Source organism: Phodopus roborovskii, unplaced genomic scaffold (assembly GCF_943737965.1).
Source record: "Phodopus roborovskii unplaced genomic scaffold, PHOROB, whole genome shotgun sequence".
NCBI classification, from domain to species: domain Eukaryota; kingdom Metazoa; phylum Chordata; class Mammalia; order Rodentia; family Cricetidae; genus Phodopus; species Phodopus roborovskii.
In genome coordinates, this window is record NW_026126480.1 from 53,902,597 (window position 1) to 54,010,690 (window position 108,094).

At 46.6% G+C, this 108,094-nt stretch overlaps 7 protein-coding genes across 9 annotated transcripts; 3 read left to right on the top strand and 4 right to left on the bottom strand.

Annotated features, from left to right (window-relative positions):
- Positions 1-13,032: 13,032 nt before the first annotated feature.
- Ccs (copper chaperone for superoxide dismutase) lies at positions 13,033-25,418 on the bottom strand. Its single transcript, XM_051193598.1, has 8 exons — positions 25,295-25,418; positions 24,928-25,000; positions 20,317-20,454; positions 19,607-19,784; positions 19,113-19,173; positions 13,620-13,697; positions 13,445-13,548; positions 13,033-13,342 (listed from the first exon to the last, which is right to left on the bottom strand). The coding sequence occupies exons 1-8, from the start codon at positions 25,331-25,333 to the stop codon at positions 13,189-13,191; spliced, it is 825 nt and encodes a 274-aa protein (XP_051049555.1). The 5' UTR covers positions 25,334-25,418; the 3' UTR covers positions 13,033-13,188.
- A 79-nt stretch (positions 25,419-25,497) lies between these two features.
- On the top strand, positions 25,498-28,214 carry Ccdc87 (coiled-coil domain containing 87). The gene has a single exon (XM_051192147.1). The coding sequence runs from the start codon at positions 25,521-25,523 to the stop codon at positions 28,212-28,214; it is 2,694 nt and encodes an 897-aa protein (XP_051048104.1). The 5' UTR covers positions 25,498-25,520.
- A 5,706-nt stretch (positions 28,215-33,920) lies between these two features.
- Positions 33,921-38,981, top strand: Ctsf (cathepsin F). The gene is made up of 14 exons (XM_051193600.1): positions 33,921-34,250; positions 34,455-34,553; positions 34,839-34,923; positions 35,016-35,077; positions 35,199-35,274; positions 36,086-36,199; positions 36,322-36,467; positions 36,556-36,652; positions 36,732-36,812; positions 37,456-37,575; positions 37,659-37,723; positions 37,818-37,908; positions 38,297-38,355; positions 38,458-38,981. Exons 1-14 carry the CDS (start codon positions 34,032-34,034, stop codon positions 38,530-38,532), a joined length of 1,389 nt encoding a protein of 462 aa, XP_051049557.1. The 5' UTR covers positions 33,921-34,031; the 3' UTR covers positions 38,533-38,981.
- A 177-nt stretch (positions 38,982-39,158) lies between these two features.
- On the bottom strand, positions 39,159-55,263 carry Actn3 (actinin alpha 3). The gene is made up of 21 exons (XM_051193599.1): positions 55,076-55,263; positions 49,320-49,434; positions 48,951-49,070; positions 48,527-48,613; positions 48,358-48,445; positions 47,827-47,905; positions 47,668-47,749; positions 45,866-45,951; positions 45,464-45,556; positions 44,664-44,894; positions 44,399-44,546; positions 43,189-43,339; positions 42,552-42,660; positions 42,324-42,464; positions 41,865-42,047; positions 41,335-41,469; positions 41,071-41,250; positions 40,222-40,368; positions 40,062-40,127; positions 39,483-39,641; positions 39,159-39,398 (listed from the first exon to the last, which is right to left on the bottom strand). Exons 1-21 carry the CDS (start codon positions 55,217-55,219, stop codon positions 39,240-39,242), a joined length of 2,703 nt encoding a protein of 900 aa, XP_051049556.1. The 5' UTR covers positions 55,220-55,263; the 3' UTR covers positions 39,159-39,239.
- Positions 55,264-56,056: 793 nt separating this feature from the next.
- Zdhhc24 (zinc finger DHHC-type containing 24) lies at positions 56,057-60,791 on the top strand. The gene is made up of 3 exons (XM_051193601.1): positions 56,057-56,385; positions 57,494-57,771; positions 59,784-60,791. The coding sequence occupies exons 1-3, from the start codon at positions 56,105-56,107 to the stop codon at positions 60,077-60,079; spliced, it is 855 nt and encodes a 284-aa protein (XP_051049558.1). The 5' UTR covers positions 56,057-56,104; the 3' UTR covers positions 60,080-60,791.
- Positions 60,792-63,878: 3,087 nt separating this feature from the next.
- Bbs1 (Bardet-Biedl syndrome 1) lies at positions 63,879-83,166 on the bottom strand. Of its 2 annotated transcripts, XR_007835040.1 has the most exons (18): positions 83,059-83,166; positions 82,680-82,756; positions 82,541-82,575; positions 79,899-80,171; positions 79,330-79,376; positions 79,198-79,236; positions 79,028-79,100; positions 77,533-77,664; positions 76,291-76,397; positions 74,860-74,980; positions 74,571-74,729; positions 72,675-72,744; positions 71,949-72,107; positions 70,138-70,271; positions 67,736-67,870; positions 67,022-67,108; positions 66,397-66,779; positions 63,879-65,683 (listed from the first exon to the last, which is right to left on the bottom strand). XR_007835040.1 is itself a non-coding variant. In XM_051193602.1 (17 exons), exons 1-17 carry the CDS (start codon positions 83,103-83,105, stop codon positions 66,693-66,695), a joined length of 1,782 nt encoding a protein of 593 aa, XP_051049559.1. In that variant the 5' UTR covers positions 83,106-83,166; the 3' UTR covers positions 66,168-66,692. The 2 variants fall into 2 exon arrangements, 1 of the variants encoding a protein (XP_051049559.1); XM_051193602.1 differs by lacking the exon at positions 63,879-65,683 and having other exon boundaries at positions 66,168-66,779.
- A 648-nt stretch (positions 83,167-83,814) lies between these two features.
- On the bottom strand, positions 83,815-104,860 carry Dpp3 (dipeptidyl peptidase 3). 2 transcript variants are annotated; one of them, XM_051193603.1, is made up of 18 exons: positions 104,788-104,860; positions 103,336-103,610; positions 100,351-100,440; positions 99,721-99,858; positions 99,032-99,106; positions 97,830-97,923; positions 94,952-95,082; positions 94,727-94,857; positions 94,596-94,654; positions 93,701-93,895; positions 93,430-93,542; positions 92,978-93,070; positions 91,565-91,627; positions 91,355-91,479; positions 91,128-91,248; positions 89,331-89,510; positions 86,592-86,754; positions 83,815-84,383 (listed from the first exon to the last, which is right to left on the bottom strand). In XM_051193603.1, exons 1-18 carry the CDS (start codon positions 104,843-104,845, stop codon positions 84,208-84,210), a joined length of 2,280 nt encoding a protein of 759 aa, XP_051049560.1. In that variant the 5' UTR covers positions 104,846-104,860; the 3' UTR covers positions 83,815-84,207. The 2 variants fall into 2 exon arrangements, with proteins under 2 accessions (XP_051049560.1, XP_051049561.1); XM_051193604.1 differs by lacking the exon at positions 104,788-104,860 and adding an exon at positions 104,216-104,235.
- Between the last annotated feature and the right edge of the window lie 3,234 nt (positions 104,861-108,094).

Here is a 108,094-nt window from a genome sequence, read left to right on the forward strand (position 1 = left end):
TAAATAATAAACAAATGCATCAAGTTAGATAGTGATAAAGGAATAATGCCAGCCAGAAAGCACAAGCCTGAGAAAACTGGAAGCGGAGCAAGTCTGACTGATTCAAGGAAGAGCCAAAAGCCAATGTACCTGGAGTCAGGCACAGTGACTAATGGAGTTGAAAGGAGAAGGGTTGTGGGTCTGTGGGTCCCTGGGATGATTACCTTTTACTCTGAAATAGACCTTTAAGGAGAGCGACAGGCAGATGCCATGTGATAGCATACATTTCATGGTTTTAAGTGTTCTGGCTGCTCTTGAGGTGAGCAAAAACAAATAGAGAATAACTGTTTGCACAGGAAAATAATCCCTACTGCCAAAATCCAGGAGATAGTGATGTGATAGGTGTTGAAATGGTAGAATAAAACTCAGTCAGAAGCCAGACTGTGGTGGCTCGTGCCCTTCATGCCAGCACTGGGAGGCAGAAACATGAAGATCTCTGAGTTCAAGGCCAACCTGGTCCACAGAGTTCAGTTTAGAGGAAACAGCTCTACAACAAAGTATAAATGAAAGCTGGGCAGTGGTGGCACACGGCTTTAATCCTGTTTCTCAGGAGACAGAATGAGTTCCAGGATGGGCAACCCTGTCTCAAAAAACAAAAAACACAAAGGAAAGAAAAAGAAAAGTATACAGTTCTATGCTATTGAGTACATTTACATTGTTAAGCAAATACTACCACCATCTATCCCCAGGGTATTTTCACCTTCCTCAGCTGAACCTCAGTGCCTATTAACAATAAACCTTGAAACCACCATTTGATTTTCTCTCTGTAAATTTGAGTATTTTGAATACCTCACAGAAGTAAATTATACAAATTATACAAACCTATCCTACTGTGATAGGTTTATTGAACTTAGCATGGTTTATTCAAGCTTCAGAGTGTAGTATGTTAAAATTCCCTTTTTAAGGCTGAATAACGCCCTATTGCATGTATACCACATTTTATTTATTAGTTCATCAATGGACACTTTGGGTGTATTGAAATTTTAGCTATGATAATGTTGCTTTAAGAACATGAGTATGCACATACTTTTGAAGGCCAGTGTCTCAGTTGGTAAGAGTACTTACTACCAATCTGATGAACTGATTTTGCTCATATGAAATAAATCGCTCAGAAAATTTAATTAGAGCCTGTTGTGGTGGCACATGCTTTTAATCCTAGCACTTGGGAGGCAGAGGCAGGTAGATCTCTGTGAGTTCAAGGTCATCCTGGTCTAATTAGAGAGTTCCAGAACAGCCAGGGCTGTTACAGAGAAACCCTGTCTCAAAAACAAAACAAAAAGGTAATTATTATATGTATGCTAAAATTGTTTAAAAATAAATTTCATAATTATTAGTAAATGTTTACCTATTTTATGTACCTGTATACCAGGACCTTCATGGAAAAAAGTAAGCCCTGATTTTAATACCCTTTGAGGGCCAGTGAAATGTCTCAGTTGATAAGCGTTCTTGCAACAAGCATGACCCGAGTTTGTTCCCCAGGACCAACAGAGTGGAAGGAGAAAACTCACTCCCTCATGTTGTTCTCAGACTTCTGCACACACCTCCTATTCCCACACACGAATATAAATAAATGTTAAAAAATATATACAATGTTTAAGCTCCTGCCTCCTGAATGCTGGGATCAAAAGTGTGTCAAAGATTTCACCCAAATTAGACATGGCCATGTGACTCATGCTAGCCAATGAAAAGTTAGAAGTGTTGTGTGTCCTGTCAGGCATATGTTAACCAAGACATATTTGACCAAGGGCTCTTCCTTCTGGTGATAGTGGACATACTGAGCTTCTGTTGTTCTTCTGTGGTTCAGAATTACTTCAATGGGCAGATCCTTGATTCTCATACTTAGCCTATTGGTCTGTACAAATACCCTAACCATTACAAAGCAGGAGAACTAAACTCAAAGATATTTCTAGGCAAGTGCTCTACCACTGAGCATTCCCCTAGTCCTTGGAAAGCATTTCTAATAATACATACTTGATGTGAAGTGTTTTATAAAATATGTTTTCTGGTCAGCCTTAAATGCTAATCGAATGGTTATTATTGCCATTTTACCACTGGTAGTGCTTCCTAAAATGGTGAATAAGATTAAATTCAGTGATAAGATTTGTTGTAGAATATTATTTTAAGGTGTGTTACTTTTATTTATGCTCTAGAACATTTGTTTAATGATGCAAAGATGTGTTTGATTAAATTCACCAGGAGGCTGGGTCAGCAACTAGCAGACAATAAGTTGTAGGGAGGAGCCAGGTGGAGAAGGGTTTATAAGGATGGGCCCAAAAAGCAGGGACTTCTTGGGAGACTCTAAGAGGTGAGCTAGGTGAGCTGCTTGCTATTCAGTCTTTCTAGAAAACAGTATTCTACCTCAACCTTTGAATCCTGAATTCTTTAGCCAGACTGAGATTTTTGTTTGGTTTTGGTTTGGGGGCTTTTTTGGGGGGGAGGGGTATAGCGACCACTCTACGATCTGTTCCATGAATCGGGCGAAGGCCTAAAGATTGAAATAAAGAGACAAGACAGCGGGTCATTCGTTCAATGGCAATGTCAGAAAGCTGAATGCCGTTTATTGAGGGGATGGAACAGGCTTAAATATGTACGGATTTACAGCACAGTGGAAAACAACAGGATTAGGTTTAGCTCCTCTCCACAAGGTGTGTGTTGTCACAAGGTGTGTGTTATCAAAACAGGAAGAGTACCAACAACAGCTTTGGGGAAAGGAGTTCCAGCCAACAGCTTCAGGCTTGCTCAAGGTGCCTCAAGAGATCCATGCAGGGCCCTAAAGGGGGTTGGTGGGGTTTTTTGTTTTGTTTTGTCTTAAAATGGGTTTCTCTGTGTAGCTTTGGAGCCTGTCCTGGAACTCGCTCTGTAGACCTCAAACTCACAGAGATCCACCTGCCTCTGCCTCTGAAGTGCTGGGATTAAAGGCGTGCACCACCACCTTCCAATGAGATTTTTAAAAAACATTTTTATTAATTTATTTTTTACATTCCAATCCTAGTTCTCCCTCTTTCCCCTCCTCCAACAACCCCTACTCACCCCACCACCTCCCATCTGCTCCTCAGAGAGTGTAAGGCCTCTCCTAGGAAGTCTACTAAGTCTGTCCTATCATCTAGTTGAGGCAGGACCAAGGCGCCTCTCCATCCCCCCACCCCCACCCCCATGTCCTGGGTATGGGTTGAGCAAGGTATCTCTCCATATAGAATGGGCTCCACTAAGTCAGTTGGTGCATTACAGTTAGATCTCGGGCCCATTGCCAGGGGCCTCATATATTATCCCAGTCACACCATTGTCACCTATATTAAGGGAGTCTAGTTCGGTCTTATGCAGGTTCCCCATTTGTCAGACCTGAGTCAATGATCTCTCACTAAGTTGGGTCAGCTGATTATGTGGGTTTCCCCATCATGGTCTTGACTCCTTTGTTCATATTATCACTCCTCCCTCACTTCAATTGTATTCCAGGAGCTCGACCCACTGCTTAGTTGTGGATTTCTATATCTGCTTCCATTCGTTTCTAGAAGAGAGTTCTAGCTTCTCTGGGGTTGTGGGTTGTAGGCTGGTTATCTTTTACTATATGTCTGGTATCCACTTATGAGTGAGTACATAGTATATTTTGTCTTTCTGAGTCTGGGTTACCTCACTCAGGATGTTATTTCTAGTTCTGTCCATTTGCCTGCAAATTTAGGATATCATTGTTTCTTACTGCTGAGTAGTATTTCATTGTGTATGTGTACCACATTTTCTTTATCCATTCTTCAGTTGAGGGGCATCTAGACTGTTGCCAAGATCTGGCTATTACAAATATTGTTGTTATGAATATAGTTGAGCAAGTGTCCTTGTGGTGTGAATGTGCCTCCTTTGCCTTTTGAGCAAAGTGGTATTGGAGGGTCTTGAGGTAGGTTGATCCCAATTTTTCTGAAAAATTGCCATACTGATTTCACAGTGGCTGTACAAATTTGCACTCTCACAAGCAATGGAGGAGTATTCCCCTTTCTCTACATCCTCTCTACAATAAGCTGCCATTGGTGTTTTTGATCTTAGCCATTCTGATCAGTGTAAGATAGTATCTCAGAGTTATTTTGATTTTCATTTCCCTGATGATTAAAGATACTGAGCATTTCCTTAAGTGTCTTTCCACCATTTGAGATTTTTCTGTCAAGAATTCTCTGTTTAGATCTGTACCCCATTTTTTAATTGGATTATTTGGTAGCTCAATGTCCAGTTTCTTGAGTTCTTTGTATATTTTGAAGATCAGCCCTCTGTCAGATATGGGGGCTGGTGAATATTTTTTCCCATTCTATAGACAGCCGTTTTGTCTTGTTGACCGTGTTTTTTGCTTTACAGAAGCTTCTTAGTTTCAGGAAGTCCCACTTAATTGGTGTTCTATTTAGTAAGTGGTCTCTTGTGCCTATGTGTTCAAGTGTACTTTCTCTTCTATGAGGTTTAGTGTGGATGGATTTATATTGAGGTCTTTGATACATTTCGACTTGAGTCTTGTGTATGGTGATAGATATGGATCTATTTGCATTCTTCTACATGTTGACAGCCAGTTATACCAATACCACTTGTTGAAGATGCTTTATTTTTTCTATTTTATAATTTTAGCTGCTTTGTCAAAAATCAGGTGTTCATAGGTGTGTGGATTGATATCAGGGTCTTCAATTCAATTCCATTGATCCACCTGTCTGTTTTTATGCCAATAACAAGCGCTTTTCATTACTATAGCTCTACAATAGAGCTTGAGGTCAGGGATGGTGATGCCCCAGATGATCCTTTATTGTACGGGGTTGTCTTAGCTATCCTGGGTGTTTTGTTTTTCCATATGAAGTTGAGGATTGTTCTTTCAAGTTCTGTGAAGAATTGTGCTGGGATTTTTTTTTTTTAAATGGGAATTGCATTGAATCTGTAGATTACTTTTGGTAGGATTGCCATTTTTACTATGTTGATCCTACTTCTCCAAGAGCATGGGAGATCTATTTTCTGATAACTTCTTTAATTTCTTCCTTTAAAGACTTGTTATACACATCTTTTGCTTGTTTGGTTAGAGTTACTCCAAGATATTTTGTTATTTTTGGCCATTTTAAAGGATGGTGTTTCTTTAATTTCTTTCTCAACCCGTTTATCATCTGTATGAGGGCTACTGATTTTTTTTTAAATTAATCTTGTATCTTGCTACAATACTTAAGGTGTTTATCAGTTGTAGGAGTTCTCTGGTAGAATTTTTGGGGTCACTTATGTAAACTATTATATCATCAGCAAACAGTGAGAGTTTGACTTCTTTTCCAATTTGTATGCCCTTCATCTCCTTTTGTTGTCTTATTGCTTTAGCTATAACTTCAAGTACTATATTTATTGCAGTTAAATAAGGATCAGTATAAACAAATAGGCCAAATAGATGTTTATTCAGGGAGAAATAACTTACAACCTAAACAGAAGAACACCAGCAAGTTCCACCGGATGCTCTCCTCTCTGCGTCCCGCCAGCAAGAGAGCGTTCCCAGGCTCCTCATCTTGACTTTTCCTTACTACTTCCTGTTTCCTCCTTGTCTCCTAGTCCCTCCTATCTTTCTTTCCTATTGGCCAACAGTGCTTTATTCATTAACCCGTATGAGAAACATATATACATAATGGCATCTCCCATCATCTCCTCTTTTCTGTCTAAATAAAAAGGGTTTTAACCTTAATATAGCAAAATATATCACACAATAGTTATCAAATAAGAATCACAGTTAACAATATTTAGTTCATTAACATTTAGCAAGATTTGAAGAAAATATTCCATCATCTATCCTATCTTTGTGTGTTTAAAGTCTTAAGTAACTTATCTTTAATATTAAGGAAAACTATAACCATAACAACTATCTGTCTTCAATTCCCTCAAAGACCACAGAAGGATAATATATAAACTCTAGAAATGAGAGACATCTTGCCTTGTCAGTCATATGAAGTTCTTCTGTAATCTTTCATCTTCAGCCCATAGGCCATAGTGTGTTTGGTAGACTATTCAGCAAAGTAGGAAACCTTAAACTGTCTTCTTGTATTGGCAGTTTGTCAGTCACTTTTCTTTGTGTCCTGCAGACTGTCTGGCAGAGTCTTCCATGAAGCAGGAACTCTGTGTAGCAATGTCCATTTTGAATCAGCAGTCACTTTTCTGTGGATCCTGCATGTCCAGTTTATACAGCATAAAGTCAAACAGTCCAGACAAGAGCAGTATCTTGTCCAAATGGCTAGTCTTGTCATACTAGAAGCAAACTCCATGCATGTTCTTTGATGTCCATCTTCCTTTCTGACATAGGTGGTGTTGCCAGGAGCATTTATGTCTCACTGTCAAGAAAAACCCTAAACCATTCTAAATGCCATATTCTGTAGGTCTTTGAAAGTTTTGAAGAATGCCTATCCATCTCAAATACATCTCTATATATCTAGAAAACCTAACTAACATAAGTTTTGACTATTATAGGTAACTATCTAAAATCTGTACTAAATTATGCATTACATTTTAAATGAGCTATATAAACACAATACCTAAACAAAAGGAGAAATATACATATCACAAAATTGACCTTAAATTGTATCAATAAATGGAGAGAGTGAACAGCCATTTCTTATTCCTGATTTCAGTGGGATTTTCTTTGAGTTTCTCTCTATTTAGTTTGATGTTGGCCGTTGGGATACTGTATATTGACCTTATTATGTTTAGGTATGTTCCTTGTATCTCTATTCTCTCCAAGATCTTTATCATGAAGGGGCGTTGAAGGCTTTTTCAGCATCTAGTGAAATGATCATTTTTTTTTTCTCTCAGCTTGTTTATATGGTAGATTACATTGACAGATTTTCATATGTTAAACCATCCATGCATCTTTGGGATGAATCCTAGTTAGTCGTGGTGGGTGATTTTTCTGATGTGTTCTTGGATTTAGTTTGCTAGTATTTTATTGAGTATTTTATGTTCATGAGGGAAATTGGTCTAATTCTCTTTCTTAGTTGTGTCTTTGTGTGGTTTGAGTATCAGGGTAACTATAGCCTTGTAAAAAAGAGTTTGGCAATGTTTATATTGTGTGGAATAATTTAAGTATTAGTATTAGTTCTTGTTTGCACAGTTAGTAGAATTTGGTGCTGAACCTGTCTGAGTCTGGGCCTTTTTTTTTTGCGGGGGGGAGACTATTAGTAACTGTTTCTATTTCATTAGGGGTTATAGGTGTATTTAAGTTGTTTATCTACTCTTGATTTAATTTTGGTATGTAGTACTTATCTAGAAAATTGTCTATCTCTTAAAGTTTTCCAATTTTGTGGACTATGGGTTTTTGAAGGATGACCTGATGATTTTCTGGATTTCCTCAGTGTCTGTTGCTATGTCCCTCTTTTCATTTCTGATTTTGTCAATTTGAATATTCTCTGTCTTTTGGTTAGCTTGGATAAAAGTTTGTCTGTTTTGTTGAATTTCTTAGAGAACCAACTCTTTGTCTCATTGAGTCTTTGTATTGTTTTCCTTGTTTCTATTTTATTGATTTCAGCCTTCAATTTGACTATTTCTTGCCTTCTCCTTCTGGGGGAGTTTGCTTTTTTGTTCTAGCTCTTTCAGTTGATCTGTTAAATTGGATAGTGTGGGCATTTTCCAGCTTCTTTATGCAAGCATTTAGTGCTATGAACCTTCCTCTTAGCACTGTCTTCATTCTGTCCCTTAAGTTTGGGTATGTTGAGTTCATTTTCATTACATTTTAGAAAGTCTTTAATTTCTATTTTCTCCTTGACCCAATGGTGGTTCAGTTGATCACTGTTTAATTTCCATGTGTTTGTGGGCTTTCTAAAATTAATGTTGCTGTTGAATTCTAACTTTAAGCCCTGGTGATCCAATAGGATACAGGGTGTTATTCTTTTTTTTTTTTTTTTTTTTTTTTTTGGTATTTGTTGAGGTTTGCTTTGTTACTGAGTATGTGGTCTATTTTTGAGAAGGTTCCATGGGGTGCTGAGAAGATATATTCTTTTGTGTTTGGGTGGAATGTTCTGTGATGTCTACTAAGTCCATTTGAGTCACAACATCTGTTAGTTCCCTATTTCTCAGTTAAGTTTCTGTCTGGCAGACTTGTCCAGTGGTGAGAGTAGGGTGTTGAAGTCTCCCACTATTAGTGGGCTTGATTTGTGATTTAAGCTTTAATAATGTTTTTGTTTTGTTTACAAGGGAGGGAGATTTAAATAAGTTTCCCAAGTAGCTTTGAAAGAGTTGGTGCCTGAGGGAACAGAATTCTCTCAGGCCTTGGCTCTCATGGCCTGGAGTTGCAGTTGCTGGATAGGACAGCCATTGCTTAAAAGCCAGTTCCAGGACAGCCAGGACTGTTACATAGACAAACCCTGTCTCAAACAAATAAACACAAACCCAAAACCAACCCCCCCCAAAATGGCAGCAACAATTAAAAAAGAAAACCAAGATTTTGTTTGCAAATAAGATAAACTGAGTTTTTCCCACACAGATTCAACCAACCACAGATTGAAAATATTCAAGAAGGATGGGTGGAAACGCAAGTATGAAATTCTCAAAAAACAAAAGAAAATCTTCAGGAAAAAGTGCGTCATATAGCCTTTGTCCTTGACATTGTTCCCTAAATAGTAATTCTAATAATTACTACAAAGCCAACTTTTTTATTGGGTGTGATGATTTAAAGAAAAGCTTCTTAAATGGTGAGTCAAATCTTATATGGGGTCATGCAACTTAATGTGGGGGTGGGTCCCAGAAATTTTGGCAAAAGTGAAAAACACAATGACCAGAAAAGCAACTCAAAATCATGAGTCAGGCTGGTAGTGGCACCTGCCTTTACTCCCATTCCTCAGGAGCAACGGCAAATAGATCTCTTGTGAATCTGAGGACAACCTGGTATCTATAACAAATTTAAAGCTAACTGTACTACACAATGAGACCCAAATTCAAAAAGTGTAAGTGTGTGTGTATTTGTGTTTTGAGGGTGGATGGGAGACAGAACTGGAGAGATGATTCAAAGTTAGGAGCAATCATTGCTCTTCCAGAGGACCCCAGGTCAGTTTCTAGCACTCACAACTATCCTTTACTCTAGTCCTGACAAGGGATCAGATAACTTCATCTGAGCTCTGTAAGGACCAGGCACACATGGTGTATAACATTCATGCATAAAACAATAAAAATGTTAAATTATTTATGTACTAAAATTTTTAAAATAAATATTTATATTTATTTTTAGTAGTGTTTCATTTGAATACCTATTTTATGTACCTTTATACAAGGGGCCTCATAGAAAAAATTAAGACTTAATTTAGAGCATATTGGAGAGGTGCTAGAGAAATAGCTCAGTGGTTAAGAGTACTTGTTGTTGCTCTTGCAGAAGACCCATATTTAGTTCCTAGTACCCATATAGTAGTTCACAACCATCTGTAACTTCAGTTCCAGAGGTCAAATGATCTCTTCTAACCCTACAGACACAAGGTATGCACATGGTACACAAGCAAACACTTTTTTTAATCTTTTAAAGTATATGGGACAGTCAAACATGGTGACACACATCTTTAATCCCAGCACTCAGGAGACAGGGGAAAGTGGGTCTCTGTGAGTCCAGGCTGGTCTACATAGCAAGTTTCTGGTTAGCCAGGGCTACATAGTGAGATCCTGTCTCAAAGTATCTGGGAGGAAGGGCATGCATAGGTTCATTGCAAATAACTTACCATTTCATGTGAGGCACTTGAGCATCCATGAATTTTTATAATCTACCTGGGCCCAGAATCCAAACCAGGTGGGCACTGAGGAATGATTGATTGTAAATTAATCATTAATGTAAATTAAATGTGTTTTTCAGCTACAATTAGTAGGTCTCTTTACCTCCAAGGGTACCATACACAGGAGTACATGCAAATGACCAAGAACTAGGGAAAGAGACCTTGGATCCCAAGCTTTAAAAAGACTGGCTCCCTGGACCCAAGGAGAGATGGAAACCCAGCAGAACCACCAGAAGGGACAGGGTCCAAGGCCTGCCACTGCCAGTAACCTTGAAGCAGGAAAGAGGCAAGGCCTGGGAATTGGGAGTAGAGCCAGGAGGCTGAAAGTCAAGGCCAACTATAAAAGCCAATGCCCAGTTCTAAGCATGTGGCAAAGGGGACAAAGTTTGCAGTCTGACAGCTTATCCAATTATAAAATCAGCTTTGTCAGGATGAGCAAGCCTGATGTGGCCCAGGGAATGCTGTTGGGGACAGAAGAGTTAAATAGGGAGCTATTTCCTAGTTAGCAGCCATCTGCCAAGAAGAGATCTTTGTTGGGATTCCCTCTAGGGCTCCATTTGGCCTCAGGCTCTTATCTTAGCCACAGCTTCCTTGACATGTGCGTCTCAGGCTCTGTGCCATGAAAGCTTCCTTCCTTCCTTCTTTCCTTCCTTTCTTCCTTTCTTTCTCTTCCTTCCTTCCTTTCTTTCTCTTCCTTCCTTCCTTTCTTTCTCTTCCTTCCTTCCTTCCTTTTTATTTTTTCAAGACAGGGTTTCTCTGTGTCCTTTTGGAGCCTGTCCTGGAACTAGCTCTTGTAGATCAGGCTGGTCTTAAACTCACAAAGATCTGCCTGCCTCAGCCTCCCAAGTGCTAGGATTAATGGTGTGCACCACCACTGTCTGGCCATGCAATATTTCTTAATTAGGCATAAAACAGGGCATGGTAATTTTAGCATTTGGGATGTGGAGGCAGGAGGATCAGGAGTTTAAGGTCGTCCTCAGCTATTGAAGGAGTTGGAAGACAAGAGACTCTGTCTTTAAAAAAAAAAAAAAAAATGAAGAAAGGCTAGGAGATGGACCAGTGGTTAAGAGCATATAGTGTTCTTTTCAGAGGACCTGCATTCAGCACCAACATGGCCGTTCACAACTGTCTCGAACTCCAGTTTTCAAGGGATCTGACACTTTCTTCTGGCTTCTAAGGGTACCAGGTATGCATGTAGTACACATACATAAGTGTGATGGAGCCAAAACACTCAGACATATAAAATAAAAACAGTAAATCTTTTAAAAAATGAAATAAATGAATGACTTAACTGGAGAAGATAAGTACAAGATATAATGGTCTATGTGGATGAAATGTCCTAATGAAGCTAATTATGCACTAATTTTTAAAATTCCTTTTAAAAGCCAGATGGTGGTGGCACACACCTTTAATCCCAGCACTTGGGAAGCAAAGGCAGGCGGATCTCTGTGAGTTTGACCACAGTGTGTGTGATCTACCAGGGACAGCAAGACTAGTCTTGAAAAACAAAACAACAAACAAAAAAATCTCGGAGAGCCAGGCATTGTGGCACACTCCTTAATCCTATCACTTGGGAGGCAGAGGTAGGTGAATCCCTATGAGTTCAAGGCCAGCCCAGTCTACATAGGGAGTTCTAGAACAGCCAGGGCTATGTAGAGAGATCTTTTCTCAAAACAAACAGTATATTCTGGGTGAAAGAAATAGAAATATATTTTAGTAATCTGACAAATATGTATAACACAGGTAATGATCTATAAATCAAGATAATATGTAATAAAAGGGTCAATGATATGGCTCAGTGGGAAAAAGCACTTGCCATGAAAGCCTGGCGCCAGGCAGTGGTAGCGCACGCCTTTGATCCCAGCACTCGGGAGGCACAGACAAGTGGATCTCTGTGAGTTTGAGGCCAGTCTGGTCTACAAAGCTACACAGAGAAACCCTGTCTCGGAAAAGAAAAAAAGAAAAAGTGTAAAAGGGTTGGAGAGAAGGCTTAGTGGGTAAAGTGCTTGCCACACAAGCCCAAAGACCTGGGTTTGAATCCCCAGAATCCATATAAATGCTCAGGACATAGAGATAGGAGGTATGTGGAGCAAACTGGCATAGCCAAATAAGCAAACTCTGGGTTCAAATGAGAGACTCTGCTTCAATATTTAAGGTAGAAAATAACTGTGGAAGATACTGGATGATGTAGCAAGAGATGTTGAAGAGCATTGCATCTGGCATGAATTCCAGAATGTTAGCATCTAGGCTTTAAACTGCCTTTTGTAATTGTTGCCTTTTGTGATTGTTACCCTTTGTTTGATTATTATCTGAGTTCTTCCTGGAGGAATCAGAGCCTTTATAAAACTTAGTTATAGAAGGACTTGGAAAACCAAGATGTCTTATAGCAAATGGTTCCTTCAAACAACTCCAGGTAAGAAGTTTTGTTATTTGAAAGTCAACTTGCTAAGAGGTGTTAGTTGTCTAACAATAACAGGTTTTTGTGAAGCAATGAGCAGTCAGTTCATCAGCTCCTCTGCTGCTCTGCTAAGCCAAAATACATCTTGGAGTGACCCTAATTCTTCCATGAACCCATGCAAAACAGAACACCAACAGGATGTCAACTTCTCTCCACATGCATGCACACACACATGCAAGCATGCATAAACATACACCAATACACACACCAATACACATACACCCAAAAAGAGTAAAAGAAAATAACTCAAGACATTAAGTTTTTGAAGGGGAAGAGACATGCATTTCAGGGAGACATAGGAGTACCTCTTGAATCCCTGGACAAGAGGCAGCTGACCACACCATGACCTGATTTGGGGATTGTAGGGTGGCTAGAACTCTCCAGCAGCTCTCAGGTTTTCTCTGGGCATCTACCTCATTCCTCTGTCTTTTGGGCCTGGCTTTTTTTTCTGATACTCAGTTGACAAGGAAAAGAGAAAAAGGCCACAGTAATTTCCCTCTTCCCATATTATGAATCCATCCACAGAGAAAAGAAACCTAATGGTAGATCCCAGATTTCTTGCAGACACAGGCCCAGATTAGGTCAAGAGTTCTTTTAGTTCTATTCAATAACAGTTAGGGACTTAGGATGATCACACACAAACATGTGCCGGCTATGGCCCTTTATCATGACTCCAAAGAGCATAAGGAATTTTCAGGATATATATGGACTTAAAGTTAGTTTGGTGCCAAATCCAATGGGTAGCTCTGGATACAGATAGCAGAGAGACTCTACTTACCAAGCCTATTAAAGGACACAGAGGCACAGTGCCATGTGAAAATAACAATTTAATTTGCTAAGAATACAGCAACCCCTACCTGTCCTGTACTTAGTTCTCTTAGGCCTGAACAAGCAAAGTCCCTTTTTCCCTCTGCAGGTAGATGTTCAGCTAGAGGGACAAAATAACCTGAGATGAGGCCCTGATCAGAGGTGAGCAGGGGGCTGGGCTGAGTCCTTTCGGCCTTCACCAGCAATGGGCCGGCCTCGCTCCTCCCAGATAGTGAGGCCATCACAGGAACAGATCTGCTTGGGGTTCTGGAAAAGGCCAGCAGAGCGTGCAATGATGCCACAGGCCAACCTGTGGAAGAATAGTGGTCAGCATGGGCCTTCTCTAGGTCTCATAGGGTTCCATGTGCCCACTGGCACATCTATGCCTCCTGCTGGGGGTTGCACAACTCACCTCTTCCCAGAGTTCCCTGTGATCTTGGATAAGGGATGGCTTCCCCTGCCCAGGTCATCTTCTCTCTCATCAACAACCAGGCTGCGGCCAATCACGTCCCACACCTTTGAAGGGAAACAACAGCCTCAACTCCACTGCCCTTCAAAAGGGGGTTCCCACATTCTTCCCACCTTACCTTCAGCTGTTTATCCTCTATCCGGAAGGTGGCTCGGCCACCAGCATCAGCCAGGACGTTGCCTAGATCTCCCCGGTGCTGGAATGAGACCCCATGGAGAAAAGGAAGTTACACAGTCATGGCTGGTATCTTTTGCCTTCCCAGGATCTGATTCCTCATCCCAATTCCCCAAGCTGCTGCTGCTTTTTTTTTTTTTTTTTTCTTTTGAGGCAGGGTTTCTCTGTATTGCTTTGGAGCCTGTCCTGGAACTCACTCTGTAGAACAGGCTGGCCTCCAATTCACAGAGATAAACCTGCCTCTGCCTCCCCATGTGCTGGGATTAAAGGCGTGCGCCACCAAGGCCCGCTTTCCCCAAGCTTCTAATTTCCTTCTGCAGGTGTCAACTGGAAGGACTCAAAGATGACTATCACTGGACATTGCCTTCCCTGGGAGTAAAATCCTGGGCAGAGAACCACCATGCTGCAAAGACTCAACTTCTTTCCCGATAAGCCATTTGTCCAGCCTGTTTTCCATCCCCAATTAGCTAAGTTCCTGTTTCTTCCTATGCACTAATGTGCAGTTGCTCTGGAAGCCCTCGGTAAGCCTCCATTTCTCAAGGCTTAACTTGGCTATATTTGGCTTTTCTAACCATTACAGTGGCCAGTATAACTTTTCTGACTCAGCCTCAAGGAACAAGAGGGAAGAAATATGAGGGGACAAAGAGATAGCTTTGGTCACTTTTCTCTTGAAAGTAACAAAAAGGTTGCTGGGTGGTGGTGGCACACGCCTTTAATCCCAGGATTTGGGAAGCAGAGGCAGGTAGATCTCTGTGAGTTCGAGGCCAGCCTGGTCTACAAGAACTAGTTCCTGTCTCAAAAAAAAAAAAAAAAAAAAGTTAATTAAAAAAAAAAAAAAGGTAACAAAAATGTCATAGAGGTTAGGGAGATGGCTCAAGAATTGGGACCAGAGCTCAGATTCCCAGCAGCCATGTGAAACCTTAGCATGGTAGCACATGAGGGGGCTCACTAATCAGACAGTCTAATGAAAACAGCAAGCATCATTTTCAATGATGAGACCGTCTCAAACAAACAAAGTGAAGAGCAATAAAGAAAGATAATCTCTGGGCTCCACATCCATAGGACACACACACACTGTGGGTATGTACTCCCCAGTGCAGAATTCTGCCAGGCATAGAGAGAAGTATACATACCCCCCGACTTTTATGAGCCTCCAATAAAAATGGAACAGAATGAGGACAACATTGAGTTTTGAGGTGACAGGATCCAAGTAGTGAGCCACAGAAACTACGTCTATGCAAAAAAACACTTCCAGCCTGATTCATGAGCAGATACGGATGCCTAGGCTGGAGTGAGCTGCTCCGCTTTGTCTCACTGCTCAGCAATGAAGAATGTCAATGGCTTCTCAGGTCACAGTGGTATACACCTTTAATCCCAGCACTTAGCAGGCAGAAGCAGACAGAGCTCTGTGAGTCGGAGACCAGCCTGGTCTACATAGAGAGTTTCAAGGACAGCCAGGGCTACATAGAGAGACTATATATAAACAAAGAAACAAGCCCCTACCCCTCCAAAAAAAAAAAAAAAAAACCCAGAATTTTGGCTTTTACTTTATCCTGTCTAGAGGAACAGCTGGTACCTGACATTTTTGGTCACATTGCTTTATGCTAAAGACTTTAATGATAAGAGTTCAAGGTGGGCAAGATAACAAAGACCTTGCCAACTGTTTCTGGGACTGAAGAATAAGCCAGGCAGTATGACTAAAGGCATGACCTTGCAAGGGGGGCAGGGAAAACAGCCTTTTCAATCCCTCTTCTAATGACTAGTCAGAGAGGCTGTCAATGTCACGCAAGGATGCTGGGCCCAGCCTGTACTTTCGGATCCTGAGGAACCAAAAAAGGGTTTTCAGATAGTGCACGGCAAGGCTCCTTTATGTGTCAGAAGAATCCCATAGGAAGGTAAAAAAAGACTCGAGAAAGCATGAAGGGAAGGAACCTGACAGACTGTTAGCAGGTATGTGAGAGACAGCCAGGCTTGGACGGAATTTCTCATGCTGATTTTAATTCCATCTGGACAAGCCAGGTGCTGACACCTAGAAGAAGCTTGCTGTCTACCATGCTGTCTTCACTACTCCATTCTTGCTCATTTTTAGTCCATCTTCTGGAGACATGGCTCAAATGGCTTAAAATTCAAATAATTTAGAGTCTTATACATGCTAAGTATATGCTCTACAAATAGGCTACACCCGTAACTTTTTGGTTTTTATTTGTGTGTGTGTGTGTGTGTGTGTGTGTGTGTGTGTGTGTGTGTGTGTGTACACATGAACACATGGAAGTGAGACAACTTACTTATAGAAGACAGTTTTCTCCATCATGTGTTTCTGAGGTCAAACTTGGGTTGTCAGAGCCAGTAACAAATGTCTTTACCCTGTTTTGTTTTTGTTTCCTTTTAGAGACAGGGTCACATGTAACTTTGAGCAGGTTTAAACCTGCTGTGTAGCCAAGACTGGCTTTAAATTCCCAATCTTCCTGTCTCTACCTCCCACATGCTGGGATTACAGGCATGTGTCACTACACCTGGGATAATCCTCGTTGGTTTTGTTTCCTTGGTCCCTTCTGATCCCATCCCAAGTGGGGTCTGAGGGCAAGGACACAAGTCCCAAGGTAATCTTTGCCTTTTAGGAACATTTCTGCTCTGTTGTGACTTAAGAAAGTTTCCTCTGCTGGATCTGGCATCCCCAATCTCACCCTGTCCACATGTAGATCTCCTCATCATCATCCTTCAAATCCAAGGAGGCAGAGACCCTACAGATGTCCCTTCCTGTATTCATACTCTTTATGATTTACTCACTTTTGTGTGGACCATGTCAATTATCATTTCCTAGATTATCATTTCCTGAATTAGATTACAGCATGAATCTGACTTCATGCTGGATGCCCTCTCATCCTCTCACTCATGTCCTGAGGGAGCTACTCTAGGGAGAAGCTCATCTGGCAAAAGACTGATGTCTGGCCAATAGCCACTGCCTGCCTACAGCAACATTCCAAGCTGCCAATAGCCATCAGGGAAGCATATCTTTTCCATGATGAACTCCATGACTGAGGCTACAAGAGACTTTGAGCCAGAGGCACCCAGGTTTCTGCCCCAGAGAAATAAATGTTTGTCACTTTATGCCCCAATATTAGAGGCATTCAGTTCAAGGCAACATCACTTCCATACTGAGCAGAAGCACGGTACTATACAATAGACCGGACAAAAGAACAGGTCTATCCCACTTCAGAGCAGGGAGGAAGAACTTTGAACATTTGACTGTAAGAAAAGTGTGAGCCAAACAGTGGTGGCACTTGTCTTTAATCCAAGCACTTGGGAAGCAAAGACAGGTGCATCTCTGTGCGTTCGAGGCCAGCCTGGCCTACAGAATGAGTTCCATGATAGCCAGGACTGTTACACAGAGAAACCCTGTCTTGAAAACAAAAAACAAAAGGAAGGAAGGAAAGAAGGAAGAAAGAAAGGAAGAAAAGACAGACAGAAAGAGGCTGCGAAATGCTCTAGACAAGCATGTCTTATGCCCATGGATTTTGGTGGTGGTGGTGGTTTGTTTTTACTCTAGAATAGTTTCTTTAAAAAAAGTTTGTTTTTGAGACAAGTGTCTATCCCTGTTTGACCTGGAGCTCACTGTGTAGACCAGGCTAGATTCTAACTTAGAGTGCTCTGCCTTCCTTTGCCTGTCTAATACTAGGATTAAAGGTGTGCACCATGATGCCCAGCTCTAAAGATTTATTTTAATTTTACTCATACATATATATGTCTACATATGTGTGTATAGCACATTGTGTAAGGGTGCCTGTGAAAGCCAGAAAAGGGTGCTGGATTGCATCATGGATGCTGGGAACTGAACTTGATCTTCTGAAAGAACAGAAAGCACCCTTAACCACTGAGCCATCTTTCTAGCCCCACAATTATAGAATATTCTCATACACTTTACTGGTTGAGTACTCCTAATTAAAAAAATAATCTAAACTCTTATCACCATCTTAGAATTTTTAACAACCAAATGGGGAATCTGTAACAGGAATGCTCAGCTTGTCCCACAGTTCCATGGGATGGGGATGCCCAGCTTGTGCCATGGTTCCACTGATTTTATGCCAGGAAGTTGTGGAGTAGCATCAAGACACAAAGCAGGGCATAGTGACTCATGCCTGTCACCTCAACACTTAAGAGGAAGGAAAAACAAAACTTCAAGGTCATCCTTGATTACATCATGAGTTTGAGGCCAGCCTGGACTACTTGAGACCCTATCTCAAACAAAAAAATAAATATAATGACAGAAAATTAAAACAAACTCTGGAGCCCTGAGAGAATCTAAGAAGGAACTGGGGGTTTTCCAGGTCCTGGAACCAGAACTCACCTTAGGCCTTTATCTCCAAATACTGGGAGGGGGCACACTCCCCTGAGAAAGGAGATGCTGAGATGCGCAACAGGGCACTAAGGAACATAGACTCTCTGAGCAAGAAGGCAATGTTCTAGTGTTGCCTAATTTTGATTATAAACTCGATTGGATTAACAAACACCTAAATATGTAAAGCACACTTCTGGGTGTGAAAACCATTAATCCCTTGATGGATTCAAGATATCTTGGTATTACTGGGAGATGGTAAAGGGTGGGGCTTGGTTGGAGGAAACAGATCCCTGGGGACACGTCCTTCAGGGAGGTATCTTGCCGAGCCTCTACCTGTGACCTTTTCTCAGTTTTCTTAATACCATGATGTGAACTGTTCTCCACCCTGACCTTCCTGCTCAATCAAACAATGAAATAATTAGCAGTACAGAAGCAGTCAGTTAAGACAAAGAGCATTTAGGTGGAAGGAAACTGAAGACCAAAAAAGAATTCTATGGTGGGCCAGGCAGTGGTGGTGCTCGCCTTAATCCCAGCAGAGGCCCACAGATCTCTATGACTTTGAGGCCAGCCTGGTTTACCGTACAAGTTCCAGGACAGGCTCCAAAGCTATACAGAGAAATCCTGTCTCAGGAGAGAGAGAGAGAGAGAGAGAGAGAGAGAGAGAGAGAGAGAGAGAAAGAAGAAGAAGAGAAAGAGAGAATTTTATGGTGGGAAATGAAACCCCAGTGTTACTGGGAATGCAGCTAAATGGCAAAGCACTTGAATAGCATGTGTGTGGTCTTAGGTTCCATGCCTAACACTACAAAAGGAAAGGGCTTTCTACAAGAGGGAAGAGGGGATGGGGGGGCAGGGAAGGAAAAGAAGCCCCAAGGGTTCTTGCCAAGACTATCTTTCTACATAACCATAGAATTTCCCCACTAGACTGAATTTCCTTAGGGCGGGCACTGGGCTGTACTATATTATATCCCTAGGACAATGATCACAAGATGAGAGGGAAAGACTGACACACAGAGCAGTTACCATCCAAGACCCAAGAACTGCCTGCCTACCTGAGTCTCTGGATTCTGTCTATGCCCAAACCCAGCCCAAACCTACACTTACCCGATCAGCATCCCGAGGGCCCCCATGAGATGTTCCATCAGGGTTAAAATGGTCCCCACAGCTAAGGATGAAAATTAGCAAATAGGTATCCAAACAATAACGTCTAGGACTTCTCTGACTACCTTTATTCAGTCACTCAGTCATTCATTCAACAAACAGACCTACTCCATGCCAGGATTTGGGCAAAGAACATAGAAACTGGCACATGGATTATGCCTTTCTTGAGATTCTGCTTCAGGAGACACAGAGGAGTAAACAATCACATTACAGAAGACACAGATCAATCATATTACAGAAGACACCATCAGACACAGCGCCTCTTCCTTCCCTGTATCCAGGAGTCACCCTCTATCTCAAACCTTGATTCGAATCCTCTGAGGCCTTTCCTACACCATGTAACCTCTTTAAGCCTCAGTTTCCTCATCTGTGTGTATGTGCCCCCACCAGAGTATTTTGGGGGACAGAAAGTGAAAGTGTGTAGCTACAGGACTTACCTATTGCAATCCCTTGTGAGATCCCCATACTGATGGATGTGGAATCCATGCAATCCAGGCTCCAGGCCATCAATTGTTCCCTCGATCAGGCAGAGTTCAGAGGTCAGCTGTAGGAAGCGGACCACCCCCTGTATGGTATTAGATCCCTCCAGAATGGCTACAGCTGCTCCCAGATTCTCTGCAAGGCATTAAATATCTACTGTCTTTCCACCTCTCCCAGGCCCTGATAGACCAGCCTGACTCCATTTCAGATTAAAAGCCATCTGGTTACAAGGTCAAAATAAGTTCATTTCTGTTAGGGTTTGACTATTTCTTGCCCTGTTTTCTGGAATTTTGACATGTTTTACACCCTCTTCCCTCGTCTCCACCCTGATAAGATAAAATGTTCTGCCAAATAATTTTTATATGTTCTGCTAAGTTACCAAAAGCCTTGTAACCCTCTGCTTTAGGGAGACAGCCCTATCTAACAGAAAATAAAGCTTTCTTAATTTGACTAAAAGAACTTGGGTAATGCTCTTTATTCTCCTTCCACAGACTGACACTCTGTTTTCAGCAGCTCAGGAAGGGCAGGAAAGGAACTAACACGACATGCATAACTCCCAAAGCCAATCCAGCCCAATCCTCAGACTCCTGGAGTTAGATTTACACCAGCTCTTGCTCCAGCCCTCCAACCCCAGAGGCCAAGGCCAATACTATAAGCAGTCACTCACGTAACTGGCCGCTGCCCATGCCCTTGAGTACAGCCTGCCTTCCTGTGGTTTCTAGGAGCGCTTGGACCTCCTGGCTGGGAAGCGTGGTCTGCACCAACACCATTTGATTCTCCAATTGCACTTCCACATTCTGGATACCTGACAGAGACAGAGGGAGAGGTCAGCAGAGGGCTGGCATCACAGTACTTCCCCATCCCCATTTCTACAAAGTTTCATAAGGTCAGAGGGAAACCTGGAAGCTCCCATCTATTATTAAGAGCTTGGGTGTGGTATTTTTGTGAGCCCCCCTCCCCCCGTGTGTGAGTGTGTGTGTGTGTGTGTGTATGTGTGTGTGTGTGTGTGTGTGTGTGTGTGTGTGTGTGTAATGTGAGGAGTGGAACTCAAGGTCTCTCACAACTAGGCAAATGCTCTATCACTGAGCTACACTCCAGCCCTTTCTGTGAGTTCTTATTACATGTAAGTATCTTACTTTTTGGTTTATTGAGGCAGGGTCTTACTCTGTAGCGCAGGTTAATCTGGAATTCAATATTTAGCCCAGCTTGGCTTTAAACTTGAGGTGATTCCTCCGCCTCAACTTTCTAAATTTTAGGATTACAAGCATGTCCCACCACACCTAGCTTACACCTTTTGAAACATAGAAAATTCTTTATAAAACTTTTCTTCATTAAAAGCGGGCTAACCTGGAACCCATACACAGGCGGAAGAGAATTGACTCCACAAGGTTGTCCTCTGCCCTCAATATACATGCTGTGGTGTGGGTGTCCCACACTAAGTAAGCAAAGCAATAAATTTTTAAATTGGACTAACTATATTAGCATTATTAATGACAGTTGAAAGGGGAACACCACCCAAATGTCCATCAACTGCACGACAAGATATCAAAGAAGTACAAACACATGCTGCAGCACAGATGAGGGTATCATTCTGCTACATGCCAACCAGCCACAAATGGCCACTAATAGTATATGACACAGACAGGAAAGAGATGATAGAGGACAGGGTTGGAGAAAAGGAAGGGGAGAGAGGATACAGGATTTCTTTAGAAAGTAACAATTATATAACCAATGGAGGAGATGGCTGCATAGCTCACTGAGTGAACTGAACTGTATATTTCAAATGGGCCAATTTTGTAGCATGTGAATTTTAGCTCAACAAAACTGTTACACACATTAAGAAAGGAAGGACCAGCCAGACAGTGGTGGCACAAGCCTTTAATCCCAGCACTTGGGAGGCAGAGGCAAAGGCAGAGGCAGATGGATCTCTATGAGTTCAAGGTCAGCCTGGCCTACAGATTGAATGCTAGGAGAGGCTCCAAAGTTACACAGATAAACCCTGTCTTGAAAGCCCCGCCCAAAAGGGGGTGAGGAAGCACTGCTCCACCCTGATCCTCTGTAAGAGCAGCCAGGACTTTTGCCCGGAGCCATCCCTCCAGCCCATTAAGCCCTTTTTGATGTGTTTTACCTACATTGTTTCATTTCATATTCACAGTAACCCTAGGAAATTTACCTCTGTTTTACAGATAAGGATATTAAGGCACAGAACACTGAAACAATTTGTTGAAAGTAGGTAAGTTACAGAACTGTAACTTAGTCCAGGCAGCCTAGCTACAGAGCAAAAACAATTACCCCAAACCTTCTATTCACCTAAGAAGAGCCCCTAGCCCAGGCTTCCTAGGCCCCCCACACCCCCAATACACACACACACACACACACACACACACACACACAAACACACATTCCACTGTAAATCCCACTTCTGCTGAGCAATCCACCTGTACCAATTACAACCCTTTTTGTGTTTTGGAATGATAAAGAAAGTCTAAAGGAGGTGGAGTCATTCCACTAAAGCAGCACTTTCGGCTGCCAAGATGTAGTAGGGCCTATACTTCCTATAAAGCATTCTTGCTGGGAAAACAGACAAGCAGGACTTCAGCTGGACACAGAGCAATTCAAGGCTCCAGTGGGTTTTTAAGCACCAAAAAGAGACTTCTGATAACCATGTTTTCTGGTCTGAGAAAGTGAAATCAGCTTGGCTTTCTCAAAGCTGGACAGGAGAGTTTCAGTGAACAAAATATACTGAGCAAGAGAGTTGCCCAAGCCCTTGGGAAAGACTTACTCTACTCCCAGGAGCTCCAACTTCACATCTGCCCTACAGTAACTGTGGCCTCTCTTTTATTCTCACCTGGCAAACAGAACCACTGTTCTGCTGGAAATGCCACCTTTTGGTTCAGACTTAAGGTCAGGAATTGAAGAGGCACAGTTACAAAAGCACTCTGCTCTGTCCCTCCCACATCAGAAGCAGTTCCTGGGCCTGAGAATCTACCCTAGCCCAGGCCAGGCTATCGGGAAACCGTATCTGCAGTGTGTGCAAAACACATTCAGGCCTCAGCCCTTGTCTTAGATGTCTCACTTCACCTTAGCCTGCTCAAGAACCTATCTATGGGCTACCTGTTTTCTTTGTTGACCCTTTAGGGTCCTAATCCTGTGACCCTTTAATACAGTTCCTCATGTGGTGACCCCCGACCATAAAATTATTTTTGTTGCTATTTCATAACAGTAATTTTGCTAGTTATGAATTCTAATGTAAATAACCGATATGCAGGATATCTGATATTCAACCCCTGTGCAAGGGTCATTCAATCCCCAATGGGTCAAAATCCACAGGTTGAGAACCACTACTTTAGTATCTTTCCACATAAAAGCCAATACAATTCTATTTATTTATTTTATGTATATGAGTGCTCTATTGACTTTATGACAGAAGAGGGCATCAGATCCCACTATAAGATGGTTGCGAACCACCATGAGGTTACTGGGAATTGAACTCAGGATCTCTGGAGGAGCAGCCAGTGAATGCTCTTAACCTCTTAGCCATCTCTCCAGCCCCCATGATTTTGTGTGTGTGTGTGTGTGTGTGTGTGTGTGTGTGTAGTATGCACATGTATGTATGCATGTTTCTGAGTATGGGGGCCATGTGTTGCTACCTTTTTTTTTTTTTTTTGGTTTTTTGAGAGAGGGTTTCTCTGTGTAGTTATGGAGCCTGTCCTGGAACTTTGTAGACCACGCTGGCCTCAAACTCACAGAGATCCACCTGTCTCTACCCCCTGAGTGCTGGGATTAAACTTTTAGGTTAAGGCAGGTTCTGTCACTTTAATTCAGAGCTCACCAATTTGGCTAATTTAGCTAGCCAGCTTGCCCTGGGATCCCATCTCTATCTTCTGAGTGTTGTCACTACAGGTGGGCTGCTATGCCTGTCTGGCATTTATACAGGTGCTGGGAATTTCACACTAATGGTGCTATCACTCTAGCCATCTTTCCAGCCCCAGCATACACGTGTCCATATATACATATATATATGCCTTTAAAAAAAATCTGTCCCAGACCAGCCAAGTAGTTCAGCAGATAAACTATTTTTAGCACAAGAGTGACAGCTGGAAGCAAAGAAACAATTCCACAAAGTTGACCTCTGACCTCCACATGCACAACTCATCTCCTACAGACACATTATACACAAATTCACTAGTTATAAACTAAAAAAATCAGTTTTAGGCTGAGTGAGGTGTCACACACCTTTCATCTCAGGACTAGGTAGGCAGAGGCAAGCAGATTTCTGTGAGTTGAAGGCCAACTTGGTCAGGAAAACCAGGTCTATGTATAGACACCTTGTCTCAAAAAAAGAAAGGAAGGAAGGAAGAAAAAAGAAGAAAGGGAGGAAGGAGAGAAAGAAAGAAAGAGGAAAGGAAAAAAATTAGTTCCCAACGTCTCCTCCTAGCTCATCACCTCTGCCTGGAAGCCTTTCCTCTTTACAATCCCCTGAGATTAACTGGGCTCTGACTACATGCTCAAGACTTGCATCAGCTAATTCATTCTTCATGACAATCCTGAGTTATGAATATCATTCAAGCACTGCAGAAACAGAGACACAGAAAGTAAGCATAAAGTCATTGTGTTAGTATGTGGCAAAGAGGGCATTTGAATGCAGGCAGATCTAACTCCAGAGTGCATCTGTCTCGTTACTGTACACACTGCTCCCTACCCCAAGCCCCAGTATCCTGACTTCAGACCCCTCTGATCGCCTTCCTTCCCATTCTCACAATGGCTTCCCAATGCAGTGCTCTGTGAATGCTCTTTTGGCAAAGCTAGTATGGTCTTTACCTGAGCACATGGGTAAAAGCTTTTCCTAAGAAGCCCCCAGTGTCTAATCTATACTTGTTGAAAGTTTAGATGAACATTAAACAGAAGATGACTCTGCCTTTCATCTTTCTAGTTGCACCAGGTGACCTGCAAACCTCCTGGCTTAAGCTTCTAAATTGGGCCAAGACTGCTGTTTGCTTTATCAAGACTGCTGTTTCCCAAACATGACCTCAGGTGACCCCAGAAAGCCCTGAGAGGAGGAGGAAGTAAACACTCAGGTTAGCGCCAGAGGCTCAGCTGGGAACAGTCAGTAGAGAGTCCTGGCAAGGCAAGCTTGAGGCCTGCACACGAGGCTCTGCTTCTGGGTCTGTGTGGCTCTCAATTTCGTTTTCTAGGTATCTTTCTGGATCTGTACAAGGGGAATCCGGTTAAACACAAATCTCTGGGCTGAGCCCAGAAAGGTTTATTCTGCTCCTACCTGCCACCCCTTTCAGGGTCTTGTGCACCGCATCCACACAGCTCTGACAGGTCATCTGTACTGCAAACTCCAGCTGTAAGGGCAGCAGGGCCAGGATAAAATGTCAAGCACTATCCTGATGCACCACCTTCCCTATGATGACTCTGAGCACACATCGCGTATGACTTTTGTCCAAATTCTTCTTCATTATTTCATGGGCATTCCAGTATGGTGGTCTCACCCTCCAACACCCACAATGCAAGAAGCATACCTATCCTAACCCCGGGTTTCATCCCTGCCCAGGAGCTTGCTCTTTCCTGGCTTCTCGAGATAACGATCACCCCAGGGCCCGAAACTATGTGAGACTCCACGCGAAGCTTTCACTCACCGCACACATGGTCCCGCCGTCCTGGGAATCCGAAGCCATCCTGGATGTAGTCAACCGCCTGGGCCGCAAAACAGTTAGGGTCCAGAGAGCAAGCAACACTGCTCAACCTTGTGGGGTGGGCGGAGCCTCGGGAACCACCCTTTGCTCCACCTCCTTGGTGCGTGCGCATGCTATGCCCAGGCCTGCTGTCCACCTAGTAGGGGCCAAGGGCTGCGCAGGCGTATTGATGCCTATCGGCCCTGGTTTCCTTAGTAACCATTTGGCGTCCTCTACCGGCTCAGCGGGAGCTTCCTGCGAAAGGATGGACCCACATAATCAAGAGCCTGACCTTAAGCCTTTTTACCACCGGTTGCTGAGTCCACTGACGCTCTTCCCCCGGAAGGCGACGCCTCCAGAGCCTCCGAAGCGCCCCTCTCAGGAGGTCCGGACTTTGCAATCCATCCCGCTCGCGAAGCTAAAAGTGGGGCCGCTGTGCCGCCAAGTGTCCAAGCGGCTAGCAAGCAGTGGGCGGGCGGCGCGGGTGACTCCCAAAGATCGACTCTGTCTCATCCAGGTTATCCTAGAGGAGCTGAAGTGCAGCTGGCAGGAACCTCCTACAGAACCTATTTTGAACTACGAGAACAATCAGAAGCTGCGGAAGCGGCTGGAGTCCTATGTGCTAATCTGTAGTGAGCAGCTCTTCATACGCTACCTGCACCTTCTGGTGACCCTGCCGGCCACTAGAAAGGTCTTCACCGAATCAGCCACCCTCAGCCGGTTGGCAGCCAACCTTGCCAGGGATTGCACAGTTTTCCTCACCAGTCCCGATGTTTATCGCTTCCTGTTAGCTGATTTTCAGACCTTGCTGAATTTAGAGCAGACCCGGGGAGGCTTATCCAAGCTGCGACCCCCAGCCTGCCCCCCTGGGACTTTCGAACTCTGTCCAATTCCCTGGCCTCACAGCACCGGCTTGGACCAAGTGCCATGCTCTAGCCTCAACCTGAACTACCTTGTCCAACTCAGCCGCCCGTATGATTTCCCCAGTGAACCTGAACCTGATCCAGTAAAGGAGTTGAAATCCATCCCCCAGCTGAAGGGTAGAAAACAGCTCCTCTGGGTGCCCTCCACGAAAAAGGAAAAAGAAGTTGAAGTTAGGCCCTTAGCGATGGTACCTAGCCATTCTCCTCGTAGCAGTGAGATTTCCCCCTTCCCCACTTTACCGATCTACCCCAGGCTCCTCAGGGGCCAGTCCATGCCCTGCCTTCGTGAGGGGTGGAGTCTGGCAGATGAGTTGGGCCTCCCTCCTCCTTCCCCTCATCCCCTCACCCCACTGATCATGGCTCCAGAGAAAAAACCACTGCTTTTTGGGAACTTGGTGGCTCAGGATCTGAAGCAGATGACAAAGAGCATGGCAATGGAATGGGCTCACTACTCACCACTGGAATCGGGCCTGCCCCCCCTTCTCGGGGTGCTTACTAGGCGCTTAACTGCCCAGCACCACCTAGAGAACCTGCACCAAATGCTGAAGAACCTGCAGGAAGAAGAAGCCTCTGGACAGTGGGATCTTCACCCCCCAAGTATCACTCCACTTCACCCACAGCCAGTGACTATTACTTTGAAGTTACAAAATCAGATTGTGGTACAAGTAGCTACTGTGCAACTCTCGGACAGATGTTTTTCTGACACCTTCCATGTTGAGGGGGCTGGAGTTCTATACAACCATCTGACTGGGGAGCTGGATTGCAAAGCCATCGAAGAAATGGATGCTGATCGTCTTGTTGGCAATAGCACCAAAGAGGTATATAAGGAATTGATGAGCCGAGTCTCTACTAGTCACTTATCTTTTGATGAAGGACCCCAGATTGAACCCTCAGCAGATGAAGATTGGTCCACTTACCTATCCTCAGCTTTTATATACCAAGATAAGCATATCCCAGTCATCAACCATGATCTGGTTGGATCTTACTCCAGAAAAACAAGCATGAGTGTGCAGCAGTTATGCCCTGAGAAGATACCTTCTCTCACATTACTCCAAAAGCGCAAAAGCTGGGACAAGCGGCCAAACAGGGGTGCATGGGTGAACTGGTGGAAAACCTCTGTGTCTGCCGAAGACTACTTAAAGTACCTCACCACTCAGGAGACCGATTTCCTCCATGTCATCTTCCAAATGTATGAAGAAGAGGTTCCTGTGGAGCTACCCGCCCCTGTGAAAGAGTCCCTGGAAATTCAGCACCCTCCTCCTCTGCTGGAAGATGAAGAGCGAGACTTTGTTCCAGGAGAGTGGAATTGGAGCTCAGTGATAGAGGACAGTTCAGGACCTGGGAAAGCCAACATCCTAAGCCTGCAGCAGCGGCTAGAACGACTGTGGGTCATGTTGGAAGTCCCTGACCAGAGCCGGCTGGACATGGTTGTTAAGTACAGCTCCAATGCACGCCTCCAGCAGCTACCAGCATTGATCAGGGCCTGGGAGCGAGTCTTGAAGCCCATTCAGAAACGGGAGCTGTTGCTCGGGAGACTGGAGTGGTTTGAACGTCAAGCCTCCGACCCTAATCGCTTCTTCCAAAAGCCTGATTTGGTGCTGAGTCGACTTCTGGAGGAGAATCGGTTCCGTAGCTATATCCAAAAGAAGCTCACTGCAATGGAGTCTTCTTTGACTTCCTTGCTGGAAAAGATAGAGTCAGTTTTTGGGGAGCCAGTGACCTTCAAGGGGCGGCGCTATCTAGAGAAGATGAAGCAGGACAAAGTGGAGATGCTCTATTGGCTCCAGCAGCAGCGGCGGGTTCGAAATCTGATACGGGCCCAAAAAGCCTCCCACCAATCATCCATGTTCACAAGGGGCAGCAGTCAGGCTTTAATAGCCCCTGGGAATACTCCTACCACCCACTTGGCCAAGTGTCCCCAAACCCCTTCCTCATTTCCAAACACCCAGACACTCACATAGACCTCTTAATGGCTTTAGCACAACTATGGATATTTCTACAAGGGACTGAAAGTCTTTGTCTTAGCAGTCTAGATAAAAGAATTCCTCAAACCTGGTATTCCATGTATGTCAACAGTGCTATACAATACAAACAAAATCCCTTATCAAATGATCCCTTGGAGTTCATTATAACAGATCGGAGCAAGCCGTGATCTTTAAAACTATTCAGTTTAGTGTCACTATTTTACTATACTAATTGGCTGATTACAGCTCTAAGTCACTCTTGTGCTCAGTAGAATAATACAGCTCTGAAATTAACAGCTTCCTGCTTAAAACATTCTTTACTAGATTTTCACCTGTTAATAAAAGCATTTGGTATATTGAAATGTGTACTGAAAAGTAAGTTTCTGGGGCTGGAGAGAAGAGATAGCCTAGTGGTTAAGAACATGTACTGCTCTTCCACAGGACTGAAGTTCAACTCCCAGCATCACATCATGCAGCTTGCAACCATCTGTAATTCCAGCATCTGAGACCCCTGGTATCATCTGGCACCTGCACATATGCAGACACACACACACACGCACACAGACACACACACACACACACACACACACACAGACACACACACACAAATTATCTAGGTGGTAATGGCACATGTCTTTGATCCCATCACTCAGGAGGCAGAGGTAGGTGGATCTCTGTGAGTTCAAGGCCAGCCTGGTCTACAAAGTGAGTTTCAGGACAGCCAAGACTGTTACACAGAGAAAACAATGATAATGATAACAATAACAATAAAAGACAAAAAGTAAGTTTCCTTCCTACTTCCAATCTTCAATTTCCTCCATTGTAGATAGCAACTGTTACCATATCCTGTATTTAGCAGGTATTTTTTGAGCATCCACAAGGTATTAAACTCACAATCTGTATGTTGCTTTCCTCTTCGTTCTTTTGTTTTTTTTTTTTTTTTTTTTTTTTTTTTGTTTTTTTTTTTTTTGCTCTCAGTTCCAGGGAATACAGTCATCATGGAGGGGAAGGTATGACGACAGGTACAGGATGTGGTTGGTCACATTACATCTATAGAGAAAGGTGAAGGCTGAATCTGAACAAGTTGCTTCTTCTTCCTCTTCTTCTTCCTCCTCTTTTTCTTTGTAGCTGCTGCATCTTTTGTTTGAGGCAGGATCTCACTATGTAGTTCTGGCTATCCTAGAACTTACTTTATAGACCAGCCTGGACTAATTTCACAAAGATCCACTTGCCCCTGCCTCCTGAGTTCTGGGATTAAAAGTGTGCACCACCATGGCTGACCTATCTTTCTTCTTTTTAATGTAGCCCAGAATCCTTGTCTATGGAATGATATTACCACATTTATCATTGCTCCCCCCCCCACTTCAATCTAATCTAGATAATCCATCACACATATCCAGAGGCTTGTCTTTTTGGTGATCTTAGATCCTGTCAAGTTAACCATATTAATGATGTCATCAGTGAGTTAATTAAACCTCTCTCTCTTTCTCTCTCTCTCTCCCCCACCAAGACAGTGTTTCTCTGTAGTTCTCTGTAATTTTGAAGCCTGTCCTGGAACTAGCTCTTGTAGACCAGTCTGATATTGAACTCACAGAGATCCGCCTTCCTTTGCCTCCTGAGTGCTGGGATTAAAGGTGTGCACCACCACCACCCAGCTTCTGTTTTGTTTGTTTTGTTTTTGATGAATTAAACATCTCTTTGTTCATATTCCACTGCCAATAAACAGACCATAAACACAATACTAAGCATATGGAATAATGCAGTGTTACATGGTGATGAGCACTGTGGGGTTAAAAAAAATAGTAAAGGAAGGGGAATTAAGGATAAGTAATATTTTAATAAAGTTGGTCAGGATAGGTCTCACTGAGAAGACAAAATTTGAGCAAAGGCAGAAGGTGAAAAGTAAATCCTGTAGACACCTTGGAAAACTTTCCTGACAGCAATTGATGAGCTAGCTCCAAATCAACAATGCTCCAGGAACAGTGAGGTATCCTGAATTAGAGGAGGGGAATAAGAAGGGGTGAACAGACCCTTCTTATTGCAAGATTGCCAAAAAGCTGTTGCAAGATGACAAAAAGTAGGGCTAGAGAGATGGCTCATTGTTCTAACATAGGACCCAAGTTCAGGTCCTAACACACACATCAGTGGCCCACAACCACCTGTAACTGCAACTCTTGGGGATCTAATGACCTCTGGCTTTCTCAGGCTCTAGACATACACATGATGCACACAAACTCATGAAACCACACACATACAAAAAATAAGTCTTTTAAAAAACAAAGATGCCAAAAGGCATGCTAGACTATGTGAGACCTGTTAGGCCATTGTAGGCACTGTTTCAAACAGCCCATGTACACAGGAAGCATGTATGCATGCACTATGTGTGCAAGAATCTATAGCTATACTAGTTGGAGAATAGTACACCATTTTCTTCCTGCCCCCCCACTTTCTTTGTATAAAGTGCCTCAAGTTCATTATATATTTCCTATATATATGTATATATATATTGAATGTATCCAATATATAATATAGCTGCTTCATTTTCTTTTTTCTGTGGAGCCCAAGCTTGCCTAGAACTCTCTCCATAGCCCACTGATTCACTCTTTTGACAGTTATGGAGCATTCTGTGTGTGTGTTTTACTTAGTAAGTCCCTTGTTACTGAACATTTTAAGCCAAAAAGAATGCTCTAAACTGGGCAGTGGTGATACACACCTTTAATCCCAGCACTCAGGAGGCAGGTGGATCTTTTTGAGTTTAAGGCTAGTTTGGTCTACAACGTGAGTTCCAGGACAGCCAGGGCTATTACATAGAGAAATCCTTTCTTGAAAAACCATAAGAAAAAGAAAGGAAATAAAAAACTATATGTGAAGTTTCTTTTTTGTGGGCTGATAAAATGGCTGAGCAAGTTAAGGCATTTGCTTTCAAGTCTGATGACCTAAATTTAATCCCCAGACCTACATGGATAGAAGGAGAGTTGGCTCCCACAAATTGTTCTCCGGCTTCCATGAGCACAGTGTGTGTGTGTGTGTGTGTGTGTGTGTGTGTGTGTGTGTGTGTGTATGTGTTGTGGGGTTGTGGGTGTATGTTTAGACTGGAGGTCAGTTTTAGGAGTCCTCCATTTGTTTTTTAAACAGGGTCTCTCATTGGCCTGACACTCAGCTAGTAAGCCAGACTCAGGACCAATGATCCACCTATCTCTGCTTCCCCAGCCCATGCCTAGCTTTTTAGACAAGAACTAGGGATCAAACTTAGGTCTTCAAGTTTATATGGCAACACTTTACCAACTGAGCTATTCCCCAGCCCTGAATTTTCACATTTTATGTGTTTAAAAAGCTTTCTATTTCTGTAAACTATCAATATATTTTTCCTCTCCCACTTTTTTTTTTTTTTGGATAGTGTCGCACAATATAGCCCTGGTTTGCCTAGAACCCACTATATAGACCAGGCTGGCCTCAGACTTACAGAGATCTGCCTGCCTAGACCTCCCGAGTGCTGGGATCAAAAGTGCATGCTCTCATACCTAGCTTCCTGCATTTTTTAAAGGATGTCACAATGAAACCTTTATTGTATTTACATTTTATGTCCTATATTTTTGAGATTTTAATATAATTACATTTCTCCATTCCCTTTCTTTCTTCCAAACCTTCCCATATCCTGTTCCTTGTTTTTTCAAACTCGTAGCATCTTTTATCACTAATTGTTAGCACATTCATTTATGCATATGCACAACTTGCTTAGTCTGTTTTATGTTGTTTTTTGTTTGTTTTGTTGTTTATTTTTGAGATGGGGGTCTCTCTATTATACAGCTCTGGCTGTCTTGGAGCTGGCTATATAGATCAGGCTAGCCTCAAATGTACAGAGAACCACCTGTCTCTATCTCCCAAGTGCTGGGACTAAACATTATGCCTGGTTGAGTAACTTATTTATATTTTTAGGGCTGATAATTTGGTACTAGACAACCAGTTGGTATGCTGTTCCCTGGAAAAGAGTGTTTCTCGTACTATCAATACTCCTTAGTTGCCTGTAGTACTTTGTGTAGGTTTGAGGCCTTGTGGGCTTTCCCCTGTCTATTAGTGTTGTCCTTGTTCAGCTTGTGTTTAGGGAGTCATGTTGGTGTGACTTCATGGGTATAGTTTCTGAAGTTACTAGAAGACACAATCTCACAGAAAACTCCCTGATCTGGCTCTTACAATATTTTCATCCCCTCTTCCAAAATGTTCCCTGGGCCTTCGGTTGGGGAGTGTTTTGTAAATGTAGCCATTTGGGATACATCTCAACACAACTCTACATTTTGATTGGTTATGAGAAGTATAAGGACAAACACTTAGATTGTTGTTAGGGTTTATGCTGGCCTAGTGAAGTAGTAGTTGTAGGTTCTTCTCCAAGATCCACGACTTTCCTAGCCTGGAGTAGCTGGCTAAATTTCCAGCACCAGACATTATTTCCCTGTTGTTCAGTAGGTCTTGTCTTAAACACAGGGCTTTTGGTTACCATAAAGGTATACATGTCACTACTGCACCCTGGGGTTATGCCATGCTTGCTGTTAACGGTGCATAGGTGTCATAGGTGTCCTAGGACTGTTGGTTGCCTCCCTCCTTCCTTCCATGGAAACTTGCATGGATCCTGGTATAACATGAAGGCTGGCCCCCAGGAAGGAGGTAATCGGGTCGTTTCCATCTTAGGAGCATCTGGGCCTTGTGTCTGAAATGCCTGGTGTCTTCAGCAATAGGGTCTTAACCTTCCACCTCTGGGGGCAACCAAGTGCAGTAGCAATAGGATATATATATATATATATATATATATATATATATATTGTGTGTGTGTGTGTGTGTGTGTGTATTTGTTGTTGTTGTTTTTTTTTTTTTTTTACTTTTTTGTCTGGTTTGTTTGGTTGGTTGAGACAGGATTTCTGTGTAGCCCTGGTTGTCCTGGAACTTACCCTGTATACCAGACTGGCCTCGAACTCACAGAGATCCTCCTGCCTCTGCCTCCCAAGTGCTGCAGGTGCTTCTATTTTCAATTGTGATGCTGTGTCCCTGGGCATCCCTGGAATACAGTGCTTAAGGCAGGATCCCACCCTGTGCACAGTCAGTCGTATGCGCCGGTGAAGAAGGGTGGGGACTCAGACCCATGTGTCTAGGCTCAAATTCAGTATGTATCCAAGAATGACCTTTAACTTCAGATCTTCTTGTCTCTTCCTTCAGAAAGCAGGGAATACAGATGTGCCTCACCATGCTAAGTTTACTCTGTGCTGGGGATGGAGCCCAGGGCTTTATGCATGTTAGACAAGCACTCTATCACCTCAGTCATATCCTTGGGTCCCAGAACTAGTATTACTACTGATCATCTCGTGAATGACAAATAGGGGCCTCAAAGAAGAGATCAAGCCAGGAAGCCAGGTTTTGGAACCAATTGCCTGGGTGCAAGTTCTACACTTATCAGAGCCATCTGTAACTTCTCTTTCCTTATTTGTGAAACCAGACAACACCTACTTCACAGGTCTGTTATGATTAAAGGGATCTGGCTTTCATTGCTTAAGATAACGATGGAATAAGTGGTGAATTCTAGTTTTATTTTTTAGCCTAGTGTCCTTTTCCACCACCACCACCACCACCACCATCCCCACGTGCTCCACGTGCCTCGCGTAAATAAGCGAGCGCGCAGGCGCCAGGAATTGGTGGCTATTGGCCGCCTCGGCACCGTCCAGGGCCGTGGGGACACACTCAGTGGCCTCTGACCGCAGGCTCCGCCCTGGGTCGGTTATCTGCGAGTTAGTGGATAGCGGAGTCCAAGCCAGCAGCTTTGCACTCGTCATGGCGCCGCTGCTGCAGATGCTGTGGCTGCTGGCGCTGCTCCGGGCCGTGGCCCTGGTCCCGGTCCCCGCCGAGCCCTGGACTGATGACGAGCAGGCCTGGGATCTGTCGTCCTCGGAGCTGCTAGCGCCCGCCCGCTTCGCGCTGGACATGTACAATTACGGCCGGGCTGCAGGGACGAGGGCCGTGCTGGGGGCCATACGCGGGCGCGTCCGCCGGGTGAGGATGCCTGGGGAACAGGCGCGGGGCCTGGGCCCAGGGATGATGCAAGGTGTAGTTTGACTTAAATGTTGGGTGTTTGTCTGAACGGTGGAGGAAGGGACCTTTGCAGACTAAGACTGGGTAGGGAAGCACAGGTGGGCTACAGGCTCCTAAGAGGAACAAAGGGAGATGGCTGTGTCAGCTCATCTTCTCCTCCCTCAGGTGGGTCGAGGCTCTCTCTTCTCCCTGGAAGCCACAGTGGAGGAGCCACTTTGCAATGATCCACTGGTGTGCCCGCTCCCTATGTCCAATAAAACCATGGTGAGTGATGGGGTCTCAGCTATTGTTGGCCCTAGGCTGGCAAGCAGTTGGAATGATGGGACCTGTGAAGAGGGAGCGGTTATACCATCCTGAGTTACTACTAGTTAGAGATCAAGATGCTCCGAAAGGGTGGGTATTTGGGTGCTGGGTGTCTGCTGCTGGCCAGGGCCTCCTTCCACCAAGTTGTGATTGCTTCCTCTGGTGCCCTCCTTTGAGGAGCTTCTAGCTGCTCTTGCCAGGATCTTGTTCCACTCTGTCCCCAGTCTGTTCCTTCTCTCCCTCCAGCTCTGCAGCTTCCAAGTCCTGGATGAGCTAGGAAAACACATGCTGCTGAGGAGGGACTGTGGCCCAGTGAATACCAAGGTTACAGGTGCTGGCATAGCTCAAAGAAACTGGGATAGCCCAGACCATACTTGACTCAGAATTCAGCCTTGACTGCTTCTTTGTTCCAACCCTATCCAGAGTATGGAAATGAGACTTTCAGCTCATTCCTTCCCCTGCTGAACAAGGACCCTCTGCCCCAGGTGAGAAGACTGGTCCTGGGGGAGCCAGCTGCCTCCTTATTTCTCTTTTCCCTTTACCCCATGTTAGTGTCCTGGGATCCGGCTGAATTCCATGTAAACAAACACCCTTCTGCCTTCCCAGGACTTTTCTGCAGAGATGGCTACAGTCTTCAAGCACTTCATGACTACCTATAACCGGACTTACAAATCAAGGGAAGGTAGGGCCCAGCCTTATCTGTACTTGTACCAATCAGACTTGGTACCCTGATATTGAGGAAGCAAAGGACACAAGGGTCTGTGTCTCTCAAGGACCCCCAACCCCCAAGTTCTTTCCAGCTTTCTAGGCAGCCATCTTGTCAAGGAATAGTGGACTATCTCCTTCCATCTTATCTTCCTGGCCAGAAACCATGGGCGTCCATCCCTCCAGGCAGGGTGGGGTAAGGCGGAGACAAGATGTTCTCTGTTGGATTCCCTTGGTCTCCATGGCCTGTTCCATGACCTGTCACCCTTAGGTCTCATTTTGGTTATTGCTTTTACAGTCAGAAATCATTGCTCTAGTTTGGGCCCCCAAAGTTGACCACACCTCTCAGTTTGTCACTTTGAAGTCTGTTTCCTCCATGTCTCCTTCTGCCTGCCCTAGGACTGTGTCCATACAAACAGCTTCAGGGACTAAGAGTGACATGCCTTGGAAGTGTGAAGATAGGAGTTCAGTCCCCAGATCCAACCAAAGAAGCCCAACGTGGTGGCCTAGACAGCAGTGAAATGGGAAGCAGAAATAGACTTGTGGCCAGCTAGCCAAGCCTACTTGATTAAGTTCTAAGCCTATAAGAGAAGAGACTGTTTGTGAAACAAAAGTGAATGAGGAATGATGCCAGAGGTTGTCCTTTGATCTGCACACACTCACTCACATGCTCAAAAGTCTCAAGCTCAATCCAGAGTCTACCTCTCAATGGGGGAAAACTAGGCCCACTTACCTCTCCTTTTATGATGTGGTCAGGTTCAGCCTCTCTCCTTCTCTTTGGTCCCCAGAAGCCCAGTGGCGTTTCACTGTCTTTACCAGAAACTTGATACGAGCACAAAAGATTCAGGCCCTGGACCAGGGCACAGCTGAGTATGGGATCACCAAGTTCAGTGACCTCACAGGTAGGGATGGTGACTGGAGCCCTAAGAGATTTTGGAAGAGAGTGGGCCCCGATCCTGAAGCTCCTCACTTGGGCTATTGTAAAATATTCACCCTTCTCTGTCCTGCCCACCTCTACCTACAGAGGAGGAATTCTACACCATCTACCTGAATCCCGTCTTACAAAAGGAGCCTGGCAGGAAAATGAGTCTAGCCAAGTCCATAAATGATCTCGCCCCACCTGAATGGGACTGGAGGAAGAAAGGGGCTGTCACTGAAGTGAAGGACCAGGTTGGAGTCCCAGAAGTAGGGGTGAGAAGGCAAACTGCATGGGGTCCCAAAGAGCGGCCGAGCCTTGACCATGTACATTGTCTTGCAGGGCATGTGTGGTTCCTGCTGGGCTTTCTCTGTCACGGGCAATGTGGAGGGCCAGTGGTTCCTAAACCGGGGGACTCTGCTCTCCCTGTCAGAGCAGGGTGAGTGTCCTGCTTCAGCCCCTTGATATTCAGGCCAGCTCTCCAGAGGGCCGCTGGGAACCAGCCTTCTGTCTCCTAGAGCTCTTGGATTGTGACAAGATGGACAAAGCCTGCTTTGGTGGATTGCCCTCCAATGCCTACACAGCCATAAAGGATTTGGGTATGCATTATTTTGGTCAGGAGGGGCAGAAATGGGTTCCGCTCTTTATGTTGACCCTTTCTGGCTGAAGATGTACAGGAAGTCAGTTTTGTGAGAGCTTCAGTTATCTCAACCTTTGGTGATTGTCTCTAGGGCCAATTGAGAAAACAGATGTAAGACTCTGATGCAGGACAAGGGCCCGGGGAATCTTGATGCTTTCACTTCCTGGAAGTCTGTGTTCTTACTCTGTGTTCTTAGTGTGCTGCTAAACTAGACCGCAGCACATCTCTCTCCTAAGGAGAGGTGGGATATTCAGCCATGGACTGCAGCAGTGAGGGAGGGTGAGCTAAGGAACCGAGGTAGCTTAGAAAGAAACTGGTCCAGGAGCCTAACAAGGGTCTGAGCTATATTAGCAGCAGACTGTGAGAGCAGGACAAGCAGCAAAGAGCAAAAGTGTCTCAGTAAGGAGACAGAGATGGGAGTGGAGTCCTGTCCATGCTGCTTAATGGAGCTCCCTTCCCCCACATCCTTTTGTCTGAGGAGATTGCTCAGAGGCCTGGGGCCTTGGGCATTCTAAGTGTGTCTTCATGTCTGTGGGATGCTTGCCACTCTTCTGTCTGGGAGAACATGAGTGAGTAATAACCAGGAGTCTACTCATTCCCAGGAGGGCTGGAGACAGAGGACGACTACAGCTACCAGGGCCATGTTCAGGCCTGCAGCTTTTCAGCACAGAGGGCAAAAGTCTACATCAATGATTCATTGGAGCTGAGCAAGAATGAGAACAGTGAGTTGGGGGGGGCAGGGTGGGGGTATTCAGGTTGATCCTGCTGGGCCCAGGTAACCACTGACACTGCCTTCCTCTCTCAGAGATGGCAGCCTGGCTGGCCCAGAAAGGACCGATCTCAGTTGCCATCAACGCCTTTGGCATGCAGGTGAGGCCCCGGCCTTTATGCTTCTGCCCCATCTCCTGTCTGTGCCTCCCTCACTTCTTCGAGCTGGCCCTCTCTCTACTCCCCGTCTTCTCAGTTCTATCGTCATGGGATCGCTCACCCTCTCCGGCCCCTCTGCAGCCCTTGGCTCATCGACCATGCTGTGTTGCTGGTGGGCTATGGCAACCGTGAGTCCCCTGGCCTCCTGCTTATCCTTCCGTCCACCCCAAGCCATGGTCAGGGGCTACATAGCAGCTTCTTAGGCCCTCTCAGGGGAACCTTGGGGTATTGCCTTGTCCTGAATCCCTCAGAGAAATGCCTTTTATAGACAGGAGAGCTGGGGCTGTGAGAGGTTGACGGGTTATTGTAGAGGCAATTGGACAAGTGCTGCCTTCAAGCCTTATGGGTGCATGAGGTCTCAATGAGGATGGTAGGTGGGCCTCATTGGCCCTTTGCTGTTTTCCTAGTTCATTTTACACTGTAGGCCCACTTCAGATATTTGAAGGGCGCAATGTATATGTCTCTGAGTAGAAAATTGGGGGCCTCTGACTCCTTGTATTTTATGTTGCTACCCAGGCTCCAATACTCCTTATTGGGCCATCAAGAACAGCTGGGGCAGTAACTGGGGTGAGGAGGTGAGTTTTGCCTGGTTGGCCCCTGATCCTGCAGACTTACTCTACCCAAGCACCCCCGCCAAGCCACAACAAGTACCCTCAACCAGTACCACTGCCCCTCAGGGTTACTACTACTTGTATCGCGGGTCTGGAGCCTGTGGTGTGAATACCATGGCCAGCTCAGCAGTGGTGAACTGAGGGAGTTGCTGACCGGACGCTGACCACAGTGGCCCTTTCCTTAGCCTGACTCATGCCCAGGCCCCTCCTCAGGAGATGCAGCTGGCCGAGGGATAGGCTCTTGGTATCTCAGGGTGAGCAGTAGGCCCTGGGCCCCTTCTTCCCTCCCTCACTCCCTCTCATGCCCACCTGAAGTTTCTCAGCTGTGTCTTTGTTGAATTGTAGTAGCTAAGAGGATTCTGAGGTTAAGGAGGCTTTCATGGAAGCCAGCATTGGGGCAAGAACCCCAGACTCGGGTAAGGTGCAGGATGAAAATATTCTCATCAAAACCTTGCTTTGTCCTCAGTGGGCTCTGACTTCCTGCCTTGATTTTCCTCTGTCTGATGCTGTAAATTTCTGGTCCCCTTTCACATTCAGGAAACTTGTAACCAGCCTTCTCTAAGAGCAATAAAGAGGTACCCTGCTCCCCAGTGTGGTGTAAGTGCTTAGTCTCTGAGGGAAAAGATGGGTGTTAGGGATCCCAGATGGGTCAAGGTGAGGGTGGGTAGCTGATCTTGCCTAGGAGCTCCAAGGCCCAGCTTCCCCTTCAGGACCCAAGAGGAGATGGGAGAGGCCACAACCTGGTCTTTATTCGGAAACACAGTGCTTGGATGATCTTGAGGCCCTTGCTCTGAGAGACAGTGGAATCCACCATAGGAAGTGCCCTTTCTCCTTCTCTGCTAAGAACGTCAGAGGTCACTTTCTCCATAGAGGGCACTGGAGAAAGCCACATAGTCCAGGGCCCCAGGGGGAGCCCCAGGTCCTTTGTAGGGTGCCATCCGACGGATGCAGTACTCGGCCTGCTCAGCTGGGAGCTCTCGCCGAAGCTCTTCTGGGATAATATAGTTCTAGGAAAGAGGAGACAGTAAGGGCCCACAGGTCTTGGGTCATGCCCTGGCCTGCCAGCCCTTCCACCACCACACGAGGTTCACCTTGTCTCCTGCCAGGATTTTGAAGGAGGCTACAACTTGTTCAGCTGTGTCTGTCTCGGCAGTCTCTCGAGTCATGAAGTCAATGAAGGCTTGGAAAGTCACAACCCCAGCTGCGTTAGGGTCCACCATAGTCATGATGCGAGCAAACTCCACTTCCCCCTGCAGAGACAGAGGGCAGGCACTGAGTCCATACGTGCTAAAGCCAAGAAAGCTCCTCGTGTCCTCTCCCAGGGATTTTCCATACTTGGTTTGTATCGCTCCAGTGACAACGTACCCTCTTCTTCCCAAGACATTAATCAGCTTGGCTTTAGGGAGTCCTTCATGCTAGGCAGAAATCTGTCTTTTGCCTATGGCAACTCCCCCTCATTTGCTTGATAGTTCCAATGTTTTATGATTTTGCAGTTTTCTTAGGCGGGGGAGGTCCAAGCTAAGACCTTGAGGTCACATACAACCAGTTGATTGACCTCTGCTTTAGATAGCCTTTGTGTGGGTGCGATGAGCAGAGATGATTTGTATGAAGAGGGAGCCAGTAGAAGGAGGGGAACTGATGGTACTTGTAGAAGTGGTTAGGGGACTCACCAGGTCATAACCCATGGAGATGAGGCAAGCTCTGAAGTCATCAGGCTCCATCATCCCATTTCGCTTCTGTGGAGGGCAAATGGGTATCAGGCTTGGTCTCCAAATTCCACCAGTCCTCCCTCCCCCATCTCTTAGCCCATAGGACTTGGGCCCTGCTGACCCGGTCAAAGTGATTGAAGGATGCCCGGAACTCGTTGAGCTGCTCCTGGCTCAGGCCTTTGGCATCTCGGGTCAGTACCTGGTTCTCTACCTCATTGATGGTGCGAGCAATAGAGGTGAGCAGCTGCTCCCAGCCCACACGAATGTGCTAGAGAGCAAGAGACAAGGCAGTCAGTGGGTGCCAACTCTTTGTCCTTACTCCAGTTTTTTGTTTGTTTGTTTGGAGACTGGGTCACTCTATGTAGCCCTGGCTGTCCTGGAACTCTGTGTAGATCAGGCTGGCCTCAAACTCACAGAGTTCCTCCTGCTTCTGCCTCTCAAGTGCTAGGATTAAAGACAGACATCAACACCCTGGCTGTCTAGTTAGTTGTATTCTTAATCCATTATGTGGCATTGAACAAGTCCTCCTCCTTACTGCGCTTCTGTACCCATCCTGAAGTTTCCCTAAGTGACTCTAAGCGTCACTTTTTATCTTATAATGGCTTATTATATATTAAGTATTGCTCAACCAGCCATGCCAGTCCTGGGGTGGGCTTTAGGATGCTTTGTGACTCTGAACTTGTCACTTATCATTTTCCTTTTCTTCCCTGCCCCCCCTTTCTTACCTCATGAACTCCAGGCTGACCTTGAACTTGCTATGTAGCTGAGAATGACTTTGAACTCCTGATCTTTGTGTTTCTACCTCTCAAATGGTAGCATTATAGGTGTGCATCACACCTAGCCTGGACAAGTAATTTCCAATTGCTGGGTAGCCATATTGCTATGGGGCATTGGAAAAGTTTGCTAGGCTCTATTCAGCTATGATCACAACAGGCTTCCCTTCCCTTTCTCCCAAGGGTGAGACCCCCACCTCCATGCTGTAGACCGTGTGCTTGTTGTCAAAGACCAGGCTCTCCTGCAACAGCTGGTGGTCGCCCTCCAGCCGGTCAATGTTGCTCTTGTAATTGATGATGTTCTGTTCCTGCTGCCGTAGACCTGCCATCTGCTCCTCCAGAGAGCCGGCCAACCCAGCTGCCAGTCGCCCTACCTCCTGCAGGGGTACCCAGGCAAGATAAGAACTCTGAATTCCCCTCAACCCCATTTCCTGAGCTGGCCCAGCTCTCCAAGCCCTTACCTCCACCTTTCCCTGGATCCAGGGTCCTATGGCATTGGCCTGGGCTGCAAACTGTCGCCGGAGCCTCTCGTTCACCTGCTGCCGTGCCAGTTCCTCCTGTAGTGTTTGGTCACGGCTGGGTACCAGCTTTCGGACCTGGGAAGGAGAGTGATTGGACTGTGGCCAGGTCTGAGGACCAGGAGATGGTTCTGAGGCAAGATGGCCTCAGTTGTTGTTCTCATGAGACAAATTGAGATAAACTCAGGCAAAGGTCTTCATATTTATAGGCTCCAGGTTCCTCATCTGTAAAATGGAGCTCAGTGACATAACTAGTATAGGTGGGCTTGTGGATGATATGCACACAATAAATTATGTGTCTGTCAGTCCTGATAGAGAAATGGTGTTCGAGCTTATCCAGTGCCATGAGGAATCTGTGGCAGACCCCAGATCTGGATAGAGGTGGGCTTTATTCCCCATGCCTTGGGACACCAGAGGCTCCATTGATTCATATGTGCAAGTGGGGACCATGAAGGGTTGCTAGTGACACTGACCGTGTCCCACTTATTGTTGATGTCCTGTGAGCTGAGGGTGATGTAGGGGTTGGTGGACTTTGGCTGCAGCCCATATGTTTGACAGATCTTCTGGATCTCTCCTTGGATGCCCAGGATGGCACCTCGCTCTCGATCAGCCTCAGGCAATGTTGCCTTGAACTGTTCATGTGCTGTTAGCAGGCTCTGGGGAAGAACAGGAAGGATCAGCCAGAATACCCGCTTATCACAAGCCACAGAGGAGGCAGAACAGAGAACTAGGCCACCTAGTAGTTGGTGCAGGACTGATTTAAGAATCTTGGCCTCTTGCCTGCCAACCCAGCACTCCATAACTGGGGATTTCTCCTGCTTCCTATTCCTATTACCCAGGAACACAGAGGTATGGCTGATGGGATGTGAGACCAGTTTACCTCTCATTATGTCCAGTGCCTCCCAAACTTCTCCCAGAATGCCTGCATTCACCTGAGTCTCTTCCACAGAGTGCACTAGCCACACGTCCTGCAAGTCCTCAATAGCCCCATCCAGCCAGTTATTGAAGGGTGCTGCCCGTCGAGCAAACTCCAGTTGCAGCTGGTCAATGGTTTCCAGGAGCTTCTCCATCCTCTGGAGTCCAGGAAGACCATGGATCAGACCCTTTGTTGCTTGCTGGACTCCTTACCTTGTCCTCAGTTCCCTGGTCCACCTGCCCACCTCTAGTGCATCTCTCCTCTTCTGGGTCAGTGTACCCAAGTTATCCCACTGGTCACAGATGGCTTGGCAGCGGCTATTCACCGAGGCTGCCTCATGGTAGTCCAGTTCACTGATGAGGCAAAAAGGGGATGCATATAGAGGCAGACCCTGGCCTAACTGAACGCTGGTGAAACTCAAAGCAGGGCGAGGGTGCAGGAGTGACTGTTAGGCAGCCAGAGTAGGTGTGGGGCAGAGAGGAGCTTTTTCTTTCAGGGTCTCAGTACGTTCTTGCAGGAAGACTGGCACCCAGGATTCTCAGTTCCAGGCCTTGGAGGTGTCTAGATGTGGAGTCTGGGGCTTCAGAAGCAGGATTGTGGGAGAAGGGGAACTGGAGGAGGTGGTTGGTGAGGCCAAGGCTGACTGCGGTGGTGGGCTAATATCCTGAGGTGGAAGGGGTCTCCAGGTCGTGGGGGACAGGTTTCCCCAAGCAGTGGGACTGGAAAGTGCCAATGGATAAATGTAGGGGTTGGGAATGGTGTTTCAGGAAGGGCATAAGCAAGTAAAGGTGCGAGAGGAAACAGGTTGCCACCGCTTGGTTACAAGGGTCTGACAGAGGAGTAGGGCGCAGCTCAGTGGGAAGGGGATGGGTCATGCCTACTTGAGTTCCTGGGCCAGTGCTGCGATGTGCTCCACCCGGTCTTGGTGTGCAGCCAGGTCGCTCTCAAAGGCCTCATGGCGTCGCAACAAAGCACGCACCTCCTGCAGCGAAGCTGACTCATAGTCATGCTGGTTCAGCATCTCCTCTTTGCCTACTCAGGAGGAGAATGGGTCCTGTCACTCAGAGGCCGTAGTGTGACGTTTCCCAGCCTACCCTGAGATGCCAGCTGGATCTTTGGCATTGCTTGCCATCAACGTCCAGGATGACCTTTGCTACAATTTTGGAATTACTTGATAATCGACACCACCCCACTCTGTTTTTCTGACAGGGTCTCTCTACATAGTAATAGCTGTACTGGAACTCACTATGTTTACCAGACTTGTCTCAAACTCACAGGGATCTGCCTGCCTCTGCCTCCCTAGTGCTGGGATTAAAGGTGTGTGCTACCATGCCTTGTTTAACAGATTCATTTTTAAGGAGTCATTCTTTTTAATTATTTATTTTTATGCGCATGACTGTTTTGTCTACACAACACATACATGTTTGGTGCACACGGAGGCCAGAAGTGTGTGTTGGATGCCCTAGAACTGGAGACACAGATGGTGTGAGCCATCATGTGGGTATTGGAAATTGACCCAGGTCCTCTGCAATACTCTTAACCACTGAGCCATCTCTCTAACCCCAAGAACTCAGAGAACTTATTCTCTGATAGAATCCTGAATGGATGACATTATTTACAGAAAATGATAGATATATTTGACTTAAGGCAGTATTCTACATCAATAGACTTTGAATATAACAGTGATGCTGAGATTATCTTTGGACATCTATTCCATATACAAAAGCTAAGTGACAAATTATTCAAAGAGTACAAAGGGCCAGAGCCTGAAAGGAGGGAGATTATAGATAACAAAACTAGCTCCGAGAGGAGCCCTGATTTCACTGCAGCAAGTCAAGATGGGATCCAGAAATCTGGTCTCCAGTCAGGTTTGGCAGTTCATGCCTTTAATTCTAGCACCCCCAGCACTCAGGAGGCAGAGGCAGGTAGATCTCTGCCTGGTCTACATAGTGAGTTTCAGGCTAGTTAGCACTATATACTAAGACAGTTTCGAGGGCAAGTGAATTTGGTGTCTGGCACCCTGCAGAGCATCTGCCCCTGTCCTGTGTATTTTGTCCCAGGAAACAGTCCCGCCCTGTGAGACATATCTACCCCGGGTCCAAGCTTCATGCAGGGAAGCCTTCTGTTGGAACTTCTCAGCCAGGTGCTGAAGTCTCTGCAGACGCCTGATCTCTGAAAGCAGCCAGTCCTCATAGCCTTTCTCCACTTGCTCCAGGCCCCGCCATGCATTAGCAATGTCCTGTGTGGAAAACAAAGGCGGCAGCCTCCATTACAGTTCACCCATTATGCAGATGGGGATCAAGAACACAAGGTTACGCAGGGCAGGTGGGCCCCCTCATGCCCAAGCCTGTCTTACCGAAACCAGTTTGCCCTCAGAGGGCATGAAAGCAGGTCTATGGCTCAGGCGCAGCTTGGTCTGCAGCGTGTTGAAATTGATCTCCAGCTGGCACTTCTCCTGCACACGGGGAGGCTTGTGCAGGCGTCTATAGTCCCGGAAGTCCTCCAGCTTACGCTGCATTGCACTCATACTGGGTTCACCTACTCGGTTCTCCAGCCATGGGACAGTGCGGCGGATCCACTCCAGCAACTGCCAGGACCAGAGCAAAGCAGAGTTCTGAGCTGACCTTCACACCTCACCCACCCATCTCCACTCCACACATAGTCTGTGGCCAGAGGGCCAGGTCTCAAATATGTGGAGGGGACTTTCAAAACTATGGAGAACAGAATAGGGTAGCCTGTCTTCACTGGTCAGAGGACTAGGATGCTTAAATGTGTGTGGTGATGGGGTGGGGGCGTTGAATCTAGGGTTTCCCTGAGTCTAATCAAGCACTCTACCACTGAGCTACATCCCAGTTTCAGGACAGTTAATCTCTGAGTCCAGGGGCCAAAATAGGTTAGTATAAAAGACCATATAGCTGCCTAAATATAAGGGAAGGATGGGATCAGTGAGTGAGTGTCTGAGCAATAATTGAATCAGGAATGACCAGGAGTTTTGGTTGACAGAAGGTCAGGAGATGGTGAGGAGGCAGAAACAGAAACAACCTGGAAGGGTGCTCTGCAGACTTGTGCCAGAGGTTAAGGCTAGAGAAGTTGGGATGATCAGTGGGGACAGGGTAAGGAGTACAGTGGGAAGGGGCTCTCTGGCCCTCGCCTCACCTCACTGGCTAATTTCTCATACTCCTCCATCAGCTTCTCGTTTTCCTGGTTCACAGCTAACACCTTGCAGATCCTGTTGGCAGCGGTCTCTGCCTATAAATGAGGGCAGCAAGAGGGCTTAGGACAAGCTACCCCAGACCCCCCAACCTACCCTCCCTGTGTGAAGCCCTCAAGAACTTGGCCTGTGTAAAGGTGAGAAAGGGGCCGATCACGTCTCTAAGGTGGGAGGGATGCTTTCAGGACAGAGGCCTCTGTCCCTGACGACCACTGTGAACAACAGACAGCAGCACCTCCTCCCACTTGGCGCCTTCCACTAATGTTGGGCTAACACCAAGGGTGGGCCCTTGGATCCCACCTAGGTAGCAATGCCCTTAGTGGGGCAGCAGTGAGGTCCTCCTTTACCTGCTCGGCCCCAGCAAATGCATGGTAGAAGCAGGAGACATAGGTCATGATGGCTTTCTCGTCTGGTTTTGGGGTGTTCACAATGTCTGGGGGAGGACAGCAAAGTGTGTGTGTATGGTTTTTTGTTTTTATTTTACATATCGATCCCAGTTCCCTCTCCTTCCCTCCCTCCCTCCTCTCATGCACCCCGACCACCCTCCCCTACTCCCCCACATGTAGGGCGATGCCATCCAGGAGGGGTCATGTAAATCTGTCAAGTCATTTGAAGTAGGGACTAGCACTTCTCTCCTGTCTCTAAGTTAAGGGAGTGTCCCTCCATGGGGGATGTGTCCACAAGGTCCTTTTCCCTTCCCTGATAATGAGATCAACAACTAACTTATCCACCATCACGGAGCCCTCATCTAGTACCTGTTGGAAACAGAAGCAAACACCTACAACTAAACACTGAGTTGAACTAGAATCCAGATGCAGAGAGAGGACAAGACCAGGTTGCAGAAACACATAGAGACAGCTGACCTGAACAAGGAGGAGCTAATGGGCCCCCAGATTGATAGCTGGGATTCCAGCACGGGACTGACTCAGACCCCCTGAACATGGGTCTCAGCTAGAAGGACTGAGAGGTCAAAGGGACCTCGGACAGTGGAACCAGGATGTATTCCTGGTGTTGCTTTATTTATTTATTTATTTATTTATTTATTTATTTATTTTGAGGAATGGGAATCGAATCCAGGGCTTTTCTCATGATACCACTTAGCAACGTCCTCAATTCTTGTCTTATACAGTGAATGTTGACCAAAGCCATGGTGGAAAATGAACTCAAAACTCTCCCCCACATGTAGAGAATACCCCCAGGATGACGAAAGTGGAGACTTCTAGTCACTGGCTGTCTGCTCCCCCAAGCCCAGTGCTTTCCTCTTTCAGGAGACCCTCTATGATCAACCCAGGGCCTGGTATTAGACCATGCATGGCTGTGTAGATACTGAGACTCTCATGAGGGACCTCTGAATTCTGCCTGGTGCCCCCAGCCAGTCTGTAACTCAGTTTTTGACTTTTCTCTAAGTCTTATGATTTCCTTGGGGGCCAGAAGCAGTTCTGCTTGGTACACCGACATCCAGGGTACCATGCAGCAGCTGTGCAGAAAATATTTGCTGCTTCACTAACTAAACATTGCTTGGGCTCAGGGACCACAGGCAGAGAAGCTTCCAGTCTTGGGAAACAATATTATCCTGGATAACCAGGAAGCTAGATATGAGACAAAGAGCAAAGCCGTTCCACAGAGGAAACCTGGGAGATGCAGAGCAGGGGTATGTAATGGAAAGCTCCTGGAGAAGAGGAATGATGGTGTGAAACATTGGGAAGAGAGCTAGGAGTGATAGCACATGCCTATAATTCTAGCACTTGAGTGGCTGAGGCAGGGAAATCAGGAGTTCAGGGGTAGCCTCCGATATATACTAAGTTTGAAGCCAGCCTGGGCTACACAAGGCTCTGTCTCAAAAACCATAAGATTCTGAAAAGGAAGAAGGCTGGGCAGTGGTGCACGCCTTTAATCCCAGCAGAGGCCGGTGAATCTCTGTGAGTTTGAAGCCAGCCTGGTCTACAGAGCAGTTTCAGGACAGGCTCCAAAACTACACAGGGAAACCGTGTCTCGAAAGACAAAAGAGAGAGAGAAAGAGAAAGGAGAAGGATAGGGATAGAGTAGGTGCAGGAGTAGATTATCACTGGAGGAGGGGAGAGCAGGGCACTATGTGGAGGTTGGACTGTGTCAAGTGTATACTTAATACTCTTCTCATCCATGATCTCACCTTCTGCATCCAGCATCTTAGGGATGTCCAGGTATTTCTCTGCCACCTCAAAGGCAGTGTTCAGGTTTCCAATTGGGTCATCCTAGAGAGGCATAAAGGTGAAAGGTCAGCTGAAGGCAGAGACTGCAGAATTGGATCTGTGACTTAGAGAGGCCTCACCTTGCGCAGCTTGGCATAGTCAATGAGGTCTGGCCGGTGGCGGTGAATGAGAGCACAGAGAGCCAGGCCATCCTTCCAGCTGAACAGACAGAAAGTGTTGTCAGGCTTGGGTTCAGGGTGAGGCCATGTCCCACCCTCAGCCTAGAAGAACCCCAGCAGAACCGCCTTTACTGTGAAATGGAGTCAAGTACAATTTCTTGGACCCTGATAGGCAGACAATCTCCTCACAGTTCCTGACAATCCCTTCCCACTCTTAGGGTCAGAGCAGACCAGTTTCTAGGTGCGGGGTATCCAAGTCTTCTCTGGCTGAAATATGTTTCCATGGATGTCACAACTGCTCCTTGCCCCAGGGGTGTACTGCGACCCTCCTCGTTCTGTCCCATTCACTGCCCTGTATCTGGAATCCTTGTTTCAGAGGCTGTTCCAATAACTAAACGGAAGCTGCCCCAGTCGCAGAGGTTTGGGATGGGGCCAGTTTACACCTTCACAGACCAGAGCTGCTCACCGTACCCGCAATGCAATCTAACAGACCTGGTGTGGAAGTTCTGTACGTTGACGTTGCGGTATGGTGCTGTTTTCCGCTGACACCAGAGCAGCAAGCCTTCTTTGGCTGAGGTCTCTGGGGGACAAAGGGACAGTTAGCATGTTAGCTAGGGAAGAGTCTGAGCTGGCTCTCTCCACTGCCTCTTCATCTGCTCACCCTCTACAGAGATGTCCTGGATGGCAAAGCGGAGGATGATGGTCCAGATCATGCCCAGAGTCATCTTCAGATTCCCATCAACAATTTCTGCCAGGGACAGGGGGTCAGGGTTGGATTCCAGGCCTCAGCACACAGTCCTCCAGCTCAGCCTCCTGGCCTTTGTGTCCCACCCAAGACCTGGTACCCAGTAAACACCTAACAAGCACTCAATAATCATGTAGGGGTTTTGTTTTGTTTTGTTTTGTTTGTTTGTTTGTTTTTTAATATGACTTGTTGAACACCTGCTATGTATCAGGTGCTGGGCTGGCATTTTGGGTACAGTTACTTCTGATAGACAGGAATAATTATCTCCACTGAGTCTTGCAGAAGAAACCTATTTATTTACCCAGAGTCCTTGCTCAGGCTCCTCCTGCTCCCTTCTTACCTTCAGCACCAATGGACACAAGCTTAACTCCTTTGCTGGCAATGAAGTCTAGGGCCTTATTGACATTGGCGATTTTGTGGAAGCGCATCTTGCCTTTGTCTGGCCTGGGCAGCCTCTCTCCTGAGTATAAGAGGAGAGGAGAAGGGTCAAAGATTATTGGAGGGGGCTTGGAATTTACCTCAATAGTAGAGTGTTTGTCTAACCTGACTGAAGCCCTGGATTTGATTCTCAGCACTGAAAAAAAATAGTTTTAATTTTAAAATGCTGTTCCCAAGCTCTCCCCTCCCCAAGACAACTCCCTTTCAGAAGTCTGCTGCCACCATTCCCACAACTCTCCATTTTTCCCTGACCACAAATGTGTGTCCTCACCTGAAATAACCTCCAGGAGCAGCATGAGCTTCAGGCCATTGCGGAAGTCCTCTTCAATGTTCTCAATTTGAGTGCCTGCCTTGCGCAGGTGTGAGTTGCACCAAGCAGTGAAGGTCTAGGGGCAGAAGACAGTGATTGGACAGTAGAAATAGATGTAGGGATGGGGAATGCCTGGGACTGAGTCTGATACACACAGACATAGCTCCTCCATTAAGATAGGTTCTAGAGCTCAAGGTCTTGGATGTAAATCCTGGTTCTACCACTGGCTTGCTTTGTGTCCTCCAACTTCTTTTCCTCTTGGAGTCTTAGTTCTACTGAGAGAAGAGAAATGTTGCTGGGGTCTTTGTAGGTATCAGTTTGGAATTGGGTCCTCTCTATGGTCAGCACTCTAGCTTTGTTATAGAATGGTCCTTTACACTCTGTGAAGATGTGTCACTGTGACTGATTTAATAAAGAACTGAGTGGTCAATAGCTAGGCAGGAAGAGGTTAGGCAGGACTTCTGAGACAGAGAGGTCTCAGGGAAGAAGAAAGGCAGAGTTGCCAGTCAGATATGGAGAAAATAGGATGTACCGGTAAAGGTAACTAAGCCACATAAAATAACGTAGATTGAAAAATATGAGTTAAGTTATAAGAACTAGTTAGGAACAAGCCTAAGCCAAGGCGGGGATTTCATAATTAATAATAATAAGTCTCCTCTTTTTTTTTTTTTTTGTGAGCTGATGGCCCACAAAGAAAAAGCCTGCTCCACAGCCTTGTCTAATCTTAATCACTGGAGATGGGATTAGAAAACATTAACACACTTCAAGTGTGGAGTTCCATGGGGGTCCAGCTAGCCCAGAGATATGGTCTCCAAACTGAGAGCTCCTGAAGGAAATCACATCTAGATGAGAGATGGTAATCAGCTGCCAGGGAGACTCTTGACATAAAAACATTGCACAGGTGACTAACAGTCTATTGTATTTCAGAATGATTGACTAAACACCTTGTTTTCCCCGCTGGGTCTCATAGAAATAAAGGGTTGATCGGGTACTGCAATCCACATGACCTCTTTCCCAGTACCAGTGATCCTCTCCCCTACAACCAGCCTCAGCTTTCACCTGAGATGAGAAGATTGGGATATGGCTGCGTCTGTTGGGAATGGGGTTGTTCTACGTGTATCCATATACTTGCCAACCAACCAGGCCTTCAGACCTTGAGTGCTACCACTGCCTCTGGATCCTTGATGGAGTGCAGCTGGGCTCCAACCCCAGCTCCAATTTCTCTTTGTGATCTGGAGCTAGCCCTTGACCTCTCTGTGGTTTGGTTTCTGTATGTGTCCAAGTAGGGGTGGTCAGACTCTATTATGTATCTAGTTATTTTGCCTTTGACCTGGCAGGATCCTGGAATTCAGAACATGCCTCTGTTGTGGAATATTTTGATTGCATCTGACATGCCCAAAGCTTGCCAATAAGGTTAAACTTTGAATCAGGAGGCAGAGTCAGTGACTAGATGACCAGATTTGGCCACAAAGAAGCCAAATTTGGATAGATAAGATACACAGAAAGGAGGACAGGGACTTGTGTAGCACTTCTTTTTTGTTCTGGGATGAGGGAAGTGAAGTGACATGTCTTTTGCAGTGTCCCAGCTAAAAAGCAAGGTCTGCTAGTTGCTACTCAACCTCTCTGAGCTAGCAGGTTTCTGCCACAGCCTTTGGCTCTTGAGTCTTATTGATAAATAGAATGATAGAGACTTAATTTAAAACTACATATCGTGGCTGCAGCAGAGCCTGGGCCAACAGACTGGAAGCCCTGCCAGACTGTGGCCTGAGTGGCCAGCAGGATGCTGACTGTGGGACCATGGAGCTGCAGGGCCAAAGATGATAATTAAAATGTCAATAGATTAATGTGCAGCAGCTAACTGATAGAAAAACATCATTACTCCCACCATAAAACAAGTGCTCCTGAAAGGTGGCCCTGGAGGCCATTTGGAATTCTCTCTTCAGCCAGATTTCCAGGTGTGCTGGGAGCTGGAGCAGAAGATGATCCTATGAATACAGGACAACTGTCATTGCTGAGGGAACATGGGGAACTTCTATTACAGGGGGTGTATAAGTAGGTCCTTAGTCAATAGGGACCCAAGAACAAGAGATTGCATCCATATTTTCTACAGCTGCTTCTACCACTGTAGTCTGGATGCCCTGGGTCTACAAATGGCAGGAGGCTTGGCTGGCGGGAGGTGGGGGAGCTGGCAGGTGGGGGAGGTTAGGAGGTGGGAGAGCAAACTAAGTCATATATATTCCAGGGTTTTGTGTATTTTTGAACTTACTGTGTAGCCAGTGGTGACAATGGACTTTTGATTCTTCTGCCTCCATCTCCTGAGTCCTGGACTTACAGGTGTGCACTACCATACCCTATTTATTTGATAATGGGGATCCAAGCAGGGGATTGACTCATGCTAAGCTAAGTCAGAAATTAAGCAACTGAGCTACATCCCCCGTCCCAAATATGAGTAGCTCTGCCCTGAAGGAGATCATAGCCAATCAGAGTCATGTTGGTCTCTGAGGTGTACCAGCAGAGACATGCAGAGGAATCTGGAGTGGAGAAGGACTGTCCAAATTAGGTGCAGGCTCACATGGAAGAGCAGGAGCTAGCACAGGCCCAGGAAGGTCAGACAAGGGCGTGTCAGGCAGGGGCAGACACAAGGGAAAATGTGTAGTCAGAAACAGCTGCTCTGTTTGTGGGACTGTAGCATTGCGGGCACTGCTGGAATGAAGCTGGAGGTGTTGGGGTGTAGGTGGTGACAGACTGACCGGAGGGATGGCAGGGGCCAGGTCATGCATGATCCTAGGTGCTAATCCAGGGAGTTTGGACTTGCTCCTGAGAACCACAGAGAGTTGGCAAAGCTCCAGGCAAGAGGGAGGCATCAGAACTTATTAATTATGTTTGAGATAAGCCTCTCTATGCAGCCCTGGCTATCCTGACTCTCATTATGTGGAGTAGCCCAGCACTTAAGTTTAAAGGTTAATTCTGATTGTAGAGCAGGAACGATGGTTGCCAGAACAGAAGGGGGAAATGAAATGAGAATGAATACAGGGGATAGAAAGTGATGGGAGTGGGTACAGAGATGTGGGAATATACTTTGTTTCATTCCGATTTCAGACCTTCTTATGACCTGTTTTTGGGTTTGGAATCATGGCCCAATGATTAAGAACACTAGTTGTTTTTTCTTCCAAAGGACCCAGATCGGATTCCCAGCACCCATGTAGAAGGCTTAAAACTGCCTGTAATTCCAACTCCAGGGATCTGACACCCTCTCTGGTCTCCATGGAACCCATGTAGATACATATAAATAAAAAAAATTAATTAAAGAAAAAGGTGTTTTTTTTTTTTTTGTCTTGTTTTTTTAAAGATATATTTATGGAACATCTGGGATGTAGCTCAGTTGGTAAAATAATTGATTGCTTGCCTTGCACACAAGATGCCTGGGTTTGATTCCTAGCAGCACTTAAAGCCTGGTGCATACCTGCAACCCCCAATTTAGAAATCAGAGGAAGGAGCCCAGCAGTGGTGGCACATGTCTTTAATCCCAGCACTCAGAGGTAGGCAGATCTCTATGAGTTCGAGTTTGAGGAGAACCTGGCCTACAGAGTGAGTTCCAGGACAGCCAGGGCTACACAGAGAAATTCTGTCTCAAATAAATAAATAAATAAATAAAAAAGTGGAGGAAGTGCTGGAGAGAGATCGCTGATCACTGAGCGGTTAAGAGCAGTTGCTGCTTTGTTATTTTTGCAGAAGACCAGGGTTTAATTCCTAGCACCTACTTGGTGGGTCATTACCACCCATAACTCCAGGTCCAGGGAATTTGATGCCCTGTTCTGACCTCCTGAAACACCAAGCATGGATGTGGTGCACATACATACACACAGGCAAAACACACATAAAATAAAGTGAATACATCTCATAAAAAGTTTAAAAAGAAAGAGGAAGCAGAGGTTCAGAAGTTCAAGGTCATCCTTGGTTACAAGGCAAATTCAAGACCAGTTTGGGCTACACAAGACCTTTTAAAATGCCCAAAAATATGTATGAAGAAGAGTCAGGTATCAGGGGAGAACATGAGAGCTCCAAACTAGAGACCCTGGATGCTGGAGTCTCAGGCAAGCAAGGAAGCAGTCACCAGGAAGCATGCAGGAGCAGAGATGGATGGCACAGAGCTGTATCTACCCACAAGGATGTTATAGCCCTGTGATAAGCAATGTGGAATGTGGAATAAAGGAAAAAATAACCCACATGTCCATCTGCACGAGACGCTGACTTGTTTTCAGAGCATCTACCTGTTCTGATGAATTAATGGTGGACTTGGGTTGTTGATGGGCATGGGTGGCTGGTAATTGGATTGAAAGCATGGTTCTGATATTTTAAATGATAAAGGCAAGAAAGAGACTGACAGATGTCATGGTAGAGACATAGATTTGGATCTGGGAGAGGGCTGGATGGCTGGGGTAGGGACAAGAGTTGTTGAGCAAATGGAGCCAGGGACAGGGATTACATCATCTGGGGATTGCCGAACTCAGGGACCACAGCCATGCTTGGAGACAGGTGCAGTGGGTGTGAGGGGGAGTAGGGTGGAGGGTGGATCAGCCCAGGCACCTCACTCAGTTCAGTCAGCTCAATCACCCTATCACTGCAGTCAACTTCTGACATCTAACCCAGTGGAAATGCCCTGGTTCTAAATTCTGGGGTTCTCAGGTCCTACAAATTTCACTGGGTGCACCATCGTCTGGCCCTTTCCTGGAATCAGGCATAAGCTGGCAAAGCACGTCCAATGACCTCATGGTGCCTTCCTTGTGCCTGGCCTGCCGCTCCTCAAAATTTTCTCAGTCCAGCTGGAATACTTTTCTCTCTTAGGGAACCCAGGTGTCCTCCTCCCTCCACTAGGAGTGAAAATAGTTCAGGGAGGGGGGCAGTTCCCTACAAGGCTGCGCCTGGGCAACAGCTGCCCACATGGCCCTCTTGAGCTCCCCCAAAGGCGCTGCCTCAGCACAAGTGTCTATCTGGGCCCCTGGGTTAAGTTACTGGTAAGGGGACCCAGGACTCCCCTCCTCCCGACCTTCTTCTGGTCTTTCAGCAGACTCAGGGTTTCTAATGCCGGGAGGAGTATCTTGGGAAAGAGAGGGTTGGGGCAAGGGACAAAGACGCTCAGATGGAGGGATTCTTTTTTCTCATAGTGTATAATAGGCTGCCTATCTCTGCTGTTTTCTGGGCCTCAGTTTCTTCAATTGTCAAGCCAATAAAGACACTGTGGACACCAACCTGAGCAAAATGCATAGTAGAGGATGGGAAAGAATACGAGATGGTTCTCTCCCCCTATACCACCCACTGGTTGCGTGCTTGGCATGTTTTCAGGATGGGGTCTGGGGATACTTAACTGGAGAGTGGGGTGGGTGTATAGAGGGACACAACTTCTTGAGAACCCTTCACATCCCACCCAGTAAGTTGGATCTTTTGGACCTTGTCCAAAAATCTACTTGAAGTGGGGCAGTGGGCTCAAGGGAGTTGGGGGAGGGGTCGTTAGTGACTCCAGGAACTCCTTGCCTCACAAGGACTCCCAGCCTTTCTTCTAGCCCTCGGAACAGCAGATGGCTGTCGGCAGAGCCTGGGTTGGGGAATGGCAGTCTAGATTACAGGAAGGCTCTGCCCTTGAACTGTCCAGCTGTCCAGGAAGAATTGCCTGGCCTCTCAGCCTCAGTTTTGCCTTTGGGAAATGGGTGAGCACTCACTTTCCGCTGCTGTTTCTCCCAGGCCGGGTCCAACAGTAAGTCACGGTCCCAGTCCTCCTCCTGTTCCATGTACTCGCCGCCCCCGCCGCCCAAGAAGGGCCCCTCCCCGGCCCCCAGACCCTCGGGCCGCATAACCATCATCATCTTGCTCAGGCTCTTGGCTCTGCTCTGCTCCGCTGGGCAAGCTCTTGAACGCTCAGGCCTGCTTAAGTAGGGCCCAGCCCCAGATCAGATTCGTACTAAATATGGGGGAGGTGGGTGGGGCCAGATAGGGGGCAAGGGAGCTTGGGTCTGGACCAGAGAAGAGGTTGTGCTGGAGTCAAAGATTGCGGAATCGCGGGGATGCTGGATGACTACTGGCCTAGATAGCGAGTTTGCATTTCAGCTCTGTGGTTAGCCTGCTGTGTGATCTTGGGAGAGTCATGGATATTGACTGTTTCCTCATCTATAAAGTGGAGTCCAGGTGGTGGCTGCAGGCCATCCTACAGGCTGCCCCTTGGACCTGAGTCTGCCCCCCTTCCCGCACTGCGGACCAGAAAAAGACCCTTATTTCTACCTCACAGTCAGTAAGATTGAGGCAACAAGCTGTTTGAGGAATTTTCTAGGGTGATGGAGACACCCGAGCATGCGGAAAGGCTCGGGGCCAGATGATAGGGCCAGCCAGGTCTATTAATACCGGGGCGGCTGTAGAGGAGTGTGGTGAGAATGTGCTGAGCCGGGAAACCCCGACGCCACAGGGACTGCAATTCAATTCTCCGGGTGTGGCAGCCAGCCACACCAGGGGGCGTGGCCCCTGCAGTACGCTGGGCGACTTCACTTTGACACTGGGCGGCAGCACCAACCGGATTTTGAAATCTAGTCTGTCAGCCATTCCTTTTTCTGTATCTGTGGTCCCGCCCTGTGAAACTGCCGCGCAACGCACCCATGCAGAGCTCCCATTGGTTGCGGCAGACATCCGTCCGCTGCTATGCCCTCCCCAATACGGAAGCGCTGGGGTCCCAGGGATCCCACAGCGGGTGGATCGGAACCATGGGGCAGCCCTGGGTGGCTCGGGGCGCAGAAGGAGCGCCCGCGCGGCTGCCCCTGCTGCTCACCGCGCTGTGGGCCGCCGCCGTGGTCCTGGAGCTGGCCTACGTGATGGTGCTGGGGCCCGGGCCTCCCCCATTGGGACCCCTGGCCCGGGCCTTGCAAGTGGCGCTGGCTGCTTATCAGCTTCTTAACCTGCTGGGCAACGTGGGACTGTTCCTGCGCTCAGATCCCAGCATTCGGGGCGTGATGCTGGCTGGCCGCGGCGTAGGCCAGGGCTGGGCGTGAGTGTCGGGCACCAGGGTCCGCGGGCAGAAGCGCGGGGTGGAGGGGGTGGGGAATGGGACGCCTGGACCAAGAGAGGCCCCAGAACTTGAGTTGTCAGAAACCAGCCAAAGAACTCCTTTAGAACCTGGCATCCGCTACTTGTTCATTCAGATACTGAGTAAGCACTGACTGTTTTGGAGCCTCAAGTAAAAACAAATATCCGACCTCCTGGAGATTATTTCAGTGGCAGAAGGGGCAGATAATAAATTGTAAGCCCAATAAATAAGCACATTGCATATTAGACGTTAAAAGATTTGAAAACAAACAAAAAATAGAGCAGGGTAAGAGAAGGCAAGGAGAAAAAGTTTCCGTCATTTTTATCATTTTTTTTTTGTCTGTATTTATGATGTGTGTCCAAGTCCCAGTGCACATGCCACAGTGCACATGTGGAAGTCAGAGGACAATTTTTTGGGGGAGTTTTCTTCTACCGTGTGGGTTCTGGGGACTGAACAAGTTGTCAGGCCTGTGCAGCAACTTTCTTTAACCACTGAACCATCTCCCTGCCCAAAGTTTCAATGTTAAATGCATGGTCAATTTTCAGTACAAGACATTTATGTGATGAATTAGTGTGATTAAATTATTCACATTTTACTAAAAAGGCACAGCATCTGCAAATATATTGACTAACATCCAATTGCAAGTAAAAACTAAAATATAAAAATAAATAAGTGGTCAAGGAGGACCTTATTGAGGCATTTGCACGAAGGGCTGGTGGAGTTAGCCACTTGGGAATTTTTGAACTACTTTCTGGGAGGAGAATGAAGACCATACCACGAAAAGGCAGAAGCCACTGTACATCCAGAATATTCCAAGGGCGGTGACTGGAGTAGAGGGAAGGAAAGAGATGTTAGTGACATAAGCACTCCCAAGCCATTGAAAACTTTGTTTTTCAGTGCGCATGTCACAGAAGGTAGCCACCTCAGACCTACAGTGCGAGAGCTGGAGGTGCCTGGCAAGGACAGTGGCTGTTTCTGCTCTCCAGGGCAGAGGTTGGGCATGCTGTGGGGCACAGAGAGCTGTTGGGGGCACTAACCCATGGTTCTTCCCCCTCCCCTGCCTATGCAGTTACTGTTACCAGTGCCAAAGTCAAGTGCCGCCACGTAGTGGGCACTGCTCTGCCTGCCGCGTGTGCATCCTACGTCGTGACCACCACTGCCGCCTACTGGGCCGCTGTGTGGGCTTCCATAACTATAGGCCCTTCCTGTGCCTGCTACTTCACGCTGCTGGTGTCCTGCTCCACGTCTCGGTGCTGCTAAGCCCTGCCCTGTCAGCCCTTCTGCGGGCCCACTCAGCCCTCTACACTGTGGCTCTCCTGCTGTTGCCCTGGCTCATGCTACTCACAGGTGGGCAGCTTTCTGAACCTTGCAGGAGCCAGAGACCCTTGCACTGTGCTGGGGAGCAAGGCCCTTCCCACGGGAGGTGGGTGTCCAGCTGATTCCCTTAGGCAATACTCTGGGGACTAAGTCCCAGTGTATTTAAGGAGAGAGGAAAGCCTCATACCTAGCTGAGTGTGAAGTACTGTGCTTTCATGGGGCTCCAAGACAAAAGCAGAGTTCTGGTCCCTAAATCAAGGATCCCAAGGCTTGCTACAGAAGAGGAAAGGCTAGTATGAGAGCCCTCGGGTTGTTGGGATGCTAAAACGTTATCTTAGGGGAGATGAGCTGGTCTTCTGTCCCAAATATCCCCTGCCCCTCCCCCCAACCTCTGGAAGCTACTGAGGTTCTCACGCTGGCTTCCTTTATACCATCTTCTATATACTTCTCAATGGTTCTGTGTTTTCTAAGGCTAGGTGTTTTTCTGCTGCCATCATAGCCTACCTTACTGTTCCCTGTCACTGGCTGCCTGCCTGCCTGCCTGCCTGCCTCCCTCCCTCCCTCCTTCCCTCTTTCTCTCCTTCCTTCCCTCATACAGTCTTGCTGTGTAGCCAGCCCAGGCTGGCTTTGAACTCACAGCCCTCTTCCTCAGCTTTCCGAGTACTGAGGTTGCAGGCATGTGCTCACTGGCTCCCATTTCTTGGCCACTGTGTTTCACTTCCCATACTCTCATATTCACAACTACTTGTCAGAACCCAGAATGTGTCACTGTCATTGGCCGTCCCTCTTTGTACCCTCCACCTTCCACCCTTTCTCCCTGGGTGTGATGTTTCCATCATCTTCCCTGTTCCACCTTCACTGCTCCTCATTTCCACCTCTCTCTTGCTAATCTCTCAAGCATTGTAGCTCATCTTCCTTCCCCGGCTTTTGAGAGCTGCCAGATATGTGTTCATGGCTAGGTTCACCTTGTTCTCCATTTGAAACTCAGGCTGGCAGGAGCATTGAGAGTTGGTGGCCAACCTGGGTTATATTTGAAGCTTAAGGTGAGCCTGAGCTATATTTTTTGAGATCTTGTCTCAGAAACAGAGCAATGTTCCTGTGTTCAACTCTCCCAGGCACACAGACCTGCTGGGTAACAGGACTTCTTAAACTGACACTGTCTCCTAAGAGTCTCTCCTGGGCATGATATCCCTCTTCCCCCCCCCCATAAAAGATGAACTCTATTTCCTCTACCCTTAGTATTTCCCCCCACAGTATTTCTGTCATGGTTTGGGGTGTGTGTGTGTAGGTCAGAAAACAACCTTGGGTACCTTCCACCTTCTGTTTGAAAGTCTCTCATTGGTATCCAACTTTGACAAGTAGGCCAGGCCAGCTAGCCAATTGGCTCCAGAGTTCTGTCTGTATCTGCCTCCCATCCAATCTTCACTGGAATCACAGGCATATGGTGATTTTTATGTGGATCTTGAGGAGATAAATTTGGGGCCTCATGCTTGTAAGGCAAGCAGTTCACTGAATGAGCCATTTCCTCAGACCAAGTATTCTTTTACTGATACAAAACACATCACTTTAGTCATTTGGAAGTGTGCAATTCAGTAGATTTTAGTGTTCTAAACATGAAATATTTAGTATATGGTACAATCATTGCCACTGTCTAACATTTTCACGCCACAGAGAAATAATATGACCAGTAATCAGCCCTCTCATCACTCCCTAAATCTCCAGCCCTGACAATTAGTCTGCTTTCTGTGCACGTGTTTGCCCATTCAAGACAGCTCACAGGAAGCATATCCCACAACCCATGGCTCTTCATGTCTGCCTTCTTCCACTTGGCAGTGTTTCATGACCTCTGGTGGTCAATTCAGCGGGAACTAGTGCCGGCTGAGGCCCAGATGGAAAAAGATCCCAGGTGTAACTGAGTAATTGAATTTGCAGAATGGAGGGATGAATCCCACTTCTTGGGTGGGAGGCAGGCAGGATTTGGATTTGGGAAAGCCAGCCAACTGCTATCCCCTGAGACCCCCTTTTCTGTTTTCTTCCCACAGGCAAAGTCTCTCTGGCCCAGTTTGCCTTAGCTTTTGTGGTGGACACATGTGTGGCAGGTGCACTACTGTGTGGTGCTGGACTGCTTTTCCATGGGATGCTGCTCCTGCGGGGCCAGACCACCTGGGAGTGGGCTCGGGGCCAGCACTCCTATGACCTGGGCACCTGCCACAACCTGCAGGCAGCTCTGGGTCCACGCTGGGCCCTAGTCTGGTTCTGGCCTTTCCTAGCCTCCCCTTTGCCTGGAGATGGAATCTCTTTCCAGACACCAGCTGATGTGGGTCTTGTGGCTTCCTGAGTCCAGGTAGAGCCAGAACTGAATAGGGAGGAAGGGAGCAGAGGATGGAGTTGGAAACTTGCTTTCAGTTTCATGCCAGCCACAGGACGGAGGCCCTGTTGGCCCTTCATGCCTGTAGTGGTAGCTCTAGCTCCTTCCATGAACCTATCCAATGTGGGCTCTTCCATATCTAGAGTTCAGACACAGTAACTCAGCTCTTTTTGGCAGAGGAGGATCTGGCAAGGAAGCTACTTGGTCAGCCTGTCTTCCCCTCTACCAGGCTGGTAAAGTGCCCATCAGGTTCTTGGCCTCCTCTGTTTTTGCTTTTATTATTTTGCTTGCTGTTTTCCAGTTCCCATGATTATCAGGCCTGGAGACTACAGAAGGTATGAGATGCTAATGGGCCAGGGCTCTGCCTCCTCTGGCCTTGGAAGCCTGTGGTGGGATCCAGGAAAGGAGAATCCAAATGTGCTCCAGAGGATAGCACTCCATGGAAAAATCTCTGCAGCAGGGGTTTCAAGGAAGATCTTGTAGCTCATCTGTATGTGGGGATTGAGTTAGGATCTTTGTTCTGTAAAAACACGTAAAGCCCTGCTAGACCATGTGACAAGATTGTAGGATAGAAATATAGACCTTACTGGCCTTAACTTTGTAGACTATGCTGGCTTCAAACTCAGAGATGTGCCTGCCTCTTCCCCCTAAGTGCTGGGATTAAAGGCATGTGTCACCAAAACTGGCTTGCCTCTGCTTTCTGAGTGGTACAATTAAAACATTCACCACCATGCCTGGCCTAAAAGGTTAGATTTGAATCCAGGTCTTTGACTCTGCTTTACTTTTCACAGCTGAAGTGAGTAGGAGAAACATCAGAGCAAAACCAACCAGCTTCCATGAGTTCCAGGACCTGTGAAGGATGGTTTTTTTTTTTTTTTTTTTTTTTTTTTTATATTTTTGTTTGTCGTGTATGTGGATCTGTCTGTCTGTGCACACTTGTGTACTTTCATGCACATATGGGCATGTATATATGGGTGCCCATGGAGACCAGAAGAGGGCATTGAATCCCCTGGAGCTGGACTTATAGGTTGTTGTGAGCCACCTGACTTGGGTCTTCTGCAAGAGTAACATACACTCTTAACCTCTAACCATTTCTCCAGCCCCCTGCTTTGCTTTCAAATTTTATTTATATTATTATTATTATTGAGACAGGGTCTCATTTAGTGTCACAGGCTGGCCTGGAACTTACAGCAATCCACCTGCCTCAGATTTCCAATCCCTGGGAATTACAGGTATGGTGAATTCACACACCCAGCTTTCAGCAAATACAGTTAACAGCTAAACACAGGCTTTAGCATCCAGAGTTAGGTTTGCCTTTAGATTCACTAAAATAGAGAAATAAAAATATATAAATTTATAAGGGGAAGGAAGATAGATGCTTGTATACCAAAGAGCTGACAACGTTTTGAAACATGACAGAATTTGGGAGCTTGTCTTAGTAGAGAATCAAAAATAAAAATTACATGTTCCTGAAGAGAGGGGAGGAGAAGCAAGGCAGAACTTCCCCAGCACTTTGTGGTGTGGTGGACTGTGTGGTGAGGCTTCCGTTTAACCTTGGATGGGGTGTTGGACAGTTTGGATCAGGAGGTGTGAACTGCTCTTCCCCACAGACCTCTTCCACCTCTACAGCCACCCTTCTAGAATGTGGGAGGGTAATAAGACAGACTGGATCAGAGCAGCTCTGGATCTCAGGGGTAACAAGAAAGGTAGGAATGGGGGTTGGATCAAAAATAGAGCTAAGTCCACAAAAAATGTTGGCTGTCATTTGCAGATAATAATGTGCTAAGTCCCCAGGAGTCTACCCTCCTAGAGGTCATTGTTTGCCACTAAAAAGACATTAGGAACACTCAATGCTGTGTGAGGCGCTGGCGATCTGTTCTCTTCTGTATTGCCTTCACCCTGCAGAATACTTAATTTCATGTGATTCTGAAATATGAAGTTCTTTAGAACTCTCACCACAGTTTGTCTGGGAAAGCAGCCACCCCTTGAGTCCCCTGCTGTGCCCTCCCTGGTGGAAGATGAGACACACTGCTTCTTAATCACCCCTTGCTTTGCTTGTTATATATGTTTGTACTGGTTCTGCATGTTTTGGTTGTATATGAATGGAATCGCACCAGGTTTTTTTCTTCTGTGGCTTGCCTTTTCACTTAATATTAGTTCTGAGATGTGTCCAAATTACTGCATGTAGTGGTAGTACTTTTTCTTCCACATGGAGCTCTGACTATATCACATCCAAACTTTGTTTTGCTCCACTGGTTATTTTTTTTTTTTCTGCCCCTACTTAGTGGGAATCACCCACTAGGTGCCATTGCTCTGAGAGCCACCTCCTCCGATTTCACCAATAAAAGGGGAGCCCAACACATGCACACCAGCTTGTCAAAAGCCAGCATCTGTGTGAGATTCAGCGTCCAGGTCATGAACATGGTTTATCCCTGCAATGAATACTTTCTTAGTATTTGAGACAGGGTCTCACTGTGTAGCTCTGGCTGGCCTAGAACTCACCATGTATGTAGATCAGGCTGTCCTCAAACTCAAAGATCTGCCTGCCTCCTCCTCTGCCTCCCAAGTGCTGGGATGTGCACCATCATATCAGCTTTAAATATTTTCAAGAAAGCCCCCCCCAAACATGTCTTTTGAGTGGATTCATTTTTGTATTTGAAAATGAACCTTCTTGAATTCTGAGATTAAAAGTGTGAACCACCATATCTGGCTTCCTTTTTGTTGTGTGTGTGTGTTGTTTTTCGAGACAGGATTTCTCTGTGTAACAATTCTGGCTGTCCTAGAACTTGCTTTGTAGACCAGGGCTGCCTCTGCCTCTCAAGTGCTAGGATTACAGGCATGTGCTACCACCACCTGGTTTTTGCTTTATTTTAAACTTTATATGTATGATTGCCTACATGTATGTATGTGCACCACATGGGTGCCTAGGGCCAAAAAGTGGAGGTCAGCTCCCTTGAAACTAGAGTTACAGACAATTGTGAGCCACACCATTTGGGTGCCAGGAACTGAGCTCAGATCCTTTGCAAGTGCTCTTAATCACTGAGTCACCCCATCCCCTCACCCATTTCTGACTTTAGAGGGAATAGATTGTTTAAATAAATAAGTTCACTATGAGTTTTACAAATTAGATGCTGGTAGGCTACACACAAGTAAATGCAAAAGTTAAATGCATCTTTGAAAGTATACCCTGAGGACTGAACAGAGAAGCTGAAAATTAAGGAAAATGGTTTGAAACCCTCTCTGGAGGGAGTACCAGTTAAGCCCAACAGCTGATAAATGGTACTTCCTGAGAGAACTGGATTGATCCTGATTTTCTTCTCTCTTCTGTTAGGGTCATTATTTGCTTTGTTTTCTGAGACAGAATGTTGTTGTCTTTTACATTTCAAACCATGTCTTTTACATTTCAATGCCCATCTAGCCTCACCTCACAGAGCAACAATCAGGACCCAGGAGAACCAGCACAAAAGCTAGAGGACATGGGAGCTTTGTCTACAGGAAAACTATTTCCAGCTTTTGTTTACCACTCAAATGTGTGAGCTGAATACAGCAATGTGGTATAAAGCAGTGGTATAAAGGCTTGAATGGGCTTTAAGAAGAAGTTACCCATGAGAATCTTTTACCAAATGAGGGCAGAATGAGAAGAACACCTAGCCCAGGAATCGGGGGATCTAGCCCTGGATAAGGGAAAAGGGAACCTTTTATAGGAGTCTACACAAAGTAGGGTATGAAGGAAGTGTGCTGAGAAAGAACTGAAACTTGGAGAGGAAAATTTCAGTTGTATATTAGAAAACTAAGCAATAAAAAAAGCAGGTGCCAATTACATTAAAAGATCTAAAAGTTCAAAAATGGTTATTTAGTTAATTCTCAGCTTTACTAAGATTTTCACATATCAGTATAAACAGCAATGCAAACAGTGAGTATAGATGACCTAAAACATGAAAAGCAGGGGAGTGGTCTCAATAACACTAAAGCCTCATCTATTACAAAAGTCTGAAGCAGGAGTAGTACAGGGGCTGCAGAGATGGCCCAGTGGTTAAGAACTCTTGCTCTTGCAGAAGGCCCAGGTCAGCTGCCAGCACCTACACTAGGCAGCTCACAACCACCTGTAACTCCAGTTCCTGGGGATCCAACACATTCTTCTGGCCTCCTCAGGTACCTGTACTCATGGACATAAACCCTACATATATAATTAAAAGGGAAACATTTTTTAAAAAATCTTTGTATTTTAAAAATATTTCTAACGAAGCCTGGCTGTGGTGGTGCACACCTTTAATCCCAGAACTCGGGAGGTGGATGGATCTCTGGGAGTTCTAGGCCAGCCTGGTCTACATAGTGAGTTCCAGAACAACCAGGGATATTACACAGAGAAACCCTAGCTCAAAAAAATAAAACAACTTAATGAAAATGGCTGTTGTATGGGATGGTCTGGTGAAATGGGAAGAGGGCATTTATGTTGTATTAAATAGTCTATTCCAGATCACTACATAGGTGTGTGTTTCAAATGAAGTATTATGAAAACAGATACAGAGTTGTCTAATCCCTAATGTTCACAATTTCTTAGTGCTCTCACTCCTGTGTGTACTGGGCACTCTGCACTGTTTATGCTCATGTCCCTTTGTGTCCATAAGGAGCAGGACACAGAGCCCCCCACCTTTGGTGGTCAAGACAGGGTTTCTCTAAGTAACAGCTGTCCCATAACTAGCTCTGTAGAGCAGGCTGGCCTCGAACTCACAGAGAAATGCCTATCTCTGCCCCCCAAGTGCTGGGATTACAGGTGAGCACCACCATGGACCCAACCATACATTTCTTACTAACCAGTACACAGAATGACATTGTGTTAATGGTAGGGCCTGGGCATGTGTCTCTCCCCTTGTATCATAATGAATAGCTATGGAGAGTGCACATCAAATGTTTTGTTCTGGTTTCACAGCTTGATTGGGGTGAAAGGGGCTGGAATGTCATCTGACCCAATACACAACCTGTAACAGCACAGCCCCACTCACAAAATACCTGTGACAAGGGCCATCACCTTCTTGAGCAGACCTTCCATCCCTGGTAAGTTCTGCAGGGTAGGCTGGGATTTGACTGACAGCAATACTCCCTCCCTCTCTCATCTTTCCATCTCCAGTTAGACTTCTTGGCTTGATCCAGCTGTGCCTCCAGTGGTTGATGCAGAAAGAAACCCTTTGCCACCCGTGCTTAGGCAGTCAGTCAATATGGGAAGGAGGATGGACTATTTCCTTGGCCCACTGTCTCTTAGCCTGGCCCCCAATGTACCCTTTGGAAGGGTCAAGGTGGGCAGTGTCACCCTGATTCTCAAGTGGGCTCAGAGGCTGTTACTGGACAGTGGTGGACAGATTGGAGCCATTGGTCTTGTGGGCAAAAGCTGTGCAGTTAAATATCATTTTTTGGACCAATTCTTCCCTTCCTCCCATGGAGCTGCCAAGCTCTGATGGTGTTAGAGCTGAAAGCAGTTTGGAATTTACCCAGTCAAATTCTCCTTTAATTGGAAAGGAGGTGGAAACCTGAGGAGGCAGGCCAGGCCTGAGCTGTGTACCACACACCAGGCTGAACCTGGTCAGACAGGAGAAAACTTTAGTCTCCATGGAACAGGGCTCCTGGTTCACAAGTGGTTCAGAATGGTCTTTGAGGAGGGCCAGGAAGGGTTGCTGGTACTTGGAATCTAAACACGTCTTCATTTAGCCTTCAGCTTCATTCCATACCACTCATGTGTACCTTTTCAGGGACCTCGTGCACATTCTGGCCACATTCCACCCTCTGGACCATCTTTGATTTCTGGGCCTAAGTGCATCCTGACAGGTACTTATAGGCATCACTTCTTGGGCCACTTCCCAGGTCGTCCTGGTGCCACCAGCCCTAGGCTCTGCTATCTAGCCTGATATTCCATTTCAGGAATGATGCTCTGGACTCAAGCGCTCAGGTCAGGAATAGCTGCTGTGTGGGAGCCCTGGCTGGGGCTGGGACTGCTGGCTCCTCACAGGGATCCCCTCTACCTCCTCTACCACCTCCCTTGGCAATCTTTGTGGCTGGCCCAAGACTGTGGGCAGAGCCCTGTGTCTCCCAGACTGCAGGGTAGAAGTGGAGCCTCTTTTTCATGAGGAAACTTAGCACCTATGTGCAAGCTAAGCTGGCAGAAACCATGCTCCCTGAAGTCTCAAAGAGCAAAGAGGGCAGTTGCAGCCTAATTCCCAGGCTAAGACCTCAAGCAATTGTGGCCTTGATCTGAAACAGATGAGTGGAGTAAGGAAGGATGGCCCTCTGCTCACCTTGATCATCTCAGGTCTCTTCCTGGGACCTGAGGTTTCTTTAAAGAGCTAGGGAGGGTGGTAGGCAGCAGGAATCTTGTCAGTGCTCTGCAGGGCTCCCAGGGAGGAGGAGATGATTCTGAGTACTCCCTGTCCTGTGGATCAGGCCCAGTAGCAAGGGTAGGGGGCAGGGATTGTTTCAGAGAGGAACAGGAAGCTGATGCCTTACTACACTGCTGTGTGGGGGCGTGGCCTGGGGGCACTGGAAGTCATGGATCTGGCTGGCTCCATTCCATGGAGGCTTGAATGTCCAGGGTTCAGGCAGCTGCCATCCCCTCACTCACAGGCATGTTGATGTGGGCACTCAGCAGGGGTGCACTCTGGCCTTCCCGGAGCACCAGCACCTAGGGAGGAGAAGACATGGAAGAGGGGGCACACACCCTGACCTCTCCTCTTTGGGAACACCAACTCTTCTGTCTGTGCTGGCTCAAATGATAGGCTATCAGCCTATCTGTCAGCAGGATGGGAAGGCGGGGAGGCCTCTGCTGTGCTGACAAATCCCACTGCAGCCAGAGTCCTGTCCACCTTCATCCTATTGCCTTCCCCAGGTCCCACTTACCTCTCTGAAATACCAAAAGGAACCTACCTTGATTACATCTGAAATGCCCTTGCTACTGAGACTCTCCACAAAGGTCTCCAGTGGATAACTGAGTCCTGGCACCAGCAAAGGGACCTATGTTTAGGGGACAAAAGTAAACTAGCCCTCAAAGCCCACATTCCCAGACAGTGTTTGGCAGCTTCTAAAGCGTTTGTGTCTGTTCTCGCAGCTGCATCTCAGGGTTCTTCAGCCTGGGCAGGGATGACTAGCCAGATCCAGGGAGCAATGTGCAGGGAGGGTAAGTGCATGCCTGGGGCCCACCTGTGTCTGTGACTAAACCTAGACCTCTTGACAGCTACCAAGGCCAGTTCCTCCCTATCCAACAGTCTTGGTTATTGCTCCTCAAAATTTGAGGATGCCTTGAGCCCTGGGGAAACCGGCTTTTGCTTCAGTAGTGACTGGGGCAGAGTGGCTCATTTTCTCCTGCAGGAACAGCTGGGAAGCAGCATGAGTTCTGGAGCTCCCTGCCCTTCTCCTCAACAGCATGGGGCAGGGACAAAGGACGGGTTCACTCTGCTCTTTTCCGGCTCCTCTGTGTGGCTCCTTGAAGTCTTTTTGGCAGTGGAGGCAGGAACTGAGTCTGGTCTCTGGCTTATGTTGGCCTGCTGGCCACTCCCTTACCTCAGTCTAACAGGAAAATCTCATCAGCCCTAGCCCTGACTGTTGGAGCCCAACAGTGGAATCAACATGGAGACCCAGTACCTTGAAGAAGGCCCGGGGCAGGGCATAGAGTGCCTCATTGTACAGGAAGCAGACCTGCAGCCCCACTGCTGGCCGAGCTGTTGAGGTATTCTGTAGGTGAAGTGTGAGCTTAAAAGTGGGGCCCAGGCCTTGAACCTGTGGAAAGAGTAGAAGGAGAGGTCCTTAGGACATTGGACTTGAACACTGAATACCATACTTAACCTGCTGCTTCCCCGTCAACGCCCTCAAGCTGCTATTTTCCAGTTCTGTCACTCTGCTTCTTAAAGAGCACAGAAGCCCAGAAGGTGTACAGGATGGCAAAGGCACAGATCAAGTAGGTTTTGATGGAGACTACTTAAGGAGTTGTAAGTAAAGTTGGCTTGGGGCTGCAGCCGTGTTCATCACTGACCCCAGGGCCTGATGGCCTTCTACTCTTATCCCAATGGCTCAATGATTTAAATGCACCCCACAGTTCCATTCTATGTGGCTCTGTAACCCTTTCTTCTCTCTAACCACCTTTTCAGAAAAGAAACAGCTGAAGCTGCGCATGGTGGCCCACACCTTTCTCCCAGCACTCTGGAAGCAGAGGCAGGCAGATCTCTGAATTTGAGGCCAGCCTGGTCTACAGAGTGAGTTCCAGGACAGCCAGAGCTACACAGAGAAACCCTGTCTTAGCGGGGCAAGAGAAGAAGAAGAAAGAAGAAGGAAGAAGGAGGAGAAGGAGAAAAGGAGGAGAAGAAGGAGAAGAAGAAGGACAAAAGAAGGAAGAAGATGGAGAAAAGGAGACAAGAAGGAGGAGGAAGAGGAGGAAGAGGAGAAGAAGAAAAAAGGAGCAATTAGAATATGGGTGGCTCTGACAGCACATTTAGGCTCACTGAGAACTTGTTAGGGCCTTGAGGTTGTTCGTGTGTATGTGCATGTGTGTGTTTGTTTGTGTGTGTGTGTGTGTGTCTGTCTGTCTGTGTCTGTATATGTGTGCATGTGCATTTGTATGTGTCTGTGTGTCTGTCTGTCTGTCTGTGTCTGTATGTGTGCATGTGCATCTGTATGTGTCTGTATGTGTGTGGTTGTGTCTGTATGTATGTGTGTCTGTATGCATGTGCCTGTGTGTCTGTGTCTGTATGTCTTTGTGTGTCTATATGTATGTGTCTGTGTGTATGTATGTGTTTCTGTATCTGTATATGTGTGTCTCTGTGTGTATGTATGTGTGTCTGTGTGTATCTGTGTGTGTGTGTCTGTGTGTCTATATGTATATGCCTGTGTGTGTGTGTGTGTGTGTGTGTCTATATGTATATGCCTGTGTATCAGTATGTCAGTATGTGTGTGTCTGCATATGTCCATATGTATTATGTCTGTATCTATACGTGTGTGTGTGTGTGTGTGTGCGCACGCGCGCACATGCCCAGGGCACCTAAGGTCAGATCACAGTGACTCTTCCCTGTACCAGGCAGTCCTATTCCCTTATGCTGCCCATGCCAACAGAAATCACTCTCTTCTTAAACTCTAGATTCCTGGGAAGAAATGTCCCACTGTAGCTACTTTGTGCTTATACCCCACTCCAGCCCAGGGGTTTGTTTAAGGTACAGCATGGAACAGGGAAGTATGTCCCTCTGTAGCCAGCCACAGAGAAGATAGTATAGAAGACTGAGCAGCCTTCCTGAGAAGCAGCACAGGCATTAAGAGCAACCTCTCGGAAGAACAGGGCCTCTGTGGGTGAGAAGGGAGCAAAGGGTTGGCTGGCTCTGGGTGCTCACCTACAAGCAGGAGTGTAGTGGAATATAATTTTAAGATGTGTTACATTCATATATGCTGTGGAATATTTGTTCAATGATGCAAAGATGTGTTGCATTCTTTTATGCTGCATTTGTTTAACTCTGTAAAACCATGTTACTTTGCCTGTCTAAAACACCTGATAGGTCTAATAAAGAGCTGAATGGCCAATAGCTAGGCAGGATAAAGGATAGGCGGGGCTGGCAGGCAGAGAGAATAAAGAGGAGGAGAAATCTTTATCAGGGGGAAATCAAGGAGCAAGAAAAGGAGGAAAGGAAGACTCCAAGGACCAACCACCCAGCTACACAGCAAGCCATGGGTAAAGAAGAAAGGCATACAGAAATAAAGAGGGAAAAAAAAAAAAAAAAAAAAAAAAAGCCCAGAGGCAAAAGGTAGACAGGATAATTTAACTTAAGAAAAGCTGACTAGGAACAAGCCAAGCTAAGGCTGGGCATTCATAAGAAAGAAAGGAAGAAAGAAAGAAAGAATGAACGAATGAAAGAAAAGAAAGGAAGGAAGGAAGAAAGGAAGATCTCCAGGGGTTGCTTGGGAGCTGGGTGGCAGGCCCTCAGAAGAGTAAAGAGTAAAACAACCAATTACACAGGAGGATCCCACTCACCCCTGCCCCTAATATCCCTGCTCCTGGTGCTTACCACAGCATGCAGCTTGAGTGGCTCACGAGCTGTGGTTGACATGGGGCTCAGGCTGGACTCCAGGGCCTGTACATAGGCTCTGGCAGCTCGTAGGCGCAGCAGGTAGAGGTCTGTCTGGAAGGTTCGGTGCATGGCTACAGGGGGAACACAAAGGCTGAGTGAAGCAGTGAGAGGGGAGAGTACTCTTGTTCAGATTATGTGAGAAGAATGGAGAAGGCAGGCATGATAGGCAGGGGCACACTGGATGTTGTGGACCACACCCCATTTCTTCATTTCAGTCTCCACCCATGGTTCCTTCTGTCTAGCTCTCAAAGCTGATGTTCCCTGTTTCCAGGCTGGGCATGGCCTTGGTCTTCTCACCCACCATCTACCATCTTGTTCTCTGGATAATATGGGGCCTGCCCTGACTCTGGCCACCCCAAAGAACATCAGCTTCCAGTTCCTTAAGGCTTCAAACTTGTTCCCATATCCACATGCCAAGTTCAAGCTGTGCAGACACTGTTGTGTAGTGTGTCCCCCTGCAGCTTTTGGGTGCCCAGAACTGCCTGAGTTTGAACTGCCCCATGGTCATCTCCATCTGAGGTACCATCCACACAAGCTCACCCTGAGTCACTCACTGTACCTGTCCCACCCACTGCACCACTATCCCCAAGCCCCCCTGGCTCATCTCTTACCCCTAACCATTTGCCAGGTGAGGATGACCCTTCTTCAAATCCACTACTAGAGCCACAGCCCCCACTCTAATTGCCTTGGTGCTGTTCTTTTGCTCTTGTTTTGTAGTCAGGGTCTCACTATGTAGCTAAGGCTGATCATGAATTTTATATCCCATCTTCCACCTCCCAAGTGCTGGGATTAAAAGCATGCACCACATCCATCATGAAGATAGTTTTATAATTTTCTTTACTAGACTTTGTATATTTTCTATTATATTTATTTCTAGAGAGCTCTTTGCTATTGTGAACAGATATTAGTTTATATAAAAAGCACCCAAGTTTTTCAATTTTTAATGTGTAAATGTGTACCTACATGTGGGTATGTGCACATGAGTGCAGTGCCTATAGAGGCCAGAAGGTGGCATCAGATCCACTGAAAAAGGCCTTAAGATGGTTGTGAGCTGTCAAGTGGGTGCTAGGAATCAATTCTGGGTCCTCTGGAAGAGCAGTCAGTGCTCTTAATTGCTGCGCCATCTCTCCAGCCCAATATTATGAGATTCTAGGACTTTTATATCTCATCTGATAGAATGTAACTCCATTTATCCATTGTTTCACTTACATGTTTTGTTGTATTTTGTTTGATTTGTTTTTGAGACAGGGTCTTACTGTGTAAGATCATAGAATCTACTGTCTCTGCCTCCCAAGTGCTGGGATTAAAGGCAAACACCATCATCATGCCCAGAAGTATTTTTCACTCCCTTGTTTGTGCTCCAGCAGCCCTTGGGAGAAACCATCTAGCACCAGCCATGAAGTTGGCTAGGTGGATTGAGCTCCCAAGATAGGGGATGGATCAATTCAAGACACCTCGTATGCCTAGTTATCATCACAGGTAATGAATGAATGGGGTGAGCAGGAAAACTTAACGAGAGAAAGAATCCTGATGAATTTCTCCTTTTCTCTTGAGAAGTCCTGCAGTCCTGCATCTGGAAGTAACTGCTGGCTGTGAATGCTGAGGGCCCTGACTGACACTAACAGCACTCTCTGCCTTGAGGATTAGTTCGTTACTTGACAGCTACACCTCTGACCTTCCCTGATGGCTAAGTTGTCTCTCATGTTCAAGGCACCCAGTGGGATTCTCTGTGTTCTCTTGAGTCTTACCTGTGCCAGCTTCCCGCTCTCGCAGGGTCTGATCCACATACAGCCGGGTCTTTCGGGGCACATTGAGTTTTGTGGTCTGTGCTAGTGGTGGGCCCGTCTCACCTGTCCCTTCCACAAACACTGCTGTACGCTTCAGGATCTTGATGATCAGACCACCCCCTGAGAAGTGGGCAAAATAACCATATTCTTTCCCCTGTCCCCTTTCTTCCCAAACAAGTATGCTCACGCCCATACCTGTCTGTCTTTATAATGAGACTCACTTCCTGGGAGGAATGAAATAACTCAGAGCTGTCTTTTTTACTCCTGAAGAAGAGACTGATGTAGCTTAAGAGAGCTTTGGATTCCCTCTGTCAAAACATGACCTTGACTACCTCACCCACCTGCCTCCACCTTCCCAAGTGCTGCTTGTTTCAGATGTGTGACAGCACATATGGCTTCCATCAGTCTCCTATCACTAATTCATCCATATATTTAGTAGCTGTTTATGAAGTACTGTGATGTTCTGGCACTATGGTGGGTGTTGAGGGTGATGGGTAAACTGGAGAGGCACCAGTCTGACCAGGATTAGCTCCTAGGCAGAAAAATCCAAGTGCTGATGACCTGATCCCACCTTATATGGGACATGTCCGCAGGCCTGGCTTTCCACCTGTCTCTATCCACATCCTTTTCTACATCTCATCCTCTTCACTCTAGGCCACGCCATCTTTCCCAGATCCAAGTCCTTACCTCGAGTGGTCATGATGAGGGTGTTGTCTTCTCGCCCATATCGTCCAAAGCAAAGGCTGGTTACTGCATCCTATGTGGAGAAACTAGATTTTACCTGGGAAAATATCTTGAGAAGGAAAGCAAGATGGGCTAGAGGGGAGAGCACAGATGGAAGTAAAAATAGGCAAAATGTGCAGGAAAGCTACGGCAATGTTGCCTTGGAAATATTTCTTGGATCATCCATCTCTCATCCACCTCACTGGCCCTGCTGAAGTTCTAACTAAACAACCCTAGCCCTCTTTTGGGGTGGTCTTTTATTCAGTTTCTTTAGCCACCTAGTTTGTGCCTCCATTGTGTCTTTGGTTGCCTCTACTGCTTTTCAAAACCACAAACCTCCAACAGCTTTTGCTTTTCTTGGCAGGATATTTAAAATCTTCCATGTCAGACTCCAATTTATCTTACCCAGTTCTCTCCTCTCTGTTCTCCTAACCCCTACCCTCTCAGTACCAGCAGGCCCAACCACTGCTTTCAGATTTTACATAGTGTTCATAAAACCACTTACATTTTTCCATTAAGAATGTTCACTCGAGGCTGGTGAGATGGTTCTGAGCGTAAAAGCTCTTACTGTGCAAGTCTGACAATCTGAGTTCAATCCCCAGAACCCATGGGGGAAGGAGAGCTCATCCCTGAAACTGTTCTCTGTGATCTCCCTGGCAAATGCATACATGGAATATGTGTATATGTGTATACATACGTGTGTGTGTGTATGTATGTATATCTCTGGAACTGGAGAGATGGATCAGCAGTTAAAGGCACTGACTGCTTTACCAGAGGACCCAGATTTGATTCCCAGTATCCACATGATGATCTGTAACTCTATATGCAGGAGTCCTATGTCCTCTTCTGGATTCCATGAGAACTGTGCACATATGGTGCACATGCATGCAGGCAAACAGCCATATACATAAAATTAATAAATAAAAAAAAGTCCCAACTGGTTATCCAATACCAAATAGTCAGCCCTGAAATCATATACATACTAAAATGAACTGATCAGACTGCGTGTAAAACATTAACAACTAAATAAAGAGAGGCAACAGTTCTGAGAGAGGAAGGAGGATGGGTACATTCAAAGGGTTGGAGGGAGGAAAGAGAAAATGATGTAATTATATTTTAATAATGAAAGTAAAGAGTGGCACAGGCTTTTAATCCCAGGAGGGATTAAACTCAGGAGGCAAAAACAGGTAGATCTTTGTGAATTAGAGGCCAACTTGGTCCAGTGAATTCCAGGCCAGTCAGACCCTGTCTCAAAAAAAAAAAAAAAAACAAAAACAACTTTTATGCCCTGCAGCCTTTGTTCATGCTGTTGCTGGTCTAGTCTAGAATGTTCCTCTGCCATTCATCCACCCTCATGTAGCAACTGTACACACCATGATGGGTTCAACCAGTATTTCTGAGACTTGTCCCTAAGGGGTCAGGAGAGGCAGCAAAGGAGCAGGGCTAGATGGATGGGGGAAGCGCTGGTGAGGCTGCACCCAAGCTAAGCAGCTACTGGCAGTCAATGGCTGCTGGGGGTATGGGTGCCATTTTTCTTTAGGGGTGTAGCCACTGTTTTGTCATGATCCAGTAAATACACCCCCACCCCATACACATGCCAACAGCCTTAATTAAACTCAGTACATTATTAAGAGAGAGAGAGAGAGAGAGAGAGAGAGAGAGAGAGAGAGAGAGAGAGAGAGATGAAAGTAGAAGAGACTTGCTGGGGAAAACATTATCAGAGGAAGTTAAAAGGGGAATGTGGTGAATGAGATCAAGTACATACCAAATTGTCAAAGACTAAATAAAAAACTATAAAAGGAAAAAAAAAATAGGTCTGGAGTAAGGAAGAGCCAGGGGCAATGCTGGAGGTATGCTCACAGGGGCATGGATGACATTAAGCAGGGCCTTGTCACGGTAAATGCGGACTTCCCCATTGGCCAGAGCAGCCATGACAGCTTGCAGGCCCCGGGAACGCTGCTCCAGGAGGTTCATGGTCAGGATGGCTGCAGGCATCTGCACTGTCCACAGCTTCTTACCCTAGCAAGAAATAGCCAGTGTGTCTGCAGGGAGCTCAGGGCTTCAAGTGGAAAGACAGGGCAGCTGGAGCAGCAGGAAAGGGAAAGCTTTGGGATTATGGGGAGGGGGAGGGGCTTGCCAGAGACCACACCTTGTGGGTGAAGCCATGCAGACTCTCCTGGGTGCTGCCCACCACCAGGATCTTGTGTACCCGGACCAGCCCCACAGGCTGGGCACTCAAATCGATGCAATACTTGGGGTGTTTGGAGTCTCTGTGGAATAAACACACAATCTCTCTGCCCAGAGAAGCCTTGCCTCTATCTCCCTTCTAAACACCTCCAGATTAATCTGAAAGCAATCCTGGTCCTGAGTAGATAATGGAGTTATTTCTCCATCTACCATTTTGTATATGTGTGATCTTAGATAATGTATTATCCAAGGTATGTTTTCCTACTCTGTCCCCTCCTGCCCTTCACAATGGTGACAAGTGTAACAGCCTGGGATTTCAGAATTGTGAATGTTTACCTTAGAACAGTTTAGCCAGTGTTATTAGACCTGGGAAGTTTATTGGTTTTATCAAAAAAGTGCATTACTATTGATGTCACCTTCAGTTTTCATGTCTCTCCATTTTAGTTTTTCTTTTTCAGAAGAAACTTAATTCTTGGTTAAAATTCTACTCTCTTCAATTCAGTTCCTATTGGTCACAGCTTAAATTCCTATACAGCTTTAAGTCTATACCATTTGGCTAAACTCTGCCTCTTCCATAAAAGTATCAGAATTATTTAAATAGGCATACAAAGCTTGTCTGCTTTGTTTGAACACAGGAAGACCACTATAGCAGCATTGATAATAATGAAAAACATTTAAATGGACATAAGTGGTAAGGTAAATACATCTATATATGTATTTAATATGTAATTTCCTTTTCCAGAAATTAGCTCTACTGGGTAGTTTCTGCCTTTCAAGCATAGGCTGTTACTACTTTTCTTCAGACCATCTAATGACTCCACTGGCTTCTGGGCTCTTGCTCTGGCCAAAGTTGGTGCAGAATCCTGGGCTCTAGGAATTCTCTCTGATTAGCTTTTCAAATGCTGGGATTCCAGGTACACACCCTTTCAAGCCACCACCACAGATGATGTTTCTCTTCCCACTGAGCCTCCATTGCTCCTCAATAAGCACTCATCTAGCTCTGGTATGTTTACTATCTGACTTCCCTCGAAGGCAGGAAACATATTTACAGCATCCCATTATCAGTGTCTCTCCGACACCCTGTACAATGCTAAATGCATAGTAGATGCTCAATAAAATTCTTGAATTAAGACTGTCTGGAATAGCAAACTAATGCATGTGTCGTGTATATTATAAAACAATATAACAAATACAAGAGATTATATGTTTCCTCTGCTTCTGCGCTGTTCATGTGTTACAACCATCATTCCAACCTCTTCCTTCTATCCTCACCAATTCTACCTCCGTTATGAATTCTCATTATCTTTTCAAACCCAAAGTCCAGTCCTCAGACCCCCTGTTCATCTTGTAAGCCTCTGAAAGCACCAGTCTTTGAGGCCACAGCTGTGGCTACCTTCTCAGAATATAGATGCTCCCATTTCGGCAGGCAGCAGTCAGCCGGAACTCCACATCAAACTGGCCGGAAACCTCCAGGAAGACAGGGACACTGGGCAGGCTCATCTGCAGAGAAAAGATTCAAAACACACTGACCCTAGTTGGAACAAACTGCTAATTCTTGGTTAAAACCCTAGTCTCTTCACTTCTTACTGGCCACAGCTTAAATTCCTACACAGCTTTAAGTCTATACCATTTGGCTAAACTCTGCCTCCTCCACAAAAGCATCAGACTTACTTAAGTAGACATACAAAGCTTGTCTGCTTTGTTTGAACATGGAAGACCATTGTAGCAGCACTGATAATAATGAAAAACATTTAAGTAGACACCAAGTGGCAAGATAAATACATCTATCTATACATGTATTTGCATATGTTTCTACATAGAGAATGGCTATGTGGGGGTCTTTAGAAGTGTTGATATGAAGCTGGGAGTGGTTATACATACCATAATAACAACACTTGGGAGATAAAGCAGGTTGATGTGTTTTTGTAAACCTAGGGAAGACACTGTTATCATATGGTAATAGTCGGATTGTGCACATGAGTCTGTCTATCTAAGGATATTGTATTGGTTGCACCTAACATCAGCTTAACAAAACCTTGACTCGCCTGTGAGGAGTTTCAGTTGAGGAACTACCTAGATCAAGTTGGCCTGTGGGAAACTGTCCTGATTGTTAATTGAGGTGGCAAGGCACACCTCAAATGTGGGCAGTAACCATTAGTGGCCAGGTCTGAACTGTGTGAGTGAAGAAAGACAGCTGGAGATTTAGCACAAGCAGACAGAGAACATAGGTGTGTTCCTCTCTCTCTGCTTTAGATTGTGGATGTGACGTGGCCTCCCTGAAGTGATAAACTGAACTTGGAGTTGTACTTCAATCAAACCCTTTCTTCCCGAGTTGCTCTTGGTCAGTGTATTTTATCACAGCAGCAGTAATGAAATTGGAACAGAAATATACCTCGGTATAAAATTACAATGTTTGAATCAAGTTAGATAACTATGCCACTCATGAAAACATCTAGAAGGACCCATGCCAAATCTTTCATACTAACCCAGTAGTGGTGAGCTTTTAGGACATCTATCTTTTTTTTCCGTGCCTAACTACACATTCTCATTTTTCTTCAGTGAATGGACACTGAGCGAACAAGAAGGGGAATGCAGCCTGGACCTCATACACGGCCAGGGTAGACCTGATACCGACCTTGGCCAAAATAGTGAAGGCCTCAGGGTCAAGCACTAGGAGCTCCTTGTTCTCAGTGCCCAGCACCAGACATGACACTGCATCCTCATCAGCCAGGTTTTTCTTCAGGGTGGTCATGGTGGTGATGACTGTCTGCAGAGCCAGAAGAGGGAAGGGAGAGGGCAAAAGAGGAGCAAGCATGTCTGAATGTTAACAGAAAAACAGTTTTGCAATAAACCTAAATTCTTAACAATGAACATTGTCTAAACCACTTATGAATTATTCATATAGTCAAAATCAACATGGCCACACACTGAAGAGCTGAGTATGTGGCTCATACCTGTAATCCCACCACTGGGGAAGCAGAGGCAGGAGGATTGCTGCATGTTCAAGTTGAGTTTGGCTTACAAATCAAGTTACTCAGTTCCAGGCCAGCCAGAACTATCTAGAAAGACCTTATCTCAAAAACAAAACAAAACAAAACTCTCTAAACAACAAAAACATGTTTTAAAAGACGATCCAAGCAGGCCATGGTGGCATACACTTTTATCCCCGCACTTGTGAGGCAGAGGCAGCTGATTTCTGTGAGTTCAAGGCCAGCCTGGTGTACAGAGTGAGTTCCTGGACAGTCAGGACTACACAGAGAAACCCTGTCTCATAAACAAACCAAAACACAAACAAACCCAAAGCAACCAAACCAAACAAATGACAGAAATCACTAATAACCAATTAAACAATTAATGAGCTACTAAAATAGAGTTCTCAAAGGCTATTTAGGGCTCAAAACACGGTGTTCTCAAAATGTTATTTAAGAGAAGCAGCATGAATGAAAAGCACATTTGTGAAAAAAAAGTGCAGAAATGGTAAGTGGGCATCTCTATGTAGTGGAATCATCTTTACATTTCTCTTTATTTTCTAAATATTCTGTAATGAAGAGCATAATTATCTTTATCCTTAAGAAAATCAGTTTGATAATTAATAATGTTACAGCTGTTCAGAGCCATTCCTGTTAACTACAAATAAAGAGGTACTCTACTTTGAGCGCCTAGACATGTAGTATGGCTGGAAGGAAAACCCCAGAGTGCCATTCCAGGTTCAGGGTTAGCATTAACTGCTGATATTGCACACTCCCTCTCTTTCTCCCAGCTCCTCCCCACCTCTCATGTGAGTGGTTGGAGCTGGGGATGTAATTCTGTTGGTAAAGTGCATGCCTGGCAAGTAGGAGCTGAGTTTGATCTCCAGAAGTCATGCATGAGATGCCAGGCATGGTGATATGTCCTTGTGATACCAATGCTGGGGAGGCGGAAACAGCTGGATCACTGGGGCTTTCCTGGCCGGCTAGTGTAAATTGGTCAACTCTATGACAAAGGACATGGACGACATTCCTGAGGACTGTACCTGAGGTCATCCTCTGGCCTCCACACCCATGAATGCACACATATACACCTGACCACACAAAAAATACACAATTTAAATGTAAGCACCTCTATAGGGCAACAGAAAGAGAAGGTATTACCTGCCGCTTGATAACCTTCGCCTTATGCTGGTTCACAAACGCCTCCATTTCACTCATCTCCAGCTGCAGAAACCTGAAAACACACAGAATTAGCACCTGCATGTTATGGCCTGGCTGCCCCTGGGGCCAGACTAGACACCCACTACTCCCTGCTGCCACAGACCTCCTACCTGAGCGACTGAACGGACAAAGGCACCTCCGCCTTTTCCCTGCAATGAGAGCGGCCAAAATGGTGGCTTTAGTGAGGGTTCACAGGAGAGTTTGGGGATGAAGGAATGGAAAGTGGGCAAGTGGGCTCTCACCTGATGCCCTCCAGCATCTCCTTCAGGGTTAAGGGGTCGATCCGGTCCTGTGTCAGCATGGAGAGAAGGGAGAGCCCGTGAGCTCTAGCAACTGGGTCCTTAGCCAGCTCACTACATCTAGTCTTGGGGACAAGGGGCATGTCTTCCTCTCTGATTTTTTCCCAACTGCCTGGCACAAACCCCAAGTTCAAGCCCTTGCTTTGACTCCAGTCTCAGGATCATGTTTATGCCCATCATCCTCTTTACTGTTGCCTCCCCTAGGTATCCCTACTCTCCAGGGTCATCTCCCACTCACTCTAGTGAGCCTCCCCCTTCTTTGATTTCCCTTCCCCCACAGGTAGGAAGGAATGTGGCTAGTGCAGAGGGCTTCTCTAGCTTCTGCTCTCCAAAGGACCTGGCTCAGTGCCTCCTTGGAAGCTATTCCTCGGGACCGAGCACAGCATCTGATTGCTGCTGCCAAAGGTGGGCTATGGCATACCACTCACTATTGGCCCATTTGTAAGCCCACTCTTCTGAGAGTCTGGTATTCCTCATTCAGGAGCCGTGTCCTTGTTCCCCAGGCCACTTACCTCTTTGGCTTGGTTCCAAAGATCTTGTTCCAGAGGGTTTGGAGGTAACTGGGGCAGGCTGAACTTGAAGTAGGGTCTAAGATTCTTATACACATAGACACAAGGCCCCGAAGCAAGTGCCAGGGCTGGCGTCCTGGGCTCATGTTGCTCCATGAGGAAGGTGACAGCAGAGGCCGGCAGGGCAGGCAGTGGGCTTTCTGTCAACACCGTTGGTCCCTTGAGCACCTTCAAGCGGGGCTGCTGCCCACCTGGGCCAAGGTCTCCAACCACCAGCTGCAGAGAAAGGAGACCATTCAGCATAACGGTCATTTCTTTAATGAGCTTCTTAGGCTTAGTCTTTTTTATTGGTGCGTACTAGTCCATCCTCATAGTCACAAAGGTTTTGCTATGGGTTTGGAAGTGGGATCTGTAGTGATATATTATTTGTAATTTATTAAAGCTTGCCTGAGGATTCAGAAAGCAAAGTCAGCCACAAGCCACAGAAGCCAGGCACACGCCTTTCTTCCCAGCAGCCAGAAGCTAGGAAGTGGTGATATACATCTGTAATACTAGGACTCAGGTTTAAGAGGTAGATGGATCTCTCTGTGTCTGAGGTCACCCAGGGATACATGAGATTGATCCAGTCCTAAAGAGAAACAGCTCCTGCTTTTGATTCCAGCACTGGGATCACACACTGTTAATCTCAGCATTAGGGAGTTATATAAGACAGGAGCAAGGTCTCAGTATCAAGCATTCATTCTCCAGCCATGTTGAGCATAGGAACACCCCAGCCCTTTTAGAGATCAGGGCTTTCTGGTAGCTTGACTGCTTTGCTTCCCTGATTTTCAGCTTGAACCCCAATATCTGTCTCTGGGTCTTTTATTTTCCATGTTACAAGGATCCCCTTAGGAAAGCTAATTAGCCATTCTAAACAAGGTTTCTCTCTTAAAATGGGAATGCCAACCCCATGACATCTGGAGAAGATCAATTGAAATTTATTATAGAGCCTGGTGAGTGCTCAGGGGAGGCAGATGAGGGGCTTATCCTTCATCATTCATTCCCTTTGTTGTTGTTATTGTCTTGTTGTTGTTTTTCTAGACAGGGTTTCTCTATGTGGCTCTGGTTCCTGCCTGCTTCTGGTTCCTGAGTGCTGGGACTAAAGGCATGTGCCAACACTAACAAGCTGAAATCAAATTTTTACTAAGGAAAATTTCTAACTATAAAGAAAAGTAGAAAGAAAAATATTATGGACCTCATTAAACATTATCAGCGTCTATAATCATTAGCCTCTTGATTATCTATGCCCACTTGAGAAACAGAGAAAGTTCACTTCCCTGAGTTTTGTCTCCCTTTGTATTCTAAATTACATATATTTATCTGTGTTTGGGCACATCCATGCCACAGAGCCTATGTAAAGATCAGAGAACAACTTTAGGGAGTTGGTTCTCTCCTTTTAGAAGCAAGCACATTTACCCAATGAGACTTTAATGCCTGTTCCCAATCAAGGTATTTTCCCTTGCACCAAAGAATCAAGTCACTATACCTAAACTAAGAGGCTGTGTGCTCACATCAGCAGCACATAGACTAAAACTTGGGTGATATAGAGAACATTATTAGCATAGGGTCTACTCAAAGATGACACACAGAAAATGGGCACAGTGGCACATGCCTTTGATCCTAGCACTTGGGAGGCAGAGGCAGGTGAATTTCTGTGAGTTTGAGGCCAGCTTGGTCTACAGAGTGAGTTCCAAGACAGCCAACACTACTACATTGGGACTTTATCTTAAAACAAAATGAAACAAAAACAAAAAATCAAACAAGTTTTGTGAATCATTTCTCATTTTAAAGCCCATTATTTTATATGATAAACTAAAAAATTAAGCAATAACAATTAGACATAAAGAATTGGAGCTTGCATGGGCAAAGGTGCCACCATACCTGATGACCGGAGTTTAGTTACTAGGACCTACATGGGAGAGAATTGACTCTCTATAGTTGTTACCTGACCTCCACACTTCTTGTATCCTTCTACACACTAAATAATAAGTAAATAAACAAACAAAAAAATCTCAAATAACTTTGTTGCTAATTTTGTTTTGGGATGGGGAATTGGTTTTTTGTTTTTGTTTTGAAGCAAGGTCTCACTATGTAGTTCTGGCTGGCCTCAAACTTATCAGGCCAGCCTCAAACACACACAGATGTCTACTTGTCTCTATTGCCCCAATGCTGTGATTAAGACATGCATTACGACTCCCAGCCCCCAAATTAATTTTTATAGAATTATATGTCTGGGTATTATAAATCTACAACATTTTTCTTTCTCTTATAAAATTAATGTTTACTATCTAAATTAAACAGAAATTCTGGGGTTGGAGGGATGACTCAATTGTTGAGAGCACTAACTGCTCTTTCAGAGGATCCAGGTTCAATTTGCAGCATCCACATGGCAGCTCACAATTGTCTGCAACTCTAGTTCCAGGGGATCTGACACCTTCATACTACTAATGCACATAAAATCAAGTTAAATAAATAAAAAAAATTGAAAAAAGGAAAGCCGTTCCAACTAAATGTGCCCTTTCAGTACAAGTGGGTTCTAGAGTATGTTGGTGCTCTTTTCAAATCTCACTTCTGAGTTTTCCCCACTCAACTTTCTGATTGCCTACCTTGTACTCCCCGTCGCCATGCAAATCTGCCAGAGCTGGAAAACACAAGAGGGTCATAAATCAGAGTCCCAAAAGCTTCACCGTTACCTGATCCTGCCATCCTCCTAGAATACCGGCTTTCCTAGGTCCGGAGACTCACCCAGACAGGAGGAGAAAGTGTGGATGTTGGCCATGGGGTCGTAGTGCGCGTCCAGCCATTTCGAATTGGCTTCGTTGCTGAGAGGGAAAGGAGAGGATACTTAGAAAGTGAGTCCCACGGGAAAGGAAGAAAGTTCTGAGTAAGATGATGCCTGAGCAAGAGAACACGGAGAAAGGGGAATCTGGGATCAACTGATGCCTCGAGTGATCAGCCAGTCACAAACACACAGTCGCTTCTTGGCCTTCGGCTTCCGTTACTGATTTCTGAACGACCCTTTCAGAACTTTCAGCACTGCCAGAAAGCAAAAGCCCAGGACCTGGCAACAAGGCATCGTCTACTCAACTAAAGGAAAGGAAGCCGTGAGGACCCGGGACTTCACCTCTCAGCTCTCCCGCTGTCGGAATCCGATGAAGACGTCGCAGCCATCTTCCCTGGCGTCGCCTTGGCAACCACCTCCGCCGTAGCGCAACACCCAATAGAACCCGGACACCAGGAAGCACAGAAACAAACGTTCCGGAATGAAATTGTCCTGGCTGGAACCGACAAGATAAGCGCTGGCATTTTCCCTCCCATGATTTTGATTTATGGTTTCTGCACCAATAACAGGGTCCTTGGCTTCGAGGACTTGGAAGGAGACCTTGTTGGGGTTAAGACCACCAAAATGAACTGCCTCAATTTTTATGATTAACTTAGTTGAAAAGGGTCATGTTCTTTCTACTGTATTGGATCAAGCTCTGAGCAGCAAACCACGAGGATTAAAGGGCGGGATTTCAAGTTAATGGGTACTAGTTCTTAAGCTCCTGAAATATTTTTAAGTACAAGAACACTCGCTGCTCTTGCAGGGGACTCTGGGTCGCTTCTCAGAACCCACATGACAGCTCACAATTCTGTAAGTGTAGTTCTAGGGGATCTGATGCCACCTCCTAGCTCCTGCTGGGACGAGCACACAGTGGGAAAATGCACACATACATATTAAAAATGTCACAAAGGAGAGTTGCATAACTCATACTGTGCCATTGTGCTTTCCTTTATAGACGATATAAAAATCCTATTGTGGACTGGAAGCCAAATGTGCAGTACTGTGTCCTCCCCAGGCTCTGAACCCAGAAAGGAAGAATCACACACACAGCAAAGATGATGGTTGTTTGTGGTATTTATTTTTCTGGTTATAAAAGTAATACACGAAGAGTATTGGATTTGGTGTTCTCACTTTGAGCCCTGGCTCTGTCACATGCCACCTGCCAGACTTAACCAGTCACTTCTCAGAAATGCCATTGTCCCATGTGGGATACTGGACTAGGCAGCCTCTGGAGCTCCCTCCAAAGATGGCAGTGCAGACCAAGGAACTGAGGAAGTACTTGGTAAACCAGAGAGTGCTGACAAATGGCAGGGTTAGCATCACCACCCTCAGCTGAGGTAGCACCAGAGTCAGAGCTCCTGCCCTCCCCCGACTCCTAATCACACACACAAGGCAGGGCCACTGTCAGCCCTGGTTTGATGGAGTGGGGAAAGGAATCATGAAATCTTCTCAAGCCTGGCCAGTGGGGGCCTCCTTGACCTGGTCCCTCCAGAATTGGGCATCTGCTGTGGCCAACTGGGTAAGGACCTCCTCCAACTCAGGCCCATCTTCTGGAAAACGCTCACAGAAAGATCGGATGAGACCAGCAGCTGAGGCCTCATACTCAACAAGCTGTACTTCTGAGCCTGGGAGGAGATGAAGAGAAAACAGCAGCACTGAAAGATGTGACTAGGGAAGCAGAATCGTAAGTAATAACAGAGTCATAAGAGCAGCGAATCCTGACTGAGCTCTTGGCACAAACTGTTCTTCAATGTTTAGGACAGTTACCTAATTTAGTCATTAGAGTAACCTGTGAGGAAGGCAGAACTATAGTAGATTAAACAGACAGCTACCAGCTTTCATCCGTCCCTAAGTCAAGGTTCAAATCAAGTATGGCATGGAAGTACATACCATAATCTTAGAGAATTCCAGTCTCAATAAAACCAAACCAAACCAAACCAAACCCCAACAATCGCCAACAAAGATGATCAATAACAGTGCTATGTCAGGAGGTTGGAAAGAGATAGCTCAAGGATTAAGAGTACTTGTTGTTCTTGCAGAGGATCCAGGCTGCACTCAGCTTGGCCTCTAGCACTCACATGGTGATTCACAACCATCCGGTCTCAGGGGATCCAATGCCCTCTTGTGGGCACTATGTGTACACATGGTGCACATACATACATACATGCAAGCAAAACACATACAAAGTAAATCTGAACTCATTTTTAAGTGGTATATTAGGTGAAACAGATACAGTCCTTGGCCTCTTAACACTCACAGTCCCATGTGTAGATCATGAGCAAGTTTCCCAGCTGTTCTAAGCCTCAGTGCCTTACAAGTAAAGTGGGAATAAGCACATTACCTCTTCTCTCAAGGTGCTATGATTATGCATGCTAAAGCATCAGTTAGTGCTCAATGAGTGCTAGCTTCCCCAGCGGCAGCATCTTATCTGTTAAATGGGACTATCTCAAGATCCCAGAATTCTGGCAGGAAGCATCCTCTTTATCTCTTCAGCTGCTCTATCTTTGACCTATGTGTGGTGTGTGGTGTGTGCACTGAGAGGTTCACAGTAATGAAAGATTGCAGGCTTCAGGACAGCACGGCTCAAGTTCAAATCCTGACTCTGCACCCACTTAGCTGTATGGCCTGGGGCAAATGTGATAAGGTCGTGTGTGTATTTGAGTTCACAGATGAAAACTTCATCGGGCTTTGAATTTAATCCTTGAGAAGTTCTTCTTTTTCAGTACTGGGGATGATACCTCGGGCCTTATCTGGCAGTGCAGAGCATGCTGCCAGTGCGAGCTACCATCCCAGCCTGTTGTAAAAACATCGTACCTGGACCTGTAAGTCCTCCACCACCGCCATCACCAAACTACCAAAGTGCTGGGGGTAGAACCCAGGGGCTATTACATATTGGGAAAATGCTCCATTATTGAACATACCATAACTCAGCAGGACCTTTGAAAAATCTAACCTGTTCCTCAGGTCTGGTTTAAGCACCACCACTTCCTCCTAAGAACTTTCCTGGATACTCTAAAGAAATAGATTTATTTTTATCCAAGTGTTCAGAGCACTGTCAGTATCCTTAAAACATTCATGAATGTTTCCCTGTGTGATTAATATATCCATGCATTCTCATTCCTAATGGGCTCTGAACTGCTTCAGGGAATGGCTAGGTCCCATCCACTGCTCCATCCCTCAGTGGCTTCCCCTGGGGTGAAGGTATCAAAGCACAAAGAAAATGAAGCTGAGAGATAAGAGATTTAAGGGGTTACTTTGTGTCGAGGGACTGGGGACAGCATGTCTGGGGGGGGGTGCCATGTAACAGGGACCTGACCAACAAGAAGAACCAGGCAGGCACAGATTTGAAAGCGATCATGCCAAGCTGAAGGAACAGCATGTACAAAGGCTACCGAGTAGAGTGGACTCAGTACTTGAGATAAAAAGGCACACAAGGTACCAGCACCATGCAGGCTGGGCCAGGGACTCTAGAAATGGAAATGTTATTTGAGAAGTGGGGAGGAACGAGGACATCTCCATTCTGAATGTTGACGTTCCTACTTGGCCTGTGCAGTCCCAGTTCATTGCCTGACTACCTCCTGCTAGGACCTTTCAGACCCTCCAAGCCTTGGCCTGGCCTCCACCAGTTCCTACTCTGTTGGCCTTCCTGAGACCTCTTGTTGCTGCCTGACAACCAGTGTCTAGGTGTGTGAGATGGAAAATGCCAAGGTTCTGGGCCTGAGGTTTGCCAGAAAGGACACAGCAGAGAGGGACCCCTCCCTGAACCAAGTGTCATTTGTTCTCTGGAAAGATCCCACCAGGTAGCTCCATCAAATGGGTGCAACATTCATTACCTTCCAGGCGAGTGTTGGGCTGAACAATGAGTTTCCGGGATTCCTTTCGCAGCAGTACTGTGTCCCTGAGGGTGAGAAAGCACTCTGGGGGTGCATCCGTGACCGTTGCGTACCCCTCATACAGGGCCCGTCCTGCAACCACATCCCCTGTGGACTTCAGCACCTGTAAGAAGGAGTTAAGAGTCTAGAATGGGCACTCACCTTGCATCCACAGGACTCTGTCAGGAACCGTAGCCAGCTGTGCCTAGCTCTGGATAGGATGTGCTATGATATGATCAGTCTTCTAAAAAATTTCAGTGCTAAATCTTAATGACCTAGCCGGGTATATGGCACACACCTATAATCCCAGAACTTGGAAGGCAGAGACAGGAGGATCAAGAGTTCATGGTCATCCTTGGAAACATAGGGGGTATAGCCTGAACTACATAAGACTGTCTCAAAAACAAACAAACAAAAACATCCTAGATGGCTATATTTTCTCCTTTTTTAAAGACAGAGTCTCTCTATGTAGACTAGGCTGGCCTTGAACTTACACGAGATCTGCCTGCTTTTGCCTTTTTCCTTCAGAGATTAAAGGTATGTAGCAGAATGTCTGACAAGGGCTAGTGTATAAAGAGGTTGCGTTTTGGGGTTGAAGAGATGGCTCAGTGGGTAAGAACGAGAAGCATGAGCTCAAATACCCAGCACCCATGTAAAACACTGCGCAATGACACAGCCTGTGATCCCAATGCTGGGGAGTTGCATCCCTGGGTTTTGCTGGCTGCCAGGTTCAGTGAGGGACCCTGTTTCAAGGGAAGACAGCAGAGTGATAGAGCAGGGCACACATGTACCAGGGTAGCTCAAACTGGAGGGTTAGTAACATGGATACCAAAGGAATCAGTAGTATCAGGAAATGATTCAGGCAAGTACAGTCTACTAGGAGTGGATTCTAGCACCCTCAGTGGATAACAAAATCTGCATGTTCAAGTCCCATGTGTGCATAACCTCCACACATCCTCTGGTATATTTTAAACCACATTTAGATTTCTTACAAATTTTAAGGATTTAATTGTGTATATATGTTTGATGTATATATGCACCTGTGTGTTTGGTGTGTTCAGAGAAAGCCAGAGAAAGACACTGGGCACCCTGCTCTACTATTCTCTACCATAAACCCTTGAAACAAGGTCTCTCATTAAATTTGAAGCTGGGCTGGTAGCCAGCAAGCTCAACGATCCTCCTATCTTTGCCCCTCACAGTGCTGGGGTTACTGGTGTATGCAACCAGGTCTGACTTTTTACATAGGTTCTGGGGATTTGAACTCGGGTCCTTATGCTTGTACAGCAAGAATATTTACCCACTGAGCCATATCTTCAGCCCTGCAATTTTATTTTATTTTATTTTTTTGAGACAGAATTTGCAGTTCACCCAGGTTGCCTCAAACACCTCGTGGAATGAAGGATGACCCTACACTCCTGATCTTTCATCCTCTACTCCTGAGTGCTGGGATCACAGGTAAGAGCCAACACTTTTACACAGTGCTGAGCATAGAACCCAGGGCTTCATGTACATTAGGCAAGTGCTCTACCAACTGAGCTATAGCCCAGTCCCTTGGGTTACTTATCATACCCAAGACAAGGTAATGCTATAGAATTAGTTCTTATTCTATAGTGTTAAGGGAATGGCATGAAAAAAAAAAAAAAATACTGTGGATGTTCAGTACATACAAGATAATTCTCTTAGGGGCTGGTTCAATCTTGCCTAGGAGCTGGTAGATTTGATTCCTACAGCTAATGCTCTGAGAACAGCTCCTTCTTTTTGCCATTTGCAACAAAAATCTTCTATTTATTAAAAAGCTGTAAAGATGGTACAGTGAGCTCTCAGAAGCTGCCAGCATGGCCTTCCTTCTTTCTACACTGTCTTCATAGCTGGCCCATTACTACTAACTAAACTACAGTTCCTCCACCCTACCCCAGAACCTGCCAAAGACATTATGGCTTTCTTTGTCTTTTTTGTTTTCTTTTTGAGACAGGGTTTTTTTGTGTGACAGCCCTGGACATCCTAGAACTATGTAGACCAAGCTAACCTCAAACTCACAGAGATCCATCTGCCTCTGCCTCCTGAGTGCTAGAATTAAAGGCATGCACCACCACTGTGCCTGCCCCCCCAACACACATAATTTTAAAAACAGAATCACCCCAAACTCCCACGTTTTATGGAAAGATTTTTTAGATACTTCCTGGAAATAGATGGGCATAAAATCACACAGGTACTTTGATCCTAATCCAGAGTCATAACTTTATGATTTATGAATTGCTGAAAACACCCAATATGTCCCCATTCTTGTAGAAAGTACCATATCATAAAGATGGGTTTCTCAGGAGCTGGAGAAATGGCTCAGTAGTTAAGAGCACTGGCTGCTCTTCCACAGGACCTGGGTTCTATTCCCAGTACTCACATGCTGGCTCATAGCTGTCAGTAACTCCAGTTCCAGGAGAATCAATATCCTCTCTAGCCGCTGCAAACATCAGACCTTTCCTTTCCAATCTGACTCACCATCACACCCAGCAGGATTATCACCATACAGCTCTTTGCCATGACTGAAGGTATCACGTTTATGAGAAACTGCTTTTAGCTTGTTCTCAGTCACCAGAAAGACTTTCTGGATGAATGGATTGGCCAGGAAGTTGAGGTATTAACAGGATGGGAGGGAAGGACAGAGAAAAAGTTGGAGGTGGTCAAGATGAGACTTTCACTTACCTGGAGTCTCCGTAGGAACCGCTCCAAGGCAGGTCTGCCCACTGACCGAATCTTGCTTCGGTCCAGATGGACACGGGCATCTGGGCGCCCATCAGAGCCTGTGGTTGGAGTGACTGTAACGAGTCCTTCGCCAGCCTCCAGTAAAACCCTCAGGATCACAAACCGGGCCTGCATGTGGGCCTACCAGGGCCAAGGGAAAGAGGTCACCTGTTGCCCCTATTCAGTGCTTGATGCAAAACTTGTTAATGTGTTCAACACTGTCAGTTGTCATTGTCCATTTATCCCCTCTTACCCTTTCTGCCCACTCCTCTCCCCTCCAATTCTTCCTTTCTTCTCTGTTCACTGGGGCAGGCTGTGTGAGCAGAGCTGGCCCAATGCCCCCTCATCACCTGCCACTGCTCTTGATGCTCCAGATAGCAGCTACTCCTAGGGTCCCCTCACTACCAAGACCCTGAGGACTCCTTCTTTCCCAATCTTTTTGTTTTGTTTTGTTTTCAAGACAGGGTTTCTCTGTATAGCCTTGTGTCCTGGACCCACACTGTAAATCAGGCTGGCCTTGAATTCACTGAGACCCGCCTGCCTCTGCCTCCCTACTGCTGGGATTAAAGGTGTGTGCCACCACAAAAGGCTCTTTCCCAATCCTTTTTGTGCTGGATAATGGAACCAAGTAGGCATCATTATCCCCACTTTTACATATGACAAATTTGGGACCCAGAAAAGTGAAGTTTAAGGTCACACAGCTGCTAAAGGAACAGTCAGGAGTCTTCTCTCTTTAATTTTTAAAAAACTTGTTTCATTTTTATTTTCTATGCATGCATGTTTTGCTTGCTTACATGTATGTGTGCCATATGTATGCAATGTCTGTGGAATCCAAAAGAAGGTGTTGGATTCCTTGGAACTGGAGTTATAAGCAATTCTTATCTGTCATGTGAGTGAAACGGGGCCCTCTGGAAGAGCAGCCAGTGCCCTTAACCACTGAGCCATCTCTCCAACCCTCTCCTTCTCTTTTGTGATGGGGTCTTGCTATATTGCTCAGGCTTCTTGGGAACTTCTAGATTCAGGCAAACCTCCTGTCTCAGATTCCCCCAGCTGCTGCAAGATTGTATAGTGCATACCCTTTGATGGCATGCACTGCCTTATCAAAATATATTTACTTGATTTTTTTTTTTTTTTTAATAAAAAGGGCCAGCAAACTGGCTTGACAAGTAAAGCATTTGCCATGCAAACCTGACAATTTGAGTCTGACTCCCAGGACTCACAAAACAGAAGGAAAGAACTAACTCTACACACACAAATGGTAAATTTTAAAAAAATTAAATCAATGTTAATTACCGTAGTTCCAAACTACATGTTGGTCAGGTGTAATGGCACAAACCTTTAATCCTAGCACTTGAGAGGCAGAGGCAGGTGGATCTCTGAGTTCAAGGCCAGTCTACAGAAAGAGTTCCAGGACAGCCAGGGCCACACAGAGAAAAACAACCAAAACAACAACAAGCAGACAACCCCCCAAACAAACAAAAAAGCCAAAAAAAAAAGCCAAAAAAAAAAAAACCCCAAAACTGTTTGTTGTAGCTGAGTCCAATGGCTAAGAAGAAAGACTGCAAGAATTTGGATCCCGGAACACATTTCTCTTTCCAGCAGAAATGTGATGTGGCTTGTCCCACCAACAGCCCAGTCTGGGGCTAGAGTTTATCTGCCTTAGGGAGTGCACTTGGCCCATCCCTGCACCCAGAATCTTGACTGTGGCCCATAGCAAGCTCCCCCTCTATCCTGAAGGTGACTCCTCGCCAGTCCCACCTGCCGCCAGTTGGCTGCCTCTGGGGTGTAGAACTCCAAAGCCAAGAGTCCAGCCCGAACCATGTTGAGCCAGTTCACGTAGATTACATCTTCTGCATCAGCTCCCTCAAAGCCAAAGATCCTGGAAGAGGGGAACAGGGATGATCAGATTAGCCCTATGCTCCAACACCCTAAGAGCTGCCCAGTATGGGGACTCGGCCACCACCCCTCCAGCCCACTGTTCCTACTCGAGCACTTGTGGGTTGAGGCAGAGGTAGAGGCCTACGCTCTCGGCCCGGCACTCTTCGTAGCTGGAGGCAATGGTGCTGAATTTGCTATCCCATGTCTCTCCACTCCGGTACCAGCTCTGAATCTAGAAGGGTGACCCAGGACCCAGGAATCAGGCTCAGCCTGTGTCCCCTGTACCAGCAGCCAGGTCCCACAGATGCTCTCCTCACCTGCTCCCCAGTCTCTGGGTTGGTCACTGTATCCTGGTCAAAGTTGAACACACCTTTCTCATCCTGTAGAAGAAGGGTCATGAATGTGGGGTGGGCTAAGGGACAGTGTCCCTGGACAGAATCTAGTGGCTCAGAAATATAAGGAAAGGGAATGGTCAGGCAGGAATGATGAGTACTGTTACATGAAGTGCAATCCCCCTGTGATGCAAACCTCCTTTGCAGCTCCCTCAGAAGTAGAGAAACCACCTGCTCACTTCACTGTACAGAGAGGGGACACGGTCCAAACAAGGGAGGGACCACCTGAAATTGTCTGTGAACTCAAATTCTCCAGACCTGTGTGGGAGACACCCCAATGGGCAGGCCAAAAAGCCTGGCTGCTTCTCCTGGCCCCCATGCCATGGCCCCAACATTGCTGCTGCCAACCTGACCCTCCCCATCCTCAAGTGTCTTTTATGTGCCACACATTTAATCCTCACAGCCACCTCCTGGGGAAAGGCTCTATCATTACCACACATCACAGGTGGGAAAACTGAGGCTCAGGGACCAAGAGCCCCCAAATGGGATTGGGCTGTAGAACCTCTCTGCCTCCCAATACTCACACAGGTTTGCAAAAACCCTACAGTGCCAGGATTTACACCCCACCTTCTCTTCTTCACTACAGTTCAGATGAAGGCATCAGCAACCCCACTGTACAGGCGGGTCCAGTGAGGCCCAGCCAGAAGAAAAGTATTTCAGAGCATGGCCTGAGTAAAGACTGGCTGATTCACCATGCTGGGCTGCTGCTCCTTCAGCTGCTTTCTAAGTTCTCTTGCCTTACCAGGTCCAGCTCCAGCCCTCCCTCATCTAGGGAGGCAGCCCCAGCCATGGCAGCACGTATAAACCAGGACCCCATTCTCACTGGAGGTCCTTACCCTCCTCTGGTTAGTTCTACTGTGTGGCTCCACCCTGGGAGTCCACGAGTTTCCTTAGCCAGGTGCGAGCCAAGGGCTCCAGGCACTGTGGCTAACGGGGGGTGGGTGGGTGGGGGGGTGGGGAGGAGGGAAGAAGTGCCCCAGGGGGACAGTCCCTTAAATAAGAACCACTTGGCTTGAGCCCCACCCCCACCTGCTCCATGAGCCCGGATGACTGATTGGGTAAAGAGGGCTCTCCAAGACAGTTCAGCTGGCAGCTGCTGACCAAGAGGGGCTGCTGGGCTCAGGCTGGGGAAGAACCCCTTAAAGGGAGGGCTCAGGCGGCCCTTAGACAGAGACCAGAAGGGGCCAGTCTCTGCTGCTGCCTTGCCAAGGTGGCAGCACCGTCTCTGCACCTCGAGCCTGGACTTTCCCATACACTGAAGGGAGCCATGTTGCCCTAGAAATGAACAGCTTCATTCACAGGAGGGACAGGTCAAGTGACCCCAGGGGCCCTTCTCACCTGCACAAAGAGCTTGCCGCTGCCATGGCCCAACAGCTCATGTAACCCCACCTGCACGTCAAAGGATGGCCCCTTCCAGCGGATATACAGGTCCTGCCAAGACAAGCAACGGCCCCACTGATGACTGCTTCACCACGGGCACATGGCTCACCAGGCCTCGCCGCATGGCTGGGGCCCATGTGGGGAATGTGCTTTCTGGAAGGCAAACATCCTCCATTCCACACATGTGGAACAGCCCATCTCAACCTCACAATGACCCAGGGGAGGCGCCACCGCCACTGTGTACCCTGTGAGGAAATGGAAACTACTTAGTGACAAAGGGTCATGTGACAGGAAAGTAGCCAGGCCAGGACCAAAGCTGCACCCTTACCACCGCGTTGGTCCGTATGCCTTCCTTCACTCAATAGGGCCAGGTACAGTGTCGCCCCAAGCCTCAGGCAGCCAGTGCCTACCTTGTCCTCCTCCTCCAAGAATGTGAGTTTCTCCCGCTTCGTGGCGTAGGCCACGGCCAGCACATTCCCGAGAGACACATTCTTAAAGCCTTCTGTCTGTCTCAGGTCATCATCTAGAAGATATGGAAGAGAGCTGATGCAAGGAAGGGCAGAGGTCAAGGGGAGCTGACAGAAGGGTGGGGGCAAAGAGCACTTGGTGGTGAGAAACGTGTGTGGACAGGGAGGAATGTATGGGGACTCCTCGAACTGGGAGGATATGAAGGGAACTCACAGTTGGGGATGTTGATGCCGGCAGGGATGCCAGATCCAGCAAAGGTGAGGACATCCAGGGAGGTGAAGTCAGGGGTAAGGAACTTGTCCTTCTCAAAGGCAGGAGGCCAGGGTAGCTCCTTCAGCAGCTGCTCAGCACTTGCCACCAGCCGCTCAAACTTGGCACTCATGGCTTTGTTCACCATGGCCACGAAACCTGTTGGGAGGCGGGGCTGTGGTCTGGCAGCATCCTGGGACCCCACTGCACCCTACCACTGCACCGTGCTAGCTGCTGGGGCCACAAGGTCCAAGGTCCCAGGTCCCAGACAGGAAAGCTGCAGGCGTGTGGACCTCAGGTCTGAGCCTCCTGGGTACTGCTGGCACTTCCCTCTCTCCTGTCAGGCTAATCCCTGGCTTCAGCAACTCAATCTTCAGTCTCCACACAGAATGGGGACCGAGGCAGTCTGCCACCAGCTGGGGACGGTAGCTACATCAGTTTCACGAGAGAGGCACACCCACTTCTAGCTGTTGAGCATATCACTACACGCAAGGCTCCATGATGCCCAGGGGTCTGACTACTTGGCATCACAGAACAGATGGGGAGACCCAGGGTAAGAAACCATGTTTGTCTGTCTGTCGGTCTATATAGAGCCTTGCCAGGTCAGGCACAAAAGACAAAACAGTACGGGCAATGACTGAGCCACCACTATGGTAAAACCCTCATGTGATGGCTCAGTGAGACAATGATAACTTTACCTCCTACTACACAATGCCTAGGATATCGTAAGTACATTGCCCCAGGGCTGCTGTTATACTTCTAGGAGGGAAGGGCAGAACCCTCCAGGGAGAATGGAAGTGTGAACTTGGACCTGTGCAAGAGGGAGCTCCACCCAACCTCCCCCTCCACAAGAAGTTACCTTCAAACTCTCCTCGGGAGCCAAAGGGGTCACGGTAGCTCTCAATGAAGCCAATGTAACTAGAAGAGAGAAGTAGAGAGATGAAGGAAATCTGGCAGACGGCATGGAGGGGGAGCAGACTGGCACCTCACCTCTCTACAATGGGGCCTTTGTCCTGAATCCAGAAGCGGGAGCCCCTTTTGTGGGCCTCAATGGAGCCCTGAGTGAAGCTCTCCATGTACTGGGCTAGCATCTGCTCCTGGTGGCTGTTGGCTGCATACGCCTAGGGGTAAAAAGGGCTCTGGTCAGTCTTGAACCATCCACCTTTGCTGCCCAGAGAGGTTGGAAGTTGTCCCTCAGGCCCCAGCCAGACCTACCTTGGCTTTCTGCAAGTGTTCTACCACCTTCTGGAGGATGGGGGCATAGTCCCCCCTTGTGACCTGGAAATGGCTTCCCTGGAACTCATAGCTCTTCATCTTAGAAGTCAATTCAGAGTCGAGAGCAGGGTCTAAGGGATGAGGGAACACTCAGGGAAAAGGCTAGTATAGGACACCCCGCAGGCTTTTCACTCTGGCCCGCTAAGCACTGCAAGGGTTCCGCATTCCAACAGAAATTAGGATAAAGTCTCTTCCCCAAACATGCATCTATTAGGGGTAGGGATGTGGCTCAACAGCTGGAGTGCTTTCCCAGCATGCACAAAGGTGCTTGACACCTAGCCCTGCATAAACCAGGTAAGGTGCACATCTGCAAGCCTGGTTGGTGTGTGGGAGGTGGAAACAGGAGGAGCACCCTGAGTCTGAGATCAGCCTGAGCTGTCTCAAAAAAGCACAGGGGCTGGAGATACGGCTCAGAGGGTATAGGTTCCAACCATCAAGCCGGATAACCTGAGTTTAATTCCTAATTTAACCTCTACATGGTGAGAGGACAGAATCAACTTTTGTGCATCATCCTCTGACTTCTGTTCCAGGACATGTATGCGCACTCTAAATGTTAAAAAGAAAAGAGACCGAAAACAGCAGGGTATGGTACTGCACACCTGCAACACCATCAGTTAGGAAGCAGATGGGAAGATGAGGAGGTCAAGGTCATCCCAGGGACACAGTGAGATTAGGGTGTCCTTAAAGACTACACAAGACCCTATCTCAAACAAAACAAAACAAAACAAAACAAAACAAAACAAAGCAAAACAACTTAACAAAACCCCCATGCTCCATACATATAAACACCAAGAGTTATGATGGGCATAGGTGCACACCTGTAATTCCATCATGCTAGTCGAAGTACAAAGTTAGACTCTCTCCTAGAAAAATAACAGGACTAGAGAGATGGCTCAGTGATTACGAGTACATATTGCTCTTGCAAGGCCATTGTGGTGCACACCTTTAACCCTGACACTTGGGAAGCAGAGCCAGGTGGATCTCTGAGTTCAAGGCCAGCCTGGCCTATGGAGCGAGTTCTAGGACAGCCAGGGTTACACAGAGAAAACCTGTCTTGAAAAACAAACAAAAAGTGTATATATTGTCTTGCAGAAGACGGGGGTTCAATTCCAAGACCCCTATTAGGTGTCTCATAGCCATCTGTAACTACAATCCTTGGGATCTGATGCCTTCTCTTGGCCCCCTTGAGCACCTGCACATACATGGTGCACAGACACTCACAAGCACATACACTATACACACAAAAATAAATCTTCAAAAAGAAAAAAATAGAGCTGGGTGGTGGCCTCCAAAGCCACAGAGAAACCCTGTCTTGAAAAAACAAAACCAAAAACAAAGAAAGAAAAAGAAAAAATAGGAAGAAATAAATCTCTGGGGGGAAAAAATGAATAAAAAAAAGAGCCACATCTCAAGTATGAGAGCTGAGTGTAACTGAGGAATAGGAGCTGATAATAGGAGTTTGTGTTCAGCAAGGAAGGGACCACTAGCTGTCTTCTAGAAGCAGAAAAAGGCAAGTTTTTCAGTACCTAGGCATGCTAGGCCAATGCTCTACCCACAATCCACATTGCCAGCCCTAAAGCCACTCTTGTGCTGTCCTACCCTGCAAACTGTGCTGTTGCTATGTTCCAGCTTCTACGTCATTGTGATCCTCTTCTGTTTTCCAGATCTGTGTCCCTTTCCTTTCTTTCTTAAGATTTATTTGTGTGTGTGTGTATACATATGAATGCTTTCATGTATGTATGTATACCACATTCATGCCTGGTACCTAAAAAAGCCAGAAGACAGTGTTGGGTGCTCTGAACCTAGAGTTATCATTGGCCTGATGTGGGTGCAGGGAGAAGAGCAGGGGGAGCTCTGAACCACTGAGCCATCTCTCTAGCTGATGTCTTTTTTTTTTTTTTTTTTGGTGAAAGCAGACTTCATACTGTCCCCCAAGCTTTTCCATTATCCTGTGGTGGCTCATACTTCTCCTCTGTCTGGAATGCATGTTTTATATACCCCATACTCGCACACTGAGTACCTGAGTATTATCAAGCTCTAGACTAGGGTAAAGGTCAATGACGGAAACACACAGTCCATCCTAGCAGACAGCTTGTCATCAAGACACAGAAGATCAACTAAGAAAGTACTGAGAGCGCTAGGAAAGGTCCCTAAAAAGGCGCCAGCCATATCCCGCCACGGGATGAAGAGGGGATGGCTCGGTAAAGATGGGCTACGCTAGGAAAGGTCCCTAAAAAGGCGCCAGCCATATCCCGCCACGGGATGAAGAGGGGATGGCTCGGTAAAGATGGGCTACGCTAGGAAAGGTCCCTAAAAAGGCGCCAGCCATATCCCGCCACGGGATGAAGAGGGGATGGCTCAGTAAAGATGGGCTACACTAGGAGCCATTCTGAGCAGGAATTGGGCAACTGTATGACAACTTAGTAACAAGATGTAGGAATCAGAAGCAGTAGAACATGGCTAGAGCAGAGTGCTGGAGGCTGGGGACTGGCTGGGATGTGGATGGGCAAAAAACAGGGGCCTAAATATATTCACTCTCCTTGCCTTGTAACAGGTCCCACTGCTGCTATTTCCTGTCTGAGTGATCTCACTCTGGGGTGGGCTTGAGACCAGGCAGAGCCAAATCAGAGCCTGGTCCCTTGTCCATTGACAAGTATTGGTTCCCATTAATAAAAAAACTCGAGGGTCCAGAGTCACTCTTTTGTTGTTTGAAGAAACAACTGGGACCAAGGACTCTTTCTGCTAGAGGAGCTGGGTGTTGCCCTCAGCCACCTGGGTCATTAGGTGGCTGACATCATACGTTAGGGCCTGAGCGCACCTGTGGTAAGCACTGAAGCCAGTCGCACCTCATAGTGGGGCTTCCCTTCCTGGTCGACCACCTTGAAGAGCCGTGTGTTGTATGCACTGAGGTTCTGGAAAAGACCAGAGCAGGATTTGAAGGGAGAGTGGAGAAGTGGCCAACCCATGGACAGCAGTGAGGTAAAGTAGGCTGGGGTTTCTCTTAGGAACCTTTCCAAACCTACTAGAAGAGGAGAGGCAGGTCAGTCGGGAATGATTGTCATGCTGTGCTCCACACACTAAATGCTAACTTAAAAAATAAGTTAATTTAAAAAATATATACATATGTTCATGCATACATATACACATGCACGCACACACACACACTATAGTGCACACCTTTAATTCCGACACTCAGGAGGCAGAGGCAGACAGATAGCTTGTGTTCAAGGCCAGACTTGTCTACAGGGTCTCAAAAAACTTAACTAAACTGAAGTAATATACTGGGGCTGGGAGATTGATCAGCATTACAAGTGCTTACTGCACTGCTTTTGAAAAGGACCCAGGATTGGTTCCCAGCACCTACACAGTGGCTCACAACCATCTCTAACTCCAGTCCCAGGATAGCCAAGGGCTCCTGAATAAAGGCAGTGCACATTACATATACTCAGGCACACATGCATACACACACACACACACACACACACACACACACACACTAGTTTTTAACTTAAAAAAATAAAATGATCCACACATGTGCCAGTGCTTGAGTGAAGGTCTCAGAATAATTTCAGGAATTAGTTCTACCATTAGATCCCAGAGGATCATACTCACATCACTGAGCTTATTAGCAAGCACCTTCACCCACCGAGCCATTCACCAGCCCCATCAGTGATAACTTACTAAGCACCAGCTCGACTGTGTGTGACATAGCGCCACCTCAGCCAACTTTCAGCTGTGTCAGATGGACCTGGGGAACAGCCACAAGCTGGCAAGTGGCTGGGGACCCAGGCTCAGTGTGGGAATGGCAGGGGTGGACGCCTCCCGGAACACACGTAACATCTTTGTCTTCTTGACTGGCAGAGGCTTACCTCACACACAGAGATCTCTCAAGTCTTTTTCCACCCAAAGTGCCCATATGTCTTTCGAGTTCAAGCTGGGACCCAAGAACAGGTGCCCACGGTGAAGCGGCAGAGACAAGGAGCCCCACAAACTAGTATCCCAAATCGCCAACTCCCAAACCTGAGAGTCCAGAAAGTCCTGGGCCAGCTTAGCATCTTCCATAGTACAATTCCCAGAGAAATAGGTGGTAACTCCCTGTTGGGGAAGAGACAATAAGAAACCAGTTGAGTGGGGAGACAAGAGGGCAGCTGATGGTTTCCTTGCTAGGATCTCTGCATCTCCTCCTAGCACCTCTCCATCTATTTCCAAGGGGAAAGGCTGTAAAACAGATTATCACCTTAGACTTTCTTAAAATGTATCTTCCTGTGAGACAGGGTCTCAGTATGCATCCCACACTGGCCCTCTCACTCACAACCATCTTGACTCCACCTGTGGGCTAGGATTACAGGTTTGTGCCACCGTGCCTAACCCAGTCTTTCCTCCAGCTGGGCTCCCACCCGTCCTCTCTAGCTGGCTCACCCCTAAGATTTGGCACACTCTCTTCCCATGAAACCCAAGAAATCCCTAGAAGCAGGGACCCTCGAGCCCCCTACATCATTTCCTCCCAGTTCTTTTCTCCTTCCTCCTTCATGTACCCACATCCTGAACAATCTGGAAACAGTCCATCCAGTTTTCTTCCCATTTTACAGTAGGCCTGTGGTGCCAAATTGCTTTAGCTAGAGAGTAGAGGAAGAGCCCCCGCCTCCCACCAGCTGCCCTTCCAAGCATACCAAGCAGCCTCAAGGATGCCCTTGGATGGCAGGACTCACCTCCTTCCCCAGTCCGAGGTGTCTAAGTCTTGCCTCCAGGGAGAACATAAGCTCCCCACAGGTCTGCCAGAGATCCCTGACTTCTTCTGGATGCTGCTGAGCAGCCATACTCCCCAGGATCACACGTTCCAGCTTTTCCTGCAAGGAAAAAGGAAGTCATTGGCCTGGTCACATGTCCTATAAACCTTCAGAACCTCCCTCTACTTGAACCTAAGACCTCATAGCATAGCCCAGGGAACAGCAGCATCACCAAGTCCGGAGCAGAGCTAAGCCTCAGGCTACCACAGACATTCTCAATCAGGCAATGCATTCAATATTACCAGGCCATTTCTACAGGCATTAACATCTGAGGAACTGGAATGCATGGGCTCCTCCTATTTCCAGTGATAACCAGCGGTTATCAGTTCACATTTACACAACCTGTCCTTGCTTGACTCAGATCAACAGTCTGAAACACTTTTCCTTTATGTGTGTGTGTCTGCCATACATGGAGATGCTGAATGACACCATGGTCATAGTGTCATTGACAGGGTTATGGCTTGACTCTGCACCTTTGATGACCACCAAGGTCCCTTCTTCATACTCCAACCACAGCCCACCACTGCCTCCTTGTCACTCTTCCCAACTCACCTTGGGCAGGTTAGGAACAAACTTGGTGTCACCAAAGGACTTATAGTTGCCCATGTTGGAGTAGACCCCAGCAGCATAGACCAGGAATGCCTGGGGAGTGGAGACAACATACTATCAAATATCCAAGAAGCACAGCTCCCTTTCTCTTTCAGGAAAATGTCAGCCTGAGATCAGAACACCAAGGCATATCAGTGTGGAAGAGGCTGGGAAATCTCAGAACAGAACCCTGATCCTAGGAGGCCCTAGTCTGGCCCACCCCACTAAGTAGACAAACTGGTTTCAGGGCTACCAAACACACCTGATAGCAGAAACCTGCCTCCCACAGCTCTAAGGGTGGGCATGCAAGCTGAGAATCACCTTCTCTTGCTATAGGCTGAACAAAACAGTCAAGCTGGTCAACATCATCAGGCCTAGATGTTCTATTACTAGAATGGTTAGAGAACACTGAGAGATGAAGATCATCCCATCTCAAGATAGCACTGAACAACTGAATTCAACAGCACCTGAAACCTATTCTAGCCCTGGATCTTGCAATTATGTGAGGTAATAATTCTCTTGCTTTTTTTTTTTTTTTTTTTTTTTTTTTTTTTGAGATAGGGTCTCATTAGGTAGCCCTGGCTGTTCTGGAACTCACTCTGTAAACTAGACTGGCCTGGAATTCAGATATCTGCGTGTCTCTGCCTCCCAAGTGCTGGGATCACAGATGTAAGCCAGCATACTAGGCTCATAATTTCTCTCTCTCTTGGTTTTTCAAGACAGGGTTTCTCTGTATAACCCTGGCTGTCCTGGAACTCACTCTGTAGACCAGGCTGGCCTCAAACTAACAGATCTACCTGCCTCTGCTAGGATTAAAGGCATGAGCCACCACCATCCAACTATAATGCTTTCTTTAAACCACTTTGTATTGAGTTTCTGCTACTTTTGAACAAAAGAATCCCACTGAAAACAGTTGGCACTTGGGTAGTACTTCCCACTTACAGGCATTTCCAGAGATTAACTCTTCCCAAAGTTCAAAGGAAGTAAAGAAACAATAAGCTTGGCTCAAAAATAAACAATCTGATCCTTTTCCTTATAGAAAACCAGGTTCCAGCCTCATACACTCCAGGTGAGAACATGACATTTTATTTGGAGAAAGGATCTCACTATGTAGCCCTGGCAGGTCTAGAATTCAATATGTAGATCAGGCTGGCCTTGAACTTACAGAGATCCTCCTACCTCTGACTCCTGAGTGTTAAGATTAAAGGTGACCATGGCCACCACATGAACACCACCACACATGGCCTTAAAAGATAATTTAACAGAATCAGAACATTATAAATGCACAGAGCCTTCAACCTAGCATTTTTATTTCTACAAATAGTTTCTACTTACATTTGTACAAGGATGAGCATTGTGGCACTGCTTATAAGAAAAAGGAGAAACCATCTAAAATGTGCAGCATCTGATTACAGTGTACACTACTATAGAGTGCTTCATAGTCAATAAAGGGAAAAGAGCTAATATATACTCTGTGGAAGTTCTCCAAGACACAGAGATCTGCAAAACGGGCAGTACCGAACAACAGAGAACATGATGTAAAAAGTTAAATGAGGCTGGGGGATGGTTCAGTGGGTAAGAGCACTTGCTGTGCAAGCACAAGGACCTGAGTTTGAATATCCAGCACCTACAGAAAAGAGTTGTGCATAACCATGCACACACATGACCTCAGCACTGGGAAGGTGGCTGTGTACACAGGCTACCCTGGGAGCTTTACAGTCAGTCAGCCTAGACAGAAAAACAAGCTTCAGGTTCAGCATGAGACCCTGTTTGTGGACTGGAGAGATGACTGAGTACTTAAGAGCTCTTCCAGAGGATACAAGTTTGGTTCCAGCACCCATGTCAGGTGGATCCAATGCTCTTGTTTCTGTAAGCACTTATAACTTCTTTGTACGTGCATGTGCGCTCACAGACGGACGGACACACACACACACACACACACACACACACACACACACACACTAAAATTAAATAAATCATTGTAAAAAAGGGAGATCCTGCTGGGCAGTGGTGGAGCATGCCTTTAATCCAGTACTTGGAAGGTAGAGGCAGGCAGATCTCTGTGAGTTTAAGGCCAGTCTGGTCTATAGAACAAGTTCCAGGACAGGCTCCAAAGCTACACAAAGAAACCCTGTCTCAAATAACTCAAAAAATGGGGAAAAAAAAAAAAAAAAAAAAAGAGAGAGATCCTGTTTCAAGGGAGTAACTTCTCTTCTGGTATCTACATGTTCAACAATTGCACATGTGCACACAAGGCTGTTATTTTACATTTTAAAAAGTTAAATAAATACACTGTGCACATACAAGTATCAGTATCCAATGCACTAGCCACAGTGGCTACCTCTGGAGAGACAATGAGCATGTGTGACTTTTTCTGTTTTGTATGTTTCTGAACTGCTGCACTGCACTAAGAATTAGTGTGTTAAGAGCTAAGGCATAAACAGATCATCCTACCCAGGTTCCTCACAACGCAAAAGAGTAACTCAAACCTCCTGATTTCCACCCAGACCACCTTTCTGTCCTTCAACATCAGCTGCTAACTCCTTAGTACAATCACTGGAGAACTTTGGAATCTAGGCTGACCTCAAACTCACAGCAATTTCTCCACCTCAGCCTCCAGAGCACTGGAATTAATGGTGTCTGCCATCATGCCTGGCTTGTCTGCCTGCATCTTGAAGCAAGCACTGTTCTAAGTAGGTCACCACAATACTAAGGGCAGACCACGTGCATACTCTACATATGACAAGCCTGAGGCCACAGGTAGGTGTTTGTGTGTGCTCCAGTGTGTGTGTGTGCATAAGAGAGTGTGTTGCGCACATGCATGTTTGAGCTAGCAGCCTTTCGTCTAAACCTCTACCTAGTTGGAGAGAGATCTGTGTCCCTTGATCCTGGTCCTTCACAGTCTTCTAGAAGCCCCTCAGAAAACCAGGCTGACCTGTGAGAACTGACCTGATACTCTTCTTCAGTAAGGCCTTCAGCCAGGGCATGTTGGCGGAGCTGGTCAGGGTCCTGGGCACGGAAGAGACGGCTAAGCAGAGCATAGATGTAGGGGGCTTCAGGGGAGGTCTGCAGCAGCACAGCCAGGCCTCCATACCAAGCAGCCCTAGACAGGTGATGGGCATAGAGGCGCTCTGTGGGAGACAGCAGGCGGAAGGCCTCACGGCAGTCCAGGCTAGACACACCGATGTCATTGGGCAGGATGTACTGTGTATCTGCCATGGGCCCTAAAAGGACACATCACAGTCATCTCAGAGAACACACCATCTTCACATCTGTTCTGAACTCTCATGAGCTAACTTTACCTAAAAGCCCAAGAGGGAGTGATCCAGTAGCATTCATTCACCTGATGTGCTGGAATTCAAAGACTCAAATGCTTTGTGGGACAGTTGGGGCCTTTTGGCCTCTCAGACTTAAAGTCTGAATCCAACTACCTAATATTATAGATGGGGAAACTGAGGCTCAAAGATGCCAAGACTTTTTTCCTATGCACACAAAGAAGGAACCTGCAGAATAAATCCTTGTTGCTGACTCCCAAGCTGTCTCACTCACCTCCACCTTCTCAGACTTCCATGCCTCTTGGTTCAGAAACCTCAACACCTCTGCCCATCACTGCTGACCAAGGCAGATATCTAGTTTCCCACCCACCCCCTGTTCCAATCTGCTCCATCAAAGAGTCCTAAATCCCAAGCCAGCCACTCCACTTTCCTGCATCTCTTTCTCCTCCTCTGTAAAACTGATAATGAAGATGACACTAAACTCAACAACTGGGTATGCAAATTAGAAGAGGCCACTTCCAGGGCAGGTATGCAACTCTGTTGATAGTGTTTACCTAGCACCAACCAGGCCTTGGGATGGATTCCAAGGCCAGTCTGGGGTACATGAAACCCTGTCAAAAAACAAGTAAACCCAAAAGAGTAATAATGATGTTTCTTGTATGCTTTTCCTTCCCAGCATCTGTCCCAGTCTCCTCTCTTTTCTTCAGCCCTCCCTTATCCTGCTTTCTTCTGTTGCTACACGTAGGAAACAGCCGTACAAGGTCACAACCCATTTTCCAGATAGAGACACTGACATTTGTAAAACAAGCAACTCATCCAGATGGGACCCAGGGAATTCCCAACTCTCCACATTCCCCACGCCCCGCCCCTAACAAAGCACGCGTTTCCACCCTCGGCGTTCCCCATTCGCGCGGCTCCGCCCCAACTACCCAGTCGCCGGGGCTCGGAAAGAGGTGTTAACTCTTTACTGCCCAGAAAGCCTCCTTGGCCCAAAAGTAGGGAGAGATTTGGAAAAGGCACTGAAGGGTGGGCAGAAAGAGGATGATTTTGCGCTCACAGCCCCGCCACGCTCTAATCCCCTGAAGATGACACACCATGACCTCGAAACCAGGGCTCCGCACCTCACCTGCTGCAGCTGCTCCGTTCGCAAACTCACTTCCTGCTTCCGGCTCCCCCCCATTCATTGGGACTTCACAAGCCCCGCCCCCACCAGCCAATTGTCTGGTCCCTGGGATCAGATGGGCGGCGGCTGCAGCCAGTGTACGTGCAGAGGACAGGATCTCCCTCATCTACTCGCCGTCCCCGGGCGCTATGGGTGGTGCTTGCTTAGGAGGGCCCTAAGGCTTTGGCCTTTTGTCCGCTGGCCACAGTCGCTCCAAGAAGTGAGGGTGGGGAAATGAGGGGGGAAATAGTTTGGGTATCTTGGTAACCCACGTGGCTGCTGCCTGGTGCAGACAGAGGGTACTGACAAGGTCCCCAAACATAAGGGTCCCTATACATCAGTAGCCCCCACCACGTAGCTGGGACCCTGCTCTATTTGGGGTTTCACCTCCAGTGTTCCTCCAACCTAGGTTTGGCGGTTAGCAACATGCAATGTTGCTCCCCCTTCTCTCTGGATTTAGTGACACTATTTGGAGACTACAAAGCTGTTGCAAAGAGTGGAGGCTACATGCGAAGAAGATACTGGAGAACAGAGGTAGTTCCACCCAGTCTGAAGCGCAGAAAAATGGTACAGGCGCTTTACTTCCACGGGATTGGAAGTAACCCTTAAACATTCGAAGTCCCAATTTCCTTAACACATGCGAAGACGAGGGCAGCAAGGAGCCAGCATTTTCTTGGTGTAGCCGTTTGCTGGACACAATAAAAAAGCAGCCTCTGGCTAGTCAGGGTCAACCCAGGATGCTGGCAAGCATACTGTGGGCTCTTAATAGTCATGAAGGTGTCCTAGTGACCCCTAGAGCATGCAAGTTCCTGCTGCCGGATGGAGTAAACACTGCAAAGAGCTGGGAACTGACGCATTTTGCCTAAGGTGACTTCTGTCACCCACCAGTTATGTGACTTTAGGTAGGTCATTTCTCTGACTCTTGAGTTCTGTCAGCTTTACTTCAAAACTAGTAAGTGAATCTGCTCTAAGGGTTGGGCGACCGTCAAGTGGTAGTGCTGCCCCCTACGGTTGTGTAGAAGGTAGTGTCTTGGGACTGAAAGCCAACACCTTGTCACACCTAATATATAGGGCCCAGTGTAATCAGTATCCAGCACAAGCACGAGTTTCTCATTCACAAAAGTGCCCAAGATGGGCTTGTGACCACAATGCTAGTAGCTGTTGGCTCTGGTGTGTGTCATTAGAGGGAATTCTGTAAAAATGTTTATGTCCTGAGGAAACTCCCCTTCTTTCCTTTTGCCTTTTTTCATTGTTTTTAGAATAAAGTTGACTGACTCAGATGAAGTTGAAATGTAACTATAACCAGGTAGGAGAGGTAGAGCTGTCCATAGCTACCAAGGGGTAGCTCAGGCAAGTGAAGGATCCCAGTATGCAAGACCCCCCAACCAAGCTGCATGATGCCGTCTTATAATCTCAATTAATGGGAGTACTTATTAAATGAAGTCCTTTACCAGCAGCTTGCCATATAGAATCTCATTTAATTCTTGCAAAACCCCTGAGATAGCATATCACTGTTGTACCAATTGCACAGGTGGGAAAACTCAGACTAAGAGGAGCTTTGATTTCCTAAGACCTTCCACTATACTGTTCTCTTCTCCTGCCCCAACATACACACTCACTCTCTGTCTCTCTCTCCACAGCACATTATATTAATGGGTCATTGCTTTGCTGTATGTTTACATCTATCTGGTGAATGAAGTACTTTTTGGTTTTGTTTGTTTGAGACAAGGTCTTGCCATATAGCCCAGACTAGCATTGAACACACAATCCACCTTCCTTAGCCTTAGCTGGGATTACAAGCACATGCCACCGTGCCTGGCTTTAAAGACTGTCACTCCATTTAACAACTGTGGGATCTGAAGCTCAAAAGCTGCTTCCCACCACCAGCCTGAGTTCTTCTCAGAGCCTAGGCAATTATCTTTTGTTTGTTGCTCCTCCCAGAGTCTAAGATTCAACGCCAAAAATAAGATCCCCTGCCTGGTCCCCAACTGGATCATTAGCAAGAACAGAGTTTCATTTCTAGTGTTTTGCAGGGAGGGCTGAAATGTTCCCTTACACTCTGGCATCCCCTTCTGCCAAGCTTTCCCACTGTAGCTATGTGATGCAGTCTGCTCTGTGATGCCTGCCTTCTGTCTTCTCAATAGCCCAAGTCTGGTCTTTCTGGCCTCAACCAGCTGTGTGGCCTTGGGCAGGTCCTTGTGGAATCTGCACCTCCCTAATGCTCTGGTTTCTGTCTGGCACTGAAGATAAGTGCAAGTCACACCTACACTCAGAGCCACCTCCTCTTATTTCTCTATAGTCTATCTACCTGTTTTCCTGGTTCACTCCCCTTTGAATGGTCAGGGGGACACCCCAGCTCAGCCCTTGGTTCACATGAAGACCTGACTCACCAACAGGAGGAATAGGGAGGAGTTTGGCACTGAGTTGACTTTCACAGTCAAAGGCCCACCAGGTCTGAGCCTATAGCCCTGATCCCATCACTCTTCCGGTTGACCTGCAGATACTGGTTGTTAGGCATTTTCCCTGCTCTCCTATGCTGTTGCCCTCACCCATGCTGCCCTCCAAACTCCATCCTGCCTCTGCAGTGTCTGGCATTCAAGATGTGGCTCTGGTCTTAAGCTGTCCAAGTTCTCAGGACAATCCCAGCATGCACAGGTGGCCAGCAGGATGTGGTGATCAGCTTCTGGCATTAGTCCCACAGGGTGTCCTCTCAGTGGGGAGCCCTTGCTCATTGCTGGGGCCCTGTATGGGGCTGGGCACTGAGCAGGTGGATACCCATCTATCTGTTCTTCAGCTTTCAATGAAACAGACTCTAAACTGCCTCAGTCCTGCCCAGCCTTAGTATGATCTGAGAGGGGTAGTTGTGGCTTCCAATAATGGCTTGCAACTAGGTTGTAATTTTATCTCTCTATGAACCCAAGTGGAGACATCTCCCTTTCTGGGTCACTATGAGGATTAAATAACAAAATCTTGGAGAGACAGAGCCCTGGTACCTAGTGAGTGCTCAATGGACAGAGCTGTAATTACTGTTAGGATGGGGTGAAGCACACAGTGAATATTCAGGAATGGTAGCCCTTGGGTCAGAGCCAGTGTTGTGAAGCTGACTCCTGACTGTCCACAAATGAGGATCTGGATTCTCCACCAAGCATGAGCACATGCTATGCTCCAGCATCCCTTAATCTGTTTCTCCTTCCCTGCTTCCTTACCCTGAGCCTGTGCCAAGAGGGTACAGAGCCCTTACCTTCCAAGCCAGCATAGAGGCTGAGCTCCT

What these genes read in the sequence shown, in the direction of transcription:
- Ccs (XM_051193598.1), bottom strand. Translation starts at nt 25,333, where the DNA reads ATGGCTTCGGATTCCCAGGACGGCGGGACCATGTGTGCG. An exon ending in CTCACAAGGGATTGCAATAG is followed by an intron (nt 19,174 to 19,606) that starts GTAAGTCCTGTA and finishes TTTCATCCTTAG; the next exon opens with CTGTGGGGACCATTTTAACC. An exon ending in TAGAGGATAAACAGCTGAAG is followed by an intron (nt 13,549 to 13,619) that starts GTAAGGTGGGAA and finishes TTCCCTTCAAAG; the next exon opens with GTGTGGGACGTGATTGGCCG.
- Ccdc87 (XM_051192147.1), top strand. Translation starts at nt 25,521, where the DNA reads ATGCCTATCGGCCCTGGTTTCCTTAGTAACCATTTGGCGTCCTCTACC.
- Ctsf (XM_051193600.1), top strand. Translation starts at nt 34,032, where the DNA reads ATGGCGCCGCTGCTGCAGATGCTGTGGCTGCTGGCGCTGCTCCGGGCC. An exon ending in TACGCGGGCGCGTCCGCCGG is followed by an intron (nt 34,251 to 34,454) that starts GTGAGGATGCCT and finishes CTCCTCCCTCAG; the next exon opens with GTGGGTCGAGGCTCTCTCTT. An exon ending in TCAACGCCTTTGGCATGCAG is followed by an intron (nt 37,724 to 37,817) that starts GTGAGGCCCCGG and finishes CCGTCTTCTCAG; the next exon opens with TTCTATCGTCATGGGATCGC.
- Actn3 (XM_051193599.1), bottom strand. Translation starts at nt 55,219, where the DNA reads ATGATGATGGTTATGCGGCCCGAGGGTCTGGGGGCCGGGGAGGGGCCC. An exon ending in TGTGTCCATTGGTGCTGAAG is followed by an intron (nt 48,614 to 48,950) that starts GTAAGAAGGGAG and finishes TGTCCCTGGCAG; the next exon opens with AAATTGTTGATGGGAATCTG. An exon ending in ACACGGTCTACAGCATGGAG is followed by an intron (nt 40,369 to 41,070) that starts GTGGGGGTCTCA and finishes CTTGCTCTCTAG; the next exon opens with CACATTCGTGTGGGCTGGGA.
- Zdhhc24 (XM_051193601.1), top strand. Translation starts at nt 56,105, where the DNA reads ATGGGGCAGCCCTGGGTGGCTCGGGGCGCAGAAGGAGCGCCCGCGCGG. An exon ending in GGCGTAGGCCAGGGCTGGGC is followed by an intron (nt 56,386 to 57,493) that starts GTGAGTGTCGGG and finishes CTGCCTATGCAG; the next exon opens with TTACTGTTACCAGTGCCAAA. An exon ending in CTGGCTCATGCTACTCACAG is followed by an intron (nt 57,772 to 59,783) that starts GTGGGCAGCTTT and finishes TTCTTCCCACAG; the next exon opens with GCAAAGTCTCTCTGGCCCAG.
- Bbs1 (XM_051193602.1), bottom strand. Translation starts at nt 83,105, where the DNA reads ATGGCTGCGACGTCTTCATCGGATTCCGACAGCGGGAGAGCTGAGAG. An exon ending in CACTTTCTCCTCCTGTCTGG is followed by an intron (nt 82,576 to 82,679) that starts GTGAGTCTCCGG and finishes TGTGTTTTCCAG; the next exon opens with CTCTGGCAGATTTGCATGGC. An exon ending in CGAAGGTTATCAAGCGGCAG is followed by an intron (nt 77,665 to 79,027) that starts GTAATACCTTCT and finishes CTGGCTCTGCAG; the next exon opens with ACAGTCATCACCACCATGAC.
- Dpp3 (XM_051193603.1), bottom strand. Translation starts at nt 104,845, where the DNA reads ATGAATGGGGGGGAGCCGGAAGCAGGAAGTGAGTTTGCGAACGGAGCA. An exon ending in TTACTGAAGAAGAGTATCAG is followed by an intron (nt 100,441 to 103,335) that starts GTCAGTTCTCAC and finishes TCCACTCCCCAG; the next exon opens with GCATTCCTGGTCTATGCTGC. An exon ending in ACCTCGGACTGGGGAAGGAG is followed by an intron (nt 99,107 to 99,720) that starts GTGAGTCCTGCC and finishes CTTCCCCAACAG; the next exon opens with GGAGTTACCACCTATTTCTC.